General features: G+C 42.1%; 3 protein-coding genes across 5 annotated transcripts in view; 1 reads left to right on the top strand and 2 right to left on the bottom strand.

The window, feature by feature from the left end:
* The window catches only part of LOC103766263 (histone H2A.Z), a 2083-nt gene extending 1627 nt beyond the window's left edge, over positions 1–456 (bottom strand). The window contains exons 1-2 of the mRNA XM_018072738.2: positions 404–456; positions 1–40 (exon numbers count right to left, since the gene is read on the bottom strand). The exon at positions 1–40 is cut by the window's left edge and continues 38 nt beyond it. Of these exons, the coding sequence (XP_017928227.1) occupies positions 1–40; positions 404–406 (43 nt within the window). The 5' untranslated portion in view covers positions 407–456. The remainder of the gene's footprint in view (positions 41–403) is intronic.
* Positions 457–6716: 6260 nt separating this feature from the next.
* LOC108641406 (secretory immunoglobulin A-binding protein EsiB-like) lies at positions 6717–14492 on the top strand. Its single transcript, XM_018083192.1, has 5 exons — positions 6717–6937; positions 11008–11149; positions 11314–11359; positions 12765–12851; positions 13918–14492. Exons 1-5 carry the CDS (start codon positions 6776–6778, stop codon positions 14012–14014), a joined length of 534 nt encoding a protein of 177 aa, XP_017938681.1. The 5' UTR covers positions 6717–6775; the 3' UTR covers positions 14015–14492.
* Positions 14493–48459: 33967 nt separating this feature from the next.
* EMCN (endomucin) lies at positions 48460–103939 on the bottom strand. 3 transcript variants are annotated; one of them, XM_029962801.1, is made up of 13 exons: positions 103787–103939; positions 87142–87201; positions 84614–84715; positions 84103–84216; positions 77019–77141; positions 70168–70200; positions 66765–66833; positions 65115–65210; positions 63366–63390; positions 62575–62636; positions 54779–54892; positions 51425–51487; positions 48460–50167 (listed from the first exon to the last, which is right to left on the bottom strand). In XM_029962801.1, the coding sequence occupies exons 1-12, from the start codon at positions 103845–103847 to the stop codon at positions 51429–51431; spliced, it is 918 nt and encodes a 305-aa protein (XP_029818661.1). In that variant the 5' UTR covers positions 103848–103939; the 3' UTR covers positions 48460–50167; positions 51425–51428. The 3 variants fall into 3 exon arrangements, with proteins under 3 accessions (XP_029818661.1, XP_029818663.1, XP_029818669.1); XM_029962803.1 differs by lacking the exon at positions 54779–54892; XM_029962809.1 differs by lacking the exons at positions 48460–50167; positions 51425–51487; positions 54779–54892 and adding an exon at positions 58442–58504.
* Between the last annotated feature and the right edge of the window lie 40240 nt (positions 103940–144179).

Here is a 144179-nt window from a genome sequence, read left to right as displayed (position 1 = left end):
TCTTGGTCTTCCCGGAGTCCTTCCCAGCTTTCCCGCCAGCCTGGCAATGCCAAGAGAAGATCAGGAGTTGATGTCACCACCAAACCCCGCCCTCCGCGCATGCGCCCCGCTTCCCCCCCCTCACGCGCAGAGGGGCACCGCGCGCCGGGCGCGATGCGCTCGTCGTCCACTCACAGGGCCGCTCCCCCCGCGCGCGGACGGCGCTGCTCCCCTCCTGTCCCCTTCGGCGCCATGCGCGTGCGACACGCCCCCCCACCCCCTGCTCCGCCGCGCGCCGCCCCGCGCCCTCACCCGCCGCTCCGGCCGCCCCGCTCCCCCGCCACCCACAGGCGGCAGCGCCTCAGCCCCGGAAACCCCGCGGCCAGCGCCACCCCACCCCCGAGCGCCCCCGCGCTCCTTTCACCATGGCGAAATGGAGCGCAGCGCCTCGAAGGTTGGTGAGACTGAGGCAGAGGACGTCCCTTCACGCATGACCGGCGCAGCACCAACTACCCCACCGCCGCGATTCAAATGGCAGCCGTCCCGCCTTCCCCGGCCCTTATAACCGCCGAGCGCGCCCGAATCGGGAACCCGGCCCAGCCGCCAGCCAATGGCCGCCCCGGGACGGCCGCTCTCGCACCAGCGACAACATGCGGAGGCGGCCGGCCCGGCCGCGGGCAAGCGAGTCCCCGCCCCCCCTTTAAAGCGACAGGCGCGGTCGGCGAGGGTGGAGGGGGGTGTCTGATCCCGCCGGACCCCGTCTGTGCTGGGGATGGGGCCCGGGGAGATCCCCGGCAGGAGGGGCGCTGCCCAGACTCATCCCGCTCCGTTACCCGGGGTTCTTTATCATCAGGTCCCGTGCCTGCACCGAGTCGCGCTCCGGAGCCGCCGCAGTGCCGTCGAAGCCTCCCTCCCACAGGGGGAGTTAATTGGTTTAGTGTGCTAAGCGCCTCAGGAGCAACCTGAGGGAGATTAGGTCCCGGGTTTGGGATGAGGGGCTGTTAGCGGGGAACACGAGGCTGCCCAGTGGCGTCGAATACAGACGAAGTCACACCAGCTCCTCAGGATTCCAGGGGTGGGGGAATGCCGGCAAGGCTGACAGCTCTGCACACGTGCACTGGTTTTCATTTCTACCTCCATCACAAAGGACCATCCTGCCTCAGACCCATTTGTCTCACTGGGTGTTTCACAAACTATGGCTGAAATTCATCATGAGTTCTGTTCCAAGTCTAACGTTTAATTAATGCAGTGTTTCCTCAGCTTTGGCACTTCAAATCCCTGCCTGTATTTTCCTGAAATGAAGCTTTAACCCTTATTTTCTTTTTTTTTTTTGGTGCCATTTTCAGTAAATTATCAGTCAAACCTCGGAGCTCAGTGAGGGTATTCTCTGTTAATCCAATTCTTTCAGCTTCAAAAAAGTAACAATTCCTTGTGCTCTTCCAGAACACTGTAAGTCTCTGTTGAGAGAGATGCCACTCATCTGTGAGCATGCAGTGAGCTCAGGGGGAAACCCCGGCCTTTCCCCGGCCAATTAGCTCTTTAGGCGGAAGACTGGCAGGATCTGTCATACACTTTACCAATCTAATCACTAAACCACCACACATTAACACAAGTATTTCCTCTGCCTTGATATCAAAGGGTCCCAAGCATGATGAATACTCTTACAGACAGACCTGTAATGGGAGGTAGAGCTAAGGGCATAACGTTCTCATGAGGATACTCTGCTTGCCATAACTTTTCCACTTTCTTCAGGTCTTCAACAGTTGAAATACTCAGAACACTAAGACAGGAGGATATGTGCTGATCTGTAGAGCTTCACTTCAAGATCTTTCGAGCTGTTCACTGGAATAGTAAACATATAAAACTTTGTACCTCTCCTGCTCAAACGTCTGACCCCAAATACTTGGTCCCCTGGTTACAAAGGACCCTTTAGTTGGACCTCCAGACAGCCTGAGGCCACATCATCAGTGCCTTCAACACTTTCAGTTTGGGCATCTAGTTTCAGTTTGGGCATCTAGTCCTAGCTGCTACCACCTCAGGATGGGGAGACCTACTTCCAAGCACATGCACAGAGAGGCAGGACTGAATTGAGAGCAGATAACGCCTACATGCAGGGATCTGGCAGTTTGTTTTTATGTAACTGTCTGGTGCTTCTGTCTATTTGAAGCTTCATTTGTTTATATTCTCCTTCAGCAAGAAAGAAGATAAGAGGGTTTGAAGGGGGTTAGAATTTTTTTTTAAGTTTAAAAACAAGCCTCAAGGTTTTACAGAAGCCTGCAGAAGTTTTCACTCAACAAGCACAACCTGAACTCCCCCCTCTGCTATTTAAAGACATAAATGGAAACTAGTTTAGGTACACTAGGAACAATGGGAACAATTCCAAAGCAACTTCAGACCCAGTTGTGAGCACAAATAACCTCAATCCCACATGAACAAAGGGAGCACTTACCACCTGCGTCTTCCTGATGATATTTGTACCCCAAGCCTGGCCCCAGGTGTCTTATCCAGTGGGAAGAAGGAAGATATGCTTCAAGGGGGACAAAGCAGAATAATAGGCTTTTATTGGCCTAATTAACATTAAGAAAGTGGAAAATCTCTCTAAAAGGATATATTATGGGGAACCTGGTGAGAAAAGATGCAGTCCGCCTGGTGTGTACCTTGTGTAATGGTGTTCAATATGCCTTAGGAGAACTGGGATGTAGTGCTGCTTTCTTTTCTACTCTACTACTTAGTATGATTTCCTTGGAGAAAAACGATTATTTTTACTTGCCTCCAAAATATGAACACACTGTACAAAGCAGGTACCAATTCTCACCCTCACTAAGTACTGGACTATGATCATGGTATTATTTGGACTATCTTGAATTAATTTCTTTCAGGATTTTAGTTTCTGCAGAAGTGGTGGAGATCATCTTCATTAGCAGACTGATGAAGCATTCCCAGAAAGCTCTTTGTATCACATCCCTCAGAACTTTACAGTTTCTGAATCCTGAACAAGTTTAAGTAGGAGATACATACCTAGGTGCTCAGCTTTGCCATGGCATTGCTGGGATACAATATCTGTGGAACTTCAAAAGCCAGGTGTCAGAAAGCATTTGAGAAATTATTTTTTAGGTGACAGCTAAGCCGAGTCAGCTCATTTTTCAGTATACAGGTTTTAGTCAGAGGTTTTAGTATGCTGTACTTTGACCTAACTCCCCTTAAGTGAGTAATATAGTTTGTCAGGGTTTTTTTTAGCCTGTAGCCACTGCTTACTTTCATTTAGGCTGTAGTTTTTTGTGGTGAGATCAATTACAGTATGACTTGTATTTGCCCCTGGAGCCATTCCCCCTTGCAGAGGGCTTCCCTGCTGCCCTTTTGCAGGATCTCTAGCAAATGAAAGGGTTCTGCTGAGCTGGGTCTCTCTATTGGCTGCTGTATTTGGGTTCAGGAAATTCACATCCTCTCCTGTTGCACGGTTGTGTTGTGCATAGTGATGAATAGATTCAACTGTTCGGTTTAACAGATACATTTATTAATCTGGTATCTCTAAACAGCTCCACACATTGAAAGAATGAGATACGCTGTGAGATATGTGGTGAAGGGATTACTGTGGGTGTGGTGGCCTGCTGATGGGGTGATAAGCTATCTATCTAGGTTGTAGATGATCCTCATCACTGCAATTCATGTGGAAGAGGGAGTGATCTAGGGTGTCACAGTTCTATTCTGCCCTTGGCCATTACACACAGCCTTTATAATCACTGTATTTGTAACTTTTCATATTCTTCATTTACATATAAAATGTCTGCCCCCCCATCAATGACGGCAGCTAACAGAATATTTGACTACATTCTCACCTCCACTTCTCCAGAAGAGTATAATTTGGCATTTGAAATCCTCCATGGCAGAAGATGAGAATACAACCACCTTGCAGACAAGTGTTGCTCTCCTTCCCCAAAGTATGGATGCCTCTTTGGTAAGAACTGTGCCTCTGGAGCATACTTGGAAACACTTGTACATGGTGGTATACATTTATATTTTGCAGGTCTAGTGAATCACCACCAATCTAAAAGAATCTAAAATCTGTTGCTGCACTGCACTGTTTGTGAGTCTGTGTTCATGCGAGTTCTTTTAAACTTGACCAGACTGTTGCATTGATAAACTGCACTCTTTGTGAATATCTAATCATGAATGAGACCAGACTTACAGTGTAACCCGCTGTATTGGTGCATCTGGGATCTTACTGAATGCAACCAAACTTACAGTGCTGAATTGCTTATAATAAAAAATTAAGCCTAGTTGCACCCAGCCTCCCTGAGGGCTAGCTGGAAAGCAGGAGGGTTTATTTTCTGCCAAATTTCTATTCTCTTAACTCAATACAGGGCTCTGTAATAGCTCTGCAGATAACGCTTGCATACTGATTTCAGAGAGACTTGAACTACCCTTATATCTACACTGTTCATTATACTCCTTTGTATCAGCTATTAATAGTCATAATGACTAGCCTGAATAGATTTTTATCTCGTTCTTGTTTAGCCAGCTCTGAAAGGAAGCTACAGCTAGTTAGGCAAAGTGAAATGACAGTCTGTTAGAGACAGTGGCAGCCAGAACTCCTTACCCTCATCCTTCCATTGTCTTACACAGAAACTTGTCCCTCAAAATTCTCTTGTTGCTGCGTGCCTTGGTCCTCACCCTTACCCATATTTGAGCTCCATTCAAAATAATTATATTTACATGATCTTTTGTGCTGGCTACAAAGCCATATGCAAGGACCTACTCCAACTGTGTTCAAGTTAGGCAACTCTCAAGTGGCTCTAATTTGCCACGTGATACCTGTGCCCAGAGGACATTGCAATTAAATAGGCTTTTACCAGACATAACAATTTGGTTATACCAATTTCTTTTCCTAAGAAAGCAACCTGGAAAAATGTGAAAAAGAATGTGTTTTCCTGAAGGTGCCTTGTTCCAGAATTTCAATCAAAATGTTCCTTTGCAGGAGCTGGAAATGGTTCTTCAAAACTTGTTCTGTGAAAATGAAAGGGAAAAAGAAGAAATGCCACCTGCCCTTTGGAAGAGCAGAGAGAAAATTCATGGCAGACTTGCCCTTTCCTTGCCAAAGTCATTGCAAGTAGAGGGGATCCAATTCTTCTTTATTGGTAGGAGACAGCTAGTACAGCCATCTTTTGTTTCTAGTGTGACAACCTGGTTTATTTCTTCCTCATGGTGTAGATTGGATTTTGTAGAGAAGTAACTGAAGCTCACAACTGGAATGAGATCCTGTACTGCACCTGGCTTGTGACACAGACAGCATGGCTCTCACTGAACAATGCATAATTAATAATATGTTCTCATTTTTAGTCATCTGCAACAAAGAACTGCAAGCCCCAGGGTCTGTTTTATACCGAGAAAAGTACTGATTTCCCAGAGCTAGCTGAGGTGTCAGTACAAATATAACTGTTACCCATACACCTTTACAAATAGTAATAAGATTAACTCTGGAGTTCACTTCTGCCAAAGTTGGAAATTGTAGCTAAGGCTGTATCATTCCTAGGAAGGATAACTCCCAGAGGGGTGTTATGTTTTTGGTTTTGTTTTTTTTTCTTCATCTTTAAATTCTAGCAATTGGAGCTGAGAAAAGAAAAAAGGTTAAGTAGGTATTACCTTCTTTCGTCTCTTCTTTGCTGCAGTGAAGGGCCTTCTGCTCTGGGCTTGTTTTGGAAATTTCTGAGTTTCCTTAATGCAGAGGTTTGCACTTGGGAACAGTTGATCTTGCACTATGACTATTACTGTCCAGTTAAATTTGATATACTGTGAAACTGGTTCACACTTTGATCAGGAACATAAAGATGAATCTCTTCAACTGTAGTGGGGCTGTGACTGACCAAATGAAATTGTCCCAATGGTGGCAGCATAACACAAGAAATAAAATATGAAACTATGAAGGGTTTCCTCTTCAGTAAGGTTTTTAGGCTGAGTCATCACAACCAAAGAGATATCCTTGTTCTTTGGGGGTGGGGTTTTCTTTAAAACCAAAGCACAGCACTTATCTTACTGTAAAACTGGAAAGGAAAATATTTTTTATGGTCAGACAGCCAGACAAGGTCAGCATTTCACATGAGATGGACCTTGTCTGCCAGGCATCTGGTTAAAATCCTCTGCTAGGACTTCATAATAGGAAGGTAACATGCATTAGGGATCTTGCATTAAAAAGAGGTGTTTTTTAGATGCAAAAGCAAAACAAAATTTACCATCTGAAATTTACTAGGTGTAGTTACTGCAAATGAATAGAGGCATAATTATGCAGCTATAAAATATCTGACTTTAACAAGTAAGCTCTTTTCTAGCTTAAAAAAATAAAAATCCTATCCTGTCAAATTTTGTGTGGGGATTTGTACGTTCTGATAATTTCCTAATTATATATCATTGCACGTTTTCTAATTTTCTCACCTGGGGCTAGGCCTGCATGTTCTTGCATTTGTCCAAAATCCATACATGTAAAAAGCAGAAAAAAAAATGTAATCAAATTTGTCAAATATAACAATTTACTGGTGAGGGCTTGCAACACCTGGGACCAGTCTGAAGAAACAGAAATATTCGGCACAGGGAGAGTTAAACATTGGTGATTTGCAAGGTTTTCGTCAGAAGCATCTTCCTTTTCTATGACTCTTCAAGGGGATGTGTACCCATCCCTCTTATCTTAGTGAAGCAGCTGGGCTACTGCTGCCATAAATCAGGAGTGAAACCGAGGGATGGTGATGGGTAAGACTTATGGCAGGGCGGTGGTGGTGCCTGGTGAGAGGGAGCAGACCAGGTTAAAATGAGGCGCTCGGACTCCCTGCGGGAAGGAGAGATGGGGGACATGAAGCCTGCAGTGCGGCTCCGACGGAAGGGATGGGGCAGTGCTGATCCCTGTGGGGCAAATCCTTGTCCTGGGGGTGGGAACCCTCACCCCAACAGCTCAACATGGAGCAGCTGGGAGGTAAGTGTGGGGATGGGTTCAGGGTGGGAATGCTGGCACTGGGTGTTATGTTACACCCTGCCCCTGAAAGCCACTGGTGCTAGAGCGGGTCAAAGCCACAGGAGCTGCTTGCACACAACAGCCTCTCAAATGCAAGTCTTGGGATGCCTTTCTCTGCCACTCTTGGAGTGGAGGCTTTTGCTAGCACACAGTAAGGTGGCATCTTCAAGTGCAGTCATTATAGGCGGAGTTTTTAGGCGTTTCTCTTGATCATATTTTCGATCCTGTACAGTGGGCTTGGGCACATGGGTGATGGCACAGGCAAGATGCTTGATTTGTGTCCCTCACTGCCTGTTTCCCCGGCATAGCCCCACCAACACTACTGGGCTTCCCCCATGCAGCCCCAACTATGCAAGGTTTGAAAAATGCAAAGTAGTTTCTAATGAGTCACCACAGAAGAAAAGGGTGGGATGAGCAACTGAGAGCTCCCCCCAAGCCTACAAAGGTGGTTTCAGGCCAGTGATCTGCTTCACACCCCTGCATGGGGCAATGCAACAAGCTCCCCATGTTCCTTCCTGCGTTTGAGGTAGACTAGCACTTGTTGCCTGGCTGAGGTCCCTGAGGAGCTCTCATTTCAGGGACTATTGGTACACTGTGCCTTTAGTCCCCCGTGCTGACCGTGAGGGTGAGGGCTACAGACAACCAACGTGGAAGAAGCCCGTGGGACTTACACCTCACTGATTCATCCCTTCTATAAGGAGATCTCACTTCAGGTGCCCCCCTCCATCAGCAGCTGCTTTTTGAGAAAGGTCACTCAGCTTCCCTCTCTTTTGGTCTTGGAGACACTTAAAATAGCAGATGTAGCCACAGCCACAGCAGAGGGCAAAGGAGTATTTTTGCTCATGTCTCTGCTTGTGTGGGACTAGCTGTGTGCTTGTAGGTGCATTTTCAAGCTGGTAGGCAGCCAAGGAACCAGTGTTGGTGTTGCCATCTTCCAGAGCTGGGATCAGTGTGCTCCAGCACCTCGTGCACCTGCCTTTTGTCATGCATAGGTCTTGGTTTTTCTCACCCTTTAGGAAGGTTTAGGAAAAGAAAATAGAAAAAAAACCCAACCCACCACCAAAAAAAAAAAATCAGATTAGGGATGCTCAGTGGGCCATTTCTAAAGGAACTGCCTGTGACATGTCTTGCTTGCCATACCTGACAGTGCCTACACAACTGCAAAAAGTTGAAAGCCTCCCCTTAAAAAACAGCTTGGGACAAAAAGTGGACATCCAGTGGTTCCTGAGCTATCTGCCTCAAAGGAGCCAGGCACAGTGTCTCTGCAATAGTGAGATGGAAGCTGCCAGCAGTGGATGGCTGATCATCATGGACATTGTCATGGAGAGGTGGTGTCCTGCAGGGAGCATTCACTCAAGGATGTACCCCAATGGCAGTGGTGCATGATCACAGAGGTTTCCGCTGTGATCCACAGCACCTTGCCCTCCACATCCTTTTCCCTTTAGTTTACTAGGCTGGTTGTTTGCTGTTACATATATTGGATATACCAGACTTGCAATAGAAGCAGCTCCTCTCAAATGCCACATTTCCCACTCTTTGCATTTCCTTTTGGACTTGCCTTGGCTTTCAGGGACCTACATACCCTTCAGCACATACACAGTGCTGCATAGTTCACACAGCATCACACAGGCTGAATGGGTATGATGGTGTGTGTGTGTATCAAAATTTCCTACGTCCCTAAGTTTATCAGTCAGAAAATCAAATGTTGGGGCATTTGCGTGTCATTATCGCTTACCTATTTTATTTGCTTAGCTTTATTAGCTAACTAGGCTCATTTAATCCTCAGCATTCACTAATCCAAATTAGAGATGGGCCCAAACTCGGATCTGGGTGCCAATTAGGAGCCACCAGGTTCTTACCAACATGCTACCTCCAGCAGTCACCACAGCTGATCATGGTGCATGGGAGTGCAGGAGCCCCCATGAAACATCGAGGAAGTGCCACACCCACATCACCTCTGTCCTTATGCCCTACAGGCAACTGAGAAGCAGATCAGTATCTAAATGCATCATTTGCTTTGCAATGGTCTACGTATACCTGAAGTGCTATACCGTGCCCCCCCAAAAAAGAGAGGGAGTTGTTTTTTGCATCTTTCTCTGGGGGTTGCGTCAAACCATCCATAATGGCCAGAAGAGCCCCTGACAATTACAGCTCTTGCATCTTGTCGTCCTTTGCAGCTGCTTCTTGTCCCTTTGGCTCATTCTGAACATGGCGTGGTGACAAACCCACATGCTGTAGCCATTAATCACAAGTACTTGTAGCAAGAAATTATGCCCAGATGAAAAAGTGAGCTTGTTCTGCAACAGCCGTGGTCAGGCCCTGGACAGGCCCTCGTACTTGTTTCTGACTTGGCTGTTAAAATGGGCTTCTCGTATCTGTTCTGCTTCCGCATCCACGGGAGAGGAACAGTGGTATGCAGAGAGTCTGCAGGTGCTTTGGCATGTCCCCAGGAACATCAGGTCCAAGAATCCATTGTTGCTTTCACCAAAGCTACAGGGCTGAAGGCTGAGGTATTAGTGGTCTCCTCTGGATCCCATACCATCAGTGTTGCATCTCAGCACAGGGTTGCACTGAGGGACCTGATCAGCACTTGCCTCCTTGTTGTTCTCAAAGACACGTCTTCCACTCAGGACTCTACCCGGTCTCCATCTTCCCATGTAGTAGGAAAGGGTTTTACCTTCTACAGGGCTGACACCATTAGCGAGACATCCTGCACTCCCCTGCAGGGAGGCAATGGGCTCCTGGTAACCTGTGCAGGCAGGAGGCTCCACATGGGCCTCCTATAGCGGTTTCCTAATCCTGCTTTTCTGTTCCTAGCCAGGCATCCCTGACTCTGCCAAGATGTGGATGCTTAAGGTGCCAGCTCCTCTCACTGGAAGCTAATAGCTAGCTCCCTGAACAAAGAAAATCCAATTTGGCATCAAAAAGGAAACAGCCTAATTCTAGTCTCTCATCTTTTTCCCTGCTGATTCAGTTCATCAGACTTTTTGCTGATTTATACCTTGGATGAAAGAAGAGTTTCAGACCAAAGGTCATTCTCCTGTCAGGTGTGGATGTAGGCATGTCCTTACTGTAACACAGAATGAAAGGCTTTATGAGCCAAGGATGTTCATAAAGGGAGGGAGACGTGGAACTCCTGGAGCAGGTCCAGCAAAGGGTAACAAGGATGATTAAGGGATAAGGATAGGCTGAAGGAGCCAGGCCTGTTCAGCCTTGAGAGGAGGCAACTGATAGGGGACTTCGTCAGTGTCTATCAGTATCTAAAGGGAGGGTGTCAAGTGGAAGGATCCAGGCTCTTCTCAGTCGTGCCAAGCAACAGGACAAGAGGCAATGGGCAGAAACTGATGCACAGGCAGTTTCATCTGAATGTGAGGAAGAACTTTACTGTGTGGGTGACTGAGCAGTGGAACAGATTGCCCAGGGAGGTTGTGGAGTCTCCCTCACTGGAGATATTCAAGATCTGTCTGGACACAATCCTGTTTGATGTGCTCTAGGATGACCCTGCTTGAGCAGGGAGGTTAGACCAGATGACCCACTGTGGTACCTTCCAACCTGATCCATTCTGTGATTTTGTGAGTGCTCACATCCATATGCAATGCTGTGGGCAGTGGTGGGCCAAGGACCTAGCTGCCTGGGGAATGAGACTACTTCTGGCAAGCCTCTTTGATAGAATGTTTGTAAAAGCCTGATGGCACCTTATGATTTTTTTCCCCTTTTTCTTCAATAGGACCACTAGAAAATAAAAGTATTGTAGTTTCCTTTGCTGTAGCAGACCTTAAAGGGGAAATTAACTCAGGAGCTGATGCACTGCTCACTGAATTCAGTGGGGCTTTTTCTGCCAGCTTCAGTGGAAACTCTGGAACTAGCTCTCTATCGAAGGTGACTTTGGTTTTCTGTGGTTATGTGAGACTTTCCTCCCATTTATCTGTGGGGAATAGCTTTGGGAGGCTTCAGAGCTCAGATGAAATATTTGCTGTTGCTGGTCCTCAGTTTATTTTCTTCCTTGCATCATGACTGTTCCTCTTTTACAGTTGGCAGCTGTAATCATCGCTGGCCTCCTCCTGCTCTACATCCCACTGTGCTATGAGAATTTCCATTTCCACGTGGCTCATTTGTATGCTCGCCTGGGGTACCCCAATGCCCAGCACATCCTGGGACAGAGGTATTTACAAGGTAATGTTTCTCCAATCCATGGCTAACTTGCTGCCAGAGTAGGTATGCTCATAAGCCAGAACTACAAACATGGCTCTGTGGTATGTGGTACCACCACACTGCTGGATTTTGGATGCTGTATTCTATAACCTATCTGTGACTTTGATACCTTGTCTCACACCCAGGAACCGGAGTGGAAAAAAATGAGGACATGGCTATGCACTGGTTCAGGTGAGGCACGATTCTTGCCGTCGGAAATTGGCTTCTTCTGGCAAAAGGCTACTGTGGCATGGGAGAAGGAAGAAGAGCTGGCAGTGCTTTGGGGGACAGCTGCACTGAGCTGTCCTGTGGCAGCGGGAGGGAGGTTCACAGGTGGCAGCAGGGAGATCTGGAGCTCCCAACTTCTCCCTGTGGGTCATACGCTTTGCTCCACTTTCTTCACCTACTATTGCTATTTTTTTAAATCAGTGAAAGAAAGAAAGTGTCTCAGCATCAAGAGTGCAGAGAATGCTGGTTTTGCTGAATAGCCTTTTGGGAAGGTTTGAGCTGCAGGTGGGCAGCAGGGAAAATGCACAGGCACAGGAGGGTAGTGAGCCAGGAACTGCTGAGGCAATGGAAAATCAAGGTACAGCAACGTATTAATTTCCTGCTCTCAGCACACCCTCCCAAGAGGTTTCTGCCACATAAGTGAGGCAGCCATGCCTGTGTGTGCATTTGCTGTGGTACCCACAGTGGTCACACCTGTGGTAGGAGCCTGAGCTGCATCCCCTGAAATCCTAACACTCTTGGTGAGAAATGGAAAGAATGAGAGATGGGGGAAGTTACTGTGCTACCCAAAAAGTGAGGGGAGAGGAGGGAGGCACGTTAGATGTTTCCTCTGTGTCTGCTCAGGACATAGAACAGCATCAAGCTACAGGAAGGGCTGAAATAACTATGCCTGTAACAGCAGGAGTTGTAATCAAAGAAGGCATCATTAAGGATATCCCTACCTAGAGAAATGCTGAAGCCTTTGTGCCTTTCTGAATAAAGATGTTTTCCAAATCAGGGCCTGAACATTTCAAAGGAGTCACATTTCAGAACAGTGAATTATACATACCTTCTTCCTTATTTGCTCTGTCGTGGTTTAACCTCATCTAAGCAACTAAGTACCACACCACTGGTCACTGATTTCCCCACTCCCCTCCCAGCCCTGTGGGATGGGGAGGAGAATTGGAAAAAGGTAGAACGTGTGGGTTGAGAAAAGAGCAGTTTAATAATTGAAATAAAGTATAACAATAATAATAATAATAAAAGAGAGGAATAAACCCCAAGAAACACAAGTGATGCCCAATACAGTTGCTTACTACTCACTGACCAATGCCCAGCCTGTCCCCAACAAGTGATGGGCAGCTCCTGGCCAACTCCCCCCCAGTTTACATATTGAGCATGACACTATGGTGTGGAATATCCCTTTGGCCAGTTCGAGTCAGTTGTCCTGGCCATGCTCCCTCCCAGCTTCTTGTACACCTCCCCACTGCCAGAACATGGAAAACTGAAAAATCATGGATTTAGGGTAAGCTCTGCTCAGCAACAATCAATGTGTTGTCTACATTAATGTCTCTTACCATTGACTTTGCTTGTCTCTTCCCCCCTGTAGGCAGGCTGCGGGGCAGGGCCATCCCCACTCCTCCTTCAACCTGGCAGTGGGGGCACTCAGAAACATGACCATGGCACTTGAAGAAGGGTAACCTGAGTTAATCCTCTTCCTTCCCATTACAGCTGCATTCCCAGCTCCTCCTGGGGAGGTGGGGGGGAAACTGGTGCTGTAAGTACTCCACGCATGAAGCTACTCCAGCATTTCTAATGCCCTCTTCTTGTAATGTCAGTAATGCAGCCCCACCTGCAGAGGAAAACCAAAAACTCCAGTTAGTCCAATGAGATTTTAAAAATTAAGTGCCACAGTACACAAAATTCCTGTGGTCTGAATGCATATGTATTTCCATCATGATTTCCCAATCAAGGCAAGGGACAAGACCCATACTGGTATAGAAAGAGCTATTGAAGTGACATGTGAATTTTCTGCTATAAAGACCTGTCTTTCTTTTTGGGGGAACTCCCTTTTCACTCTTATTCCCATCCAGTGAAGTCAATGAGAAGTTTCTTGTTGCCTGCCTGGGGGTTGGGTTGAAACCACTCAGGACACATTTTTCTCCCTAATGTGCCTGTGCACACTTCACACCAGTGTTCCCAGCAAGGCCCACAGCCAAAGAAAACTTGCCTTGTGCTTTGTACATTTGCTGTGGCGACTAGTCCTGGGGCTAAGTGAAGCTAAAATGACCGATGAGTTCCCAAAACAGTGATTGATAGATTTTGTGTATTGTTTAGTTTTGATTTTTTTGCGTTTACTCCAAGTCTGAAAATTGAAACTGAGGTTGGAGAGAGCAGTTTTGAACTAAATGAAGCTAAAATAGCATTGTTTGGGCAAACCTTGTGACCAGCACGTTTTGTTTCAATTTTCACTGCATGTCGCATGATGAGGCAGATTCATGTTTTGAATGGGATTTCAAGAGCTCCAAATCCATCTCTACTTCAACTAAGATGAGAAAATCACCAAACCCAAAACACATGTGCTCAGACCACAGGGAAAAGCAGAAGGAAAATCAGATAATTTTCTGAATAGTGGAGAGTAAACTTTGCAGACATTTTCAGTAGCTGTGTTCCACTTATAAAAGCCTGGGTAATTGAAATTTAGCTATGAATGAATCAAACATCCTCCTAAATTTTCTTGATGAAAGTTTCATGTCCTTCAGGGAAGTGGAGAAACTTCTCAGTGTGGCAGCAGCCCATGGGCTCCAGGAAGCTCAGCAACTTTTGGAAAACATCCTCAAGAGCAGAAACCTTCCCTGATTGACTGCTGCAATACCAGCGCTCGTCCAACCTTGCCAACTTAGCAACCCCACTTTCTCCTTGCTGAGTGTCTTTAGGCATTTGAGTCATTCATTGGACATTGCACTTGCTTTGTACTGGATCTCCATGGTCAGATCTATGGCAGTCATGTGTTGCTGCACCTTCTCTTTTTGCTTCCTGGCTCGCCACTTCTGAAGAGCATGGAAAAGGTGGGGTGGAGGAGACAAATAGCCTTCAGGGTTACACTGGCAATGGGCATATGGATGTTTTTGAAAAAACACCACTATGTTTGTACCAACTTATCTGCTAATACTAAGTTCAGTTTATATCCCAGCGTTCACCTGGACTTGGTGTGAGGTTGCTGCACATTTGTGCTACCTGTATTTCATGCTCTGCTTAGGCATTGTGATAACTAATCATGACTAAGCCTTTATCACTTTAAATCAGCATGGCATGCATGCATGATGCCATTTGTAATAGAAATGACAGTGATTTAATAGAAAATATAAATGATGCTCTCACTTAATGCTATCATTCCTTATTGGCATTACCATTGTCGTGCCAGTTTTGGGGAAAAGTAATTCAGTTTAATGAAAACTGCCTTCATTTTCAGGTTTAAAACCACAGTGAGCAATTGCATTTCATGGGAAGTGCACTCACTAAACAAAGACCCGCAGCATTTTGCTGGCAATAAAATTGTTTCCCAGGGCTGCCTTTGTTGGTGTGCAATCTTTCCCTTCTTGCTACCGTAATTATCCAGCTCACTTGTTGCACACATGAGGTCCTGCACTCCCCCTGGGTGCCTGAGGCCTCGCTGGTGGGCCTGAGACCCAGGGGTTGCCACTGAGGGAGCAAATGGGACAGCAAGCCCGTGGTGGGGGGCCAGGCTTTGGTTTCTGAGAACTGCGTTTGTGCTGTGACTTGTAGGCAAAGATGTGAAGTACTTTGGGCAGGCTCCTATTTCCCTGTCCCATCTTGGGTGTCAGCCTCAATATCTTTCTAGAGTGATGCTGGCAACAACTGGGGTGTGTCCCACAGGCACAACGTGCCAACACTCAGCGCAGTGGAGGGAGGCAGGGGCTGATGGCCACACATTAAGCAAGGGATAGCCAGACTTTGTCTCTTCACCTGACTGTCCCCAGTCTGGGCTCCTCAGGGCCAGTTCTGCATCTTGCTCCCAAGAGGAGAGCACAGAGGGGAGGAGACCTGGGGCCTGGCTATCCTTCTGCCTCCCTCAGCCCTGGCACCATGTGCTGCAGACCAGTGCTCTCTGATGCAGTGCAGCTGCCTGCTCCCCCTGCTTGTCTCCTTTCTCTTTCCCTTCTGTGCTCCCTCCCACGCATCCCTTTATTAAATCTGGTACTACAAACTGCACGGCAGAGCAGAGCACCAGGAGATTTTCTCTCTTCCTCAAGTAGAAAAGCAAGACACCATTTTCCAAATATTAAAGGAGCTCATATATGTAGTGGCTGTGGACTGGTGCCCCGAGTCAGGACCCTTTATAGACAGGGGAATATTTCCCTTGGCATGAGGCTTGTGCTGCATTACGTCTCAGACCTGCTTTTTTTTTTTTCTCATGAACGCGCATGAGCTGTAGCTCCTGATTTGGAAACTAGACCTATGCTATACATCTCATATAGAGAGAGACACACCAGTTAAGTGTACTAGGCATCCTACCCAGGCCTGTGCTACCCTCCTTTTTGTGCCTGTGAGCAGAAAAATGCAGGTTTTTTCCCCATAATGCAGCATCCACTGAGAAAATAATGTGAAGAGCTGTCTCAAAATCCCCACTGAAACTCAAACCATAGTGTCTTCTGCCACTCCTCCACCCCCGAAATCATCCTCGTTTTCTTCATCCTCCCTAACCACAGCAGCCAATATCAGAGGGACATTCAAGCATGGCTGGGGAGAGCCATATCCCGTAGTACACCTCCACCAACCAGTGATGCCCAATTCACCCCCCTTTCTTATTGCCACTGGGTTCAGGATGAAGCTGTAAGTGACCCAGATATGACATAAGGCACTGCCTCGGTGAGCTAAGGTGTACTGACCTGGGTATTTGAGGAGCAAATATGTTGAGAGCCTGGTGGGCAGGGTCATTGTATTTTGCAGTGTGAGTTGACCCTGGTTGGGTGCCAGGTACCTACCAAAGCTGCTCTCTTACTCCCCTCTGCAACTGGACTGGAGAGAGAAAATAGAACGAAAGCCTCATGAGTTGAGATAAGGAGTGGGAGAGATCACTCACTGATTACAGGCAAAACAGACTGAACTTGGGCATATTAAGTGAATTTATTACTAAGAAAATCAGAGCAAGAAAATGAGAAACAAAATGAATCTTAAAAACACCTACCCCCCAGCAGTGCAGGTAGACAGGGATGGGTGCTGAGGTCAGTTCATCACAGGTTGTTTCTGATGCTGCTTCCTCCTCAGGGAAAGGAGTCCTTCTCCTGCTCCAGTGTGAGGTCCATCCCACAGGAGACAGTTCTCCACAAACTTCTCCAACATGAGTCCTTCCCACAGGCTGCAGTTCTTCACAAACTGCTCCAACATGAGTCACTTTTTGCAGGGTGTAGTCCTTCAGACACAGGCTGCTCCAGTGCAAGTCTCCCATGAGGACAAATCCTACCGGGAAAACTACTCTAGTGTAGGCTCCTCTCTCCATGGGCCTGCAGGTGCCTGCCAGGACCCTACTCCAGCATGGATTTTCCATGAGTTCGCTGTCTCTTTCAGGCATCCACCTGCTACAGCATGGGTCTCCTCCACAGGCTGCAGATGGATCTCTGCATCCCTGTTGACCTCCATGGGCTACAGAGGCACAGCTGCTTCACCATGGTCTGCACCAGAGGCTGCAGGGGAATCTCCACTCCAGCGTCTGGAGCATCTCCTCCCCCTCCTTCTCCACTGACCTTGCTTTTGTGTAGTTTTTCCTATCAGATATTCTCACTCCTTTCTTCTCTAGCTGCAATTAGATCTGCACAATAACTTTTTTCCTTCTTAAATATGTCATCACAGAGGCATTACGACCATCTCTGTTTGGCTCAGCCTTGACCAGCAGCAGGTCTGTCCTGGAGCCAGCTGGAACTGGCTTCTTGAGGAAGCTTCTAGCAGTTTCTCAAGAAGCCAACCCCATAGCCCCCTCACTATCAAAACCTGGCCATGCAAACCCAATACACATGGAACTTAAGAAATCACCATTTTCTGTCCCTGAGTCAAAATGAGTGAGCAGGCTTTTGTATGCTGATCAGTTTTCCTACCTGGAGTGTCACTGCCCAGCACTAAAATGGGCATTAACACTGACCATGAGATTCTGCAGCTACCAGGCAACAAGTTAGCCTCAAGGTTCATGCTGCCTTCACTTCAGTGACAAGCTGTAATTACTATGTTCATTATCTCAAAAAGAGCTGTTTTGGAATATAACATTTTTCCTTTATCTCAGCTGTAGCTTCCTTGCTGATATACATAGTCTTGTACAACAGGCAAGTGACCTGTCATCCAGTGCTGTCCAGGTGGCCTGTTTTTTAATAAAGAGTAGTAAGAGCTTGACAATAAATCACGAGCAACCTCGCCATGTTCCAGCAGAAAAAAATTACTGTTGGTTTAGTAAAGCCAGTTATCAAACAGCAGGAAGAAAAGGCCATTGCAACTCAGTATAGTGCCGAGAATTCACCAGAAAAAGATGTTCACTGGTTTCCTGCAATTTGCAGGTTTAACACTTGTACTTTTACCTTCACACCATCTCCCCTGAGACACGTGTGTTTTCCACCCTAATTGCTGCCCCTACAATTTCACCCTGGATTTTCTTTCAGTTTTGAGTTTTGCAGTCGATGGCTGAGAGTCTGCACCCTCACATTCCTCCTGCTTTTTCCTTTTTTCTCCACAGATCTGCCTCGCTCTGGCTGTGCTGGCTGCTGGTAGGTGTGGGCACCCTATCCCCCCTGCAGGGAATAGTCCCTGGTTGTGGAGTGCTTGTCCCGCACAGGACCTCCCTGGCAGCTGCCAGCCCTCTTCTCCTTGGCACTGCCTGTACTCAGGCAATTAGAAGGATTTTCTTCCCCAAAACACAGCTCTAATTATAATCTAATTCAGCTTATTTGAAGTACAGTTTGGTAGTATTTCCATTATGCAAATATCAATTTATTATCGTCACATTATGTTTTGACTACAGTTGTGTTCCTAATTAGAGGCAATTTAACTGCTTTTAAAAACCCCATCCTTTCCTCTCCATGAACCCTTACTTCCTTGCAAACCACACAGTACAGACATTTAGCATGGAGTCAGTGATGAAAACCTGCAGTTATCAGCTCCGTTTGCATCACTCTAATTGACTTTCATTATGTTAGAAGCCACTCAAAAAGCATGATTTTTTCTGATTTACTTGGGATTGGAGGCATGAAAGAGAGCAGGGAACTTACTCCAGCTGCATTTCTAACATTTTTCTGCCCAAACTTTCAGGTGGATTTGGTGTGGCTACCCACTCCCAATAACTGACCATTCTGTTGCCTTTGGCTGGGGGGGGAAGTTATAATGATATTAATGCTGGTCTGTGAAACACAACAGATTTCTACCATAAGAGAGAGAAAAGCTGATCTCATGAATTCGACATAAAAAAACCCTAAACCAGGCTGCAATGGACGTATTTGTCTGTCCTGCTTGGTCCCATCGGAAGAGGCACTAGGAAACCAGGACAAAAGGCTATGATAACAGCAATTCCCATCTGCCCTGGTTGAGGGCAATGAGGGGACTGTAGGTTTTGGTCATGGAGGCTGCCCAGCTCGGTGCAGGCCTTAGAATGTGAGCAGAGGAGATTTTCTATGAAGAGAAGTGAGGCAGCCACGGGGACATGTGTGGGTTTAGGGACTAGGCAGTAGGAGTTTATGGAGAGCTGAGCATCTGCCAATTTGTCACCGACATCCTTAGAAATCCCCAGAGTTATTCCTCCCAATGCCTTTTGCAATAACTGTGACTTCTAAGCACTTTTCTGCTGCCACGGCTCAGGGCAGGAAAGGGTCCTACCTGCTATGCAGGTGGCACGAAGGTTTCTGCCTCTCAAAGCATCTCCAGGGCCTACCCTGTTTAATATGGCTGGCATGTTTTATGACAACAGAAATGTTGTTTTACCAAACATTTTGAGGAGCTCTCAGATGACTTTTAGCAGGGGAAAGGGAGCATTACTGCCTGCAATGAAAACCCACCAGAACGATCAAACCCATAGGTGGCTAAAGAAGTGTGCAGTTCTGGCTTTGAAGTGTGTGCTTCAGCAGCAGCTGAACGTTAGGGGTCCCCAGTGGACTTTCAAAAGCTTTGTAAGGGGGGGGGGGGGAAGAAAAAAGAAAAAAGACTGAAGTGTTCCTGAATTTGTCTACACATAAATCCCAATACCCCACCCACCTACCAGGCAAGCTCTGTTGATACCAGGGGCAAAACCACAGCATTAATGCTCTGACATAAAATGAAGACAGAGGCTGCTGCACTGTGCCTACAGAAACCCTAGGCTCTCAGAGAGGGCCTTCTCTTTCTGCCCAAAGTCAAGCTTCAGAGCTTTCTGCTCCATTTTGTTCTTAATTGCAAGTGCTATTGAAGTGGGAAGGGTTGTTTTTGTTTTGCCAATCCCCCAACCCCCTTTCAGTTTATTTTCCTCAGGAGACATTATCTTTCATTTGTGGATTTAATTCTGTGTCTGGTAATGGAGATTTACTGTTTGTGGGCAGGTGTGAGAGAAGCTCTGCCATGGCACTGCCACATTGCACCTAACCTCCTCCAGCTGGCAAGGAGCTGGGCTTTCTCCCCATCACACAAGGAGCTGACCAGCTTTCTCCCCATCACACTCTCCCACCCTATGAAACTCTGTGGGTCCCTCACTATCACTTTGATGAGAGCACGGGTCAGCTTCCTCATGAAGGAGGTATGGGGAGAAGGAGAAACCAAACATTGGTGCTCGTGTCCAGATGGGAGCAGCAAGGCTCTTCCCAGCCCAGCTCAGCACTGGTGCCCCTCTTTCCTTATCACTCCAATGAATATTCCAGGCCAGCACATTGCCAAACTCAAGGAGATCTCACTGCTGCATTATGCTATTCAGCCGAGGGAAGTTTTCTTCTACCCTCTGTAACAGCAGGTTACCTGCCATTCCTCAGGATGGTTGATGACTTCACATACAACCTCACACACAGCATGGAGTCTGCTAGCTCCAAGAGTCAAATTGTATTTATATTGAATTAGGCTATAGTCATGCCTCACCAGAAGAAAGATATGGACCCACACCTAAGGGAGCAGAGTTTATCACTGGACAGTAAAATATATGATGAATATTAATGCTAAATGCAATTATCCTTAGGGTATTCCTAAAGGCAGTAAAGCATCTGTGGTTCTCTAGCTCAGTGAACTTTACCACTATTGGGTATGTCAATACCCAATAGTGGTAAATACTATGTCAATACTCCTGAGCAAAAACCTGTTTGGGAAAAGACTTATGTGCAGGCAGAATAAGCACCTTTCCATGCTACACATCTTAACTATGACTCACTGAAAATACAGCATCATCAAGCTGGATGTTTTGAACCAGGCACCACCACCCTTTCAAACCCATTCCTGAGTGGCTGCTTCCCTTGGTCACAAGCTGGACAAAAGGGCACCCTCGCTAGCTGTGAGCTTTGCCTCATCCCAGTAAACAAGGATTCACTACCTTTTTTTCACACTTGAGGCATTGAGAAGAAAAGGTACCACACTGTCTCACTCGAGCCTTCCTTAGTGCTGCAGATAATTGCCATCTGCTTTCCGGTTTGAAGCTCACTTTGGGCACATGCTGTGGCCAGGGAACACCGGGGAAAATGGACAGCTGTGGCTGTAAAATATTGGAGATAGCCTCAGCTTGGAAGGAATGCAGTGGTGATCAGTGCAGCAGTTTGTACAGGCAGAAGCCCCTTAAAAATAGGCAATGCTAGTGCTTATTTTGCCATTAGCTGCCAACCAAATACCCATACATCCCTGCCCAGAAATGGTGATCCAGCCTCAAGGCTGCCAAGAAGGTGGGATAGACAGGAGGGAATAGGAAGAAGTGGAAGGATCCCTGGCAGGATCCATACAGTAGAGAGGCAGAACTGCAGCCCCAGCCTCTGTGTGGCACCACAGCCCTTTACCTGTCTATCTCTGTGGAAGAGCTCGGCATGACTCAGGCAGAAGAACCCGGGGGAAAGCTTTGTCAGGCCACAAAGGTGGGATGCAAGCAAGTTACTAGATGTGGGAGCAAGGCACAAATTAGATGCTGAGAAAGGTGATGGGTTGCAGTCATAGCAGTGACTTCTTGAGAGTGTCATGCCATTGAGTCTTTCTCCAGTTTTATAAGCATAAAAGATCTGAATGTTGTAATGACACAATCAGAATAAAGCTAGAACCCTAAATTTCTGGCTGTTTTCATCAGTGTTAATTTTCCATACTTCAGTCAATTTGAACTTACTATGTAAAACAGGGTACTGTACTGGCTTCTAATTCTTGTGAAAATGTCCCCAATTATCCAAAACCATAATCAGGAAAATATTCCATGCACACACAGCTCATTACCCAAATACATCTGCTCTTGGTCCTCCACTGAAATGTAGTCAAAACTCCACTGATTTCACTGATCAGGGAAGAACCAAGGAGATGCAACATGCACTGTATTAAGAAGTGACCTACAACATGGGAAGTGCATCATAGATTGATCCAAACATATCTCAAACCTGCTTTTCATGGAATAAAAATGTAAATCCTTACAGAAAGCTACATTCCTTATAAATTTTCTTAAGCCTACCTAAGAAAAGAGGTGGGAACAGCTATGAAAATAAGAGACCCTATGAGATCCATGTAGCAGCAAGGCGTGACCATAAAAGCAAGACCATGCTGCATCCTGCAGCTGGAGCCTCTGTTCTGTTGTGTGAGACTCCAGGGAGTTGGAACAGAGGTGAAACAAGCATGGAAAATAAGAGCGATATAAAGCACACAACAGCCATAAGAAGTGAGCTGCTTCCTGCACCGTATCAATCATTGCTTTGGAAGGATGAAGCACCTTTGGAAGCAAGAGCACCTTTTATTATCAGTAACAGCACAGAAGGTGAATGATATTTGCAATATCTCATTGCACCAAGGGTTAACAACACAGTGAAACATCAATGCACCATTATTACCTCCTAGACATAAGCATGTGTCATGTTGCGTGGCACCTGCTGAGGATTAAGCATCTCAATAAAGTCCTTCCCAGACACCAATTTGCTACAGCAGCCAGTACTGCCAGTGCCATCTCAAAGCAGAATGAAATACAGCATTGCTAATGCAGCAGCACTGCGGCCGGCCCGGGGCAGAAGGATTTCCCCACCAGCAGCACCAGGCTCCTCGCTGCAAGGATCTTTTGCTTTATTTGAGCTGTCCCAACAGCTCAAGATCAGAGTCTGCAGTACTTTATAAACCCCCAAGACAACCCTGATAAATCAGACAGTGCTATGTATGGGGTGAGGGCCAGCAGTGCTAGTCTTAAGCAGTAAGGTGGCAGCTAGCAGGGAAGGACTTGGTGGTATTTGAGGTGCTTGAAGCCAGTCACCCTCTTGCAGATCAGCCATCAGCACTGGCTGGAAAGAAGTCTCTCCAAACCAACCAAAAAAAAAAAAAGAGAGCCAACTGTGCAGGGGTCAATAACAAACAAAGAGATAATACTTTATTCATCTTGCTGCATGCAGTACCTGCCACATATTACATCAGGTATTCTGGTCCACAGTGATGTGCGCCATGGAGCTAGGGCTGAGGAGATCCCATTTAGAAAAACCACAAATCTCCTCTGCTGGCCCTGGATAACTTGGCTGAGGGCAGATGATGCTTTAGCTCAGAGGCCTTAGAAATAACAAGTCCAGTTCTTCCAGTCTCGGACAATTTTTCTTTCCCTGCCCACAGTGTGCTGAACAAAACAAGCTGTGTACAAGGAACACAGGTTGTCCTGAGGAACATTGTGACTGAGCCATCCTTGGCCAAGTGCCAGTCACGATGAAAAGATATTTAATTTATTTTAAGACAGAAGCCAAATGTGATATCCTGAATAGCTCTGAGTGCTGTCTGTGTATTCACATGTTGCTGCCAGCCCACCAATTTCACAGGTACCCTCATGGCTCCAGCACTGGCTAGATTTGCCACAGACCTTGAAAATCTGGTTTTTCTTCCCCGAAAATCACTGTCCATCATCCAGACATCAATGATAGGCACCAATTATGCACATCAGTGATCACATCAGCCACGGTGACAGGGCAAACTGCTGAATTCACTGCCTGCATGTCTATCACACATATGCAGGTGGATGCACACACTTAGTGTTTGAAGTTTCACCTGGTTGCAGATGCTTTTTCCTGGTGAGGGATGATGTGCATGAGAAGCCTTAGGTTCCCATCAGTGCCCTGCATGAGCTGATCAAAACCCTGTACTAGGAATCTGAAAAATCCAAACTGTGCAGGAAACCACCTCTGCTGCCAGCAACTCTGTGCTTGCTGTATGTCATTAAGGAGGTCAGCTTCAAGGTTTTCCAGTTTACCATTTTGCCTGAAAACCCCATCTGTAGGGGAAATCCTAGTCCTGCCTGGTCAATCGTATTTTCACTGCCAACCATAGAGATGACTTTCCAAAACTTTGCCTTTAAGTTATGTAGACCCAACACTACATCTTAGCAATGCAAAGACACAACCAACCATATTTCTTGTATAGCTGAGGTTTATATCAATCCTTTTAGAAGAGAACTGTGAGATGGAGGGGCTGCTGGGTTGAGACCCAGAGAAAGTCCTGGGCATGGGGAGAGGGAAACAAGACCTTAAGCAAGGAAAAAAAATAAACTGTAGTTCTTTTCCCCCATCTTTATTATGCTTGCCTTCAATATTGGGTTAATAAGAGGCATGGAACTACAGTCACATTATAACCCAAAATGAGTTCACAAGAGGAATTAAATTGTCCCTTAGGAAAAGACAAATGCTTGTGTGCTGTTTGGAAACTGAAATCAAAATTGTCCTCTATAGCTGGAGTACAGCAGCAAATGGCTACAGGAAAAAGAACGGGCCACCCCTCCACACACAGCTTTTGTCTTGTCTACTCAGGGAGGGGTTGGTAGATTTTGGGAGAAGAACCTCTCAGAGGTGGAAAATGTTTTCTCGGCATTAAGAAAAAATAAGTGAATTCAGATGACAGCCTCCACCTGTCACTAGTGCACATCCAATACTTCTCCAACTCTCCATAAAGTAACTGTTTAATTAAGGAGTCAGCTTGACAGAATTAGAATAAATGCTGCTGGAGCTTAATGATGACCAGATTCCTTTTACCGCCAGTTTTCCACTGAAATGAATAGCAGGCCATCATGGACTCCACCATGGCTGACTTTCACTTGGCTCTCCTCTGTTGACCACTCACATCAACATGGCTGACTGCCTTAAAAATAGCAAAATCAGCCAATTTCCTGCCTTTCCTGTATGACTTATCCAGAACAACACTGGTTGAGACTCATCTGTTTCCCAAAATGCCTCTGTGATTGTGAATAAGTTATCACCAACAGCATCTTTATGAAATACTTTTAACAAAATGTCAGTGGCTTTGTCCAAACTCTGATGAATATCTGCTCAAGATGAACTGAATCCAGCAGGGACTTTACCCAAAAGTCTCAATTCAGCAATGTGATTAAGTCCACTCTTACACTATTTTCTACTAAATTATTTTATAAATTGGGATGAACAATTGAGTCAGAGCCTTGGGTTTCTGACATGCTCAGTTTTTCCCAGGCTGTTTGCCCAAAGCTTGTTCACAAAACAGCAGTAACAACTGTAATAGAACTCACTTTTTCAGAGATGTGGTAAAACACAGTTACACACATATTCCTTCTTACATGAGGTGGGAACCAGACTGGTAAGTAGTTTCCTGTAGCCACCGGCAAGATATGATTTAGGATAACTTTTTTCCCTATATAATGGCTGAAAATCTGTAAAATGAAAAGCCTCTTGTGGATGCTCCAACATTCAGAAAAAGCCAACTAAAATGTATTCACATGATCCAAAGGTTGAGTGCTTGGTTTAGGGAAGGTGCAGAGGGAAGAAGACAGGCTCCACTGCCACTGAGGACCAGCACAGCATTTCCAATGCCAGCAGAGTCAGCCCAGCTGGTCCATTCCTGACTGCCTTTACACCTGGCTGTACAAGGGGAACAAGTTTTGTAAACAAAACCCATTACAACCTGTCAGATGTGCAGTCTGATAGTCCATAAGTCCCATTTAATAGCTAGTAAAATTCAAATCAAAGAACAGACTGCTGTTGGATAAGTAAATGCAAAGCTGCTGTGACGTGTTTCCTTGCAAACTTTGCTGGAGTGGTGACAAGTTGTTGCTCAGACATGAGTAAAAAGATCCTGAAAATCCCTTGGTTTCTTACCCATATATAATGATAGCACCTGCCTTTGCTGTCCTCATATTCAAATATAGAAATAGCCTGCCTGGAAGATGGCAAGTACTCAACCACACAGCAATATCAGCCTATCACTCACCTTATAAATGGGCAGCTGAGATTGTGCATAATTTCTTTTCAGATATTTCTTCTTCATTCATCTTGGCTCCTGAGGATGAACATTTTTATATGTTTCTCTGTCTGTCTCACCATCACTGCTGTAGTACCCAGGTCACCTGGCCAAATAAGAGGAGCACGCGGCAGCAGATAAGCAGAGCTAAATCCATCACCCACTGTAGCATTTGGCCTATTGCTTGCTAGAAACTCCTCTCAAAGCTTTCTCTATCTAACTTGATGAGTCAAAACAACCAAGGCAACCCCCCCCTCCCCGCAACACCAACACTAACTGAGCTGGGCCAGTCCTTACAGGCAGGAGGCCTGAGCAGTGACTCTGCCCCATTTAACCAGACAAAATCAAGTAGCTGTGATGGGCTTTAAATGCCTTGAAAACAGCACCGACACTGTGCTCACCAAAAAGCAAAGCTCACGGAAACATCCACTGTTTCCTCCTCCTAGATAAGAGAAAGGGCAATTTTCAACATAAAGGGAGCACAGCGTGAATCAGGGGTGGCAATCTGTGAGTGAGACACACACCCTACACCATATTACAGGAACTACTATTGTATTTCCTAATTCCCAGCTGCATACAGCCTTGTGCTCCAGGAGACCAGGTGGGCTAAACATCAGCCACTGGTGCAACAGCCCTTGCAATAGCTGACACACAATTTTCTGGTTTGCTCTGATTACCGTTTGCATCCCCAGGGCAACAGGTTTGTTTTGTTGTTGTTGTTTGGGGTTTTTTTGGTTTTTTTGCTGGGTGCCGCAAAACACACTCCTGAAGAAACCCTTCAGGGTTCCATTTCCTGTTGCATTTGTTCAGCAGAGAGGCAGAGGATACTTGTGTTGGTGAGAGCAGGGGAAAGTAGATTTGGGCAGAGGTAAAGACAGCAAGAGTCCATAAATTTTTTAAGCCTCAGCAGAAGCATCACTAAGGTGATTACAATGATTATTTCCCTCACTAAAAGCAAGTGGGAAAAGACTTTTGACTGTGTGCATTTGAATAAAGATGCTGCAAGAGGCCTGTACGTGTGACTGATCTCTAAATAAACCGACCTGAATGTGTCATTTACATTACAGGGTCACAGAGAATGGGCTTTCCCAGATGAGAGAACTATATCAGCTAAAGAAATGCAATGAGACCAACTGGTGATCCATCCAGGATTTCTGGTGCAAATCCTCCATTTGAAAATGAGCAAGTTACAGGTGCATTAATGACCACAGCCATAGAGACAGTACCCAGCTGCCCATGGCCTAGACTTTCTGGCACCAGAAATCCGGGATTTGTCTGTAAAGCTGATACAGTGATGGATGAAACTGCAAACAGGCTTTGAGCATAGACAGAGGAGAGGGTACCAAAACGTGTCCCACCCGAAAACTAAACTTGCAAAGGGAACCATAAATGGTTGTTCTGGTCATTCAGAAGTGCAACTTTCAGTGCAAGAAATCTGTTTGCACATAACAGCTATTGGAGGCATCAGGAACTGACACATCCATACCTCCTTTCTCACCCATGAGTACATCTGGTTGAAGGACCTCTGCTAGGAGGTGCTGACCTTACTGATGTTGCACTTCATTACTTAGATCTCCTGGTCACCTCTTTCAGCCTGGTTTTCTTCTCCTCCAACCCCCTTAACCAGCCCGCTGGCACGTCCAGGGGAAGTCTCCAAAGAGTCACACCGTGGCAGGATGCTGCTTCGAGAAGAAAAAGCAGCGTGAAGGCGCAGTCCCTTGAGGTGCTCCATCAGCAAGTTGCAGAATAGGAGCTTCTGCACAGGGAAGTCCTTTAAAAACATTATCTCAGCTTTAGAGTGATGAGTAGAGGATGAGTGCAGTTAGACTGAATGTTAGACTTTCAGAAGAGTTTTTGTCTGCTTGATGTTTTGTTTGCTGGAAGAGAGATCATGGGCTGGTCCTACCTTGGCAAGGTGCTATTTGTGTCTTGTGAGCAAATGTCTCTGCTTTCCTTCTTTCTGATACCCCGTGGGCAATGACCATCATGTCCTACTCTCTGCAAAGGATGAGGAAATGAATTCAGGCTGAGGAAGTAGATGGAGGGCCGCTTCATCCTGGTAGCCAGCTTGAACAGCAGGATTTGTTTCTCACTTCATGGCATGAGGGTGTGTCATGCTGGTTTCTGCTCTCCAGTACTGGGCATGCGAACGCACTTCAGACTGAAGTAGGCTCCTCCAAGCTTAGCATGGCTCTGATTGCATAGCCTCCACTATCTTGAGTAATTATGATTGCCAAGAGCTCCTCAGAGTTCAGCATGAGGACTGCCAAAGCTGCACTGCTACAGAGCAGTCCTCCTCCCCCAAATCTCCTTCTGATGGGCTCTTGTGTTTCTGATCCCAAGTGCTGCTGGGAGAGTGGGGAAGGGGAGGTTGGCTCTCAGTAAGTTGGAAGGGTAAAGAGCTTCGGCCTCCTTTTTTTCTGTTTTGAGGCTGCAGCACTAAGACACCATTTTGTCCTGCTCATCACAGCATATCTCAACTCTACTGTCCATGGAGCAGCTTGTTAAGGGAGGAGTTGTGGTCCTTCCTGGCTATGAAGCACATCCTTGGTGGTAAGCAGGATTTCACACTGCAAACACCCAGCTTTGAAAACTAAAAATGTAGACCTGAGTCTCAACACAGATAAGCTCATTTCTTGAATCTAAGGGTAGGGCTATGCCAGCAAGAAACTGCCTTCATGAAACTAGAAAGATAAGGGTGGTGGAGGAGGCTAACAATTCATGGCAGTGCAGGAGATCCAGCCTCTGCAAGTGATATCCCACTTGAAGGCACTGCTTGACATTAAAACCATCATGAATGCAAACCCTGCTTGCACTGGGAGATGGGATGGCATGCTGGGAGTAGGATATTTTCCCATAGCTTGAGCCACAGCTCAGCTGGGACACTTTCACAGCAGCTCTAAAGAAAAGGGGAATTGCTGCATACTTTAAAAACTGAAGAGAGAAGAAAAAAAAGCATCCACCAGCCTGGGTTTTGGAGACAAAGCCATTAGTGTGAGCTGCCAAAGAAGAATAAAGAAACCAGAAGGGATGCTCTGGGAAAAGCCTACAGAGGAAAGGCCAAATTACTGCTGCTACCCAATGGAGCTAAGGGATTGATGCCCAGGCCAAAGCCACAGACATGCCTCAAGGCCAGAATGCTTAGTTCCCCTGCTACAGGAGCTGCCTTTCACTTAGTCCTGTCCCTGAGCTGTTCCAGGGCAAGCTGGAGGGTCAGGAAACCCCCACTCTCCGAGGGCATTCCTCTGATGCTATCCCCCACCAAGGACATCTCTCTGATGCTTCCCCTCCAGCACTCTATCCCTCCATGCCTGGGAAGCACCACAGCAGGGGTCCTCAGAGCCCTCCCACTGTCAGCACCCTCCCTTGCCCTCAACATGGCATGCTAGAGCTGACTCATCCCTGAACTGCACTTTGTTGAGCTGTGCTTCAGCTAATTAAGCTATTTATTAGCCCAGGCTTAACGAAGTCATTCACCACTCGGCTTTATTAATAGCCATTATTAAGTATTTAGCTTATCAAGGTGGCAACAGATTCACCTGGAAAGCCCACAGTGTTAGCCAGTGTGGTGGGAAGGCTGAGATGCTGAGAATATCCCTGTGCCAGAACCAAAATGAGGGCAGCAGCTGTGCCGCTGCAGGCAGGACTGCCCGTGTCCTGGGTGCAGTGCTCAGGCTCCAACGATGTATTTGGGCTCTTCTAGGGGACTGTGGTTTGGGGTTTTTACAGGGTCCTTTCCCAAAAGTCTTCAGGCAACTTGATGATTTGTATCTCTTCCTCCGCTGAGAGCTCTGGGGTGGATGGGTGGCCAGAAAGCTCTGAAAGTATAAAAATTATTAGTTCATGGCTCAGTAAGCTAACATTACTGCTCATCTGGAGTGCAGGAGTCTGCTTCTCCAGACCAGGAAGGGCAAACTTCTCATTTTAGTCACCAAAAAGGCTTTCTATATGTCGTGATATAATAACTGCAGTCACTGAGCAGTAAATCCACTTCCAGGAGAAAACCCTCAAGAGTCCACAGGGATTCACAACTGTACTATGGAGAAACAAGTGCCTCAAAAATTTACAGGAAAATAAATGTTTGTCCTGCCTTCCTCTTGGAAAGAGAGAATAAAAAGAGAAATATTTAGGCAAACAGTTCTCTTACTATTTACATAGAACATAGGTGAATATTTGCTCCAAAAAGAACAAACAAACTCCAGGTCTCCCCCAAAAAGAATTATTGGGGTGAGTGCCAAAAAATCCTACTAAAAGTCTCCTGACCTGGTGCAGACCCTGGACAATGAGAAAGGAATGGGACCACCCTTCTGCTACCCCTTTGGAAATGGTTCCTATTAGCACTGGGAGCTTCTCTCCTTCCTGTGGACAACTCCCATCAGAGCCAGCTACTGCAGCTCACCTAATCACAAGGATGGGTTTGCTCCCCTTGATTTGAAAATCAACTTTTGTCTTGATTGAGGCCATGTGGAGCATTATACTCCTGTTACTCATGTTATAGTTTTTAAAGGCAGTCACAGTGATTTACCTATAAATGTTGACAGTATCTCAGCAGTCTACCAAAATTTCCATGAATGACCTTGGTCCTGGGAACAGAAGTGATATGCAAAAGTACCCAAGGAAGGTACTTCTTCTTCTTCTTTTTTTTTTTTTTTTTAATTTCTTCATTTTTTCTTCTTTTTTTTTTCTTTTTTTTTTTTTCTAAATAAAGCTTCTCCTTAAGCCAAAGGAAAATCTGAATTTGTGGCCCACCCACTTGCATACAGCAGCAAACCTGGGCCCCTCTCTGTGCACCACTGGGCTCAGGATACATGTCTAGCTGTGACAAAATGCAAGTTTCAGAAGACCTTGTTTATCTTCTACTTTCCACAAAAAATGTTACTGTTGTTTTGCTGGAGTCTGTTGAACTATTTAAGAGACTGAAGTCAAAAGTCATTGACTGCAATTTCTGGTAGTAGATTCAACGTAGGTTATAGTCTCTATAAAGTTTTGCATTGCTGAATTATAACAAATCCTGATGCCTTTGGGGGCAATAAAAATAACTCCAGCATGTGACAGAAAATGAATTATAATTCAGAATTATTCTTCATAGAAATCATATATTGTTTAATTACAACTATAGCGGCTATTTGATTCTGAGATAAGAACGGTTACCATAGTGACCCAATCCTTAAAGGTAATTTTTGCCTAACATTATATAAAACACTATATGATACCTACCTTCACAGAAAGCAGTTTACAAAGATGAGTTTTCCAAGTGTTAGGTCTTGAGTATGAAAAAGCAATAGAAGCTATATGGAAAAACGTTATCCATTCAGTTACTGCCTGAAGAGCCTTATATGCACATTTTCCTTCAAGCACACTCATAGATGTTGTCTCAGATTCAAAGCAAGGTATAAATCTTACTCAGCTTTCCAGCCCATGTAGACTCTACAGAAGAATTTCAAACATCTGTGGAGAATTAGAAAAAACTGAGAGAAGGAAATCAGAGACATGTTTGTTCTGTAGAACAAGCCACCCACTAATGCCTACCATCAGAGGAGTTAAAGAATGTATTTACTTACTTTGAACAGTCTTAATAGGTATTTCTCTAATAGACCTGCACCCCCCTGTGAAGATTTTGGGAAACATATTCTGAAGTCATAGCCATTGCTAGAGTCAAGCAAAGGCACATTTTGACACATGAAGTGAAATGCAATCCTCAGTGAGACTAGTACAAATTATTATTTGTCAATAATAACATCTTTCTGGGGGTTCTTTTGGTAATTCTTGCCTATTTCCCTGCATCCCTATAGTGGATTTAGAGGGACTGGTCTGCCGAGTTGCTCTGGGGAGTGCAACTCTGTTCCTGTGCTGAGCCGTGTGGAGAGCTGGGTGTCTCGCACCCCCCATCAATAACCAGCCACACATCCTTGGTGGCCCATGAGGACAATCAGAACCTCTTTCACTTGTGTGGGTCCCTATGGTAGAGAAACCAACTTGCTTGTTGGTAGGAGCCCTGTGGGCAACCATGGCCATGGTGATGGGGCTGAAGGACTGGTCTGGTTACTGGACCTCTGCTACCTTGTGGAGTGCAGTTGTTTGTCTACCCACAGCTCAAAACCATTATGGTTATTAAAGATAGTCAGTCAGAGAGAGAGGCAGCACCGACCCAACTGGGGTGACAAGTTGGTTTTCTCATGTCATTGTAGATTTTCTTGTGATTGCCATGCAGCAGGTTACTTTGGTAATGACATCCTATACTACAGCCACTCTTCTTAAATTACTTTATGGTCCTTGCTCTGACACCCAGGGTAGCCCTGATCTGGGAGAGTACAGAGCTGACAACCCCTGTCCTGAGGTGACTTTTCCTTCTGAACATTCCTGGCAAACTGTAGCCAATCATGTGAAAATGCTGATGCTGTACCTCCAGGTGATTAATACACCAAGCCAGCTGAATGTGGGCTTAGTTTAGGCTGTTTGCCATAATTAACCTTTTATTTTTGAAAGTTGAAAGATGTAAACTTCTTCCTTCCCACAATGGAAAGGCAGGGGTTGTTTCAGTGGTCTTACACCTTGCTTCAAAGCTGGCCCGCATGGGACGAGATAAAACAGGTATGTGGCCTTTACAGCTTCCCTAGGATGTGCAGAGAAGGGATGAAAGTTTCTCTCTGTCCCACCATTGAGTGATGAATATTTTCAATAGCAGGTTTAATTAAAAAATGTTGGACCTTACAGTAAAGGCCTACCAGCCTCCTGCTGCAATTGTCTAGCAACGATGAGGGAGATCAAGCCCAATAGCCTTCAAATGTTTGACTTACTAAAATGTGCCCCTCCTTTTCCTCAGTGTTCCCTCTTGCCTTACCCCGAAGACACATTCCTGCTAAAAGCCATCCAGTCCTTCCCTGAAACACAAGTGGTGCCGAGTCCACTCAGCCAACCTCAGCTGTGCCTGGAGCGTGAGTGGACAGGCTCCTTGTTTTAACATGTGGGATGTGTCATATCCACTTGTGCTTCATCTCAACTTAAACATTTTTGCTTTCCAAAAATGTTGGGTCCAAAGGGCAGAGGTTTAGATAAAAGAAATCATAAAGGAGATTTAATGCTTGATAAAAAAATTACTAGGGTGCTAGAGCAATTCCAAATGTATATTTTATAGATGAATTATTAAGTACCTCGTGTCAGTTTCCAGGCACTGAATATGAGAAATGAAGGATGCAAATACGGTGACAGAAACAAGCCTATGTGTCATTTCCCAGACACAGGACTGAGAAAAATGGAAGGTCATCCTCACCCATCCTTAAACAATCAGCACTTTGCCAATTACCTAAAAGCAACAGTTGTAATAACAGAGAAATTTTTGTAAGAAATTATCCTCCTCATGTAGAGCATAAGCTAAAAATATCCTTATGCTATCCACAGCATTGGATGACTTTCCACCATCCTCCCCACACCTGAGAACACCCATGGGACCAGAGGCTGAGGAGCATTCCTGTATCCAGCAGGGCTGAGAGAGGCCTGCTGCCTTAGCTGATCCCTCTGAATGCAGGTCCAGTGGCAGACTGGCTAGAAGGCAAACGGAATTTTAATTTGACTTTTTTTCAAAGCAGAGCAGGGTCTTGGGAGGAAGATGCTGTCCCCAGGAGCAGAACAAACCTTCTCCCAGCCCTGTTGTGAAATGCTGGCAGAGGAATAGTTGAACACCTGAAAACATCAAGACTTCAAAGACTTTAAATAAGGATCTAAATTGTTAGATTTTCAGCAGTTTGAAAAAAAATCTTTTGATTTAATTTTAATTGCTATTTACTAGGGTTAAATTTAAAACAGTCTCATAAGAGTTTTCAGTAACAGAAGAATAAACATGGAGGACGAAGGCTAAGGAAGGGTTTAAGTTTCTTTTTTTTTGCAGGGCATTTGGTGGGGTTTCTTTAGCCATGGAAAGGCTACAGTGTTACTCAGGCTGGAGGTGGAGGGAGGTGAATGTTTCCTTCTGATCTGCCCTCGGAAGGCCCCATCTGGAGTGCTGCATCCAGGCAGGATGTGCCTGTTAGAACGGGGCTGGAGGAGGCCGCAGAGATGCTCAGAGGGCTGGAGCAGCTCTCCTCTGCAGCCAGGCTGGGAGAGCCGGGGCTGTCCAGCCTGGAGAGGAGCAGGCTTTGGGGAGGCCTCATTGCAACCTTCCAGTGTCTAAAGGAGTCAGAGAGTCATAGGAGAAAGGGGAACGGGTTTCAACTGGAAGAGGGGAGATTTGGGTCGGGTGTTAGGAAGAACTGTGAGGGTGGTGAAACACTGGAACAGGCTGCCCAGAGAAGCTGTGGATGTCCCGTCCTTGGAAGGCCCCATTCCAGGCCAAGGTGGACAGGGCCCTGAGCACCCTGATCCAGCCGGTGTCATCCCTGCCCATGGCAGGGTTGGAACTAGGTGATCTTCAAGGTGCCTTCCAAGGCAGGGCATTCTGGGACTCTATGAGGGTGCAAAGTGGATTCCTGCTGCCTGGGCATGGAATGTTACCAAGCGGTTGACATGGAGAGTCCTGCTTCGAGGACTCCGGTTACCAGGAGTCTGTTAAGTCAGTTGATGGATTCTCTGCTGGGCATCAGATGCAGAGCATCTGTCTTCTCCATCCCAGGTGGGATCAGAAGGCGATTTGCTGACATTTGTGAGAAAAACTCTGGACTGAGTGTACAGGTGAGAGCAGATGATTTTTGAAGAGATTTCTGAGGCTGAGGGACTATTCTGGGCTTCAGGTCCAGCTGCAGGTGGGATCAAGTACCAAACTCATGGACTTCCCCTCTAGCTTTGGGCAGAACCCGGTGACTTGGGAATGGGAATCTTGGAGCAGGAGAGTGTCTCAGAGAACAGGCATTCTAGATAGATAATCTCTCTGCTTTTCTGGTAGGTTTGGAAGAACATCATTCTCTGACCCTGAGAAATCAGAGCTTTGTAGCAGTGTGCTACCTAAAGGAACCCAAGGGATTGATTGCTGTAGCTTCCCTGACATTCTTTTTTCGGTGTCTGCTTGCTTTTCCAGTGGTTTTAGATCACGAAACACCATGAGCACAGTAAGTATTTCACTGCTGAATGCAAATCTGATTCTTGAAACATGTTTTCCAGGGTACTTCTAGAAGGGATTTCAAGAGTTTGTAGCAAATGCATGGGAACAGAAGCCTATTAAAACTTCATGTAACTTCAGGTTCTGGGATATAGAAGATTTTGAATCTCTCTGGGTGCTTGTAATAGTTCAGAAATGCTTACAGTGTGAGCAACAGTCTGATATAATTGTGAACTACTCTCCTCATTTGCAAGCTATCAGGACAGGCTTTTTCTTTTTGAGGCAACTGGTAAGAGATCGGGGGAATGCCCTTTCCTTGATGTCACGTGCTCTGGTTGGAATGGCCCACAGCACCATTTGATGCATATTCCAGCCCTTGTGGGAGTGTTTTCTGTGTCCTCACATGCTTTCACTGTTGTTGCAAAAATGAGGGCCATGTTAATAGTACTCCCACAGAAAATGCTAAGGCTTTGTTCTCTCTCAGAGGAAGCAGAAGTGCTGTGGGGAACCAGTTGATTCCAGACAAGCTCGGAAACGAAGAAGGCTGGTGGCTTCTAACACAGGTAGAGCCTCAGAAGCAGAACCAGTAGACCCCAGAGAAAGTGATACACTTTCTTCTGAGCTTTGTAAGAACAAAAACTGTTTCTGAAGGGTTGGGGTCCAGTTGAATGTGAGCTGTTGCCCATTTCTAGGCCCTTTACTGGGAAAGAAGGGAAATTTGGATTTTAGGAAGTGCTTAGTATGACATCTCTGAACAACAAGCCTTCTGACAACTGTTTTGGTTTGTTACTGAGCTGTAATACATTCACCACTAGTGGGAGATGAGCTGTGTAGCAAAGGTCCTCAAATGCTGCTCAGTCTGAATGTCTACTCTGAGATACTGCAGCTGCCACTACAGAGGGTGGCAAATTGAATCTGGGATCTCCCAAGTTGGAAGAAGATAAGAAAAAGTGTCATTAGCTGTGCCCCATCCCTGAAGGGAACATGTACAGAATGGCACTGTAAAATTAGGGTACCCTCCATGATTACAGTTTTGGTGTGGGTCTTTTTTTCTGTATGCTAAACATTAAAATATGTTAGATGAATCATCTTTTGGTGTGTACCTCCTGTGAGCTGTTGTCATCCAACAGAACTGTGTGAGGAGCTCAGCTTGCACTGCCCCTTGCAGGAAACAGAGCTGATGATGCTCTCTGTGGACTCTTGAGGGCAAAGCTTTGAATGAAATGTTGGACACATTCCTGAAAAGACCCAGGGAAAAGTTGAATCCAACCTCAGCCTGTTCCACAGTGGCAACTCATTTCATTCTGCTGCAGTCTCTGATCTTGATTTTAACATTCCGTTTTTCAGCTGTTGAAGAAGTCACAGATCTCACAGATAGATCTTCTGAGCCTGAGGTCAGTGACCTAACTGATGATAATTCAGTTGTGGAAAGCAGTGAATGACACACTTCTCTCCATCTTGCACTGAAATTAGTTTTTTATTGTGCTCCTGGGCCTGTCTTCTGGCATCTAACTGGGTATCTCTCTGAGCATCACTTCGACTTGAGTTGAAGAGTAATCTAAAAGAGCTTGTTGCTCCAGTGATTTAAAGAAAAAGCAAAGGAAAGGACAAGAAGTCTCTGACTTCCCAAATAAGAAGCATTTAGCTGCAACATCAGTTAAAGGTACTCCTGTCACTGAGGTGCCAAGTGCACGTGCAGCTGACTGGGGTACGAACTGGTCCTGTTTATTACTCCATGAAGTCTTTAAAAAAGTCACTTATTTTTCTTTTCAATTTTCTTGCGATTTGAAAGAATAGTCTTTGATCCAGCCCACAGTGTAGTTTATTTCCTCGGTTTTGGGATGCCACTGCTGCCACGAAAAGAACATGCAGCAGGCATAGCACGAAGGTATCTCCTGATAGGACTATTCCTGAGCCTTTGCAAAGAAAAGGCCTCAAACTTTATGACAGAATCTGCATGACTCAGCTCCAGCTACACCAAAAGCATGTTTGAGTTTGGGGTTTCCTTTCTTCAGCAGCTGTTAACCCAACACAAAGTGTTTGTGGATATAACAACTGAATTTACCCGTTTAGGGGAAAAAGAGGGAAAGAAAGATCTCCAGCACAAAACCAATCAGGGAACTTAAACGGGAGCAGGGAGGAGAGTGTTCAGGTGGTTCCTAAGCTGCCTCCATTTCTACCCCATTGCAGCAGTGGCAGCAGAGCCAGCAATACCCACGTTTTTTCAGAGCAGCAGATAATTCAGCAGTGCTACTGATGAGTGACAATGAAGAGGAACAAGGAGATTACGATGAGTATGTGAGAAAGTCTCTCTCTAAAGTCCAATTTCTGCTCTACAGTAGAAACCTGTTTCTCCCAAGCTTTTGGGGTCTGCTTGATCCTGTGTGAAAAAATCTGACTTGAAATATAGTGGCCTGTCTGGAAGAGAACTAATTTAAAAAAAATCAACCAGCAAAATACATCAGAAAACTTTTTCTCCTCTATTCATGACATCCTTATTGAGTGTTTCTTACAGAATGACTTGAGCTACACTACAGTACATAAAAATTCTTCAAATGATTGTGTTGCTGGGCTGGGATGTTGCTAAATCAGAACAGCAGATGTTTAATTTTCTGAGATTTTATTTATCAGTAACCCTGGATGCATGGTAAAATTAATGTCTGCCTGTTCTTTCTGATTCTGTTCTCTCTAGCATATGGCCAGCAGGCCCTGCAAGTTCTCTGTTTTGGGTGGATGAGGACTTAGAGGTAAGGATCCACATGTTGTCATCCTTTCTGCTTTGTGGGAGGGGGAACGAGGCCAAGGGGGAGCTGTGCAACTCTTATGTGGGATGCTATGGTGCTGGCTGGAAGCACAGACCTTGCTGCGATGGTCCAACTTGCATGACCCTCCAAGTCATTTCTTGGTGGTGTACATAGAGGGAGAAACCCTTTCCACGATGGCAGTGTCAGATCTGTGGATTCATTATAGTTCTAGCAGTGACTGACAGATTGCAGATACTCCAAATTGCAGATCTTGTTTGCCTGGTGCCAACGGAGCAGCCAACAGGAATTCTTTCGTCCCAGTCCCTGTTGTGGTTTCCTTTCTTCAGCAGCTGTTCATCTTACACAAAGTGTTTGTGGCTATCACAACTGAATTTGCCTATCTGGGGAGAAAGTAGGAAAGAAATACTTCCAGCCTAAATCCAATTAGAGAACTGAAACAGGGGAACAGAGTAAAGGGTGTTCTGGTAGTTCCTAAGATTCTCCTCCATTTAGTAACTTAGGAAGTTCCTAAGCCTCCATTTCTACCCTATTGCAGGAGCAGAGCCAGCAATACCCACGTTTTCTCAGAGCAGCAGATAATTCAGCAGTGCTACTGATGAGTGATGACGAAGAGGAACTAAGAGACAATAATGGGTATGTGACAGATAAAGTGACTGTCTAAAGTCTAATTTCTGATATACAGTACAAACAGATTATTCTCAAGCTTTTGGATTCTGTTTGATTCTGTGCAAAACCTTCAACCTGGAATATAATGGCATGTCTGGAAGAGATGTAATTAAAGAAAATCCTGCAGAAACATTTCTTCCCTGTTCATGACATCATTGTTTCTTACGGAATGGCTTGCTATATGCTGAAATTCTTGCAGTACATAAAAGCTCTGGGAATTAGTGTGTTGCTGGGCAGGGATGTTACTAAATTACAGTTGGGGTTGTTTTAATTTCTGACCAGTTATGTATCTGTAACCCTTCATGGATGGTGAAATTAATGTCTGCATGTTCCTTCTGGTTCTATTCTCTCTAGCACGTGGCCAGCAAGTCTATTTAGTTCTCTGGTTTGGGTGGATGAGGACTCACAGGTAAGGATCCACATGTTGTCATCCTTTCTGCTTTGTGGCAGAGGGGGAGCTGTGCAACTCAGTTGTCTTTTGTGGGATGCTGTGGGGAGCTGGCTGGAAGCACAGACCTTGCTTCAGAGCTCATACTACCATGTCTCCCCACGTCACTTCTTGAAGGTGTGCGTAGAGAGAGAAACCCTTTCCCCTGGGGCACTGGAAAATCTGTGTTCCTTACAGTTCTAGCAGTGACTGACAGATTGCAGATACTCCAAGTCCTGTCTGCCTCGTGCCAGCAGAACAGCAAAGTAGAATTCTTTCCTCCCAGTTCCTGTTGTGATTTCCTTTCTTCAGCACCTGTTCATTTAACACAAAGTATTTATGGCTACCACGGCCGAATTTGCCTGTTTAGGGGAAAAAGAGGGAAAGAAAGATCTCCAGCACAAAACCAATCAGGGAACTTAAACGGGAGCAGGGAAGAGGGTGTTCAGGTGGTTCCTAAGCTGCCTCCATTTCTACCCCATTGCAGCAGTGGCAGCAGAGCCAGCAATACCCACGTTTTTTCAGAGCAGCAGATAATTCAGCAGTGCTACTGATGAGTGACAATGAAGAGGAACAAGGAGATTACGATGAGTATGTGAGAAAGTCTCTCTCTAAAGTCCAATTTCTGCTCTACAGTAGAAACCTGTTTTTCCCAAGCTTTTGGGGTCTGCTTGATCCTGTGTGAAAAAATCTGACTTGAAATATAGTGGCCTGTCTGGAAGAGAACTAATTAAAAAAAAACTAACCAGCAAAATACATCAGAAAACTTTTTCTCCTCTATTCATGACATCCTTATTGAGTGTTTCTTACAGAATGACTTGAGCTACACTACAGTACGTAAAAATTCTTCAAATGATTGTGTTGCTGGGCTGGGATGTTGCTAAATCAGAACAGCAGATGTTTTAATTTTCTGAGATTTTATTTATCAGTAACCCTGGATGCAATTAATTAACCCTGGTGAAATTAATGTCTGCCTGTTCTTTCTGATTCTGTTCTCTCTAGCATATGGCCAACAGGCCCTGCAAGTTCTCTGTTTTGGGTGAATGAGGACTCAGAGGTAAGGATCCACATGTTGTCATCCTTTCTGCTTTGTGGGAGGGGGAACGAGGCATAGGGAGACTTGTGCAACTCTTGTCTTATGTGGGATGCTATGGTGTACATAGAGGGAGAAACCCTTTCCACGATGGCAGTGGATTCCTTATAGTTCTAGCAGTGACTGACAGATTGCAGATACTCCAAATTGCAGATCTTGTTTGCCTGGTGCCAACGGAGCAGCCAACAGGAATTCTTTCGTCCCAGTCCCTGTTGTGGTTTCCTTTCTTCAGCAGCTGTTCATCTTACACAAAGTGTTTGTGGCTATCACAACTGAATTTGCCTATCTGGGGAGAAAGTAGGAAAGAAATACTTCCAGCCTAAATCCAATTAGAGAACTGAAGCAGGGGAGCAGGGAGAGGAGTGTTCAGGTTCTTCCTATATTGCCTTTATTTCTACCCCACTGCAGCAGTGGAAGGAGAACCAACAGGACCCACTTATTTATTTGTTTTCAGCACAGCAGCTAATTGACTCCTGTTTTGAACATTCTTACCCAAAACAAGAGGGCAATAACCATTTATTCCTCACTGTAAATGCATTGCTGAACTGCTGTTTGCATGCAACATCAGGAGTTCACAACAACATCTAATTGTATTTTCTTTTCTCTCCCTTCACACATGTATTGATGAAGCTTCTTGAAGGTGAGTTAATGTTTTACAGTTGATAATGGAATTGTCTTAAATTTAATCATTATTTTTTGTTTGTCTTTTCCAAGAAACTCTAGCAGCAGGGATTGAAACTGTTAGCGAAAGGCAAAGGACAGTGCTAAAGCCTCTGGCCAGTGTCTTAAAGAAAGCATCCAATCTTTGTCTGGAAGCCACTATCAGACACAGTGGAAAGTCCTTGCAATAAAAGTTGTAGCTGAATACTTATGCAGGAAGAAATTTTAATTTGGTGAAACTTTCTGTAATTGTAATTGGTTAGTACTTGATTATTGTTACATGGACACTGGAGTAGCAGAGATCATTGTTACCTGCAGTTTCTGAGAGTTAAAAATCAAACAGCAGTTCTTAACCCTCTGGATTTTACAGACCAGGCCATTAAAAATTGATTTCCCTTGAAACTGGGCAATATAACTCCATTTTCAAGTTACCTTAACTCAGGAGGGAAATGATTACAATTTCTAAGGAAACACTGCTTCAAGTCTTTTTATAATTTCCAAGGATTGTCCTTAACAAGACACATTGGATAGAAACTTCCTTTGAGTGGTGAGGTCTGGTTTAATGCAGACGAAAAGAGTGCAACGGTTTAGCATCATACAGCAATGAGGAAGCACAGCACCTCTAGAATGAACAGTTTTAGATTTAAGCATCTCTTCCATCCCTTATGAAACTTTCTGAACAAAGCACTCTGTTTTTCCAGGTTTTTTTGTTGTGTATGTGCTAAGTTGCTGTGCTCCTTCGAAACTTGACTGCAGACCTCTCTCTCCCCCATCAGACAGCAATTGTTGCCCTTCCTCACCACAGGATCGCAGCAGACCCTGTTAGTAAAAACTGGGGAAGGAGTTGCCCTTTATAGGGCAAATTTATTTACAGGTAGTGCAACTCTATGGAACTTAAGACACTGAGAATCTCTCAGGTCATATTTTTAGCTGTCTGTAGAGTGAACACAGCAAATGTTTTGTGTCAGTCTGTAGCAGAAGAGTCACAATGTCTGGAAGGGTTTAGCCTTAATATTTAAGAAACTAATTTGTTTAAGATTGCTTTTAACCCAGCTGAATAGGAACCATTATAGACTATTTATAATAATACATTTCAAGCATAGTTTCAGGGAGAGAATAATAGATCTAACTTATCAAAATTAAATTACAGAATATGAACAACAAAGGAGAAACGTTACACTAAGAAGCCAGCGACAGTCAGACAGCTCTGTACTGGGTAGCAATGATGAAGATGAAGCGATAGATAATGATGTGTATGTGACTGAATTTTTTGCCTTTTTCTTTTTTTTTTTTTTTTTTTTTTTTAACAGGGGCAGGATGAAGTTATACTGCTATGGCCTGGCTTATCTTTGAAGCCTTCACTTACTCTACTTATTTCCCTCTTTCTCCTGTGTTGCATGATGATCAAATGATACCATTTGCACTTCAGGAGAAAAAGGCAGCCCAAGGCAGATGCACAACTTTGCATAGAACCTTAAAGACAAGTATGGGGGTATGGCAAGAAAGGGGGATTAATGACAGGCCATAGCTCAAAAAGTATTGCGTTTGCTTTTCCTGCCAAGCTCTAGTAGTGATGTCAGATATGGAAATTGGTGTTGATGAGGCTTGGCATCATGGGATCGGAAGCAGCAGCTGGGCAAATTCCATGCAGGTTTTAATATTTGAACCTTTTGGATTGATAAAAGGCAATGTAGGAGAGAGAACTTGAGTATGGTACTTTTGGGTGTCAGGCCTTAAATGCACCACCTAAAGGGCTTCTACTCTTCTAAACCATAATGCATTTTGCCATTGGATTTGTAAATCTTTAAGTGTTGGTTGCTTAAGTATGTCAGTGAACAAATCCCACCGCTTGGTTAATATAAAAAAAGGAATATTTTGTTCCTTGAGTCTCAAGCTTCTCTGCTACTGAGTGCACTTTCCTGCTTTGTTTAGCCCAGGCTGAAAGAGCTTGGTGCTGCTGCATTTAACATTGACCAAAGGGTCCTTCCTGGGGCTGGACTTGTCAAGGCTGTCTGCAGTGTTACTCTGTAGCATCAGGCCCTGTTTTCTTCTGCAATTAATAGTTCCCAGAGGACAGCTCTATGCTTTAGTTACAAAGCTGTTATTGATGACCTGTTGGAGATTAATGCTGCCATACACTGACTGCCCAGCGCTAGAGGTTGCTGTTACTTCAAGTCCTAGAGCAGGGTGACTGACTGCACCTTTTTCCTCATGAAAACCAAGATGCTGTTTCCTTTAGATCAGGGAGATCCAAACTCCTCATTACATGCAGCAAACAGAGAGCTAAAGATTTGCAGGGTTCTTCAAATCAAATGGACTATGGCCAGTCAGTGCAGTCAGATGATTATATGACATTTTATATATTGGTAACCCTCGATGCGCAGTGATATTAATGGGTGCATGTTCTTTGTGGTTCTGTTCTCTCTAGGGCATGGCCAGAGGGTACCATTAGGTGTCCGATTTGCATGGATTTTTACTCAGAGGTAAGGATTCACGTGTTGTCATCCTTTCTGCTTTGTTGGAGAGAGGAGGGGGCAGAGGGGGAGCTGTGCAACTCAGTTGTCTTATGTGACCTGCTACGGGCAGCTGCCTTGAAGCACAAGCCTTGCTGTGAAGCTCCACAAGGCACTTCTTGGTGCTGTACACAGAGAGAGAAACCCCTGCCAAGATGGCACTGGCAGCTCTCTGGGTCCCTCATCATTCTAGCAGTAATGGACTGATTCCAAATATTCCAAGTCTCCTTTCTCTGCTGCCAACAGAGCAGCAAGTTGGAATTCTTTCCTCCCAATACATGCTGTGGTTTTCTTTCCTTCAGATTCTGCAAAGTGAACGACTGTTTCTGTCAACCCAGTGTGGCCATGTCTTCTGCAGTCAGTGCCTCCCTGTTGCCCTTGAGACTGCCAACACATGTCCAATCTGCAGGACAGAACTCACTCATGAACAGTATCATTCCATTTATATATGAGCACTTCTATTTCTCAGGACAGACTCAGATGGATCTTGGGGGATAGGCCATGTAAAGACCTTTTCCTTCATGTATATAGTTATTCTTGTATATAGTTCCATTTTTCCTGAATTTAATTATAAATAAAGTGTTGATTAACCTAAAGTTAGTCAAGTGTGTCTGCTCATCTATGTTGGACTTTGCTGGTGGATAGAGACATCTTTCAGTAGGTGGAAATAACACTCTTGGTTTGACCAGTCAGAAGTGCTCATTCTTTTCACCATAGTGTAGTCATTGACTTTGGTGGAAAGGTGCTAAAGGCATAAACCTGGTAGTTCTTGTGACCAGTGTGTGTTGTATGGGAGAAAAGAAACAGGCAGTGCTTGGGATGAGAGGCCTTCTATTTCTCAGCATGCACTCAGGTGGATGTTGTAATTTCTGTGCTCTGTAGATTGAAAGAGCAGCAGGTTGCACACACATCCAAAGAAAACTATTTTCTTTGAGAGTAACTGGTAGGTATCTAGAGAGCTTGTTTATGGTCCAAGCTGCTCCTTGCTATGTTTATATATGGTTACAATGGTTATAATGTTCCACTGTCAGCTGATGACAGCAGCACTGTCAGCTTATGTGAAGCTCTTCCTCTTCTGAAAAGCCTGTAAGCTTCAAGGCAATCGCAAGAATGTAGCGCTGTGAACTGCTGTAGCACTGTGAACTGCTGCATTTGTCCTGCAGAACAGAAGAGAGCAGTGAGCAAAAGCAGTGAAGCAAAGACCTAAAGCAACCGCCGGGGAGTGCATCGCCACCATGGCCATTACCATCACTATCATCATCATCATCACCATCATCACCATTTACCTTTCCTACTGCAAAAGCAAATTGTCTCCAGAGGGAGTGAGGAGCCAGCAGTGGTTCCTAGATCCAGAGTGCTGATGTGAACCCAGAGTGCTGGGTGGCAGCAAATATCCCCATTAGTCACAGGGAGATACACAGGACATGGCCAGCAAGTGCTGACAGCATGTACCTGTCCATATTTTTGGGACTAAAAGGTGTTGAAAGGTGGACTTTTCTGTAACTGCAGGGTTAAGCGGAACCTACATTTCCAAATCAGCCAAAGCAAAGTAGCCCCAGCAATAAGAAACATGCCTGGGTTTTTGTTCTGCAGAACAAGCCACTCACTACTGCCTACCATCAGAGGGGTTCAAAAGTGCATTTACTTACTCTGAACAGTCTTAATATGTATTTCTTTAATAGACTATCTACCTGCACTTCCCTGTGAAGATTTTGGGAAAAATATCTGAAGCCATAACCTTTGCTCGAGTCAAGTAAAGGCACATTTTGACATAAGAAATGAAATGCAATCCTCAGTGAGACTAGTACAAATTATCGTTAGTCAAGAATATAATCTTTTGGGGGCTTCTTTTGGTAATCTTTTAGAGATTTCTGTAGCTCACCCTTGGGATTTGACTTGCAAGGCCAATCATCCCTGATGGTCAGCAAAGCAGCTGCAGACACCTGCAATCACCTCCTCTTTGCCCTTTGCATTGGGTGCGTCCTCTACTGAGGTCAGCTGCTAAATCCCAGGGGAAAAGTCTCCCTCCTCTTACTTTGTTTCTAGTAGCAGCTCTTTGCTGAGCTTCACAGCACTGAGTCTTCTTTGGAAATATGCATGTGGAATTAATGAAAACAGGACTGAAAGGGTCTGAGTGTGATCAAACTGGATGGCATGGGGCACCTGTGGCCGCATCCTGCACTTGCCATAATCTGAGGCCTGAGGGTAAGAGATGGTATTCTCTCTCATGTGGGTTTTTCTTAGGACGATGTGAGCAACCAAATTCAGCTCTGGGCTTCATTTGACAAACTCTTCCTCATCCTTCCTCCCTCACTTTGCCAGCTAAATTCAGACAAGGCACTCATGCCTAAAAGCTGTCAAAGGAATAACTTACAACTACAGGAGCTTGAAATTCTTGAAGTGTAAAGCTGGCACCCCTGAAGAACTGCAGGGACTATTCAATCCATCTGGTGCTCTCGGCTGCAGAGCAAACAGGCTTTTGACTAGTTCATAACTGTGGCATATGCAAGAGGCTCAATTATTGCTTCTTAAAAAGCCCAAATTATCTCCTGGAGTTGGAGACTGACAGGCACACCGTCTCTGCAGCATTATGCCCGGCTGAATTTTTGCTGGCTTATTCTCTGCTACTCTGCACTGCCTGTAATTGCATTGCATTTTAACTGTTTAGCATCGTCAGAACTCCAGCCCCAGGGGCAGCGGAGGTGGTGAGAGCTCAACACACCAAATTACTATCCAAAGAGCAAGCAGACAAAAAGCAGAGTGGAGAGGGAGGGAGACAGACAAATGAGCCATGTTCATTAGAGAAACAGCAGCCCTGACCGAGGAAGTGTCCTACTGATGTAATGAGAAAGGTGAAAGTTGTTAATAATAAAAAAGAACACAACAACAGAGTTGCCTTTCTATCAGAAAGCCACAAATCTAGAGAAAATAAATGCACAGTGGAAAGCAGAGATGAAAACTAGCAAAATGCTCTTTGCCCACATAGCTCTTTCTTCCCTACCAGTTTTATTTAGTAGTTTTTTTGGTTTGTTTTTTTTTTTTGTGGGAGTGAGTTCTGTAGTTGTGCTATTTAGTGCTGTTCCCTTGTGTGCTGTGATGTGGCCCTGTCAGATGGAAATTAAGCACCATGCAGCCGCTTGCTCAGTTCCTCCCCTCTCCTCCCTCTCCCCCACACCCCTGGTGGAATGGGGAGGAGAATTGAAAAAAACTTGTATGTTGAGATAAGAACAGTTTAATAATTGAAAATATAATAATAATAATGGTAAATAATAATAAGGATATTTTAAAAAACCAAACAAGTAGTGCACAATACCATTGCTCATTGTCCGCTGACTGACGCCAGACTCTCCGAACACAGCTCAGTCCCCCTTCTGGGTAACTGCTCCTGGTTTATATACCAGGCATGATGTTCTATGGTGTGGAATATCCCTTTGGTCAGTTCAGGTGGCCTGTCCCAGCTATGCTCCCTCCCACTGGCAGAGCATGAGACAAGGGGAAGAAAACTGCCCTTGAGTTAGGATAAGCAAGACTTAGCAAAAACCAAGTGTGTTCTCAATGGCATTCTCATTTTGAATTCAAAACACAGCACTGTAACAGCTACTGAGAAGAAATTAACTCCACCCTAGCTAAAACCAGGATAGGCCCCAAAAGCCGGCATCTCTGCTGCAGAAGCCCTGCCATGTGAGGCAGTGAGACACACTTTTCCACAGGCAAGTTTCTGTTTCACCTTTGGCCAGCCAGAGGTCCTGATTGCTGATTCTTTCTTTTCCCCAAAAGATGCTGCAGGTTCAAACCCCTGGGGCAGGTTTTGAAGGACAGGACCATTTGAAGTCTGTCCCACAGCACAGGGAACAACAGCAGTGGTGGAGCAAAGGCAGAAACCAAGGGAGTGGGATGGGTGTGACACAACCCCCCAAGTTTGCACGAGCTGTGCAGAAAGTGCATTTGGTTTTTTTTTTTCTCCTCTGGAAGGTCTTCCTGTGGGGACAAAAAGGAGAGGATAAAAAGTCTGGATCATGTGCTGCTGACGAAAAAAATGAATTCTGCCACCCGTGAGAGTGTGGAAGTGCATCAGAGCTTGTGATGGGGCTGCCCTGCTTAGGCACCTCAGTAGCTTTTACCTCAAGTAACTGCCTAAACTCTATGCAGCAAAGCCTTAAATTACAGGAGGCTGTTGCAGGGAACAGGCCCAGCACAATGCAGCAGCCACAATGTGACAGTCAGAGAATGAAAGGTTCCTTGTGAGTCTTTGTCCTGCCTACCTGCAAAGCCATGGGAGAACAAGAGTGACTTGGGTTGGAAGGGACCTTCAAAGGTCTAGTCCAATCCTCTAGATGAAGGCAAACAGACAGGCATGTCAGCAGGCATAGCCAACACTGGCAGCAATAGATGCTTGTGGTAGCAGAGGTTTCTGTCCCTGTTGCAGGGTAGCCCAATAGGGAAGTGCCTCTGCTGTGGCTCTTCACCCAGGGGAATGTGCAGGGTGGATATGAGGGAGTTGAGAAGATCCTTCAACTGTCTGTGCTGAATATTTTGAGGGTATTGACATTTCACATCAGCTGTATTCACCAGGGTTAATTAAAGCCTGTGTTTTATAGATTGCCCTTGTCCATAAACGGAAAAGCTGCCTCAATTGGAAATCAATAAAGTAATCTTTAAGTTCTTTTATTTTATTAGATATAGAGTCCTAATTTGAATAAATTGAGGAGCCATAATTAATGGTGCCAGAGAGGTCCTGAGATGTAAGTTTAAAGCTTCCTGAGGAGTGTGCTTTGCTGCAGGCAGTGTGCTGGAGGGGCCCAGCACAACCAGGGTGTAGCATTGAAGCCAGGGATGCTCCGCTGAGCAAGTTCCTAGGAGTGCTCTGGTGCTGCAGAAATCCAACAGCAATTCAATAGCCAGCACCCTGTACTGACCTCTTGCCCAAAAAATTGAAGGGAAGGCTGTGAATGGCAGTATTGTCACCACAGGGAACAGCAGGAAAGCCAGATCCTGGGGTCAGCAGAGGGCTGCTGGCAGCTGAAGAGTCCCAGAGATGCTCTGGGATAGCCTCCCTGTTCCGAGCCAGTGAGACTGATGTGCTTTATGCCTCTCTCTGCTGTGCACAGGTGTGAAGTTAAATGGTTCACTCCTCTTCAATGGGTTGGAGTCATTCCAAAACCACAAAAACCTTTGGGGGTTTTGGAAAGGGAAGTATCCTGATGGTGCTGCTGCTTCCCCTTCCTCCTGATTCTTAACAAGAATGGAAGGTCATACATTTCCCTTTATGACAAGTTTTGTCATTTCAGGGGTTAAGAGGATCTCAGGTTTGCTTCATTTCTACCCTCCACCAAACTCTCCTCTTCATACACACTCACACAAGCCAGTTCCTTTGAGAGACTTTTCCCAGCCTTCTGATGAGAACTTGGTGCTCTGCCATGCCCCTTATCATGAAAAGTCTGAACACCTTCCAGTTTTGGTGATTTTCACTTTTCCAGTACCAAGATTTGCAGAGAGCCTCGCTCTCTCCCCATCACTGACTGTAATGAGGATGTTTCCACTTGCCACTCCCAGCATGCCTTCTGCAAGGTTTCGTGGTGTCCCTGCCACCATTATGCCCAGATTATCTAATGTCTGCTCTCTAGGCTCATTGTAAAGAGTTCAACTCTGTGCTTTAGGAGTGCAGAATAATGGACAACAGTTGCACTAGGTATGGGTAATGGATTGCATTTCTGCAAAGACAAAAAGAATAGCCACTTAATAAAGATAATAACTTTTAATAGGCAGAAATAATTTTTTTTCTTGACACACTGTGGTAGTTTCTGAACAAATTTTGCACACACACACAAAGTTATATTTCACAATCTTTCTCTGCTTTTTTCTACTGTCCTTTCGCTATGATGCAACATGTTACAAAATATTTTTTTTTTAATCAACATGAAAATCAATCCGCAATGATTGCTCTTATTGAGGAAAACTTCATCAATCAGGAATCTGAATAGCTGCAGATGCCAACTAGCATATTTTAGATGGCCTGACCTTTCCAAAGTAGGTATCCAAGACTTCTCTGCTTCTGAGGAACCCAGGTGATTCAGGAATACCTGAATGAACCACATAAGTTCAGCTGCAGCATGGAGGACACTTGTTTGTTCCCCATCTTTTACAGAGGTTCATCAGATATTTCTCATGGTGCCGCTAAGAAAGAGGATTATTAGACCCACCAAAGTGTAAGAGCAATGGTCAAGCACAGGGAAATGAACCCTTTTGAGATTTGTATATAAACATGAATTAATAATTCTGCTCAATCTCTTACCATACTGGTAGGTAAGTTTTAAAATTTCAGCAAAGGGAATTGGAGAGAGAAGTTTCTCAAAAGCATTGTATCAATAGGTATAAAAACGTAGATCATCATCCTGAATCTTGGTCCTGCCCTTAGGCCACCAGCTGTCTTCTTTCCATTCCCCAGTAAAGCAACGGAAGTTCTTGGGACACTAACAAGAATCGAGGGATTCAAACTGAGCAGATGCTCACAGTAATATAATTTTCAAACATTTATAGTTCTAGAAAAGTAGGATACATGCAGGTATGAGCACTACTTGATATTTTGGAATTGCCAGCTCTGTACAAGTTAAGAGTGTCTTTAATGAGCACTTGAAACACTCCCTAAACTTCCAGAGTTATTCAGTAACCTACAGGAATCCCATACATTACTCAGAACACAGGGAAGAAGGTTCATCTGTAAAATTGCTTGTCTTGCTGATTCCCACAGTGTGCCCCAGGCTATATAGAAGTCATATTTGTAGCACACATAATGCAATTAGCCAAGGAACAGGTGAAAATAAACTCTGTTGCCTGTTACATTACAAGGATCATATTCAGTAATTTACAGAACTTCAAAGAGCCTCAGTGCAAGGTATATTCCCCCCTTAACAGAAAAAAGCACACACTTCAGCATTCCACCCAGGCATCCCACCCTGTAAACATTTATGACAAGCAAAGCATGTGCTACAGTGAGGAGTCTCATGGAAATCACTGAATTAATTTTCATAGTGGCTATTTGCCCAGTACTGTTTCAAGGGTCAGGCCCTGTTTGTATTTTGCTACATACAATTGAAAGAACCCTAGGTACTGTAAGTTCAACAAAGTATGCTGACATATTCCTCCCTGTATGTGCAGAAAACATTTTTAGTAAGTACTATGTAAACCACCTGATTTTTACATTCTCGTCAACCTTGTTTCCCTGCTTTTACTATATGTGAAAATAATAAATACATATGATATACCAGTTATTAAGCCTTCAAAAAAATTACATATTCCAGAAGGGACAGAAGACACTTGAGAAGTCAAGAGCTGGTCATTAACACAAGTGTCCTGTCTGGTAAAAAGCTTCAGCTGGTCCACATTTCCCATGGAACTGCAATTTTGGTGGTATATTCCTGCACATTGTGATAAAACAGGGTGCTTCACATCTGAAATGACAACAGTATCTATACATTATTATTCCAGGTAACATATTTAGAAACATAAGAGTAAGCTAAAATGGAAGGCATGGAATAAATCTGATTTGGGTAGGCAATCAGGATTAAATCCACTGTCCAGGCCACTGTCCTGCCCCCACACAAACAGAACCACCTTTGGGTTTTCAGTAATGTAGGCAAAATTTCATTTTCTTGCTCTAATTGAAGAAACAAGGAGGTTAATTTGTCCTTACTGCTAGCATCGGGAAAGCTCAGTTTCTTCATCCGGGGGGAATAAGAATAGGTCAAAACCATGAAAGACGTTCTTCACATTTCTGGTCAACCAGATATTTCTCAGTGGAGGGTGATGGGATCCATTCTGGAGGGGCTTCATTCTAAAGTGATGGTGGCAGACTGTGCTTTGTCTGAGCCCAACATAGCTGCCTCTGTCTGGTCCATCCCACATATGCTGTGACACTCAGGTCCTCAGGCCATCCTTCTCCTCAACCTCCCTGCCCTACCCGGGCTAAAGGGCCCTTCCCACACCTGCTTCCTTGTCTCACCCTCAGCAAAAGACCCCATTTCACCGCAAGTGATGGAAGCAACTCCATGGGAAGTGGATACTGTGGTGCCTGAGAAAGCTTCATGCATGAAGGAAAATGCAGCACCCACATCACAAACAGTGGGTTTCAGGGGTGCTCTGATGGTCTTCACCCTCTCACACATAAAAATACCATCCAACACCTGCCATGCATGTTAACCACCAAGGATTTCAAGCCATAATAAACCACCTCAATAAAAGTGCTGGCATTTGCATGAAGTGAAAAAGATACAGATTTTTCATGGAAAAAAAAAAGGAGCAAAAAAATTCTGGATAGCAAATACCTTTTTTTTTTTTTTTTTTTAACAGGTAACTGCCTTTAAAAATCTCTTACTTCTCACACAAACAGAAAGAAAATTCACCCAGGGAAGTACACCTAGGAAATGCTGAACAGTTTAAGTCACATGCTCTGCCTATAAAGGTCTATCTCTGAGGTGGCAGCTTCCCCCCTCCACTGGCCTGGCTCTCTGGTCATGATGATATGCTCAAGTCGAGCTTTGTTTAAGCTGTTTTTCCTTGAGGCTGCTACCAACTGAAGTCATAGCTCATTTTATTTTTCATTTTTAACCTTTTTGTTTAGTTACATGGCACATACTGAGACTAAAAAGTATTAGAGAGACTAACAAACACTAACATTAGCGGATGTAAGACTAAGGCTACAAACTTACATATTTATTGCTGAGATGTGAAGAGTTGCCGAGTTTTATTCTTCCCCTGAGATGAGTGCTCTCCTAAGAAACAGAAAATATATTTGTATTAGTTAAACATGTAAAGATAAAAGGACCAATGAGTCTAGCACAAACACATCACTGACCACTAGAGTCTCCTTGTCAGATTTACTTAATCAGCAAAAACTGTCCATGCAATAGGTTTTTATCACTCTTTCTGTTTTATAGCTTATTTCCCCTACTACTACAAAGTATTTCCAAGAGAGTGCTCAAGAGGTTTGAAAATAAAAAAAACTTTAATTAATTTGTAACCATGATTAGAACATTAAATTATAAAAATAAGAAGATACAACTATAAAATTAATTTTTGCCAACAATGCTGACATCAGCTTGGTTCCTCCAAAGCGGGAAAATGAACCTTTATGAACTTCAGTCAGGGATTACACACAGTTCTTACTCCTCCTTCCCCGGAGGAGCAGAACCACTACCAGCAGTTACAGGCAGAAAAATAAGCCTCGAGATGACAATGTGTTTACAGATGTCCTATTTCCAAACATGCATCCCAGGAACGGCAGTGGAATTTTTTTTTTTTTCAGAGATTTGTACATGGAGATGAACAGGGAATGGCATTCCCAGAGTGGACAGAGCCCCATGGAAATACGCACAAGGGTGGGAAAACTCAAACGCCTCCAGGAAACTGTCTTCTGCCTTTCTGCTCACCTGCAGGAGACAATTTAATGCCTCACACACACACACGAGAGGCAAGAAAGTGATGTATTACATTCTAGGAGAGGTGAATACGTATTAAAAAGTTTTATATGATCTATAGCCTGGGGTTGCAAATTGTAATACAAATTAGGATTCTAAAAAAATTATCTGATTAGGCACTTAAATAATTAGTAGCCAAATTAAATTGTCGCTCTCCTGAAGAAAACGGAAAAGACTCATAAACAGTTTTTGAACAGCTTTTCTTCACAGTAAAGAAAAAGGCTCTTTATTTAGTGCAGCTTTTTGGAGATGAGTAGAACTTGGTATCTGTGGAAAATTGTTCACCAATAATGTGCTGGAATGATGTTCACTTCCCAAGTGTTCAATTTTGAACAAAATTATTTTACGATCTTTTTAAAGTGTTGCTAAGTTAGAGCTTCCGAAGTTCTGATGATATTAAATTTCAGGTAGAGAAAAGAAAAGCACAAGTTTCTGTTAGAAAAGAAAAAGAAACATTTTAACAACACATATTTTTGATAGGTGAAATGTTTTTGTTAGATAAAAATCTTGTTTTGAAAAGCTAAAGTGAACAAGTTCAAATACTGTACAGTTTTATACCAACAAAAGAATGAGATTTTCAAGAAATCTCACTTTTTTTAATTTTAATTTTATTTATTTTTCCTTCTGCAAGTTTTTACTTTCCTTGTTCAATATGCGGAAATGGAAGACTTAATAGGGCATAAAGTGACAAATTGACAAGACTGTTTAAAAAAAAAGGTGTAGCAGAAACTCATTGAGAAATATATCATGAGAAATAATTATTGAGAAATAACATGGAGAAGATAATATTCAGTAGTGGTAATAAATATCAGTACTTTGTTAGCAGTTCCACTCTCAGCTGATTGTTCTGCAGTCAGACTTACATGGAAGGTCAATACTTTGCACCTTAGGAAAACAGCATGCCTAAGGGGAGGCTCCAGATTCAACATAGCTCCCTGGATAATATCCCATTTATGCCAATAGACTTTGGATCAGAGTGTGGAAGGAGTGAGGCAGTGCTGGTTGCAGAAGTCAGACTGCTTGAGTGGTACCGGCCAGCAGCAGTGGTCAGGCCAGGAGGGGTGAGTCTGCCTTACTGCAGACCCTGAGGCTGCAGCACACAGACACACTCCATGTCTGCATTTCCTGGTGCTATACACATTATCCCTGAAACAGTGAACCGCCACAAACTATTGCCAGGGTTGATGTTCCCCTATAATATCAGTGTCTGTCTGATGAGGGTTTGAAGCAGGCAGGGATGCTCTACATTTCTTTGCCACTGCACTTCCAGAAGGGCAGGAGCCTGCAAGACTTCTGACACAAAACTGAGTTGTTGCCACTCCATGTTTGCAAATGTGTCTAAAGATATTTGCATCATAAGTCTTGTAATCATCAATGCCAACTAACAATTCAGTGATGAAGAGACAACAATTATATACTGGAGAAGAAGTGGTCACACAATACATTCTCTGTTCAAGAATAAAAAGGTAGTGCACAGGTTTAGATACAGAGCTACAGTGTGCCTTGAGACTGCACAGAGAGGTGTACAGAATATTCTGGAGTCCAGACTCAGTAGTTTGATATTCCACTAAATATCCAGTTGCAATCCAAATGGAAAACCAAGAAGAATGTTCAGGTTAGCTGCAAGTGGGAAGACACCCTTATTGGTCTCAAAGCAACCTTATAACTGACAGAAACAAATTTTAAGAACAAAAAAACCAAACTTGCCCCCAAACCATCACTCACCAAAATCGAACTTTGCTTCCCATAAGGGAAATGAAAATCAAATACTTGTGTTTAGTACTTTGTTAAAACAGATGATATTTTCAATAGAATGAAGAAATTATTTCACAGTGAATTGTTTGCTGATTAAGAAAATACATGGTGGAGTGGAGGTGCTCAACCAGCCTAGATAGATTACCTGAATCCCTTGAAGGCTGTCACAGAATCATAGAATTGTTAAGGTTGGAAAAGATTTTTAAGATCATCAAGTCCAACCATCAGCCCAGCAACACCACCATGTTCACTTTAAACTGTGTCCTCAAATGCCACATCCACATATTTTTTTAACAATTCCAAGAATGGTGACTCCACTACTGTCCTGGACAGCCTGGTTGCTCTTCCAATGCTTTGCCATACTTTCTGTGAAGAAATTTCCATAATTTCCAATCTAAACCTCCCCTGGCAGAACTTGAGGCCACCATTGAAAGAGAAGAGATATAGTTATGCAAAATATATCAACAAGAGCAAAATTGCTGCACATTATCAGTGAATATTGTCTTTTATTTATTCTGGCTTAGGTGTTTAGGGAAGGATGATGCACAAACTCTAGTGTGGCGCACTAGGGGATGAAAGGTCTCAAGAGAGACTTGAACCATCAACTTCTCACTATACAGTTATTCAACATTCTGCACGAAGGTGTTGATTGATCCAATTGGACAGGTTCTATGGCAATAACTTTTTAATAATAGGTTGAAAATTCATTGTGAATTTGTCTACTTTGATAAGTGAGTGAACGCAGAAAAATGGGAGACGAAGGGAACTGGAAGACGGTATTTGCTGCAGTTAAAGTGCTGTGAACTACAAGTGTAATGTGACCCCTTTTACCTGTGGTCCTGCCTTGTGGCACCTCTCCTGATGGAGGAGGAGTAGTGGACTCAGATAGATTGGCAGAGGGCAGTGAGAAGCCAACCTCATAAATATCACGTGCTTCTACAAAAACTGAAAGAAATGATTCACAGTTTGAGAAAGAGGCCTTAGGCAGAATATTTGGAAAATGAAATCAGATTGATACTGACATGGAAGTTTCAGCTGTCAAACAAACTCTTCCATTACACTCTATATTTTCCCTCTCATTCCCCAGAGTTGCATCTGTTTGTTGATTTTTTGTCTGAAACTGGATGGCAAACACAAAGACATAGGCACCATGGAGTCTCTAAGCACTACTGTGACAAAATGCAGATAGATCTGTAGTTACACTGTTCAGCTTATTGCCACAGGAGGCTGGAGAAATCCCAGTGGACAAGACAAATCCATGGAATTAGAAGCCACTGAAAACTATGAAACATCAAAGACACAACGTCTGATTCAGGAGGTCTCCAAGCCGCGGGCTGCGGAAGGCTATGGTGGAGGACTCATTAATGTACTCCTTTCCTATTTGTTATCCTTCCCTTCACATCTCATGATAGACACCCTCAGTGACAGGATTTGGGGCTACACAGATCCAGGATCTGAGCAGGTAGAGCTGGCTCAGATCATTGTTTCTCAGCTTCAATATTAAAGGAGATGGTGTTCTAGCAGCAATACAGCACTGGTCTTTCATACACACAGCCTTCCACATGTCACCCCTGAAAGACTTATGCTGCAGCCTTGCCCATCGATTCACCCCAGTGGACCAGCAACCCGGCACTGGGCCCAATCCAATATACACTGCATACATCCTCCTCTAAAATGCAGTCATGCTGTAGAAGGATAAAGATAAGGAAGATGCAATAGGAAAATTTTGTATTCATAACTCCTCATCCTTCAAAGTATTTGTTTCAAGTCCATGGAAAGTAGACTGAGTGCACAGATCTGCAAAGTTAAATGATAACCAGGAAAGAAATAGTACTGCAGTGAAAATGCAGGGTTTTCTTCCTAATTAAAATTTCACTTGTGTAGTATTTGTTTCGATTTTCCACTCACAAATATACTCATTTCCAACTATTATGATGCCAGTGAATAAGTAATGGGCACAATCAGCTGAAATTACACATTGTATAAAATCAATTTTGAAGCACTGAAACAAACATTTCTTTGTCTCACCGTTGTGGAAGGCTATTGTATTAATCTCATTGTAATTTGTCCCTCCCCCCCCATTTGATTAAGAATCTGAATATATTATTCAGAATACACATACACTGCAGAACATCATGACAAAAAGAGAGTACAAAATGAGTACTATGAGTACAGAAAGTCTTTGACCTGAGCAAAGCCCTCTGACATTACTGGGAAAGCTGGAAGAAAAAGGATAAAAAAACAATCTTTGACATAAAAAATAGGCTGTATTGCATCTCAGATTACATTGTCTGTAAGAAAAAATGAGTTGTGCTGTTATTTCATTGTAATATCTGCTGCTGAGAAATTGCTCATAAGTGGCAATCAGGTTCAGAGCAAAAAATTAAAGTGAGCTTTTAATAAAATCTGATTGCAGAAGCCTATCTTTTACAAAAGTATAAAACTACCTCTGCAGAGAGAGGAATCAAAATGTCTATTTTTACCGTGCTGAACCAAAAGACTGAGAGGTGCATTACAGATGCTGGAGAACAGCCTTAGGTGGGAACCAGCGCCTGGGTGCAGTGGCTGCGTTTATTGTGGGCCAGTGGGCCCAGCACCTGCAACATGCTGCAGCACTCCCCTGCCACACACTTCCCCCACAGCCCTGCAAACTGCTCCTCACCACTGTCAGCGGGACAGAAGGATCTGTACAGCTCACCATGACAGAGAGGGAGTGTGCAGAGATGTCCAGGTGAGGGACAGGAAGGCAATTGCTGCTCAATGGGGAGCAACGAGTGGGAGGAGGCTCCTTCACGAGGTGCATCTCAGAAAACTGCAGGCTGGAAAGTTAACAAATGCTTCACAAATGGAAACATGACTTGACCCTCAGCAGTCTGACTGTAAGAGACTTCTTTAAAACCCCTTGAAAACATGCACCATTCACAAACCGAATTAGAAATAGAGAAGGAAGTATGTGCTATTTAATGCCTTTGACTACAGTTTTGTCCAAAAATTTTAGCTGGAAGGGTGTGCAGTCAGATCTTTGTGGTGCAAGTAAACACAGACTCCAACCATGAGCTGCAAAAGCTGAGAAAGTTTATTCTTCAGTTTCTGTGAAGACAGAAAACACAACTTCAGGCTATTATACAATACAAGGTTAAAAAAATATAGTGTCAGACAATGAGAAAGAGAAGGAAAGAGAAGGTGCTTGATTTCTCTCTCTGTTGCAAGGGGATCCTTTTCTATGAAGCAGCTTCTAGGTTTCCTATCTGCAGGGGAAAAAAAGTAAGGCACTGAAGCAACATCTCATAATAGGAAAAACAAATAATCAATATCATATCCTCATATTAGTAGAAACACCCTCTCTTACCGTTCCTAAACACACAGCATGCCAGAAGACTGCTCTTTGCTCACCTATGTTGCTCATCTTGCAAGTGAGAGGAAGAGGGAAGGGAATTTTCAATGACAGAGTGCCTCACCTGGGAATTCAGCTTCTTCAACTGCTCCTACAGGCATCCACCTGGATACTAGACACAATGAGAAAGAGATGAAAGTCCCAATGCAGGTTGAGAAACCCTATGGCCCACTACAGAACCATGCCCCCTGGCAGGGGTAAATTTCCCTGGGTTGAGCCCTTAATGAGGTAAAATGCAAAGATTTCTTACCTCCTTAAATGCCATGGTCCATGCTCAGATGTACTCAGCATAGCAGGAACCAGCTCCCAATGTGTCCCATTATACCAAAACCACATCTACGGTTTGATGTGTGAGGCAGAACAGTTAAACAGTCTCAGCACTTGGAGGTTCACTGAAAGCAGGGACGCTGATACTGTCATTAAACTACGTTGTTTCAGAAGATCACAGGATTTTCCAAGTCCAAAGCCGAGCACCACACTGGGTTGTCTTGAGGGATGCTGAACTTTATTTGCATTCCAGTGACCAAGGCAAGTTTTTTTGCTGAATGAGAGCAAGGGGTTTTTCATTGTTCTGGGATGATTATGGTGTTTGGTCACTAGGTATAATAGAGTCACCAGCCTCTGATGTGGAAGGTTGGGAATTCTCAAAGCCTTTACAAAGAAGACTTCGGAAAAGCGGGAAGTCTGGAGGAATGATACAGGCAAAAACTATGGTCATCTCAAATAGGCTGAAGTTCTAGGGTCCGACTAATCTATGCCATGAAATCCCGTATATCTTCATGGCAGGCAGCTCATCTTGTGCAAGAGATGCGCCCAAGATGTGTTATGAAAATCAGAGAGGAGGTAGAGCCAGTTGAAGTAAGAGATAACAGCTGTAAGGTCATGATTACTGTTGAACAATAGCAGTTTTTGGAAGAGATGTGGAGCATATGGGGAATGCAAGTTCTTCTGCATCCTCGGTTCATGCTATTTTGTACTGCACTGCCATCTGAGAACACCTCTAGGTGTTGACTGATCACTTTCTCCAGTGTGATTACAATGTTAAAGGTGGTTTTCATGTGACAGGTTAGGTGTCTCCTCAAATATCCATGTTTGCCTGGCACATTTTCACAGCTCTGTTTAGTAGCAACACTCGAATTTTCATTTTTGTCTGCAGTGAGTACCTTGGGAAGCCATAATGCAAACATACCAGGGATCCTTTTCCAGCCACCTTCTATTCCAGGTGCATCACCAAAATCTGAGCCACATCGACACCAAGCTTTGACACCTTGAATATCCTTTCAGAAAATTCAGTGTAGAACAGGCAATACCCCTGCAGGTCGAGTAAGTCATATCCTACCCTATTATCTCAAAAGAGCTCACTCTGGTTAGAAATCATGCCCTAATGAATCAGCTTATGCTTAGGTGCCAGAATTATACTGAACAACTCTGAAATGTTATGTTAGCTGCACATTCCTATGAACTTTATATTGAATACTCAACTGGTGTGCTGCTACTATGTACATTTTACGTGCTCTAGAATGGGTACTCCAGGCAAGGGCCATAAAAGAAAATTGTCAAGTCGTTACTTAAGTATCAATATTTCTATCACACATCGTTCATCTGTGTGGAGTAGCCTTACTGCAATCTCTATTCATCAGCCTTTCTGTACCTGAGGAATTTCCATCCCTCAGCATTCTTCATGAGTCCAAAATAAGTGATTAATACCTTTTTACTGGTTTTTCAGTGTAACACGCAAGAACCCTTACATAAAACGTTAGGTCTGTTTTCAAGACAGCCAATACTTTAACACCATGGATGATGGTATTGATCTCTTAGTCATCAATTAGAACCCTTCATCTTATATTCTCAGGAAATATATCTATCACTGAAAAGCCAAATGTGCAGTTCTGTGAGCTATGTTGAACCTCAAATAAGAAATATTTTTGCAGGTAGATTTTCTCGAACTCTGTACTGTAGAAGACCATTTATTCTCCCTAGGGAGGATCACCCTAAATTTACCTCTAGAGTCAACATGAAATGGCTGCCATAAGTCTTGCATTTGTATATTAGTGTAAAACTTTTGAGATGATTCAATATCCTGAGCCTTTTTAACCAAGCAGTTTTCAAGAGGCAACTACAGGCACTTATCTTGCATCAGGCATTGCAGTTCACTGACAAATGTGCATGAAAAATTCAAGGTGTTTAGTTTTCTCTGTCTATTGTTTTTACTTTACATAAATTCTAAGGCACAACCAGTTGTGCCTTAGAGCTCAAAGCATCAGCAATTCCATCTTTCTGAGAAGAGTTTTAAAAAGTGAGAATATTAAAGCTCTATTTTACCTAGTGTTCCTGATGATACTACTCTATTAAAATCATTATTTTAGTCCAGGATTAATTGACAACTATTGTTTTCCTGTATTCTTTCACATTAATTACAGGTATTTGAAATAATATTCTTTATTAAATTTAATTCAGCTATGCTCCTGAAAATGGAACCTTTTTTATTTCTTTCATTTTATATTCAGAAGTTAATTTTAGAAGTCCTAAAACAGGATCTTTCAGTAGTCAGTGGACTGCCATAGGTCAGCTCATTCCAGCTCAAGGTACATATCCAAGACAGACAGGATAAATAGCCCTCTGGACACATACATCTCTTTCAACTATGTGCAGCTGGCATAGCTTTTAGATAGATAAAATAAGGCAAGATTAAACTCATCATAACTCTCGATCAAGGTATATCATGCACAACACTGAGAAGAAGTTTATCTAGGTTGCTTGCTTGAACAATTTGTAGGTCATATCCTTATTTGTTCAGTATATATGGGGTTTCTTTACACTTTTTAAACACAATTATATAATCTCAAAATCTTCTGTTTGAAATGAAAAGTAAAAACTAAAAAAATATAATGTATAATTATAATAGAGCTTAATTTGAATGCATGTCAAAGCAGAACTTCATTGTATATATGCTTGAGCTTAGGCACCTGAGCAACCTATTGATAGAGGACGATGTAGATCTACCTGTAAAGTTAAGGCTGCTCTAAAGAACTTCCTAGCTTTAGTCTTTTGAATCACAACTTTTTGTCGTTTTGTTGGTACATACAATCAGAGGAGGCCACAACACACACTTTGTAAACAGCTGGATGAAGGAAAAAGAAGAACGCATTTAAAGAAGTTTTATGCAGTGCAATTGTTGTCAGCAGTTGTAAGAAGGACCACAGATCAGACAGTTCTCGAGTCTAACTATACCATAAGAAACACTTGCCTTTATGTCCAAGTTTTTAAGGAAGCAAGTAAATCTGATTCAAATGGGCAGGCACCTAACATCTTTGAAAATACCATCTTTGAAAATACCTGCGTGAGTGACAAATATTTCTGTAAGAAACAGGACCTTCTGTCAGAATGCTTTTAATTTAAGATGTAAAGTGACTCTAAAAACCTGGGCAAAACCAGGATTTCACTTTCTGTGAAAGCATGTTTAATTTTGAAACATATAATGATGTAAGAATGTGAGAGAAAATGGCAGCTAGTTTAAATATGAATTGTATTAATGAGGAGAGGGCAAGAATCTTGTCTTCTAAGTGGTTATGACTCATACCTTCTAATTATAGCATGTACACATCCTACTTCAGTAAAAAAGAATATCAAGCATACTCTGGATGAAAGATATTCAGATACTTGGTGAACTAGTGGCTGATTAACAGGCACCAGAGTTCATCTTGTAGGGGAAAAAAAAAAAAGAGCCTGCAACTTTTCTTATTTACTCTGCTGTAAAACACAAACAATTCTGCTGCTGACAATGGAATTCTTTTGTTGTTGAAAGGGCACGAGGGCAGAATCAATCAAAAAATGTCTATGAATAAGTTTCTGACTTCATTCAGATTACAAAAAAATAAAATATTAATTTAGGAAAGCATATACTCAACTCTGTACTCAAAATAAAGCTAGAAGTCCATTCCCAAAGACAAATACTGAAAAAACCACCCCAAAACTAAGATTAATAATTTCCCAAATCACAAAGCTCTGAAATGCAGTCACTTAAGTGCAGTGGGGCAGAATGATACATCCTATGATGGAGCAGGTCCTTCTGCTCCTCCAGCCTCCTACCATGCTGCTCAGTATCGGCGAGGCTGTAGGGACCTTGCACGACTCTGGTTTGTTTCAAGGCCTGCAAGAGATGCCATGTGGGTCTTTTGGATTGCACAAAAGCTTCTGGGAGTTGCAGAGAAGGCTGGAGAGTCCAAACTGTGCCTCTCCAGCAAGTAGAGGATAGTTCAGACAAAGCACTGTATTTCAGAGGACTTCCCAAGGATTCAGACAAAAGGAGAGAGCAGCTATTGGTCAGCCTCGGAAATGTCACTAGGAGAAACACATGGCCAAAACCCTTAAAAACAAAAAAGAGTTTTATACCTAAACAGTAGAAAGTAAGAGACTGTTTTTCTGGAAGGACTTCTGCAAATGAGGTGGGACCTACATGGCTGAGGAAGTGTAGGGTGAAGCTGGGCAGTTTCACCATCACTACCTCTACCATGACAGTTTTAAGGGGTTTGATTTTATTTATTTGTTGAATATCTGTGAATCAGATTAGTTAGAATTTTGTTCTGCCTCAGTCTTATTTTGTGTTACTCCATTTCTTGCAGAACCTATAGCTGCATCCATGTCTTTGCTTTGAGATTTTGCTTTCTTTTGTGCATATTATAAATAACCTCTGTTCCTTTAGGTTTTATTACCATATATTTTGTAAAAAACTGAAGAACAGGACAGAGGAATTTGCAATGAGTGTAGGATTTTTAATACAAAAGGTGGCTGAGTATAGGGCTGACTGAGTACAGGTTGCTTAACTCAACTCTGACAGAGCCTTGTTTACATAGGGCACTGACTCCCAAACCTTTTGACCCCTGGGATATTACCAGTCTTCAAACTTCCTCGTACAGCCAGATCTAGCTGATAAATACCTTGATCATCGTTACTCCTGAACAAGCCTGGTTGTAGATCATGTACCATCAATGATTTAAAAAAAATATTTTCCCTAAACCAGTCATACTTCTCACTCCCAAATACCAACAGCACAGACCGTGCAGCTAAACTGCAGGACCCCAGTCTGGGGATTTGCACTGTGGAAGAATTGTTTGCACTGACTTTGACCTGACAGGAACTAAAGATGGTTTTGCTATTAGAAACATCATCCCAAAAACTGCTCTTCTCTGAACTCAGAGAAGGAGACAGATATACACAGAGAGGAAATGCTCACCAGTCTCAGGAGAAGTTGTCTTCACAGAAAGAAGTTTGACTCCATCTTTGTCTGACTGGGCCCTGTTGAAATCAGAAAACATTTAATCAGACAGACAGCATGCATGTTGGTCAGCCAAACAAAACTCTAAGATTATGATCTGGAGAAGGCAGCAGCTATGCCAGTCTACACTGGCAGGCTTGAAATGGGCTTTGCATGGGATCATGAGCAAGTCTTGGTGGTGGAAAACACCATATACCAACACCTCTGATAATACTTTTCTCTTAAAATATGTAACAAATTAAGTTTCATGATTCCAGGTTTTATCTAGCATTTCACAGAAGTACATCTGGGAGAAAAGAGGGAGTCATCTTTTTTCTGTCAATACAAAGCTTTTAGCCATGTTGAATTGCAAACAAAACATTGACAAGAGAAAAAACATTAACAAAAGAAGGGGGATGGGAAAGAATGGGGGGAGAGAAAAATCAATGGGGGAAAAAATTGAAAAAAAAAAAAATACTGGGCCAGTGAGTCCTGTGACACAGAATAAGCTGTTTGTCCATTCCAAAAGGATCCCCTGCAACACAGCTGAGAGTCATCACATTTCTATCCATGCTGGAACAGCTGCTTGTCATGCATACGGGTGTACAATAACTGCAGGAACAACACTTCCAGCAGGATATTTCTCTTTGGGGTGGTAACTGCTTATTATGCTTAAGCAGAGAGAGATCAAAGAAAATCCTACACAGAATCTGCTGCATTTACAAGTGCCCTGTGATAGATCTCAAAGCAATGAAAAGGATTCAACTTACTGTTCAGCGCCATTCTCTTGTCTCTCTGGAAGAAGAAACAAAGGTAGTATCATTTTGATTGCTGGAACTCACTTAAATAAACATTTAGACATAGCTATTGCAGTTTCTGGCAGACAGCTTAGTTGTGATTTTGCAGTATTGCATTAAGTGCATTAACACAATCAAGCAGCTTGAATGGTAATTGTTATTTTTCTGGTCATCTATGAAAGTGAACTGATACTGCTGATACTGATGCTTCTGGAAACCAGGGAGAATGATAAGTGACTTGTCCAAGAGCACAACAGAAGCACATTTTTCCCTGCAGCTCCCAAATCCCTGGGTAGCTGGCACAGAGGACATAAGCATGGAATGGTTCTTGAGTACATAACAACTGAGCTAAAAGATACAGGGTGAGGGGAGTGAGGGAATATGCTGCCAGGCTGTACACCCTGGGGGTTTAACCTATCATGACATCTGAGAGCAGAGCCTGTCATCCTAATTGATGAGGAACAAGTTTCTCCCCAAAATGAATCATATACTGAATGTATTTTATGCTTATGTGCAAGTGTGGGCAGATGGATGGGGCCAGCGGGTTACATCAGAGACATGGAGCCAACTCTAGCTCCATGGCACTAAGCACAGGGGTTTCCACCCACAGGGGAAGCACACTGGATAGGTCTGGGCAAATCCTACAGGAAGCACCACAGGTATCTACTCTATCTTCCAAGTGAATTTGCTATTACAGTGCCTGATGGCATTTGTGCATAGGGCAGGCTGGTGTGGAAATGTTCTTCATCTCATATCTTTATCTCTTGACTCCAAATATTTAATAGTTTCCTAAGCAAGGATCACACCTTCCTCTGTTTATCTGGGTCTGTTCTTCCATGTCATTGCCTAAATTGGTTGTGACACGCTGTTTGCTTTGGTTTACAGCTTCAACACCCTCTTGTGATTTTGTATTTCCAAGGCCTGGTGATTTCACAGTTGAAGCTCTGCACGGGTCTCCTAACTCATGCCAGCTCACAGGGACAGAAAGACCACAGTCTGGATTTTGCATTTTCACTTAATGAAGAATCACACTTGCCTGTAGCCCACTTGGGCAACTCTGAAATATTTGGCAAATGGAACTTGATGGAACCCATTATCTAAGGTATTTAATGGATAGCAGTAAAGCAGATACTGACTTTAGCTGTCCTGTCAAAATGACTGCATCTGGAAATACTGCTTGCTCAGGGATTTTGTTCCCATGTACATTATAGTGTAACTAGAAAATTCTAGTCATGCATAATGTGTGTGTGTATCTGTGTCTCTGTGTGTATCAGGTATATCCCAAAAGAATATTTCTTTGCCTGTATCTAGAACAGAGATAAAATAAATATAGTGATTTTGTTAAACAATATCTTCAAACTTAGTTTTCGCTGCCTATTTCTACCTGATTGACTGATTGTATTAGCACAGGTGTTTGCTAGTTCTTGGTAGCTGCAAAAATGTGAACAGAAAGCTTGCAGCATTACACATATTCTCTAAAAATCAGAGACATTTTTGCTCACTCTGTTCTTCCTACTGATTTTGAAAATGAAGTGTTAGTTTCCCACTTTAGGCAAAACACTTCAAAATACAAGAAGGTTTCCCACCAGACTACCACAACAGCTATGGTTAAGGTAATCTAAAAGAGATCTTTTAACAATAAAAAGCACATTGATTGCTCCCCCTCCCTTCCCCCCCCCCCCCCCCTCCTCCCCCCCCATCCAGAGAAAGCAAAACGAATACCTGGAGTTTTCTTCTGGCACATTTTGTACAAAGCCACCAGTGAGAAGACAGAGAGGGTAATGACTATCAGGGTGATAACAATTGGCAAGATAATACCTGCAAAAGAGGGAGAACATATTTTTGGCTGCTGCCTCTGGCTTGCGTTGCCTCTGTGTACAGGCACTTGCACACGCAAAGGTGAGAGGCATCTCCATCTCCGCCAAACCTTACCAATTTCTCAGGAGCAAGGTAGCCAGCTGCTCCTGGTGTCCTTCCAGCAACCACTGAGCCTCAGGCTCGGTGGCTTTGTGGAGGAAGGATTTAGGAACTTTCTCACGCCCTTACTCCTTCCCTGATATTTGTGTTGCACTGTGTAACTGGTTTCACCCATTTTCCAGTAGAAGAGCGAGGTTTCAGTACCTGCTCCACTGGGACTACCATAATCTTGATCAAAATATTCATGATTCACCCTCACTGCTGATGGCCCCAAAGATTTTGTGAGAGAGACATGTGTCAGAAATAAATTTTTCATAGGTGTATTTTATTTTTTCCTGTTGTTTTTGAAAGCAAGGTTTGTCTGAAATTCAGCAACAGAAGCGATTATTTTGCTTTCAACATTGTACACCCAGGAAGACACCAAGGAGTTACATAATTCAGTAACATTCCCCACAGCAGTTATAACCAGGGATAGAAAATGCAAGACCTCCTTTTAAAATGAGGACATTTCTTTCCTTTTATTATTTCCCACCATCTGCCATTTCCTGACAGGTGTTTCCCAGCCAAGAAGCAAAAAAGGAAGAATTATGTAATGAAGAGAAGCTTTCCTGGGGAAATATATAAGCCCAGCTTCTCCCCATTTATCTTTTTTTTCTAGCAGCAACCAGACACTTTCAAATTTAGCAGGCACTCTCCCATTGCTGGCCTAAGCCTTGTTTTGGGGGGAGGTTGCCTTCCACAGCATCAGCCATCATGCTGCCTGATGTTTAGAGGTGGCATCTTCCATGTCTCCTGATGCAATTAGTACTTAATATTAATACAGGAGTGTGTGTGCATCTGTGAAATCAGAGGGAGAACGCAGAGACAAGTTTACAGTGGACAAACATCAAACTTGTTTTCCTAAGCCAGTACCCCGGGCAGGAAATAGCAGGTCTGCAGCAACACCCTTGCCCCAGAGATGCAGAATACTAAAATAAAATATTAAGTAACATGCATCATGCAAATATCAAGTGCTTAAAGAGTCTGCAGAAGACTGCCTTATAGACCTTCTCTACCATGACAATATAAAAAATATATTCATATAATACATTCATACCAATACATTCATACAATATGTACAACATGTACACGTGCAACTTTTTCAAATGTTTCCTTATGTCTTCTCTCACAGGGGATGATTGTTCACTTTTTTTTTTCAATTTTACCACTTTGAATCAGTCCTTGGGCATAATTGTGCTGCTCTACAGTGAAATCAATGTCAACTTGTTAAGTTCTGTTTCTCTTTGAGAGGAGTTTTATAATAGGCATTTAAATTTTGTTTCTAATAGGGCCTACATCAGGTAAGGCTGAAAATAAAAATGCCAGTTTCATTTGTCTGCTACTCCAATCACTCACCAAAAGCAAAACTGATCAATCGAAAACTCAAAAGCTGGACAATAAAGTAGGAATACTCACTAGAATAGTGGATATCACTCTCTGTCCCTTTCTCATCTTCTCCAGGACTGCTTCCACGACTGCCAGAAGCTAGACGTGCAAAAGAAATAGTGCCTTTCACGTATTGCCAGAAGTCACAAACAACTCACCCTGAAAAATTACCCTCTTAAAAGAACTTTTGTGTCCCCAGTTCTGGAGCCACTCGGTGCTTCACATCTGTATTTTTTCTCAATAACTCTCTTCTCAGATAACTTGGCAAGTGGGGTGGAAAAGTTTATCTAGTGTGGCCTAGAAGAAACACACACTTTACACGGTTGCAGTCCTCCCTGGGATCATCTGCTGGTCCACTTACAGGTTATAAACTACAAGTTTTTTCACTTTTATGAGCTTATGGTACTGTTCAATATTAGAAGAGAACTCTTTACAAGTAAAAAACAAGAAAGAGAGTGAAAATTAAACCTCTCTCCAAAAGAAGAAAGACCAAAATATTTCACTCACTGCTAATAAAATTTTTTTTTAAAAAAGTGCTAATAGTAGATGAAGAAGTCCAAAGAGGTGCAATATTAGTAGATAGCAAGTTTCTTGAGAGTTGTTATAGAAGGATGTGCATGCTCTCTCTGCCACATCTGGAGAGAGCAATGACTTCCGTGAGCCTCTGGGACATTTTTTAGGTCTGGGTATAAAGGAATGAATTTCTACCTTCAGGTGCTAATCTGAATTTGAGTTAGATATCAAAACCCCAAAATATTTATTACCTTGTTGCACACAATCTGTGAAAAAAACAATCACTGAACTTCCAGAGAGAAAATAGAAAACGCAAACATTTGTGTTTCCATAGTTACATTACATAGCACATGGGATTGTATTCCATGTTGGACAGAGGTTTGAGTAGACATGTGCTCCCTGCCACTGAAGAAGCTGACCAGCTGGATATTTCCATTGCCTGTTTAAATATCAGAAATGGCTCTCAAACAAAGGCATCTGGGGAAGGTGGCCTGTTAAGAAGTGGGCCCAGCAGAGACTATAGCTCCATATATAAGTAGTGAGAACATGGCAGCAACCACTGAGGTTTTGTTGGAGGCTCCACTGCTCAGGTACCTACTCACAATCTGCACTTGTACGGATGCACGGTTCCTCTCCCAAAGAACACAGTAGGGCTCAAATTGTTGGGTGGAAGCTATGAAGTTAACTGAGTCATTAAAAACAATTTCCCAGTGGCAATTTTGAGGTCTAGAATACAATTTTGTTTTACTTCCTTTGAAAGACATGTCCCCATTTTTACAGAAGCTTTTGTACAGGCAGTAATTGTAACTCTAGTCTGCAGAATTATAACAGTTGTCATAGGTTTGAAAAGAGATGTTGGAATTTTTTCCCAAATGCCATCCCCCCCTTCTGTTTCTTCCAGGATGGGGAGGGGGGTGGAGTGAAGCCACATGCACTGGGCAGCACAAGAGCAGGGGAAGGGGGAGTGCTCTCAGGAAACAGAGGTTGCTGCAGGGATGGCTAGAAGTCGGTGGTTCGGGGGCTTTTGGGTTTTTTTTTTTGTCCACAGACCAGACAGAGCGAGAGCCTGGTTTCAGCCACCTATTTTTCTTTTCCGGAGAGGAAGTTTTCTTTTTGTCCACGGGACACCTCGCGGAGAATGACACAGAGAGAGAGACAGACTCATCTCAGAGCAAGGTATTCTGCTTTCAAAGACTGCCCGTGGGAAAAAAGGATTTTTTTCATTGCTGGCTGCGAGCACACGTGACTGTGAGCAGCTTTTGAACTGCCGGGACAGTCCTGTCTTCCCCCCCACTCCCTGCGGTTGCCGCGGGTTTCTCCCTCCCACCTGGGGAATTGGGACTTTGTTTTGTTTCTTCTGAAAGTTTTTGATTTGTTGCTTATTCAGATTTTGTTAATAAAAAGCTCTTTCTCTTCCTTTTCCACACTTCCACCTGAAGTTTCTTAATTTCTAAGTTGTAATCTTCTTAAACTAAGACAGTAACAAACAAGGTTTGTTTGTCCCAGCCATGTAGGGCTCCCTCTTCCTTGCTGCACTGATTTTAAACTCAGGCCCGCTATTAAAAAATGGGTTTTGTGGATTTCCCTCTCCCGCCCATTCTCTCCCCTTTATTTGTCTGGCCATAGACAGAAACCACCATCACTTACTAAGTGTTTGTGTAGTGCCTAAATAATACAGCCACAGCTGAGACCTTTTGATGCTATAGTGTAGGAAACAACCATTGTCCAAGACCTTTATCTCTGTTTCTTTAAAGCAGAAGTTCTCTTTCCCATGGTGCCTGTCTGCTGAGGGGTGATAATGTAAGGATGGAAACTGAGCCATCATCAAGTGACTAAAATAATTCCTATGAATTCTTAATTCCATGTGACTGCTTTGGATTTCCTATGGAAATACTACTGCCCTTTTTGCTATCTTATCTGGTATACTACATGATATGGAGGGCAAGCAGGCAATTATCACAGCAATAAGTTACCCTGGATACTGACTGAAAATGTCAACAGAAACAAATTACACTGAAAAACATGAGCGTGTATCCCTGCATTTGTGGGGGAGATTTGTGCATCTCCTCAGGAGAACAACTGAGGATTGAAATCCACTGGCTATTTTCCTGATTATCTGTCAATTGACCAAGGTGTGAGTAACACAGGAAAGAAAAATCCAATAGCTTGGCATTTTAACTACTTGAGACCATCAATAAGTAATACAACAGCTAAAAAGAAACATTACTGAACGAAATAGATTCATGAACTAAAAGCTTTAGCTCATTTCTCCATGTCTTTCACTAGATTCTCACAAGCTAGCCCATCCTGTCTACTTTCCCTGATCTGGAAGGCATTTTCCAGTTATGGAATGATCTGGGATCAGAATAACAATTAATTGGAGAAGTACATCCATCATGGTAACAGGAGGGACAAGATTTTGCTGGCAGCAGCAGTAGCAAGAACTGCAGGGACCAGTACAGAAGAGACTGTTTCCTGACAAGCACGGAGAAAGGAAAATGAGACAATACAGGTTCATTAGCACAGGAAACTTGCCTTACTCTGGGACTTGCCGCTTCTAACTACAGGACAAGGAACAAGAACCACTGACAAGAACAAGCTCCTTGGTAAACACTCTATTTATATCAGCTTCCCCTTGCATCACACAATACACCAGCCCTGGTTTTTTTTTGTGCTCCCACCCTGTTTTCTTTCCAGTATCTGCTAATCCGACATAGTATACTATTGAAGTCACAGCAAAGCTACTCAATGCTACAAGTTGAACACCACTCTTCTGCTTCTCTGTATTATGCTTCAGATTCATTCTTCCTCTAGAGCCTCCTTGTTTCCCGAACATTTCCTTTCCTCAGGCTGTCCCTCTCCCACTCCACACCAGCATTTTCATCAGTGTGCATAGAGCAAACTCTTCTATCACTCTTACTTGTTGATTCCGTTGGAGAGCTCACAGGAAGGCCTGCAATAAAACAGAAGGAATAGGTTATTAGTATAGTTTTAGATATCCCAAGTCTTCACATCATGCAAACTATCAGACTCTAGCAACATGCTCAGTAAACCCACAACAAATGCTGCCCCAGAATGGACATGCTAACGCAGTTCCTAAGCCCAGAAAATCGGAGCTGTTAAAGTCTGCAAACGTCTCATAGATAGGAGCAGAATCAAAAGCCCAGCCTATGCTAGGTTGTTTTTCTGCTCAAGAGAAGAAAATCCTGAATTAATTGATACATTAAAAAAAAAACCTCCTCCTGCCAAAACCAAATAAGTGCCTGTGAGTGAATAGCTGACATTTAACTGACAAATAAGTGTTTTAATAAAAGAAAGTCAAATGCCTAATTGAGACACGTCTTCAAGTGTCACAAAATCCTTTAAAAACAAATCTTCATTTATTATCTTGGTGCTTTTGGCTAGCAGACTGCTGAGCAGCAGGAGTAAGAGGCATTGCTAATGAGGAAGAACTTGACCTTGCAGAGCACTGGGCACAATGCTTACTGGCCCACTACTGTCAGCTTCCTCCAGCCACTTCACAAGTTTTTGGTGCACAATGCTCATTTTCTGTTAGCTTTTTGTTAGCATGCTGCTGCTTTTGTGTGTCTAGACTGTAGCAGGCTTGGAAATAAAGGGCGGCTCTGAATACCTCACATTTGTAGCCTAGCCACAAACAACCATCACTCCCATAGTGATTTTTATTACATCACATTAAATATCTTCAAGTCACAGGGAGACGAGCACCTAACTCATCTGTGTCTTTGAGAATGTTCACCTGTGTGAACTAGAAGCAAAACCTTTATCTGCTTGTACAAGACAGACTCTGCTTTACCAGGGACAAGCGACTGACGCTCTGCCCACATGGTGAGACATTTCACACTGGATTACTGGGGCTACCAGGGGAAAGAATATCTCAGGCACTATATATCCTCAGCAGCCACTCGTTATATATTTTGAGCTATAAATTACAGAATCATTTAGGCTGGAAAAAACCTCCAAGGTCATTGAGCCCAACCTTTGACTGATCTCCACTTTGTCATCTAGACCATAGCATTAAGTGCCACACCTAGTCATTTCTCCTGCACCTCCAGGGATGGTGACTCCACCACCTCCCTGGGCAGCCCATTCCAGTGCTTGACAAACCTTTCTATGAAGAAATTCTTCCCGATGTCCAACCTGAACCTCCCCTGGCACAGCCTGAGGCTATCTCCTCTTGTCCTATCTCTGGTTGCCTGGGAGAAGAGGCTGACCCCCACCTGGCTATGACTCCTTTCGGATAGTTGTAGAGAACAATAAGGTCTCCCCTGATCCTTCTTTTCTCCAGGCTAAGCAACACCAGGTCCCTCAGCTCTCCTCGTATGTCTTAGTCTCCAGACCCTTCAGCTGCTTAGCTGGCTTTCTCTGGACACGCTCCAGCACTTCAATGTCTTTTCTGTAGTGAGTGGCACAAAACTGCACACAGAATTCAAGGTGTGGCCTCACCACTGATGAGTACGGAGTGACAATCACTTCTCTGGTCCTGGACACACTATTTTTGACACAGGGCAGGATGCCACTGGCCTTTTTGGCCACCTGGGCACACTGCAGACTCATGTTTAGCTGCCGTGGACCAGGACCAACTCACCTTTCTCTAGGCTAGAGGACACTATAAAAGTCCTCCTAGTTGGATCTGTTCAGAGTTCACTGCTGCCAGTGCATTTGTGGGGAATGGGGCGCATCTGATCCTCTCCTGAGAGCTCCATAGAAGGACATGACCCACCAGCATGTCTTCCATGTCCCAGCTGTGCCAGGCTGAGGGACCACAGAGGGAGGGAGCATCATGGAGGCAGCTCTGACTCTGGGCAGGCATTAAGCCTCTCCCCTGAGTGCCCTGGGTTGCAGTGCTCCTCCTCCAAATCAGGGTCTCTAGGGAGTACAAATCTACTCTTATGCCCTCACTGCACTTTCTGTGCATGGACTAATGATTTGCACAAAGACAGCTCCTACCACCAGAGCTGTAACACACATTATTCTACTGCTGTGAATGTACTCTTTGAAAACTAGAATGCTGCTCTTGTTTTTCTTCCTCTCTACACTCAATTAAAAACATGGATCACTTCAGCCACTGGGATGAAAATAACTGCTTTTGCTAATGATTTATGTGACAGAACTTTAACTGCATTTTAATCACAAGCATTCATGAAAAGCATGTTTAGGTGGAAAAGCCAAGTACTTAAAAGTCAGCAGTAAGAGCTCTTCTTGAACTTACTAAATATTTGTAATGCTAAGTATCCTGAAGCTATAGTTACCTCACCCTGACTTCCTAGAATGCAGAGGATACTTTTTTCCTAAGCTTTTTGTTATCTCATCAATCCATCTGCCAAAAGCAATGTCACCTTGTTCAGAGAGGATCTTTGTGCTGATTCATTAGGTAATGTTTATACATTACCAACAAGACCAAGGAAAAGCTTTCAGGAAGTTAATAAATCATATGTCAAAGGAGGTTTGGAAAAACATGAAGTACAGAATGCAGCAGGATACATACCTGGCATTAAGGAAATATCCAAATATGATATGATTGCTTCTTACCAGAATACTACCTTTCCTTCAGCCTATAAGGAGTGGGATCCCATGGAAAAAAATACCATGTGATCACACAGCAGTGGTCAAACGAGCAAACTGTAAGGCTTTGTGTGTGCGTATTCTTGGAGGAGGGCAGAAGACCTTGTCAAGTCTTACAAGTAGGTCACTTCTCTATGAAACTTCAAACCTTTTCCAAGTCTGTGGAGCTTTCCTATAAAAGATCTCCAAGACTACAATGTAGTTATACATTTCCGCTTAACTTCACTCTTAGAAGCAAGGTGAACTGTCTTGGCTCAAATTAAAACAAATAAATACATAGAAACAGCATGTCAAGCCCAAGACTGATATCCAAGTTCACCTCAAAGGCTTAACAGTTTGTTAAAGATGAATGCCAGTGACATTAGGCTCTGTGTTCAAGAAGATTTGGGTGACAATGTACCCACTGGCACAAGCGAAAACCACTTTGCTGTCCTGGCCAGACCTTGCTGCTTCAATAAAAAGCAGACAGTAGAAACTACCCCAGGCAGGAAACATGACAGCAGCCCCCTGCCCTCCTTTCCTGAGCCTCTGTTATTTTTTAACAACTGCACATATGCACACATCTACACACAGTAGAACGACAAGCATCTTTCCTGAAGATATCTCACCCAGTTCTACTAGATCATGAAAAATTAAAATCATGAAAGATTAAAATCTTGTGCCTTTCTCTCTCTCTCTTCCCGTCTCCAGTATGCAAGCAAGGTGCTAGTTCATCCTCTGTTCAGAGATTGCTCAGTCCTGCCACACAAACAAATCTGTGCTTATTGGAGTGATTAAACAGGTGCTTCCAGTTTGCATTTGTTAAATAACCATCCAGTGCCCTTTTTGGTGAGGGCTCTCATGCTGCTGTTCTACAGAAAGAGGCTAGAAGGAAAAGCAGCATTTCACTCACTAACATAGTTACTGTAGTTGCTGTATCTGCCTGTCCAGAGCTTACCACATCCTTTGGTGCTCCAAGTTAGGTGCTCTGCATAAATAATCTGGGAAGATTTCCAGATTCATAATGAAAAATGAGGTGTGCAACACTGGCTGTGCTGGGTTCCTTGTTGTGCAGTAAGGAGGGCAAGGATAAAAAATTTGGCATGTGACCATGGTTTGATTTGAAATTACCTGTCTGAGTCAGTTCAGTGCTAGTGAGAAGCCTGACAGATGGAGAAAGAGACCAATAACTAAATTCTCCCCGCTCTGCTCTCCAACAACTGCTACCTAAGCAGCCTGGATTCCCTGCAGTGTGCTACTTCTGTTTTTTGGAGTGCAGCCACATGCAACTGTGTTCACTGGCAAAACAAACGAATAAATATGGCTGATTACTCAGAGGGGATACCACAATATAAATCAAAGCAAAATTAAAAACTTGGAAAAACCCTTCTTGCCCTGACCATACTATAGATTTGTAATAGTGTTAACTGAGGCTTTTCTGTGTTTTCCATCTCCCAGAAACTTCTATTTTTGTGTCTCTCTCCTTGTGAAGGAGCTGAAGATACGGTGGGTAATTTTTACCTAATATCACTATCCTGAGTTCCTACACAGTTTGTGTACAGAAAGAGTCAAACCCTCCTAGTCTTACTCATAAAAAATTTTCTTAGGGAGATGCCTCCTGTGAATCAAGTGAGTAGGATTTATAATTGGAGGAGTGCAATAAAGATATCAATAGATGTAGCAGGTTGATTCATCTGACAGTTTATTATAATAGATCATTTAATTTTACCACCCTGCTGGGTGAATTTAAGATCACACTGCTTTATGGATTTTTTTTTGTTGTTTAGATCACAGAATGAAAAGCCACAATACTTGTTGTTTCTCAGGTGTATTTAGACTCTGACTGATCCATTAATCTCCAATTTTTCATTAATTAAACAAAAGGAGAAAATTAAATATTAGCAAGCAATCCTCCATGGAAGTGAAGAATGAGTAGGAGGTATATCATATATGACTGCCAAATTTGGAGAAGTGTGTGTGTCAATGGCACACATGCAGGTCGCTCTCTTTGCTAAAAACAGTCCTTATTGCCTTCTCTAGCCTGGGTGAACACTATGCAACCTCTCCTTTGTGGCTGCTGGTTTCAATCTTCTTTAATACAGCAATACTGTTCTCTGATGTTTCTCCAAGTTCTTCCCTAGGCTCCCCCACTCATTTCAGGCGCTCTCCAGCTCTCTGTAGCACTCCTCCCACACCCTGATCTTTTGATATGGTTGATTGGAAATTTCTCTGCAAAATATGCTTTCTTCTTTTTCTGCATCAAGAAAGGAAATTTTCACCAAAATGGCATTTTTTTTAAAAATGGAAAATGGTCTCAAAACTAAATGTATTTAGCCAGCTGAATTATTTTGTCTGATCATACCAAATAGAAACATTCTGTTGTGGATAAATTTCAGATTAATTTGTCTTCCCCTGAGCTCCCTCGCAGAGATTGTGGCTCAGGTACCTTCAGCTTGCAATCCCCTATGGGCTGCACATACCAGCCTCTGCTCTGGTGAACGAAAGGTATCCAGCCCCTGTATAAGTCCCTGAATACAAAATTTCAAAGACCTAGGAATACATAATCTGATGGCAGTGAGAGAGTCAGCATTTCTTCTAGTCTCAGCACAGAATGAAACAACTGACTTCACACTTGCATTGCTTTAAAGTTATTAGGGTGCAGCATATGGCTTTTCTTGGCCCTGAGCAATTGCACATAGGAGAAGAAATCTATTTAGGAGGGATGAAAACATTTTTTCCTAAAGTCTTTAATGTATACAGAGAATAAGGGAGCGAGGATAATTCTAAGGTGTAACCAGTTGGGATAAGGTATGTAACACTTCAGGGTGAGTAAGGGGATTTCTTGGATATATGAGCTGCAAGAAAGAAGCAAGGAGCTGGTGCTGTGAGGAGACAGGAGAGGTGACAGTGTGGAAATCCTGGTGTGGGAGGAAGTGATTTCAAAATGGCAGTTTTATGGGCACCCAGAGTACTGGCTATGCCAAGCACTTAGGCTGACTCCCCTTGGATAGGTAGGTCCTTTCTGTCTCAGCCAGGCAATTATAGTTCTGGCATCTTGGGTAGTCTCTGAGCTCAAGAAGATTTATTGTTTTTACTGCAAAGTGAGCTGCACAAGATGATGACTTTTGCAAAGGAAGTTTTTTACAACCAAGGAAGGTTGTAAAACTCTTGACAAATTTTACATGTAAAATGTAATGGCACAAACAATGTATTAGATAATTCAATACACATGATCCATAGTCACATATGTATTACGATTTAATTTTAATCTGGAGAATTTACCTGTGTGAGAGACTGTTGAATCAAAACAGTTATAATTTACTGTTTTATTGCAGTATAACAATGGTGAGGTTTCTATAACATGCACATATCTGCTAAAAGACACAAAATCTAAAAGGATAGTCAGAAACTACAGGTCACAGTATATCTGTTATGGGCAATGGGCTTATTGAAATAATTGCAGAGGATCCTCTCTAAATCAGTGGCCTTGGGTTAAAAATGAAAAATTCACAACTTCCTTAAAATGTTTATTATAATATCTTTTTGCATACTTCTGGGCATTTCTGTGCATACTGAGCATATGATATTGCTCCATTTTATATCCAAACCTATCCTTTATGAGGAAAAATCGCAGTACACATATATGCTTATCTCTCACAAACACAATCCAGAGTTGCAAAAGGAGTCTTGTATCCCTTGGGGGATGTTAAACATTAATAATAATAAGGATATGCAAACAATGACAGCGTCCTTGTTGGATTTAAGCACATGTAGCCGAGAGTAAGTACTGAATTAAATGGAGGCTCAAGAAACCTTAAGAAAACCTGAATAAGTGGTTTTTCAAAATATATGAAAGTCAAGCCAGCTAGAAGCAAAACAAATGATCACTTATATGACCTGGCATCTGCATTCACCACAGTGTTTCTTAGTAGGTGCATGTACCAAAACACACCCACATATGGCATATATAAAGATTACTACTATCACTTGTAATTTATATCCTCCTCTAATGACACTGAGTATCTCAACTGAATGTTTTGAAGTTCGCCCATCACTCGACACAACTTCATGGCTAGATGACATGGACACAGTGTACCCTGCATGAATAAGGAGATGTGGTCCTCATTCCAGAACTATGAACATCAAATGAAGATTCAAAATTATTTGCATCATTTGTATAGAAGAAGAGTGTACATTTTCAAGGATTACCTGAGGTTCCAGAAGCAGAAGTGTTTATTTCTGGAGAGACTGTAGAAGAATAAGATGATCCCTTAGTAGATGAATCTTCTGAACTCCCATTTTGTGGCAACTCTGTTGCACTTGCTTGTGTAGCTGGAAATGAGACAGATGTTCAGGTAAGATACACTTGTCTTAGGCTCTGGACCATCCCTCAGACAAATGCTCCAACCATCATAGAAGATACTTAAGGTCAGAAAGCACTACAGCTTCTGGTAACTGCTTGTCAAGCAATGAACCATCCCTATGGAATTGCTACTACTGGCATAGTTAAGGCATCTTTAAAGCACATTCTAGCAACAGAAACAGCCTCACATCTGTGCCAGAAGACATCTCAGAGCTCTGACTTGGAAGCCCAAGATAGCTAGACAGTCTTGCACCAAGAGCAACATGAGCAGAAGACAGAAGCTCAACTTATTGCCCTTTGTATGTTCTTAATTTGAAAATAAATAAATAAATAAATAAATAAATCAAGCTTCAGCCACAACTGCCACATAATGTGATATTGTGTAAAATTTTAGGGATTGTAATTAAGTATGGAGTTAGTTATTTAATTCTGGGCTGTTTAGGCCTAGGAAATAATATACCCCTGAAAATTAATATATGAAAAAGTCAAGTGTCTTATTTCTGCTCTCACTCAGCCAATAGAAGATCAAGACCATCTGTGTCAGAAGATTTGCAGCCTAAGGTGAGTCCAAGACAATGGTGCAGGGCACTGCCTGAGCCCAGAGAACTGAAGGTCGCCAAATGACTACAAGAAATAATTTAAGCTGTTCCAGCACTGCTGATAACTCCTACGTATACACTCCGACCTCAGCATAACAACAAGCAAGACAGTCCCTACTGAATAATACATGGGGTGCCCAAGAGTAACCTTATACTTCCTTTCGGTTATAAATCAGAGATGCGACTGAGCTGTAAGCTGTTTTCAGTGCCCCTTCATATGAATTTCAAACACTGGAATTAAAATGACTTTAATACATGTTTTAGTCAGAGAGCAACATCATGCACATGCAATGTGTAAATCTTGAGGAATGCTTCATCACACGCTTTATTCAGAAACTCTGATTTCCAGTTTGGGCCCTCAAAGAACCCTTTGTTTGGGGAAAAAAACCTCTGACAAGCTCCTTATTTGACCACTGCACACCTTCAACTCGGCCCTTCCCTTCCCCTCTTGCTTATTAAGTGCAGTACCTTGGAAAGGCAAGCTTCAAAAATCAGTGAGCTAAGAAAGAGTGAGCTGAAGGTGCTAGAGTCAGGGGATTCATATAACTTTGGAAACTTAGAGAAGCTAGGCAGCCAGAGGTGGTATCTTTCAAGGCTGAGGCATGGAAATTATGCAAAACAAGTTTAAGCCTAAAATTTTCACTGGGATTCTAGTAACAAGAAGCATAACTTCACATCAGCTCCCTTCAGAAACCTCAGCATTGTACCCCTTCAATATTCAAGCGTGACCTGCAGTAGAGCTGAGTGTAAAAAGCCCCTCTAACTCATTTTTCACTATAGTATAATGCAAGGATCTGAAAACTTAAATAATTTCTGCATTCTTGTCATAGAAGCCTTGAATGAATCTTTAAGAGCAAACTTTTTCCACTTTCAATTCTTACTGTGGTTGCTTCAAACTCAAATTTTATATGTTGAATTTTAATCTGAGATCAATTTTTAAAAAAGCAAAACACCCAGAGTACCTCCCTCTCCCTTTAAGATGCACAGGCTTGTAACTGTAAGAGCAACCATCTTGTGGTACCCTTGTCATAAGTTACTAAAAGCTTGCATGGGAGAATGAAAAGTAAATAAGAACAACAGTAAGCCTTCATGTGCAGAGACATTCGAACATAAATATGTTTTGTGAACAACAAAGCAAAACAATCAGGTGTGTGGGAGAGATGAGGAGGGAGGCAACCAGTTGCCCTGTAACCCTATAGAGGACTGTTTTCCCATGAGGATCACTCGTTCCAGGCATCCTATCAGTCCTGGCAGCAGCCCAGCCCCGGGGTGCTCCTCTTGTGTTTGGGAGCTGCAAGAACAGATTGTTCTCAGGAACATGGGCTGTGCGCTAATGTCATGGTTTAAGCCTTGGCAGGGGGTCGGGAGGGGTGACAGCATTTCCACTTTATTTCCTTTAATTCAGCCTAGGTGAGATTCTTCCAGTGACTCAGGTAACACCAGATATGACTCACACCTTTACCTAGGGCTTGGCATGAAGCTTGTTGCATTTATTTCATCAGACTGCAGAACAGGCTCAGTGCTCCTGGTGTCAAAGGGTGAAGTAGATGTGCTACAGTGCAAAAATCCGTGTGCCAGTTTTTACTTTCCCAAGATGAAAAACGCAATCTGCTGGGTAAGGTTTCCTTAATTCCACTGTACCGGTGTAAGATGAAATCCTAGCAACCCAATTCTCTGCTGACTTGTGGCTTTGAAGCAGCTTTTAAGCAGCATCCAAGCCTTGCGCCTAATACACTGCCTAAGCTCTACCACCAACACACATAGCAGATCAGACAGCTTCTGCACCAAAAGCCTGTGGGAACAGAAGCGTCCATATCCAGCCACTGCTCACGCACGCAACAACAGCACTGACAGCACAGTACGCCTGCTAGAAATCTGCCTTTTTGGTAAATCCTGTAACTCATATCTATGCAAGGTTTAATTTGATCTCAACTGCAGGAGACAGCGCAAGCCCTCACTGCGGTGCCCGTGCTCCGCGCGGGAACAGGCGGGGGACTCTGTGCGGGCGCGCCGTGACTCAGTTCTGTCATCCCCACTGACACATCGCTGCAGTAATTCATCACGCTTCAGCTCAGCCAGCTGCAGCAAAGATTCCTGCCTGCTGCCAGGGGGAGGCCTGGGCTCGCAGAAAAGCAGCACGGTGCAGAAGGGCGGCTGCTGCTGCTGCTGCTGCAAAAGCACTTGCCTCATGGGTTAATGGGTTTGTTGTCAACAGCTGATTATGAATAAAAACGGTAAAGCAGTAAAGACTGTAAAATAGCTGTCCAAATGAGGATGATTGCTGCAGCAGCAGAACTCTCTGGTGGAGATGCAGCTCTCCCTGCTGATATTTTGATAAAATAAACGACAGTGTGTTAACACATATTTGGCAAAGGGATAATCAACAACAGGGAACCTGAAGCTGCTTGACAAAGCTGCTGCTTGAGCTTCAGATATTTCCTTACTCTTTGTGCTCTGAAAACCCTTCATTTTCTTTAACCAGCTGAAATTCAACACATATTCTCTCTTGATCTTAGCATGATTTTCTACTTAACCTACGTATAATCCACACATATTTTGGCATTTCCGCACAGTACTTTTAATTTTCTTTACAGCAAGCTGTTACCTAACTAATTTTGACATTGTAATATGCTTGAAGTAAGCTACAAATACTCTATGCACTGCGAAGAATATAGACATCTGTATGCATGTTAAAATGTTAAGTGACCAATAAAGGAGTCAAGGAAACACAGGGCAAAAGGAACAGCACCCAAACCATGTTAAAATGCCATCATGAGGGCTTTGTTAGATGAAGACTAAAACTTCTCCCTTGAGCTCATATTTTTAGCATAAACACACAGGCCTTGCCCCTGTAATCAGTAGCCTGAAAAGCCATTTGAATTAATGAATACATTCATGAAAGTTTTGAAAAATCCAATTGTAGCAAAACCAATTACATTTTTACCCATTTAGAGGAATGAAAATTGGCTAGGAAGGTAACGAAGCAGATCTCAGTTTTAATGTTTACACCCATAGTTGATTGCATCTGCTGTTTGCAGCTTTATGTTTTCTGGAAAGAAAAAGTCCCAAATATATAAAAATACATATTTTAAAACTTCTTTCTGCCTAACATATCTCAGCAGCCAACTATACTCGGCGTTTACCTGAGGAAAACTGAGCAATACATGTTAGTATAACCCTCTTCTGGTAGTGTTACCGAAGTAAAGCTTCCTTTTTAATTACCAGTAGTTTGATAAAGAGAGAAAAAGGATCTCCTCCACTCTTTCCTTTCCTCACTTTTAAATATTTAATATCTAATTGCACCGTGATGTATCATCATCCAGGAGAGTAGCATGAGATAACTCAGAAACACAACAGTCAAAAATCCACTCTTACTAGTAACTTAATAACTTGAGCACTGACCTTGCATAAGATGCTTGCTCCATATCCAAGGGAGGAAGAATAGAAACTTTTGTTGCATTTCATTTTGTATTCTCTTCGATAACTTCAAGTGTCCCAGGATATGAAATCCTGATTGCAGATGCAACTTTCTGTGGTGTGACACCACATAAATTCTTGGGTTTGGGCCTGAACTGCACAAGTGAGGTCATTCTGGCAAAATGTTAAATCTTGGATTTGACACCTTATACTGACAAATAAAAAGGCTAAGGAGACCAATCTACTGCTGGCTTCCATTATAATAAACCAGGCAGGAGGGCTAAGAAGGAGAGACTGTACTTATGGCCTGCAGAGGAAAAGAACACTGAAAAAAAAGGACAAAGACTTTTGCATGATTTCACAGTGTATGGAGCACTGGAGACTTTTCCTGAATCTATAATAAAAGGTGACAGCAGCCACAGAAATTGCAGCAGAGACAGGAAGCCCTGTCACATCTTTGCTGTGTGAATGTGATCATTTGCTGAAGCTTTTAGCCTGGATTGAAGCAGAGAAAGTGATGACTTTCATTACAAAACAACAGAGGTGCCTGCTTTTTATTAAAAATCAGGTGTAGTAAAAGTAAATTTTGAACTGCCATAAAGGCACCACCAATTTCTGGCTCAGTCTCATAGAGTCAGTGCAAAAAGGGGGAGAAGTGAGTGACAGTGAAAAAGAAAAAGACAGAGTAGCCAACTTTCATCTCCTGTCCATTTTGAGAGCAGAAATCTTGCTGTGCCTATGCTTGTTTCAGGGAGCACAACTCCCTCCTCCCTGTGCTGTTGCTGGGGGTGCCGGCAGGGGCTGGGAGGATGCAGTGAAGCCAGGGGCACCTCGCTGTGCCAGTGTGTGGGCAGGAAACAGAGAGATGCCTGTAGCCAGCAGCCACACAGTGGCTGGGGGGGCTGTGGGGTTTCTGCAAGGCTGGCCACACATCTGCACAGCCCTTGTGCTATGCCCTGTTCCAAAACTAAAACCTTGTGCCCCATCCACTCCTTTGCGCTGAAGCCAAGGCTATGACCTTAGTGAAACGTAGACCAGAATTTTATCTTAAAAAACCACTAAAATTGGTTTTCACATACACGTATTTCCAAACACTACTGTAACATTAAAAGAATATATTAAGTTCTTTAATGCCGGGTAGTTGCCAGTGTCCTGGACACACTGTCCCAGTTTTCCTTTATACAAAGGCAATTGAGAGGCAGGTAAGCCCTGCTTTTAGGTTAATTTATCAACCATCTTTTTATCACAAGATTTGGGGGATTTTTTTAACTTAAATGAGGAGTTTTAAAAACAAATCACAATGCAAGCAACTAGGGACTGAACTCTAGTTGCTGGGAAAAGAATACAAGAGGAATGGAAAGGAAGCACGTTGGTGAAAGCTTCTTGCTTGGAGCCCAGCATATCTCCAGTGCCATTGTACCCCTAGCACCAGTTTTTCAGTGCAGAGCAGTGGCTGGAGCGAAGGTGCACTGGCAGGCATGCCTTTCCTCATTAGCTTCCCTTCCCCTGCCGAGAGCTCTACCTGTCACCAAGGTTTAGTTCCAGGTGGCTGTGCTGCTCGGGTACCCACAAGCCAGGAATTTCTGCCAAACTGAAAAGACTAGGAATTGTATCCATAATGCTGTGTGCCACGCCTCGGGCTTTTGACAGGCCTGCAGTGTAACAAATGCAAGTTTTAAAAGATTCTCTGTGGCCTTTGGTATCACTTTCAGCACCTTGTGCATTGGCCAGGCTGTTTGTGTTTTGTGACTCACTGACACCTGCATTTAAAAGCCAAGATAAAAAACAAAAGATTTTGGGCTGACAATCAGACTACTCCTTACACAAAGCACAGCAGGAAACCTGCACCAGTAGAAGATGAAACCAGTAAGTGAAAGGGGAATAGCTCTTCTTGCAGCTTAGCAGGCTTGGGTCTATGAGGGCTGGCTTTAAAGGAAAATTTGCACAAAGAAAGCATGCAGGCTTAAAAACATGTGTTGTTTAAAAGCTGCTTCAAAAGAGACAGGAGTCTCTTTTTAGGCAAGTAAGCCAAGGGAAGAGAAGTCACATTCTAATCATTAGTCACAGTTCAGTATGCTGTAAACATCAATTCTGAGAGCATTGGTGTACTGAGGTAAATATTTGGAGTATTTTTTTAATTTTTTAGTAAATTTAATATAAAAATGGAGTATTTCAAAACTGTGGTTCATCAAAAGACTGAAGCAAAAATTTACAGTGCAGTTAATGGACAAAAAAACGAGACTTAATTTCATCTTAAGTGTATTGAGCTCCTTTTGGATGTTATTATATTGTTTACATGAATCCAACTACTTGCTGGATAATGGGTTTCAGTTTTTATTTAGTTTTATTTTATTTTACTAAAATCCAGTCTGATGTTCCAGCCAACACACACATTATTCTGAAGATTTATGGGTAACAAAACTGTTTCCTGTGATTGATGCAGAGTAATTAGTATCACCTCTCTGCTTTCAGTACGATGACTCATAATAATATGGTACATAATTAACTGTAGTATTGTAACATATATAAACATAAAAAACAAAGGGGGGCTATTCTGACACCATTCTGATCACACAGAATAATTTTTTTTTATTAAGTACTTATAAAAAAACAAACAAAGAAGAAAAAAAATTAAGACCTTTTCAAATACATCTCTCCCAATTACAAGGAGATTAAAATCCTGTGCAATGGCTTCAGATCATTGCAAATTTAAGGTGCCATGTTCTTTGTGTAAGATTCTAGGGCAAGATTCATTAAAGATATTTAATATGGTAGGATTAGTAGCTCTGCTTCCCTAGACCACCAAATTCAAAACCCAAACTAATCTTTTTTACCTCCTTTTACTTCTCCACACTGGTTTATAGAAATGTAGCATAGAATGAACCAGAAATGGCTCAATGAAATTATCACTTACGGTTTATTGTGCTGAAACTTTCATTTGGTGTTGTAGTTGTCACTTTTACCACTGCTTGTGTTGTTGTATCTTGTGTTATACCTTGTGTAGCATTCGACAAAGAAGACATGGATGCTAACAAAGGAAAGACATTCAATTTATTTCCTTTAGTTTTGTATACACACATATGCACACACACAAAACACACCTATTTCCCCGCTTGAAGTCTAATTTTAAATTATCAAAAGTATATTTAATTTAAATTGAAGATCAACAGGGATAGGACTCCATTCACTGCAGAGGAAGCCACTCCCTGTCCCACAGGTGGGTCATCCCACTGAAGACAAGTGGTAATACAGTTAGAAGTCCCAGACTGGAGCTGCCTGGAGCCTGATGGGGAAGAAGCTCCTGCACACTCCTGCAAGGTTTCAACAAAGGGTTCACTATCCCAGAACAAGAGGCACTGCTGCTTAGTTTCCTGAATGCCCACTGGAACATCATCAACAACTAACTGAAAGCAATTTTCACTTACTGTTTGTGATGGATTCAGTTGTAGCTCCAATTACAGTTGTTGTTGGCACTGACGCTTGCGATGGTGTTACTTGTGAAGTTGATGTCTTCATAGATTCTGTTACTGCAAGGAAGGCATTCACATCTTAATTGATCTATTTTATCATGCATAAACAAACATCACATACCTCCAGCTGCATTCTCTCACCAAGCAGTGAATTTCTGTTTTAAGTCTCACCCTTACAGAGTTTTCTTACCCATTTTTGAAGAGGATTCAAAGGGTATATGGTTGGTTTCAGAGGGGAGGTTTGGCCTGTGAACAATCTACAAGTTGCCTACTGAAAATTAGCAGCTGTATCTACCAGCCAGCTCCTAAAGGAGAGGTGCTTGATATGACTTCCAAGGGAAGAGGTGAGGGGAAAGGATCCTGGTGTAGATGGATGAGTTCACTGTGCTGGACTACACCTCTGACCAGCCCTTTGCTGCATACCTGTTTATAAGGAGGGGGGATGTAAAATCCCCATAAAGAATTGTGAGTGACACACGGGAACAGAGTTTATAGGTCCCAGGTAAAGAGCTGAAGGGGAAGAGACTCTACTAGTCTTTGTGCAATTTTCCCCTCCTCTCTCTGCCTGTCCGCCTTGAGCCACATTCAAGTCTTCATCATTGGCCAGCTTTCCTAGATCCTCTTCCTCTGCACCCAGATTTCTGGGGAAAAAGGGCACCCAGCAGACCTTCCTCTTTGGAGTGCAGCAAAGCTTAGGAGATTGTGCACGGTATGAATAATATTCTCTAGTAAGTGATATTCCCTGGGGTAACTCGGTGGCCTTTTTACGATGACATGACTAAGGCAATAGCAAGGTTTAAATCAGTGTCTCTTGCTGTGCACGGATGGCATACTGCAGGTCCCATGTGGCCCAGGCACTTGCTCAAGGGAACGGACTGACTAAAATACTGCCAGGGATTCTGGACTAAACAAAACTCTGTAACTAATAATTTTGAGAGTCCAGCTTTCAATTCTGTAATCTAATGCAAACAGAAAGTGCTACAGGTGCTCATTTAAATACCTACAACTACTACTTCTACCTACCTACTACCTCCTCTAGCACTTTTAACAGATGGGATACATGAAAGAATATGTAATGTAATTTTCTCTCATAGGACTTTAATATATCTAAATGTAATGTTCACACCAGAACTTTTAAAATACATCTTATAGTCTCTTTCTCTGCTCTCAGTTTTCTGGCTGTTCACCTAGAATAAGCAGTGCCTCAAAGAATGGACCTCCTTGCTCCACACTCACAAATTTCTTTAGTCTCACAGTGGGTTTCAGATGCGTTTCTCATGGGCATAAGTAACAATGCTGCTTTCCCTTCTGCGACAAAAAGCTGCAAGAGAAATTTCAGTGAAACATTCAAGGAGTTCATTCACTGTGAGGTGTTTGGCCTTTATGGAATGCCTTTTAAACAGACATGAACAGCATGGTATTTGAAACATAAAAGAGCTGCAACACAGTTTGAAAAGGACTAATTCTTCTGCTGTAATAAACATAACATTAGGCATACTTCACTTGGTTGTATCTTATTCACTTGCATTACTTGCATGTCAAGTGTATACTTCATAATCTCAGTGCTTTCAGCTCCACAGCAGACTCATTAGTATCTCTAGTTATCAAAAATCAGAATACCATGTTCGTGTTTTCTTCTCTCACATGCATCACTCATTAAAAGCAGCAGTCTTCAATATTGAGACTAATAAAGGAGTTGATATTTAGCTCACATGAATGAATCATGACCAATATTGATTTTTCATAACTTTCCATAACAAAGATGCACAATAAAGAAAACTGAATGTGTCAGTTAAAGACGTAAATCAGAATCCCAGACTTTTACTATCTGAAGCAGGTGTTTTCTCTGTTAGGTCTGCATCATTTTAGTACTTGAAAGTTTGATCTGGTTAAATCAATCCCCAAAAAAAGAGAGACCAAATGGAGCTTTTGAAATCGAGGGCATTGGTGCCATCCTCTTATCCTGAAATGTGAATCTTGACATCAACAGTTTCAAGAAGTTATCAGCAGCATTTCGGCAAATGACAGGTTCATGCAGATGTAATCTCGTCTATCAGCTGGCATGTATTGGGTATTTCTTTACTATCAAAGTCCACCTTCCTCTTTTGTCATTCTACATCCATCAAATCAGCTACTTCCTGCTGCCATATGTCTTAACTGATGCTGTTACCCAAATCATTCTCAATCTGATAACTTCTTGAACTGTCAGTCTTTGGTAATTTATTAATATCCAATCTCACTTGAACCACTCTTGAGCGTATAGGAACTCACAGAATTTCAATCTTTTTCACCAGAAACAAAAATGTAGCCCGTTCAAACCAACTGTCTCCATACTAAGATACTTCAATCCTTTCTTTGCAACAGTGTTTCATAATCACCCTACATGAAATAATTCACCTGATTTCTCTCTGAAGTTGGAAAAGCTGAAAACTAAAAAAACAGGGGCTTCAGAACACCAGATAAGGGTGAATTTGAACTCTTACCGGATTTTGATCCTGATGCAGAAATGGTTGAACTGAGAGTAGGGGTTGGAATGCCATCTTCTGAAATAAGCACAGAAAGAATCATATTAATTCTGCCACCTTCCAGATCTATTTAGCACTACATAGTCATATTAGCAGAGAGCAGCAAGACCCTTCCTGGAAAATCAAGTTCAGAAGCCTATCAGCAGAAGCAACTACATCACACAACTCTGCGAAAATCTTTTCATGCTGTATCCTAAATCTATTCATTTTGCCCTCACTGCTGTAATGTGGAGCATTTTCTACTGCCTCCCACCTTGGACTGCACATTGTTTTCCAACAGGTGTCTCCAAGACTAGTTTGAGGGGAAAAAATGGAGCTATTAAAAGTCTTTCTTTATCTCCTCCTCTCCTTGAGTACAACCACATCTGCTCTGAGTCTTCAGGATGGAGGATTAACTAAAATAACTGTCCACAGGAGAAAGCATCCATTCTCCTGCCTTGAAATAATAAAATTGTACTAGCTCCCTGGCTAGTATAAGCAGTTCAGGAAGTGTTTTCAACAACCCCTTGGTCCCTATATGTGAGAGAAAAAGGAGAATTCATAAAACATGGCTTGAGAAGCACCAGGTTGAGTAATGACTGGCTTTCCCCACTGCCCTGAAGGCAGTGCTTCAGCTATCGGGATTTTACTGCAGTAAATTATGCCAGTCTTAAAAATTCCAGGTCAAGTTAGTAGGTGGGTCTTTGATATTACAAAACAAACAAACCATCCAAAAAAGAGACCCCAACAAACAAAAAGCAAAATAATTTCTGTATTTTCTGACTGTACTGAAAGGTTGTTGGCTTCAAACAAGATTTTCAGTCTTGTTGGTTGGTTTGTCCATGATTTTCTACTGAAAGAAATTAGGGGGTGATGAAGGGGGTGAAAAAACTACATTGACTCAGAAGCAGTGACATTTCTCAACCATTTTACACTGCTGTGAGACAAGTGTGGGTACATTTGGGGAGGACTAGATCAACTCTGTAACTGAATGGGAGAGGAAAATGGCACAGGCTAATCCCCTAGTGCTTTCAGGTTTGAAGCGTGACATCCTGTCATGCTGCATTAGCATCCTGTAATACAGACATCGCAAAACTGAGTCAGGACAGCATGTCACTATTCTTCTGTGACTCTATTCATGGTAATATCTGCTGGCATTCTCTCTTTTTTTTGGCTACAGGGCAGAACAGTCAGTTGTGTTCCCTTTGCTCAGTGTGCTGCGCTCCGATTAACATTTCACGACCACCACCCAAGGCCTGCCAGAGTCACAGATCTAACCTGGAAAAAAATCCAGCATAATACAATTGCAGGAATATATTAAAGTCTAATCAGATGAGCCCTTACAACTCCGCTTCCAGCAGTGTATTTTCAGCCCTCTTGGCACCTGTGTGTTTCTAAGGGGTCTCAGCCTGTTCTCAGTGAGCCCCAGTTCCTTGAGTACTTTTCTAGGGATGCTGCTGCCTTCATAATGCCTCGTCACACTACATGCTGGGCCAGCTTGTTGTGAGCATGTCCTACACAAAGTTAAATGTCTCCCCTACGGGCCTGCTGCTGCCCCAGCTCTACTCCCCAGAACACATGGATACACTCTGACTGTGTACAGTCTCTTGCACACTCCATTTAAAATATAGATTTTCCTGCCATTTAGTTCCCCAGTCAGAATAATGCTTCATAACCCACACATGAAATACTTGGAAAAAAAAATTTATCCAAAGAGACCTAAAGGCAATCTTGTTTCCCTAAACATCAAGCATTTTTCCATCTCTTCATTCTCACTATGTGCTGCTGACAAAGCTCATCTAATCCTCCACACCACAAGGCCACAGCACTAGAACAGAATGTTTTTTCAACAGTGCCTACATTTCATATGGTTTTGTTTTAACATCTCTCAGTAGCTACCATATCTGTAACACCAGCTAAACGCACTAGCTGGCCAATTAGCTCATTCCTGAACTCATTTTTCTCAAAACTCTTCCCCTAACTCAGCATGACTTTCTGTGAAGCCCATTGAAATACTTAGATTATTCATCCTTTAAAGATGTTCCATTTAATAACCATGTTGATAGGCTGAGCTTTCCTCAAAACTAAAAAGAAAAGGGAATTTAAGGCACAGTTTTGTTATGACTCACTATTTGCTGATTTCATCACAGGTTAGAGATAAACTAAGGTAAATTCAATTGACAGAGTAAAATAAAGTAGAGTTTTATGAATTAATTTTTTTCTTAAAAAGGTGAATAATTAAATATGCTTCAAAAATAAGTTGAAAGCAACGTGCAAAAACAGGATTGTGGGGTGGAGAACTGGTTGATTAAAAGAAATGATAGAACTCGTGGCTTATTATGCTCTTATTTGCAATGTTAAGTTGTGACTAAGGAGAATCCTATGGAGGATAAAAGCAAGAGATCAAAAATGATCAAGAAAAGACTTTTCACCCAATAGAGACTGTTGTTAGACAAAGAGGGAGACAGAAAGCTTCATTTTTCTCCTTGTGTCAGGTTGCCTGCAGCCTCAGGTGATGGACAACTAAGTAAAGTTATAATTGCATGTTTTTTAGTAAATTTAGATGCAATGATCCCTTTGATATGAGAGTCCCTTGATCTACTCTGATGTGGGAGCAGCCAAAATCTATGCAGCAATTTCTCCCACACAGAAACTGCTGCCATTTGCTGTGCTCACTGGTAAGAAACTCAGCTAAAAGGGCATAGGTGACCTGTGATGTCTGGAGAACATGCAAGGAGCTAAAAGTTGCTCACATACCACATTGGGCTGATTAAAGGGATGATGGTGGTAGTGCTAAGATTGACAAAGAAAAAAGAACATGCCTTAGAGCAGATACCAAGGCAAGAAGAAATCAGAACTGGGAGAAAGATAACAGGATAGGAAGATGAGAGGGGAGGAGCAGAAAGGTCTAGAGACAGTAAGACAGTCAGGGTGGCAGGGAAAAATGAGAAGGATCTAAGAAGAGATCAAAGAACACTTGACACATGGTCATAAGACAAAACTGGAAAGAGAGTAACTGTTGTGGTTTTGTTGGTGTTTTTGGTGGTCCCTCCCTCCTCCCCCCCCAGGTTCACAGAATTTCCATTTATTGTTTTTCTGACTTGGATTTAAATAGTATATTTGCTCTAAAATGAAATCAACAGTACAGTCATTTGTATCTGGTCTTAAGATTTCCAAATGGACAAACTGAACCACTGAACTTACTATCTTCTTTTAAATTCAGAAGGAGTCTTTGAATTTAGACAGGGCTGACCAACAGCCACAGTTGTCCTCAAACTGCAGCTTTTGATGCAGGCTTCAGCCTCCAAGGTCTGAGCTTGGAGTTCTTATAATTCCTTACCTCTCTCTCTCATTATTTTTGCCTTTACACTGGGAAGACTAAGATAAGCGGGCTCTGACCTTGTGTTAATTAGGGGCCCGTTATTGCTATAATCAAGACAGAAAAAAAAGAAGAAATGACTGCATGATATTAAATCGGTAGTTCTGTTTATATCCTACAGGATACTACAGGGCACAAACCACAAAGTTTAAAACACCACATGAAACAGATAACACAAAACTGAATGCGAAAGCAAAAACATTTTTAAAGATTAATAGATTGTTCAAAGTAGATATGGATTATATTCATTACATGAATTACTGAATTTAAGTGCTGTCTGGTTTGGCATCAATATCTGATTTTGAAAAGACATTATTTTTATGGAAAACTCACTATAATTACAGAAATAGCAAGTGAAATGGCCTGTTCGGCATTTTTTCACTTGACCTTGCACTAGGTAGGCAAAAGCATTTCACTAAAATCCTTCTGTTCAGAAGGACCAAGCTACTTGGTCCAGCTTCAGAAGGGTTTTAAGAAGGGTGTGGATTCATGGAGGTGGGGAGTTTTTGGAGAACCATAAAAATCATCAGGAGCCTCGAGAAAAATAACTGCTCAGGAAGGACCGCAAAAATTGCATTTGTTTAGTTTAGAGACAGAAAGATTAATGGAAGGCACAACAACAGCAGTCAGCAGGTGAGGGGCTGCAGCAAAGACAAAGGACTATAATTATTATTATAACATCCACTGAGGATGAAATGAGAGGCAATGGACAAGGAAAATTTGAACTGTAAACTCTGCAGGTTTTTTGGTGCCTGTGTCAAGCTGTTGGTGTAACAGCCAAAAACTGGTATTTTAACCGTTTTGCTGATAAGGATGTAATACGTTCCCACTCAAAACCAGACCACTGCCCAACAGGCTGTAGCTAGGAGCAATTACCAAAAAGGTGTCCTGAAGAAACCTGTACATGTTAGTTCCCTGCTTCAAGGCTATAAAGCAGAATTTACAATTGGTGTTTTTATACCATGTTTGTTTACTGTGTATTATCATAGAATGGTTTGTTTTGGAAGGGACCTTAAAGACCATCTAGTTCCAACTTCCCTGCTGTTTGCATGGATGCCTTCCACTAAAACAGTTTGCTCAGAGCTCTATCCAGCCTGGCCTTGAACACTTCCAAGTATGAGACATCCACATCTTCTCTGGGCAAACTGTTCCAGTACCTCACCAGCCTCACAGGAAAGAATTTCTTCCTTATATCTAATTTAAACCTACTCCCTTTCAGGATGTTATATTATGGTTGGTTGTGTGACCCCGGGTCTTTGCAATGACATACAAGTCATGGAGAGGTCAAAACTGTGTTTTTGCTTTCTGTCTTACCATGCCATCAGAAATAAATAGTGATCTCTTTCCAGCAAATGGTAATTCTGCCAGCCCTTATGACCATGATAGAGCCTCCTGTAACAGCTGCTCCAGCAGTACCCATGTAAAGACTGTACAATTCATCGAATATTTTACCCTTTGTGGAAAAAGTTATAGCTGTCCTTGTAAGAAAATCTGGCACTAATCTTCTCAGAGTTCCCAAGAAATAGCTGCTGCCTGACAACGTGCACAGCCTGTTTACTCTTACCTTGGAGCTCTGTTGTCTACTATGTTTTCTCTTTCATTTTTATTTATTGCTGCTTCATCTCTTCATTCTCCTATCTGATCTTTCCCCAGGCCCAATGTAGTTCTTACATTTCTCTTATTTCTGTTTTCAGTACTTATTCATCTTTCTTTCCCAGTGCATGATCTTTTACCCTAACCTTGAGATAAATTTCTTTTTTCTTCTGTAATGCATTTTTGTGTAAAGATTCATATAATCTCGGAAGAAAAAATAAAATTTACCCAGATGATCTCCCATCTGCTAGTCACTGCACACTGTTCTCTTGTGTTGACAGCAAACCCAAGTCTTAGGCACTGCTCAAAATCCTACTCAGGTCCTTCAAACAGAATTGAAGTGCACCTGGATACATTAATTTAGGAGTCAATCTTAAGGTTTAATTCCTGATCTAGAACTAAGCCTTCTACATGGGCCTTCTACCTGGTGAGGTTTAGCATATAGGTGCCCTTGGCCTTTCCTCTTGAGTAATGTTTTGTGGAGGCCCAGGTTGCACTTCCAGCCTAGGCAGAGAAGGTAAGGTGCTACAGTGTTCAGGAAACCCAGGCTCAGCTTCCTGCACAGCTTCAGGTTAATATTCTGCCAAGACACATAAAAAGATGTTTTAAAGCAGCTACCACCAATGGTTATTGCTGGTTTGTAACAATATGGTGCTGGACAGTTCTTCAAGGATCTACCTGATTTCCTGCATGTCTGTGGCATCCACACTGCAGTGCTGTGCTACCATAAATAGTGTGTTGGTTTGTCAGTTTACATCTCTCCTGGATATATCATCACACTTAAGGTACATGGCTATAAGTGCAGAGTAGAGATTACTCACAGAATCATAGAATGGGAAAGGCTGGAAGAGACCATAGTGGGTCATCTGGTCCAGCCTCCCCATGGTCACAGGTTAGTCACTGATTGACAAACCAAAAATGACAAACCAACACAATGCAAATTATTTAGAAAACCAGCAGGCACTGCAAAAAAAGTCTTATAGGAAGCATAGATGCTTCCATTCACAAAAACTATCATTCGACATGTACTATTAGAAGAGGTTTAAGTGCAATTTTAACAATATTGGTTGAAACTGTCAATTCCTTTCTTCCTATTCAAAACCTCTAAGATCACAAATACAAATGTATACATTAAACACTACAGAAATAAATAAAACAAACAAACAAACAAACAAATCTCCAGACCTGCAGATATTTTGTTCTGAAAGAATTAATTTTATAGAAGTAATACTGTTTCTAGTACATTTCATCTTTAAGGACTCCTACTTTAAATCTTTCTTCTATAGTCATGTCAACTAGATTTTAAATGGGAATCAAGGTTCTGATGTAATCCTGTGACTGGTTGAAGCTAGTAATTGTGTCGTAAAGGATATTAAATTAAACAAAGCCATTTGCAAACTTCATGAATTTGAAGCAAACTCAAAGAAAAGTACAACTGTTATGTCTTTGTATTTCTTTAGTATGCTAAAGCAACACACAAAGCATGACATGCCTCACACATACATTCAGATGGGTTTGTAATAGGGCCTGCCCACAACTATTCATGCTGCGGCAGCACTTGGTGAAAGAAAAGCTGTGTCCCTAGTAAGAGTCCCATGCTGGATCACTGCCACTTCACTATCACTAAAAGTCAGAATTGCAAAGTGTTTTTCCAGCCTGGCCTCACAATGGTTTTGCACTGCTGCAAATGCTCTTAACACAGCCTCCCTTGACGTAAGCCATTTTCCACCCCAGGATTGAATATCTTACAGTGGCAACCGGAAGGACAAAGTTACACCAATCACGCTTAAGGCAAACCCCTGTGAGATGTAGTTAGATACTACAGGTACAAAACGATAAGGCAGGGAGAAAGGCCACATTCTTTGCTGCCTATGCCAACCAGCTGGAAGCCTGTGGTTCCCACTGCCTAGGGAGGTGGGAAACCACCTCCCGTTTGCCAAGCTGTTACCTTCCTTTCAGTCACGTCTCTCTTCAGCACCAGTCCAAAATCATAATATACAATCCTACATGTGGAGATCTTACACTTTAGTTCAACTTTCTACTTCACTGTGGCTACGGGTCCTGGTTTGTGGACTGGTGTCACACAACAGAGACAATCTGCTATAAAAGAGTGGGAAAATCTTATAGGCAGGAGCACAGGGGAAGACACAAAGGCAGTAAGGAGAAGCTCCTGGGTCAGAAAGGCACAGCACTCTCCCTGCAGAAGGCAAAAGCACCTGAAAACAGGTGACAGAGATAGGCATTAGGGAAGTGAGAGCATAAATGCAAAGCCCCATAGCTGGAAAAGGAGGGACAGGTTCCTCCTGCATGGCATGGGAACAGGCAGCAGTGATTGGGGTAATATGGGACTTGGGTTCTGCAGAGGAAGCATAAAGTAAGTGGGCTGGAAGCAGCCAGCAGCAAGAGCTGAGGGAATGAAGAAAATGGAGGTAGGTGCCACAATTTCTCCAGCAGGGAACAGGGAGAAAGCAGGGAATGCAGCTTTGGTGCCAGCACTTGCCCCAGTGCTCACCCAGGTGTGTGGCATGACCCAACACCAGGCATTAGCAGGGAGCTGCTGGGAATTACTAATTCCCCAGGCAAATGGCATTGTTTCCACAAAGCCTGCTCCAAACACCCAGCAAACAGCTCCTGCACCAGGACCCACTACCCAGAGAAATACTGACAAAGCAGCTGCCAAGGACCAGCCTCAGCTGATGTGGGTTGTTGAGGGCTCCCCTCACCAAAACATTAATTAGAAAGGTGGGATGAGTGCCCCCATATTATTGAGTATTTGAAACAACCTGCATGCTTTGCCTCTCTGCATGTGTGGACATAGAAATCTGGGCACTTTACTAGCCAGCTTGATGGAGTTTTTTATTGCCTCAGAAGAAATGCAAACTCCCTATCAAAAGCTTTTAATCACAAGCTTTCTCATTGTGCCTTCTGCTCCTACGTGAAGCCTGGTGGATATCTTTATTACTGTGTACTACAGAGGGATGAATACATTGCTTGCACTCCATAAAACAATAAATGTGCTCAGCATGCTCATCAGCACTCCAGCCTGCTTTGAATGAAGGCTCCAAGCTCTGCACTTTTCTTTATTTAAACCTGTTAAACCTATTTAATAGGTTTTAATTAAACCCTTTAAAGCTATTTAAGCCACCAGATTGTCACCCTTTGATGCTGATATATTTGTTTGCCCATGTGTAAGATAAAAGGTAGGAGCTTATAAGGGCTATTTTATAGTATGAAAAACGAACTGCCACCCCCTCCTTGTGTTAGTCATGCTAAATAAATTTGGAAAATGTCTTTAATGGGTGCAATTTTATACAGAAAGCTTTTTAAATATTGTGCATTGCTGAGTAGAACAAGACAAAGAAATAAAGGAGAGCCTCTTCCCCTGCAACAGGAAGGAATAAGAGTATTGGTGTAAGTCACCTCCGCCCAGAAGGTGGAGAGAAAACTACGTCCTTCTCTGTGTAATGCTTGCAATGCTTTTTCCTTACCATGCTATTTGGAAGCCTATTTTTGTTTCCCAGGAAAGAGTGTGTTTGGGTAGGGCAGATATAAAACAGCCAGAGCGGAAGCTGAGCCCAGGTCAATCCATAGCTCTCCTTTGCAGTGTGCTGCAGCAGTTAGTAAAGTCCTAGTTCTTCTGCTTTATGTTTGAGATCCAAATGCATCTCCAGCAACATGACTAATTGTACAATTCAGGAAAGGGTCACTGCAGTGTCTGCTATGATGTACTTATTTTTAGAACATCCGGGATCAGCCTAGACACCCATTTGAGCTACACCCGCCCATGCCACTCTGTTCCTGACAAAGCTCTGAAAGCCTCTGGAGCATCAAAAACCAGTTCCTGTCAGAAAACTCTGTGGAAACATTGTGAATTGCTTCTATAATTAATGTAATTCCATGCTCAATGGTCCATTGAGACTCACTTCATCTTTTCCACACTGCCTGGAGCAAAGGTTAAATGGTACAGACTATCCCAAAGGGAAGGCCCCAAATGGGCTTTGCAAGCTCTGAGTGGAGTACAATCTCACTGGAGTTACTTTATATGCAAGGATGAAGGGTATACTTTGAAAATATCTCATCCCTCTAATTGGCACATATAGCTGATGAAGACCTCCTTACCTGTAAGTATCTTGCCCAGCTTATTGGAACTCTTGTTATTTTGAATTTCTATCAATTCACAACTGCTCAGATCAGATGCAAAACTGAAACTCTTTTCCCACATGCTTTATTCCTAGTAAAAAACCAAAGTTGTTACTCAGAAAGCACTTAAAACAGACTGTCAGTACTGAGGACCTATCAAAGAGCAGTGGGAACTGCTGCAGTAGCCATGTCAGCTCCCACACTGATAACCAGCTTCCTAGTGGAGCAGAGTGGCCCACATTCAGGATGCTCAGCCTTGTCAAAATCTCGGGTCCCAGTCAAGGCACTGGAAAGTCCTTTTGAGCTGGGAGCCATTAATCTCCTGTTGGTGAGCAGTTATAGACACCCCTTGTACTCCTATTGGCAATTAGAGTAATTTTATTCCCCATGACAATTACAACTACTGTGAATAAGCTGTTCCATTTCTACACAAACCCTTCTGCTCTTCTTCAGCCTCTTCTCCCAGAAATGATCAATTCCCATTTTCCATTTTGCATCTGGAAACCAGCATTTTCTGCCAGCTCTTGGAAATGGAAGCTGAAAGCAATTACGGAGGAAGCAGAGAGTGCACCACAAGAAAGTGTCTCTAAGCCAATAAGATGAATTGTGCACTAGTTCACCTAAATTCAAGAGCATTAAGATGTACCAGCCACATGACTCCATTAGCACAGGGAATGACACGCAAAAGGGAAATAATGGAATCCTCTGAAGCCATTTGAACTAGACAGGATAAAATGTGCAGAGAACCAAAAACCAGTCCTGCACTGGGAGGTTTTTTCTTCTAATACGTGTGCTGTGTCCTTCCCTTTCTGTCGTTAGCACATCCTGGGTATTGGGTTATTTGGCATAGATCTCTAGTAAGGTCTTCCTTTTGTTACATGTTGGAAACTAGTGAGTTGTTAGAAGTCCAATAGTTTGTTAAATATGTTTTCTGTCTTCTGAATCACAGCAAATATATTAATGCACTACTCTTATAAGAAGAAACCTTCCTAAAGAGAACCTAAAGGTGCTCTGCTGGAAGAGGTTTCTGACCAGCCAGCTTTTGGTGTAGTTACAATTTCTAAGAACTATGTGTTTAGTCTCAAAACAGAGTAAGACTCCACAGGATGTCCAGAAAGCTCCACAATTCAAAGAATTCAGTAGTTTCCAAAAAGAGATTTTAACAGTCCTGCGCAGGAATGAGCAACTACAATGAAACTGCACACTGGCCCCAAACATTTCATCTTGTCACAGATTTATGCCTTTATGACCATCTGTAGGAGTCAAGGGCAAATGAGGTTTGACAACTTGGCAGGAGTTTCAGAATCTGTAATTCCTGGGAAAAGAAAAAGCCCAAATTTTGGCTGTTAGAGACTTTGAATGGCCATGGAAGCATCAGCCATGTATCATGTCCAAAGTTGCCTTTCTCTATTGGACATGAGATCAGGAATTTGGGGGGGAAAATATTTGAATTTCACATTTTTTGAGAGTAATCCTCACCTATTTTTGCCATTTCACCTAACAATGTTTGGTGATATTTTTGCTTCCACAACCTTTGGATGAGTTTCCAAACACTGATATTTACATCACCTAGATTGCTGTGATATATAACCCATGCTGAGATGAGGAGGAATAATTCATCTGTCTGAAAAGATGATTTCAGACTGTCCTCACATGGGGATAGATAGCACCCCATGCACTAACATTTAGAAGGTTATCAAGACTGTATTTCAAATAAAACCCTAGATATAATGTTGAGCATGAGAAAAAGTAGGAAAACTAATAAAATCCAAAGCAATATATGGGGTTTTGATCACTTCAAGTGATTAATGTGCATTGAAAACACATCTTGACAAGTAAGTATTTTACAGAGAAAAAAAATACAAATCACTGGCCAGGGAGGTTTTTAAATCTCCTGGCACAATTTTTCTCAGACCAACTAAAATCCAAAGCTTTTGCCATTCATATCAGTAGATGCCTCAATAGCTAAATCTGTCAAGCCCCAAAATGACATTAATCTCCTGCTAAAAGTTATGAAAGAAGGAATCTGCAGGAAGCATACACATCTCATTAATATAATCATGGATTTAAACAATTTAACCCTAAAGTTTTGCTTACACTGATGCTCATCAAACCAAGTACCAGACTGAGAAATCACACCATTAAGACAAACTGAATGTGCTTTTTAGAACAATTACTTATCTTGTAGAAATCTTCAGACAGCAAGTCTGGTATAGTGCTCCCATCCCAGCAAAACACATAATTTCTTTAGAGTGATAAGGCAAGGCAGAAAGGTTCCAGCAGATAAATATGATGCAAAACTACGCGCCACTTGCTTTGTGGTTCCAGAAACCTGAGATGCATTGCTCTCTACAACATGTAGCTAACACACACCCAGGAGCATGTTAATGCCATTGAAAAAAGGAAAAAAGATTAAAACTTGTTGTAAAAATACTCTATTGATAAATAGGATAGAATTTGCACCTGTACCAAAGTCAGGCAAGCATCCACTTTCCCCACAAAAGCAGTGAGAAAATCCTTGCCCTGTTACTAGTTTGAAAGATAACCTTTGGAGCATTAGCTAGTTAGCCAGGCCTGAAAGGGGATGTTGTCTTCCCTGACTGCTGAGAAAAAAAAAAATCTTTCTGAATTAATTTGGACCCCTCCAGACCAGCCTCTAGGACATGTGAGGATGGCAGCAGAGGGCTTCCTACCCTCTTTCTACAATACCCCAGCAGATCACACTTGCTGAATTTTGTTCCAAGTCATTATATCAGCAAGCGATAATCAGCACAGTTTTCTCACATGGGGAGGTAGGGTCAGAAGGCACAGCGTAGAGACAGAATCATATTAAATTGTGTCAAACTTTTCTTAATGCAGGTAGGTCTGGCTGATACAGCATGCAGCTCTTAGGGCACCCAAGGGCCAATTCTGACAAGATGAATGCCAAGGTATCACTACCTGTATCTCAGTTGCTGGAATAATGATGGTGACTTCCATGGCAGAACACGGTGCAACTCAGGGGTTTGACCCTTCCATTTACATCTGGGAAACCTATTTTTAGAGGGCTAGCTGAACACAAAAGTAGATGTTTGTCTTCCAAGGGAGCCAAGTCTTTAATTCTTGACTTGTATTTGGAAGTAACAGCTACTACACACAAATCCAACATTGTCTCTCTGTTTTTCAAAAAAACCCCCAAAACATTAAAGGGTCTTTCTTGAGTTGTTGCAGCAAAAAATACAAACAAACAATACCTTCTCTGCCTCCACTTCATGAGGGCCACAAGTAATAAGGATGGCTTTCCATGCAATTTTACTGTCTTTAGTCTTTTAAGTTAGTCTGACTATCGAATAGTGCCAGTTCAAAGTATTCCCTTCCCTAGGTTAAGAGTTCCTTGGAGATTACTTTTAATTCGTACTTTTTCAGGTTTTTTACATAGGACTCAGATGTATAAAAAATTTGAGGCCAGATTCAGGGTACTTTTCCTATTTAGAAAAAAACATCCCACACAACCAAACAAAACCAAGCCTCAGCCAATTTTTTTTCCTAATTTATAATGGAATAAATATTAATAAGAACTCTAGGTTTAAATACAGATAAAAAGAGAAAGCTAAATAAAAAAGAAAACATTCTGGTAAATTTTCAGAGGAGACAGCCGTTTGTTGGGCATGGCATTATGTATTCTCAGGTTTGGAGCTGAATGCTGCAGGCAACTTGCCCTTCATATTCAATTTCCATTTATTTTGGCTGTAAATCACAAGCAAGCAGGTATCAAGCCATCTGCTTCTATCCTCAGTAAATGCAGTAAACTTGTCTTCAGCTTTGGGGCTAGAACAAGCAATTTTCTTCTGTCCAGTAATAAATACACCTTTAAAATCCATTAGGCAAAAATTGGCCCCATATGCAAAAGATCTAATGAATGAAAGTAATGTGGGGGCACGGGAAACAAAAAGGAACAAAACAAATCTGTACAGGGATAAAAATTCAATATTCAATTAAAGGTTATGATAATCTCCAGCACTATAATTTGATCTTTGACAAAGCTAGTTTTGCAAAATGCTAGGAACAGCGAAAATGCCAAATGCTTTTTTTTTTTTCGCAACAAGAAAATTCTCAAGGCGTTCAAAGTTTGGGCTCAAGCAAATTAAAGGTGTAAGAAATCCTTATGCAAAGCCTATTCACATTTCTCAAATTTTCAGAGATGAGACAATGATCCAACTGTGACAGTCTGTGTCTTGCTGGTCTTCTAGAGAACCAACACGAATAATAATCCAGACTGAGGGAAGACTATACTCAAAACCTCTAACTGCTCAAAATAGTTTAGCTAGTATTTAATTTTTAAAATGAATTTTTAAAAGACTTGAAGGCTTGTGAGCACAGTAGATGGAAAAGGAAAAGGCTATCCATCTCCTCTAGTTTACACCAACAAGAGCAGAATTCAGGCAGTTGCAAATACATGTAATCACTACAGGAGCCCTGGTTGAGTGGAACTTTTCTGAAGCTGTCAGCCTGGGAGTCAGGATTAATCAACTGCATTGTAAGGTTAGGATGCTCCACAACATCCCCTTAATGGGGAAGGGGGCTGGAAAACCTGTAGCTTAGGGCTGATCCACAATGTAATGGAATACATCTAAATTACTTCAGGGGCATTTGGACCAGGCTCTCAATGCCAAGACTTGCTCCTACCTTTCCAAAATAAAAAGCACCCTTGTTTTGTTTTTTTTTGTGCCATTAATTTTGACAGAGCACTTGGATAAAGTTACTGCTAGCTGTCAACAGGGGTCAGTAATCAGATGCTAATAAACCCACCCGCTGTACATATTCAACACGAGACAGTCCATTCCAGCTCCTACATTTGAGTACATAACCTGAAGGCATCCAGACTGATGTTAGGGGGAGCACAACCCACTCTTCTCTGCTATCAGTTCTGCAAGAAACCAACCTGGGTGCCTGAGTGAGAAGGATGCTGTGATGCTACAAGCACTTTGTGGAGGACATCTGCTGTGCTGTGTTGCCACACATTTGTGCAGACTCGAGAGCATTTGTATTTGATTACTATAATTTGACAATGTATTTTTTTACACATTCCAGTACTGTCTGTTTAAAGCTGGAAATGCTATAAATCAACGCAGAAAGCATTTCTATTTGAGTTGTTTTGGAACAGGTAAGAATAAAGAGCAATATACCAGGAGGACTGAACACCTTGAGATGAGCACGAAGGAACTCCTGTTTTAAGTATGTCATTTAACTTCCAAAGGGTTGAGAAAAGCCTTGAGAGGAGGGATGAGCTGTCAGGAAGCTACCAACCTCCACATTTGAACATAACTGTGCCCCTAGTAACGTGCTGACACGATCTCACCAAAACATTAGGGGCTTTTGAGGATGCAAGGTCCCAAGAAAAATTAGAAAATTGCAAAGAAAGGCACTGCCAGTACACAGGCTGAATACAAAGCATGAAATTTGGAAGCTCTACAGGAGACTTGGTGCTTTCTTTACTAACCACAGTGGAAACATCCTTGTCCACTTCAGTATGATACACAAAAATACAAAGACAGGCAACTTGTGTGTATTACATGAAAAGGTTGCAAGCCCACAGAATACTTGTCTTTGTAAGCTTTGAAGGCACAATACCCCAAAACCTGGGAGAGGGAATATTAAAACACCGGGGTGTGATTTGACCTTTTAAGATACTAAAGGTGTTCCTAAGCAACCGGAAAAAAGTCTTGCTACTGTCTCCAGTGTTCAAAAAAGGGAGACTGAGCACAAGGGAGATTAGTGTTAGCCTCTTTACCATCAGTTCCCCTCTTCAGATTATAAAATCTTGCCATTACAGCCCAGGACACTTTGGGGATCACAAAAGTGGAAATCCAAATACTCGTTCCAGCTTCATATTACAGACAATAAAACCACTTCTGTCTTAACAGGTTGATGTATGGGGTAGCCTGAAGAAAGCTTGACCAGATTATGCACCTTTACTTTCACAGGGTAGAGACATACTCCAAATTTTCCCACAAATATTCTTAATTGTGAATTTACCAACAGAATTTCACTACCATATCTACCTTGCAATAAAGCATTTAAAAATACTTTTACAGAAACAAAATTGTTCAGAACAAATGTACCATATATAAAATTTGCTTATTCACTGTCATCAGTTCTACCACATTCATATCACGCAGAGGAGGGAAAATCCTTTTTAAAGAAAGGATTGTATAAAGTTTACAGAATTCCTCCCACCTTTGCATGTTGCTTTCTGGTAAGCTTTATGGACTGTTGTGTTAAATATGCTCTTTTTGATGCAACTCCACGTTGCTTTTCACAAATTGTGAAATTAAAGCTTCAACAATGACAGGAAGGCTATTTTTACTAGGAGTAGCAGACAGAGAATAAATAGTACTTCAACACAGACTTTCAGGGCTTGTACTTACTTAACATAGTTTTAAAAGCAGTTCTTTCTGTGGCACAAGCTTATTTTTAATCTCCTTTATTGATTTACTTCCCTAACAGCAGTGAGCCCAAGCAACAGTGTAAGATACATCACAAAAGACCAGATTTTAACACATAACATGAGCAAAAGTTGATTAACTTTGTATAGATCAGTTAATCTATTATCTACTTTCTATTAGATACCCATCTAATAGATAGACATCTATTAATTATCAGTTTTTAAAGTTCTGATTCCTAGATCCCTTGCAGACAATCTGTAGGCATTTGTGGAAGCATTGGCCCAGAGGGTCAGCAAAGGAAAGTGCAGACAAAAGGCAGATTTTACTTCAAATGTATCTTTTGACAAAGGTGATAGACTCTGGCCGTTGTTGCAGTTTCTCTCATCCCTTCAGGGCAATTAGTTAATTTCACTTTAAAAGCATGATCTTTCAAGCTGAAGAATAATGAAAACATCAGTTCAGTGACCACGTGAACATCATAAAATTTGATTAAATCTGTGCATTTGAGAATCATGTTTAAAGAATACAGCACTTAGTAACTAATATCACCCCTAGGCTTGCATCCCTCAGTATGTGGCACTTGATAAATTTTGTAAGCCCCTATATCTTTGGGGACAAAACTAAAATAATTTCTGAGAGATACTCTTGGCCAAACTTATTGCTGGCATAGTGCCAGGGAAATCCATCAGAATAGATCTGATTTGCAAGAACATTAATTGCAAAATCTTTCAGACATTTCAATTCCCCCCCTAAAGCCATCTGTACAAAAGACGCTTTATTTCTTAGAAGAAAAACACAACTGAAAACTTTTGTAAATATATCTCCAATTTTAATTCCTCTCAGATTTAGGAGCTTCATGATACCTAAAACGAAAGCTGTCACAAAAATACAATGGCAGGAAAGTTTTTTCATAGAACACATGTAACTCAACTACCAGTTAGTACCTTCTTTTCCTCCAACACACAGTCTTTCAATCACTGCAGTGGAGAAAAAAAAAAAAAAGCATCCAGCTACTGACGGCTAAGCTTTTGCTCACAAAACACCCCACAAATGTGACAAGTCTATCCAAGAAAGCCAAAGAACTTACCTCCCACAGCACAAACACAGAGTACAGCTAAGAAAAAGAAGGCAATTCCCAGGAGCTTCATGCTTAGTGGTTGTGGTGGTAGTGGTGGTAATGCTGTCAGCCCTCCCTTACACAGCTGGGCAGGGAGTGCTCTCTCACTCTGGGGCAGGCCTTAATTACTCCATGGAAAAAGGTGTGTAGAGACTGTGCCTAGTCACTGCCCATTCCTGCTTATTTTGGGGACTTTGATAAAGAACAGGAGGAAACACAACATACTCCCTCTGGGAGTTCAGTACAGAGGAGATTTATTGTTTCAGTTCTTACAGGAACTCCTTTTCTTTGGCAGTGAACTGTGTTTTTGTTAATACGTTATTTTGTTCTTCTTCGGTCACGAGGTCAGGAAGGTTTCTGAACAGAGGCAAATCTTTCCTTAGAATATGCTATACATCACCAGCTTTCGTATTATAGTTTGTGATACTTTTAAAGGGGACATTTATGAGAAGTGAGGGAGCCCAGGCAGTGTGGCATAACACAGAGGAGCAAAACAAGCAACAGGAACTCTCATCTGTCTTGGTTTTGGGGTGCATAAAGTGACCTTGGTGAAAATCATAGCTGCTTCATGTTAAAGGTAGAGAGAGAATGCCTCCCTGAGAGAGCTGCCATCCTGAAACCAACAGGATGCAAGGGGCCACCAGAATAGGGCAAGGAAATAACTCCAGCAAGGTGCCCCAGCAGGGAGAGGTTCTGGGCTTCTCAGATTTAGAGCTCGGGTGTGGGTTTTTTCTTTAAATGGAAATGGATCCTCTTTACTTTTTTATTTTTTAAAAAATGTCAAAAGTTGAAATTATGGAAAGGTTTTTTTATTCTTCTGTATAGGTACTTGCTGGGCCATGGGATGGGAATACAGTCCCCAAAGCAAGCCTCTTACCTGGGCTGTCTAATCAACCACCACAGAATTGCTCTCTCCTCCTCAGGACCCACTGACCTGGGAAACTTTGGTATCCCTCTTTCTCACAGCCTTTCTCCAATTTCCATGGAAGAAATCTGAGCAGAGTTCTAGAGATAAAGGCTATCAAAGCATGTTCTTGTACTACTCTTGTGCTCTGTGCCTTGACGATTCAAGGCAGCTAGTGGCATTTAATCACAAAACTTCAACCACAATGAGAGTGCAGTGCAGTATGTTTGCTCTTCTCCCTCTTTGTCATCTCTCAGGAAAAACTGGTGGAAAAATTGACAAACAGCCTGACTCATTAAATAGTCAACTCTACTTATTTCAGTACTCAAGATTTATTTTTTTTTTCTTCATGACTTTTTCTCACTGTATGGGGAAGTTTTGGAATGGCTTCACATGCAGGAACTCCCATGAGCTAAGCCACAGTGCTTCCAACCACAGTGCAGTTTTATTCATGCGATGAGGAAAACGGTAGTAGCTCAGTATCATGTGTGGCATCATAATTGTTCAGGTTGGAAAATACCTTTAAGAAGATCACTAAGTCCAACCACTAACTTAGCACTGCCAAGTCCACCACTAAACCATGTCCCTAAATGCCACATCTGCACATCTAAATAACTCCAAGAATGGAGAATCAACCACTTCCCTGGGAAGTCCATTCCAGTGCTTGACAACCCTCTCTGTGAGGAAATTTTTCCTCATATCCAACCTGAACCTCCCCTGGAGCAACCTGAGAACACTTCCTCTTGTCCTCTCCCTTGTTAATTGGGAGAAAAGACCGACACAACTTTTGTTTGAAGAAACCATGCTGCTATATCTTAAGACTATAACACATCCTTTGCCTATTGCAGGTGATAGAGACTGGTGCTCAACAGAAATCTGATGGTAGACAATGAATTGCTGGCACTTCATTTGGACAAGCTTATGTATTTGCATCCATGAGAGATGCAAACATGTAAGTTCTTAGCAAGATTGTATTTTCACCATTATTGAAAAAGAACTCGCTAATACAAACTTCACTGAGAAAGTGGTGGGCCACACAATGACACCTTTGTCAAGTTAATTGGGGCATATAGCAGAGAGTTAGCTCCAGTGCTCTGTTTTTATGCTAGTTTTGTGCTGCCATAGGACCTGAAGTTAAAAGGGGCTAGAAAAGCAATAACTACTGTAGCAGAAAGAAAGGGAAAGAAAGACAAAGGGACAGAGAGTCCTAAGGCAACTTACCGCCTCCCTGAAGCATTAGAAGTACCTCCCTCTGAGATACTCACTAACATCAGTTTCAAAGGAAACCAACTTTCACTGGATCAAACTTGGATAGCAGCAGCAGTATGCACAGTGAGAAATAATAGGAATAGCAGAGGAACAGCTCAAATAACTCACTAAAAGAAAAACTCTGGCTAAAGCTGAGTTGTAGTTGTAGCTTCTGACTTGGATTATCTGAGATGCAGAAGAGATTTTCACAACTCTCATCAATGGAAACAGATATTTTGCTTTAAAAAGAAATAATTTAATCTTTTAAAAACTTGCAGAGGTCTTCGCAGCAAAAGAATATTCCTCTATTTGTTCACTGAACAGAAATCTTCTCTTTTCATTCCTACTGGCAAATAAGTTTTTCTTTATTGAATAAATGTTTTTCTTTCTTTCCTCAAACCAAGAAACTTAGCTTCAGAGCCAACATGTGCTTTGTTTCATAAAGAGAAATTTGGTCATCGGTACTGCTGCCAACTCTGGTATTGCTGCCAGTGCTGGAATATCTGGAGTTTCACTTAAAGGCCCTTAACAAGTGACTGTGTGGCAGTCTGAGTTTTCACGATTTTTCAAGTAAAAATTTAGCTCTCCTAGTTGCAGAAGAAAAGAGCACTCTAGAGAATGAAAGGACTCTCTGTTTTAAAACACCATTATTTTGTAGGGTTGGGATAGCTTGAGTTATATATTTGTTTTTGCCAGTGTGGTATTTCATTATTAAAGGGAAACCATTTACTGCCATGGTGGATTTGCAGCTACAGCTTTATTGGTCTCAGGCTGTATTTATATTTATATGTTCTTTCCTGGTTCACGTTGCTTGGAGCAAAACATTGCCTTTTTATGCACAGTTTTCCTAGGAGGTTCAAACAATCCCCATCAGATTTAGAGAATGTAAAAATTTTACGTATTTTTCAATATTCTTGAAGCACCACTGCATAAAACAGGTAATAACGTGGACAGCTATGTTACCTTGCTGTGGGCTGCTGACAATTTTCAATATGGGTGTGAAGAGTCAATTTGTCAAAGTCTTTACAAAAGCAAAAATAAAAAGATTAAAAAAATAATGAGTCTTTGGTGTTTTACTAAAGTGAAGAAACAAACACACTGACTAAATTTTACAGCCTTTCCCATTGACGCTTGCTATCCTTTCCACTGACGGTTATTTTAACTCTTATAGCAGAATGATAGAAGAAGAGCAAGCTGTCTCAAACTCTATTGTTTTTCTCCATCTGTACTTCAGCAATACCTTTAAAGCAGTATTTTATCAGAAATTACATATGACTTACCTGTACATTTAGCTGTACTTCCATAAACAGGGTAAATTTGCATTGAAAAATGCAGTTGTAACAGTGCAGAAATACAGTGCTTAGTTATGCTTTATATTCTTTTTAAAATTGTTTTTTAAAGTACTTAGGTTTTACTCTATTACATATATTAAAATTTTAATATAAAGTAGAACTCCAAAGAACTTGAATTTAGCAGTAGAAAACCAAGATATTTTGATGGTTACTCTAAAAATTCATGCTGTGGGACTCATTAAAATACAGATATTTTGTTCTGTATTTTTTATGGAAGCATTGGAACATCTCATGGACTAGAAATATCAGTGTCCAAACCCTCTGCACGAAATAATATTAAAAATATGAAAGATCAGGCTCATAAATGTATTCAATTGCTTAAAAAAACCAAGACAGGGACCTTTACTTTGAAGGATGGAACTGCTTAAATCTCATTGATTTGATTCAGAGCTAGCTGCTAATGTGAAAAATTCCACTGAATCTCTAAGTGCCTAGATGCCTTTATGTAGACATTAAAGACCGAAAGGTATTTAGTCTGGGGTTTTTGTTTGGGTTTTTTTTTTCTCCCAAAAGATATTTTCAAGGCCAGTAGAGTTACTGCATCTCTGGCTACAAGAGGATTGTTTATTTGCATTACCAACAGATTGTAGCAATATCCATTACTGCAGAGCATGTTTTTCCTATTCTTACATACCTGGAATTTTACTGATATACTACAGGGACTCAAAAACAAGTTTGAAGGATCTGGGTCGATTGTTTATTCACTTGCAAATGATACAAGTGGACCATATTCATAGAAATGTATTTGCCACTCAACTAGAGTGTCAGATTTCAGAGGATTGTTGTATGTTTGAGATATTCAGAAGGTATACATCACTACTGAAAGGGTGTAGCAGCCTTACACTCCTGAGCTACCTCTGTCCCTCTCTTTCCCACTATACACTCCCACTGCTGCAATCAAAACATAAGACAGAAGGGGGGCTCTGCACCTACATGCTCCATGTTCCTGTTACAAAAACTGTATTTCCATTCCAAGCCACAGTTTATTTCAGCATCTCATGAGTCTTGGGTATCAATAAAGACAGTCTCATTTCCGTGCTCAGTCGTTATATCCTAATCTTGTAGAAAACATGTTTTAATGGAAGGGACCAATTTGCCATATACCTCATGACTTGGTTCACTGGCTTCAGGAGTTACTCAGTTACTCAGCAGTTATGCACTTGAAAAGCTGTTTTTGTTGACAAATCACCATGTGGTTTTCCCTTGACTTTGTGAGCTCCTTGCTTGGAGTGGCAATGTGCTGCTTAACAGCCAAGGTCCGTTCCTTCTCTCTTGGTGAGCTACTGATGTATAGATATTTTGATCTTGTTAGTCAGAGAAGATTAAGTGTAACTACAGTAGCCAAGAGAAGAAAGTTATAGAGGCACAAGTACTGCTGTCTCAAGCCATATTTCATGCTTATGTATGGGCAGTCAGAGGAGCTGGAAGAGAGATACCATAAACAGTTATTCCAGGGATACAAAAAAGAAAAAGTGGGTTTGCAAACCTAGAGAAAGGAACTTCATGTCATGTAAAGACTCACACGGAATGTGTTTATAGGCTCTGCATCCTGCCCTGAACTAATGAAATGGGAAACAGTGAGTCAGTCTCAGTTTCTCATGTTATTTGAAGCGCATGGAACGATTATACGGTTGGCTGTCTCAGAAGAAACAAAACAGAAGTATGTGTTCGAACCATGCCTTAATTTTCCAAAAGGCTGAATAAATCCAACTGCTATCTATCCAGACATATATCTTGTCTTTATTGTGGTAAACTGCAATGAGCTCATTCTGCTTGGGCCTGGTTAAAAAACAGGCAGCAATGTGTGATTGCAGTGGACCTCAGAACCGAAAAGCAAGATATGCTTTCTGTTCCAATTGTACTTGTCATTTTTCCTGTGCAAGATGATGTTGGACATTAAGCTGCTGAGCTGAGTTTCTGTGGTTTCTCTTTTCCATTTGGTTTTCTCTGCACAAGCAATGGAAAAATGTATCAGATTTCTCATCAGTCTTATGAGTGGATAGTCTCTGCGTCTAAGCTATAGTTTTTAACAGTGTCAGCTTTGTTTTTAGACCACTAGTGCCAGAAACATCTTAGAACATTGTAAAATATCTGATTATAAAGAGCCTATTGTACTTAACTACAACTATTACAGCTTTCCTAGCAGCCAACACTATGGCTATGCTAGTACTCCAATATCTATTATAAACCTAAGTTTTCATCAACTCGTTGCAGGAGTCACAAAAAAAAAAAAAAAGCCTCCATATTCCTCATTGCTCAGTTTTGTTTCTGTTTGTCACTGTTGTGAGATTTGGAGGGCTTGGGCTACTTCTTCAAAGGCCCTGGGAGCTTCTAAGCTGCAGGAACAGGACATGGGGCTGGAAAAAGGGAGAGTTACAGGAGATTTGGCAGCCATGCAGAATTTAATGTTGGGCAGATAGAGAGTATGCAGGAACTGCCGGGCCAGCACACTCATTTCCTGCATCTCTTATTCCATCAAGAAAGCGAGGTAAAGAGACGATTCATAAGGAACAGCTTCTTCTGGAACTCATAACAAGAAGCCGGAATCCAGATATTATGAGTCTGAGACTAAGTTATGCTCCAAGGCAACATGCAGGAGACATTTTGTTAAACAGAGCTACTCTCAAACTTAAGACAGCTCTTCTCTGCTTGGCGTTTTTCCTTGTAGCTTTTTTTGTTTGTTTATAGCTATCTACCATCTCCTCCAACCCAACTTCCAGCATTGATAGGCTTGAACTCTTTGTGGCTTAACCTTCTTATCCAGATTAGCTGTTACTGCTGCTCCTTGGTGTTTGGCTTCCCAAGCCTTCATTCCTTTGGTGTATTTCAGACTTCCTGTTGTCGCTATCAGAATTAGTCCTGCTGGCAAGCACTTTTTGACACATGCAAAATACAATGCATGTCTGGTCTGATAAGGAAACAACGTCGCCAAGAAAAGTAGGTAAAATCCCTGTGCCAAAATATACCCCCAGCATTCCAGCTTCCTAGAAGCCTGCATTATCTGCCCCTTCACAGATATCATAAACATTTTCCTGTTCTCTGCGTTTCTACTTTCCGATTTGTTCAGCAATCCAGATGGGAATAAATGCTTTCCACAGTATGTAATAGTTAGGCAGTAAGTAGCCAACTGAAAATAAAAGCATTTTGGCCACCTGCTAAAAGCAGGTATTTCAGATCATCCACAGATAGCTGGAAAATGCACAAAAAATTCCCACATACATGCTTTTGATAATCTGTCATATTGCAGGGCAGTTTGTCATCAGGAACACAACTGATACACGTTCACCTCCGCTTACGCTCACCTAAACTTTTGTTCCAGACAGCTGGGATAAGACTAAAAAGTTTTTTAAGGGAAAAAACTCACACCAAACAACAGATAAAAACAGACTACCAGCATTCTGTGCTGCCACAGTAGCAATGAAAACTGCTGGTAGTAACAAAAAGCTGCTAACAAACCACTACATATTTTGCCAATCACTTTTTTTAATTAAGTTTATGATATTGGCTGTCACATATTTGGAGTTATAAAACTATGCTCAGGGATGCCCCATGGGTCTTTGCAGCAACAACACTGAAGGTAATACTTAGTTTTCATTTTTGTTCAGTGCAGGGAATAGCAGGTGGACATCAATTGCTTCTACAGATGAGTTATTTTTGTTTCTTGAGGGATGGGCAAATAAAGAAGGAACAATGTCAAGGCTGGGACAATGGTATTCACACAACTACCATTTCAGGCTGAGTACTCTAATCATGTTAATGAAGGAAGTAAGCACTCAATAAAACTACAGCATACTGTTTTCGTCTGACTTTCTACTGTCTGAATAGTTTGGCTGAAGACAGGGAGTATTGCCATCACTGGTAGCATGTAAAAACAGGTTAAATATCTGTCAGAGATAATGCACCATGGTTTGAGGCAGAGATCTGACTCTTATTTCTATAGAGCCCTTGCTATCCTGAAAGTCTTGAGGTAGAATCTCAGTTCTGGAAAATGTATCATTTATAATTTATTAATCCACCACTTATCTAACTTATTACTTATATCTAACTTAGATACAGAGACCTGTTTTCAAACTGTGTATGCAGAACAAAGCTGGGGAGTCTGGGGGTTAGTCCATTAGAGCAACAAGATAGAATGCAAAGTCTGCCAAGGGCTACCTTAGGTGTCAGTTCCTTGTGGATAGCCTATCAGATCCATGTGTTAACAAAAGACGGGTAGAAACAGCCAAAACCTGTGATGTGACATGCTGTACCATCACATTTACTGAAGTACATGTAATGACAGCACAAAACTCCTCCTTTGCAGAGGTATTACTGTCCTGACAGAAAGTTCAGTTTTGCAGAATAGCTTCATCCACATTAGGAGGATATTGCCCTTTGTTCAGTACTCCTTAAGGAAGCCTAATATTTTTATTTTGTTTAATTGGTATGACTGTTTTTTTCATCTTCATTGCACAACAGAACCTTACAAGAAGAGACTGTTTCAACATAGCTTATACCTGCTGGAAACCACTTCCTCACCTGATGCTTGGATCTCCTTACAACTAAGACTGGATCAGCTCAGTACTTGAAAGTAAAAAGCATTGGAAAGTGCATGTGTTTCAAGAAGTAATATCCAGCAGAACACCGATGATCAAGAGGAGCAATACCTGACCAGCCAGTCCCTCCTCTGTGGTCTACAAACTTTGATAGAGTACTTCTATATAGCAATCACTCCTTGCCTTTTTTTTTTCCTCCTTTTTTTTTTTTTTTTTTTGAGTGGGGAGGGGAAGGGGAGCTCCTGCACTTCAATCCCTGGGTAGCAATTGGCATTAGAAATACTTTCATTGCCCCGGGATCCTGTTGTTTAGCTGGGAGGCCCTTCAGTGAGTCACTGAGCCACCCGTTGCAAAACAACAGGAAGAGTCACAAAATCCTTCAAGAATAACAATGACTGGGAGGTGTCTTCATTCAGGCTAGATTGCTGACAACTTTTGCAATTGCATTAGAAATATGCTTCATTCAGGTCATATTTTTATTTTATTCCCTCCTCTAAAACGGATTTTTTTCACAAAATATTTCAAACAGTAGAGGTGATGGAATACTATTTTATCAAGCTTACAATTTAGTTGTTTTTTCCACATTTTGTTGAAAGATCTGTTTAATAATTTTCTTAGGATTTGATCATCTTCAGAGCTGGCATTATATATCCTTCCAATGCATATTTTGGAGAATAAATATGCTACATTTGTTGAGAAATTTAACTGAAAATAACATTTTCTGGTGTTCAGACAGACCAGACTTTCACTTAAGCCAGGCCAGATCTGCCCTCTAGACAAAGTACTAGGCAGATTCTTCAGATCCTTCCAGACTGGCCTAACTGTGCTCCCAGTGAAGTGAATGAAAAAACACAGAACCAACCTTTCACCAATTTCAGTGAGCAGAATTAGGTCTGATTACTTCGGAAAATTCTGCTTATACCTATTCACTATTTACTTTGATGACAGGTTAACAAATGTATACTTCAAGTGCGTAATCATTATTCCTAATAAATTCAGCTGGACATCTAATCATAGAAAGTTATACATTCAAGCATTCATAGAAAGAGGTTCTGGAGAAGGAACGGTGGCATGTGAATAGCAGTCCTATATTTCTATATTCTGCAAATCTCCTGCATCCTACTCCAGTCTCATATTACTTTCCCGTATGTATGTTGGCCTCCTTCAGAGTGTGATAATGGAATAGGGATAATCTTTATTTCCATTGGGCATTAGCCCAGTTTATGTGACAGAATGGAACCTGCAAGTTAGAAACAATACCAACAACAACAGGAATTTTCTGTAACAACAGGAATTTTCTACTGCATCAGATCTAGGACTGAGTTAGCTGTGAACTTGATGAACCACTGGCCTGTGACATTCACTGTGCATGAAGACAAACAAGTATAGACTAAGTAACAGGGCATGGAACAAGAAATACACATTGCATTCGCTTTGAAAGGTAAGACAGATGTGATCTATATGTCAGTAAAGCAACTGATGCTGCCCTTGTGCAACTCAGCTGTTCTTTATACAGGAACCAGCTGTTGCTTACAACCACACAAGACCTTGATAATGTGACCTGCAGGTACCTTAGTGTCCAACTGCTACAGTAACCAAAGAGTACCCTCTGCATATAGACTTGTCATGGTAATGAACAGAGAAAGCAAAGCAATCCAACGTGGCCAGTTCTCCCTGGTTTCTGCACCTCCCATAACAACATGGAGCTAAAAGCTTGGTCGAACACTTCTTTTTGTCTTGCTTTCACTTTTGTGAGACTTTAAACGTTTTGTTTCCCAGTTTCCAACAGTTTTGAACTGCTTTTGACATGTAACAGGCATTACCTCTGTGTTTTTTGCCCCCCCTCGTGACTTCATACAGTCTAACTTTACTTCTCCCCTTTTTATCTGCACTGAAAACAAGTAATGTTTTTCCTTGTTTGTACAACAGACAGTGCAGTACACACTCAGCTGGAGTGGGTTCTGACCATATGACTACCTGGCAGACCTATACTACTAAGGCCTCACTAGCCAAATTATTCTTCTGGAGATTATAAAAATATGAGAAATAAGTGGTCAGGAGAGAAAAATGAAGACAGTGCTCACACTTCTGTGGCTGGCTGATATTCCTCCTCAACTTTCTATGGAATATTATTTCAGATGTTGACAAACTGGGGCTATTTTAGTGTTAACATCCTCCTTCAGTTTACTACAGTTATCACTGTTTGCCAAATACATTTCCTTGGTCTGCAAAAGCAGGGAGAACTGCTGGCAGCCTTTGATCAGTATGTCTGAGCTCCTGTAATGTTTGATGATGGGCTTTGGGGTGGGTTAGGGCAAATATATTGCAAACACTGTTTATTAACACAAGACATTAAAGGGAGGAAAAAACTTCACAAAAATAAAAATACATACCTCAGGAATGGGCTAAAACTCAACGTCAGCATGCTCTAAAAGTGGGTGTCTAATGTTAGGCTCCTAAATCCTTTTTAGCCACCAAGATTAGTAGCTTGATCTTCGCTACTGGTAATTGTCCAATAGGTTGTGGGAAAGTAGCCTTTTTAGGCACCTAAATGTGAGGTTTAGGACCCTAATTTAGGCTTCTAAAATAAGAGCACCAGGATTTTCATTTGAAATTTTAGAGTTTTTCTTCCAGGTCAAACATAAAATCAGAAGGGCTCTCATTTTTTAGTTCCACTTTAGATACCACCTCAAATGTCACCATTGCCATAATATTCTGTAGATGGAAGAAAGGAAGGATGGCAGGGCCCCGGAGGAACACTGAGAACTAGAACAACTCCAGGGCCACAGCCTTGCTTCCTTTCCTCCTTCCGGCTTCTTGTGAAGTGGTCTCATGTCTTGCTGCATTGGCCACAGTTGCTTCCTTCCTTTCCTTTCATTATCCATGTGAAAGCCACTCATTGCCTATCTGTCTGCCAAGCCTCCAGCAGGGCTACACAGGTTACCATGGAACTTCCAGCCCATGCAGTGCCACCATTCTCACCTCTTGCAAGACAAGGGACCCCTGAGGTCTCAGGGACCTCATACACTCCAGCAGCTGAAACTACCTGCCTTTTTCTGCTGAAGAAGTGGATTTGTCTCTGCTCTGTAACCAGTAACAGGATGTCTGAAAAGGAATTGGAAGATAAAAATAAAAATAAGATATTTTAATTGGCTACCTTTAAAGGGGTTCTGTTTTCCTTGTCAAGACCCTTCAGAACACAAAAAGCATTACTCCAGGGTATAGCTATGCTTGAAACCAAAGTCTAGGCCAAATCTCAAGCAGAAGCCAAAGCCAAACCAGAAGCACAAATCAAAACCAAATGTGTTATTCCGTTCCTAGAAAGTCCTCTTTTCAAATAAAAATGTAATTACGCTCTTATTTTCTCAGGACTCTCCTATACACAAAAGCTGTAACCATTTTACTAACCCCTTTTAGAAGCTGATTTTTATTTTAATAAGTACGGCCCTTTTACATCCTGTTCCATTATTTTCAAAACACTGATTTGTTTTAATTCATTCCTTACAGACCAGGGTAGCTTTTTTCTCTGAAGTCCTCAGAGCACACATACTATATATTTTCTGTCTGTTTTTTTTTATTGACTATATTTGAATAATTTTATGAAGAATAAAAATCTTTCTGAATTCCTTAATTGAATTTAGTGTAAGATTTGGATGTCTAAATGAATTTGTGAAAGTCATCCTCTGCAGGACTGCAACGTAGACTGTAGGATAATAGTGTTGACTGGTCATATAGAGGTAGGGAATTAATCCAAAGGGGCACTAAAAACAGCATAAGGAAGAAGCTTTTTTAAGACCATAGCCACCTTAATTGGTGAGTAAAGCAAGGTAGCAAATGTTTTTATTAACAAGATTGAGAAAATAAAGCTCAAAAGGGCAACTCATGTGAGCTTAAACCCTTAAATATTCCTTAGATAAAAGGAGAAAACATTTTCACAGGAGAGTGGATCTCCAACTTTTTAGAATGGCTCCGGGTTTATCTTCTAGAACTGCTTATCCTCTGAAATCCACTGCAGCAAGCAGGGTGAAAAACAAGATGATGATTGATAGGACAAGGGGAGATGGCTTAAACTGAAAGAGGGTAGGTTTAGATTTGATATTAGGAGAAGTTCTTTACAGTGAAGGTGGTGAGACACTGGAACAGGTTGCCCAGAAAAGCTGTGGATGCCACAGCCCTGGAAGGAGTTCAAGGACAGGTTGGATGGATCTTTGAGCAACCTTATCTAGTGGAAGGTGTTCCTGCCTAGGGGGAGGAGGGTGTTGGAGCTGGATGATCTTTGAGATCACTTCCAACCCAAACCATTCTACAACTACATGACAGTGGAAGATAATATTAAGTGAACAATTGCAGTGCACTGTTGAAAAAGTATTTTCAAGATCTCAGTCACAGAGTTGCTCCACAGATTTTAGTGAACACTTGTGCCCAAGTATAACATTAAGAAATTTTGCAGATCAATGTTCAAGAGCTTCCTCTTGGAGTTTCCCCCTGGAGCATTGCCATGTATGCAAGACTCAGATCATTAATTCAGGGATGGCCAAATCCTGGCTTTATTTTCACCATCCTTGCTGGTAAAATTAAGTTAGTAAACTGATAAGATTTGCTTAGTGGAAGATATCTGTAGTAATTGAAATGCAGAATTGAGCTCGTTTTTCACTAATCTGTGTGATTTGGTTGAGATTGAAGAGTAGTTCAATATTGCAGTAAAGGAAGCTATAAAAGCAAACATTATTACAATTATGAATACACCCCACCTATGATTTGCTTCAAGCAGAGTCCACAGTAATTACCAGGACCTTCTGTGTTTTCAGCTCTTTCATTAGTCAGAGGCTTAACGAAACCTCCCAAAAGAAAGCAGGAAGGGCTGTGCACAGATTCTTGGTGATTCATTGATTTCCTTCCTTCCATCCCCAGCTACTGTTTTACTGGACAAGTCTGCATGGTAACACATGTAGTGTTGCAGTAAGTAACATACACTGCGAGAAAGATCCACCAGCTCCTTACCTTCCTTCCATGGGAGAGCAATTTTAAATAAATGTGAAGGTGTTTTCTTCTCTGAGCTGGCACGCAGGATTTCTCCAAGGCATCTCTTAGCTATACTAGTTCAGATAAACTTAGTAAAGCCCTCCCACTGAGACCTGACTATTTCAGTGAGATCAGACATACCTCTTAGGGTGTTACTACATACAAGTTCATCTTCCAAGCAGCTCGAGTCTTGATCTCTTCTTTAAAGAAATTTAAAATTTAAATAATTTAATCTAGGGGATATTGAATGTGGCTTAAACAAGTTTGTGATGTCTGCAAGAGTATAAATGAAGCATTCCAAACTGGAATGCAAAGGTTTTGCAATAAACTGATTTCTCCATCTGTAGTCTCCAACTGTACCCCAATGCTTGTTATAAAAAGAAACCCAAATCATCAGACAAGGTTGTGTTCACATATTTCATGACCATGAAACACACAAGGATCCCCATGTCCCAGCTGAATGGTTGCCTGATAATCTAGCTGTGTGCATGGAACTGAATTGTGTTTTGACCTGTGTCTTTGGAATTCCTTGGTTATTTACAGGATAATTTTAACAAACAAGATCAAGAACCTTCAAATGGGGCTGGAATAACTTTTATCAAGCTTCTTGTGTACTAAGGTCTAGCTAGCAGTATGTTTTTATTACTGGTCAGACTAGTATCAGTAATTAGATATATCACTGCAGTCAGCCATAGAAAATGTATAGAAATTGTGACCTTCTTTAAGTTTTGTTTCTGAAGAAGCTGCCATGAGGTAAGGACTTCCACTGGACTAGGGGTTTTAAGTGGGCTTTGATTTAGATTTTGCTCTCTCTATAAAGCATTTCCCAGAGCTGTCAGTGTGGAAATCCGATTGACCTGAGAAGGAAATCCCTGTTGAAAATGCCACCCTTAGTCTTATTTTTATCTTCAAACAACCCATGCAAGATCAGTGAGACTATTTCAAAAGGAAATTTTAACATATAAATGCTAAAAGCAGCTCCACAGTTTCACTGAATTGCTGTTTCAACTCGTCCTTCCTTGTACATCTTGACTCTTCTCTTGTAGCAGCTTTTACACAAAATAAATAAATGAAGCATATTTTATGTGTTACAAAATGAGTGACATAATTCCCCACTATTTAAAGTCAATTGGAGTTTTCTCAGTAACGTGGAAAGCGACAAAACCTGGCCTCTAATGGCTACAACACATGCTTCATTAAGAGCCATGGCAAAACAGCTATGGAGTTTAATGGAAGCTAGATCTGCCCTTAGATTCCTATATCCTTATTTGCATTGCAAGAATGATTCAACTGCCCTATTATGTTTTCCCTCTCTTGAACCGGCTTTCATCACCTGTTCTTGTCCAGACTTTTCCCTATATCCAAAGTTCTGTATATTCAATTTCAGGGTCTTACCATCCAGTTTGCAGTGGCATAATGCCATCCTATCTTGTAAAAGGACTTGGTTCAACTCCCAGCAAAATCAGTAAAATCATTTCCATTGAGATCACTGCAAGCTGAGTCAGACACAGGTTCATAACTCTGAGCTTTCTTCCATGGCTCCTCTGCTCTTTAGCCTTGAATTCCTGCAGGCTCTCAGGAATTCACTCTGCTTTTCCTTCCAAAGCTTTAAAACAAAACTGATAAAATTATTTTTCTCTCTACAGCTCTTCAAGGTTCTTTAAACAGAACAACCAGACTGTGAATGAAAAAAATATTTGGCATAATGTTCTGTAAACAGAGGTCTCAGGAGTGATGTTGTGAGTAAGATAGAAACTGCTAAGCCAGGATAGGCAAGTGGTGTCTCTCATCCTCTAATTCTGTGGATTACAGATCACACCTAATTGTCAAGCATTATTTCCCCATATTTTTCCTCAAATAAGTAGTTGACATACCAGAATTAGCTATGTACAAGAATTTATTTTTTTTATGACTGTGAAACTTAAGAGTAGCTATAGCCCTGGCCTGAACAGGAGAGTAGGACACAAGGAAAAATCACATATCCTTGAATTTTATACAACTGTCACAGGACATTGGAGCCTCTGCTAAGATTCACAGCTGACTTGTTGCCCATCAAAGCAGAGCAGTGAGGATTAAGACAATACCATTGGAGTTGTTGAAGGGGACACTATAACTGCATTGTGTCTTTGCATTTTTGCAGTTCCTCTCTTCTGGCAAGGAATGCGTTGCTCTATTCTTATTTCAGACTGATACAACTTGAATTACATTACGTAGTAAAATTTCTGTCTGCTCTAATTCCGTCACTTCGGTATTCTGTAAAGACAAAAAAGTTGGCTACTTGTTCCTCCAAACAGAGTGAGAAGTTCCTCACTTAAGTAAGTTGGCGGCTTGATACCACCCTCCAAAAACTTGTTAAGGAACCAGTAGCTACACTTTCTATTACTGCAACAGCAAGTCCTGAGTCACACTTTAGTTCTTATGCATTTTCAAATCCAAAGGACTTCCCTCACAGCAAGTGGTTCAGGATGTTACAACACACATACAGAGGACATGTATAATCATTGTGTTAATGTGTATGTTAATATCTTTTTAATTAAACTAATGTTTAAGTACAAAATACTGTATTTTTTTTCAGTTTCAAAAGCAATTTTTTAGTTAAAATGGTTGTTAAGCTTCATCCTTTTTCATTCATTTTCTTTTCTTCTTGCAACACTTCCATTCCAAAATCAGAGATGCCAAGCTGTCCTGAAGGAATTTTCTTAACAGAACTGTGTTCCTAATACTAATAGTATTAGTATTGTTCAAGCTGGATAATTGACAATCCCCAAAGAACTGATAGGATCTGTTGTCTATATATTACTAGCTCAGGGCTGTGTAATGGCCAGCACTAATTGATTTTCTTTCTTTCTAGTCATATGAGTATAAATCATAGTTAATAATTATCTCAAGTCATTTCTAAGATAGTGTCTATAGTAAGCATGCTGCCACCCCAAGTAATACCTTTGATATGCTTTCCTCCTAGGAGAGACAGAAAAACATCGTTCTTCATCCTGTCATTAAACATAGACTGGAGATTTAAACATGTTAAGCCAAAGCTCAAACTACAGTGGTATATGATGTATAGTAGAAGGGACTGCATATATGTGAGTTCCACAAAAAAAAAGCAGGCACTATTAAAATATAATGATCAAAACGCAGCCTCCCTGGCTCCCACTGCATTCAACTACACTTAAAAAGCCATACAGTGCAGTAATAGCTACCCTCACAAATCTTTGTACAGAAAGCATGGCATAAGTGCATTGTAGAGTTCCAGGACTGTTAAAGCTGGTTAATTGGACCTTTAAAATGTATTAAATGTCTATTGCAATGCAGTCTGTAACAGCCCCTGAAGAAAAAGGGCTTTAATAGCTTCATATATTTATGCATATATGTGTATTAAATATATAATAGAAACATTGCTATTTAAACACATTCAATAAACATAGGATGAAAAACACTTTTCACAGAAACATAAATGAATACGTAGCCACAAGAGCAACAGGGTAAGCGCAAGGTATAAATGTACAGCAGATTATTTTGCACAAAGGTTTTAAAAAAAAAAACAAACCTCAAAGCTTTTTGTTTAAAGACATTCTGCAACATCCCCAAATAGGATATAAACAACATAGCAGCCACAATGCTCTATCTCCTCAAACAAACAAATGACGCTAGATAGCAATTGTAGGGGACTGATAGAAACTGAAATAACGTCCCAGATCTTTTAGACTGGTTGGGCTGTGCTGGGTGCATATCACAGCAGGAAAAGCAAGCAAATCTGGCAGTATCCCAGTTTCCTTCTTGTAGGACTGGGTGGTAGTAATCAGAGAGATTCTGACATTACCCTGCACCATGCCAAATGCCCACTGCCTTCATGGACCAGAACTGCAACAAGAAATCATCTGGATCTAAAAAAAGCCTCTTTCTCTTCACCACATGCTAACATAGGACTCTGTGGCTGTTATAGCCAGGATCAGGTCCATTTGAACCAATAAAGTAAATGCATCCCACAGCATCCATACGGGTGTGACCACTATTCTGCATACAAACAATAGGTTTCTTTATCCTAACCTCCTTCTGTATTTAAATGGAAGTGTTTAGGGCAATTGAGGAGGGCAGACCAAAGCCTGAATAAGTCTAGAACACATAGTCTCAGATAAGACAAATGTCCAGTGAAGCTGTTATTTGTTTAACTACAGATATGTTGCCTTCCACAACCTTTTTTTTTTCTTTCTGATTCTTTATTCAGGCAAATCTAGTGGGAATTTCTCCCAGGCCAAGAACTGAGCTGAGTGCTAAATAAGTTATGCATTACTTTGTTTCAGGTAGTGTTCATTTTAAGAGACAAGTTATATCAAATGGATATTAATTTTATGTTAATAATGTAGTACCCTGCATACACTCACATATGTATGCTAAAGTTGCAAGTCATTTTGTCACAGTTCACCTTTCATAAAAATTCAGACCACTTATCACAAAAAATACGGCAGTGGGAATTTTCAGGTGGCCAGCCCTGGCTTGCCTCAAATTGGTGGAATCACAGTTAGGATAATGCTGAAAATTGCCTCTTATTCAGGTCCATCACCCAGAGATGGTTGCTAAATTGTCTTGCACTTCCAAATGACAAATGAAGTTTCTGGAATGGGCTCCTGCTACAGAGGGGTAGCATCTCTGCCCATTGACTTCACAAGGAGTCTAATCAGGACCTAAGTCAAATGAGGAGAAAAGTGGTCTTGTGCACTTTTGAAACTCCCTTTTGCTTTCAGACATTGGATCCTTTTGATTTTGGATGGGTGAATAGGTGGACCACAAACAATGATCTCTGCTTCCATATTTACTTAGGAATGCAGTACTTGGCAGTACACGTTTCCAGTGGCGGAAAGCTTGCTTCCTGATGTAAATATAATATTTGGCAGCAGTTAACATATACTCCCCAAAGAAAACCCTGCCACAGCTTGAACCCAGTGTGCAAGGGTCTTCAATGTTCAGATGCACTGGCTAAGCTCTTGTTTTCAACAAATTCTACACCAAAACGTTCAATACAAAAGAGAGAAGGCTTAGGAACACAACCCAAGCAGACTGCAGACTGTTGCCCTGAAAACACTGACAGCAACTATTGGAATATTTTCTTTGCATACGAATGAATCAGAATAATCCCTGAATAAAGGCAGGTCTTTGGTTATTTTGTGGAATAAATATTTTCCTTGTATAATATTGCCCAGTGGATTAAAAAGCAAATGAAGTACAAGCCTGTGTCTACATTATCTAAAGCTCCAGGATGCCGGGAACCATTGTCTTGTACAGCATCACATGTGCACAGCATCATTAGGAAATGTCAAGGCCATATTTTACTCTACTTCATTTATATACATAAGAGATGAAGGATTTTGGTCACAAAAACATCTCTCTAATTCACCCAAAAAGTGTGCAGTTTCCTTGGGAAAAATCAAGAATTCTAATTTGGTTTTCAAGGAAGTAATATTTTTTTCTTGTCAGACCTGATAAAAATAACAGTCCACGATTACCTAATCTGAAGGTCATGTCACATTCAAATAAGTAACCTATCTACACAGTGGATGGAAACTGTGCTGTCGCCACCCATCATGACAATTGTCGTCAAAGTAAAAGCAATGCCATTGCCTGCCTTCCTGGTACATCCCAAATTGTCTGGATGATAAAAATAATTCCTAAGAACAAACAAAAATCAGTATATCTGGATATACCAGTAAACTTTCAATGAGTAGAGAAATAGAGGTCAAGAGCAAAGGAGCTTCTGTAATAACCCATCTTTGCAACTGCAGGAATTTAGCCATGCTCCATTTAGGCAAGCAAGAGGGGAGGGTGGTGTAGGTCTGAGAAGCTAACATACCACACTGAGCAGATGCATTAGCATAACCTGCTCTTCCAATGGTTTGGGTAACTCCTCTCGCTTTTCCTACTCTTGCAATGCTTCTATTTTCCTATTCCTACCCCTCCCCATGTGCCCCCAGCATGCCTGACCCCTCTTACCGGCACTACCTTCTGCCTGGGCACCTCTCCGCAGCCCAGCTTCAGAACGCACACGCTCGCCAGGCAACTGAGAAGGCAAAGAGCACGGGGCAGCAGTGTCGACTTCCCTTACGAGGGACACGACTCGGGGGGCTCCATCCTCTCCCCAGATGCCAGTTTTGAGTTAATTCTTCAGGACTTTCTATCTCTGAGGCCTCTGCTCTTGGTGCATGGTGTGGGTGACTTTAATCCAGGGGTGCAGGAGCGGCTGGGTGAAGAAGGCTCTGAGGCAGGAGGGTGCAAGGCTGCTCTGAGGAGAGTTCAAGGTTTCACAGCCCAGAGTGGAAACCCTGCCCAGGTTTGCTGGCATTCAACCAGTCAGTGCCTTCAGCCTCTCCTCGTGAAACAAAACCATATTATTGAAACTATTTTATCAGAAGTGACTTTTGTTAATAGACACCAACGATGCTGAAGCATTCCTTGACAGCAGTGGAAGTTGTGAACAACTAGTTGTACCCAGGTCGCGCTGTCCATCCAGCCACCCCGGGAGTCTGAGTTTGGGGCTGCTCCTCCTGCTGCCAGGGGAGGGAATGGGAGGAAAGACAGGGACACTCCCCACCCTGGGGAGTAAAACACAGTGACAGTCAAAGTGTGGAGTGTTGCTGTTGGTTCCTCACAGCAGCTCGCAGGGTTCTGAGCAGCGCCCGCAGGAAGATTCCTGCCACTTCCCCGGCCCTCAGCAGGTGGCACCAGCATTCAGACAGGACCACAGCCGGGCTGCCTCAGCAGGCACCGGCGGGCAGCAGGCACTGGGCCTGAGCACAACTTCAACCTTTTTGCTGAAGTGATAGTGGCATAAAAAAAAAATAAAAAACCACATTCCTTGCCAATACCTGAAAAACTTCTATGGTTTTTACGCTACATGTTGCCTTCTCCCTTGCAATGTGCAGGGAGCCAAAGCCAGCAGCTAGCTGTGGGGACCAAACTCTGATTTCAGGCTTCATTTTCTGTTAGTCTACTGCTTAGATTGATCAGTCCCCTCTTGCTTAACGAGGCATCCTTACATTGTTAGTTTGATGCAAAAAGAAGGGGAAGACTTGATTCACTCAAATCTTTTCAGAGCAGACCCAAGCAGTGCAATTGTTAATTAAACCACCTGAACTAATTAAACTATTTGGAAAAACTAAAGAAATTGAAAGAAGGAGAGAAAGAAAAAACTTCTCCTTTTGTGTTGCTCTACTGAAGTTTGCACCTGGAATCATGGATGTGTCTTCCTCCTCTGAGTTTTTTGCAGGATTAAAACCAGTGTATTCTCCTTATGTTTTGTCTTTGCACTTGAAAACCTGGCAAGGAAACAGTAAATGAGAAATAAAAACTTCTCATGGTTAATGCTTATGTAAACAGCAAGTGTTCACCACACAGCTGCTGCAGCAGCAGGGGTTTTGTGCAAAGGCCCAATATGTGACATGTCCAGAGCTGAACTTGGAAGTGTGCTAGAAAGCCAGCTTTCTTTCTATTACAGCAAAGACTGTGTGAAGTAAAGAGAGGAACAAAGGTAGCAAATTAGTTTAAAATTACTCAGTCCTCCCTTAGGTCCTTCTGCCACGCTGCTCACAGATCTGAGGAACATGAACATGGCCAACTGAGGAGGGTCCTGGGGAGGAAAGAAAATGCTTTCCCTCAGTGAGGATTCAAGTGGTTTCATCTCCATTGAAAGCTGCTGGTGTTCCCCAGACCCCTTTGTTGATCAAACGTTGTATACTTCCTATCAAAGAGCAGTGGTTTTCATTTAAGCGGTATCTTCATACACAAAGGGCTCCACATGTCTTTACAGTCTTTGTATCTAAATTACATCACCTCCTGCTGAAATTCAAACAGATATATTTGATATGCAAAATAGTTGTAGTCTAATTAAAAGCACTGCAACTAGATAGCTCTGCATGCCACACTTGTATCCAGACATGATTTTATCCTGTATATTTTATGAGTTAAACAGCAGTTGTATGGAAGGAAAACCACATCATCAGGACACTAAAAGAAAGATCATAATTTCATAATAATAAGAAGGATAAGAAGAAATACAGTCTAATAATAATAAATATTGCAGTCTTGGTGAATTTGTAATTAATCGTAATGTCTCTTCTGGGTTGAGACCACAACAGTGCTATCACAATCATGTCCCATTAAGAATTCAAGACACTCTGCTAAGGTTTTGAATATTTTTTTCTTACTTATCAAAGAAATTCTGGAACTACATTTGACATCCTATTCTGCCTACCTGGTTAACTTTACATCCTTCTCTTGGAAGATTTTCGTTCCGGTCCTGCTATTAGAAATTACTTTTTACATTAAATGAAGATCATGCAATTGCAGTTTCTAAGAAATTCAGAATGCAAAAGAGAAAACAATAAAGTAACTTTTTTAGTGACTTAACAAAACCAGTATTTCTTTCAAAGGGAACTTTAAGAATTTTATAGTGTGCGTGCTTTGAAAAACAGGACAGGCTGGTTTGAAGCAATTCTGCAATGAAGAATTAAGTACTAATTACTTCCTCATAAAAAAATTTTTCTTTGAAAAAACCCCCACATCATAGTGAAGTGGGAACACTTGAAAGGATTTTTCTTTCAATGCAATTAACTTGTACTGTCTGGTTAGGGAAAACAAAGCTACCTTAGCTTAGTAGAGATATGTTTTTCCCCAAAAAATCATAGCGGGACATTGTAGTGCTTTTTAAGCGTTCAGTATCACTTGTACAAAGACTATCATACAATGTGTATATGCTCATACTTGAATCAGGAAATGAGTTGCTATTTCATAGTTGGTTTATGCTTCCAGAGCTTTCCCATCTTATACAATTTAAGGAATTGTTTTTATGTCTACATACCTGAACAAATCACAGAAAACTTCTTAATACCAACTTTATGAGAGCAAAGTGGAGACTTGAAGTCATCTCCAACCATTTCTGTAAAGAGTCTTATAAACTGGTTTCAGTGAACACAGATATCTGAAACAGATTTGAATTAATAACATTTATGGGTGAGCTGAGGAGGGAGAGAAATAGAAGAGGAGACAAGACTATAGTCCAAGGCATGCTTAATAAACTAAGATGTTGGTAGAGCAGTGTTAGAAATGTAGGAGAAACTAAAGCAGTTAAAATCACACTGTAGTGAGCTTTGAAACACTCAGTGCAGCAGCCCACTGCTATCACAGGCCATCTGTTCTTCACAAAGTCAGGAGCCACTCAAGGCTGATGAATATTATATTCAAGTACCAAAAGATATATAGCTTGGATGGATAGGAAAGAAATTATGGTTGCTCCTTGTAAGGGCAGGATCACAGAAGAAATGGAATTTTACATATAGGTAGGATTTTCTCCTATTTGCAGCTTCTGTGAAAAGGTTTAATTTGCCAGTGCATGAGCTAACTAAATACGTGGGCAATGGCAGTCCCTATTCTACAGGGAGCATGCCAGAAAATATGTTTGTTCAAAAAACACTCAGTGGAACAAAAAATACATTTAACTCACAGTTAGGGGTCCACAGAGTTCAGTCACATTTGATCAACTTACTGAATGCTGATTCAAGCTTGCTGAAAACAATCTGTTGAAGTTCACTAAATACTTGACAAATGACAGTGATGCACAGTCACTGCTATATGCGAGCATCTTTCAGACAAATTCTTTGGTCAGCAAAAATTTTCCATTGTGAATGCACCCTGGTCACCAGCATTTTCACAACACTTTTGTAGCCATGGCACCTGATGCTCTAAGCTCCATTTAAACTAACAGAGACTCGAGTGCTCTGAAATTCCATGTTCAACTTTTGACTGACACTCAAAAATCATGGAGAACACTGCCCTTCACAACACTCTCTGAAGCTGAGCAGTGGTGTGAGTATGGCTTTCAGGAGCAGCTGCAAGTTGCTGTTCTACGACAGGCAGTAGAAAATGGGAGCTTTACAACCACCTCTCTACTGATGTTGCCAAAAAGAAGTCACTAGTTTCACAAAGATTGCAGAAGCCAGTGTGTCTAGCAAAGACAGTGGCTTCTGTGCTCAGTCTAAAGATGGAAAGGGCTGAGGAAAACTTTCCTCTGATTTTTAACCACCCCCATAAATGACACTTGGATATGAACTACACTGAGCTGGATAAAGAATATGAGCACTTGGCATAAATGTAAAAGAAAAAGGAAAAACTGTCTCTTCTCCAGTTTTCCTTTCTTATTCTCTTAATTTCTTGATGTTGTTACTTCACTGTGTCCTGGTAGTCACTGCACCTGTGCCTCTTTTACTATGCAACTTGTTGGCCCTCCTCAGAGCTCCTGTTTTTCACAATCTGCCTTCAGATTTACCCAGTAAATTCCCTCTCCTCGTAAAATCTCCTTTGGTATCTTTTCTCCATCTTTTTTCTTCAAACAGATTGTTTCCTAAATCTCCCACTCCAGGTTGCCTGGTGTAATGTACTGGCTGTGGTGCTACACTTTGTTTGCATTATGTCATCCCATTGCAGGCGGCCCCCAGCCCGGAGAAGACATCGCTACTTAGCAGAGCCCAGAGTTTTATTTTAGCTCTGGTGGAGGTTGCCAGAGCTCCCAGCTCTGCTCTATTATCCACCCTCTAGCTGGACCTCTGCATATAATCGAGAGGTGCCTCCTACCCTGCGCTCGAGGCTCAGTGGACAGGTCTGTGGGGAGGGGATCCACACCTTGCAGAGCTGCAAGCTGGGGGAAACCCTCAGGACACATCTGACAGGACCAAATCCTTAAGCAGTGCAGTCATGAGAACCAAGTCTCTCCTGAATACATGTGTGCTCTGCTTGTGCTTTAAGGGCTTATTATTACTATTTTTTTATTTTGGCTAAACGTGCTTGGTTTGCCATATGTTCAGCAAACAGCTTTATGACCTAACAGCTACCACCATGCCAAATCTCAAAGCGAAGACATTGCAGTGATCTTTTAATATAGAATAAAATATTCCACCCCCTCACCCCCTACCCCGCCCCCAGCTTGTCTTTGATCTGTGAAAAAAAAAAAAATCACTTTTTTTTTTTTACTTATATTTCGCAGGTGCAGATCTGCACCATCCCAGTATGGTCAGTCTTATCCTAAATGGTTAATCCTTGGCTAAACAGTAAGCACCTAAAACCAGGATATAACAGCAGAAAACCGGATAAGTGCAGTAACAGTAAGGAGCTGCAAGGTCCCTCCCTGTTGTCCCCTCTACCGCACCCATCAAAACAAGTTGAGATAACATCTCAATACATTCATGTCTAGTGAAAACTCCATGCAAGTGTATAGACAAATTAAATGCAGATTTCTGACTTCTGGCAACTTTTGTTTGTGCTGCAAAAGTTGACACAGACATTCAGAACTGTGGTGGAAAGGGTGCTTCTCAAAGGCATTCACACTGACACCACAAAACTGGCATTTGCGTTTCTCTCCACAAAACAGGGAATGGCTCTGACTGCAGTCTACTGATTCCAGGCTTGATGTGTCACATCCTTCTCCACCTGCATTTTCCTGCCCAACTGGTGGGCTCACCTTCACTGTGCCCTGAAAGCCAGAAGGTAAACATACATCCCAAGAGGGGACCAGTCAAGGAGTGAGATGATAAGAAGTGACAATTTCTGCCTTAATTCCCTTCCACATCATTCATCTGTGAACAGAGAAGGAAGGGACCACATCTGCCACTGGTCTGTGCAGATGGCCCACCTGGGTGAGCAGATTCACACATGAGATGAAACCAGTCCAATATTTGCACAGTTATGGAGTAAGGGATACAGTTGCTTTAACTCAAAAAAGTTCAAATTGTCCGTTCCCTCTGTGCAATGATGTATGTAGGAAAGTGAAGGGGACTGTGTTTCTCCATGGCTCCTTTCCTACCCTGAAAGGTAAAAGGCAATCTCATTTTCAGCCTTCACATCCTTCTGGATGTAAACTGTTACATGTGTTTAGAGCCAGAGACTCCTACAGCGACACAGGAACTGCTGGAACAGCAGTGGATGAGTGAATATAATTGCCACACCAAAACCAGACTTATTCTCCAGCAAGGATTTTTATTTTGTGTGACTTAAGCCATGTTGGCTTTTGCTGGTAAAACTGTTTGTTGTGTGTTCATTATGTTACCACAAGAAAGGGAGAAAACTTGTCATCCTCTAGAAATTTAATCTTTCCATGAGAATTCCTAAAGTTCCTCTCTTTATTATATTTCCATTTAACTTTGTGTTTTGTTTTGGTTTACTGTAGATGTGCCTAGAGCTATAAAGCAAGAGGCTGATCTGCTTTTCCATGGCATTTGCCTGCTTCTATGCCAAATCTCAACATGTCAGGACATGCACATTTCTTCCCTGCTTTAAAAGAAGGAATCCATGTTTCCCATAAAAGTCTTGAAAAAAGGGAAACCACTATAATAAGCCACATTTCATCTTGAAAGGAATTAGCAGAGAAGGGAAGAGGGAAAAACGCTGATGTAGAATGTGTTCATCCTATTAGCCTAGCAACAAAACACACTGGAAGGCAACAGTGCTTTCGGCATTAAACACACTAAAAGTCCTTATGTCAACAAAACACAACAAAAACACATTTGTGATAGGGAAATTTCACCTTAACTTGATATATGCAATTTTGCCAGTGCCACCACTAGGGAAATAAATCCCGTAATATCCATTTTATGTGAGGCTCTATTTACCATAACAAGATAGATTTGTTCTGGAAAATTTTTTGTCAATATATCCTTTGTTAGGCATTACCTTCATCTCCTAGCAACAGTGTGGGGAAATCCATCAGAGACATGGAATTCAACTGCAAAATAGGATGGCTCACTGTAGCTTGTACGCTTTTGGAAACCTGCACTGACATGCAGATACTTTCATGCACTTACAGAGTTTATGTCCACTGATGGACTGATACTAGAGAATGGAAACTGGGGGGGGGGGGGGGGGGGGGGGGGGGGCAGAAGAAAGAAAAAGAAAAAACAAAAAAACACTCTTCATCTCATTAAAAATAAATTGACCAAGGCACATGAAATACTGAAATAACTGCTCTACCTCTTGCTTTAGAGAGATTCTTTCACACTCATAAACATTACCCACACCTCATGGGACGCTGGATACATACACCACATTTAAAATTTTTGTGATGACATTTAAAATGTTTAAATATCATCAAAACACAGTTTTTCCAGCCTCAGAGATTTGAAGCATAATTTTTCTAAAGGTACAACAGCAATAACAAACCTGTCGCAAGCAACACAATCACTGAGCAGACAGGGGTACAGAAGATGACAATACTCCTCAGGTGCTCGTGTTTTTCAAGGCATGTAGCAATCTCTGCTTTTATTTTTCTTCCAGAGGGAACCTGTGCTCCACTTTAAGGAAGTTAAGGGTGAGCTAAAATGCTTTAAAAAGTCTCTAAGGGATCTCTTGCAGTTGAGCTCTGCAATACCCCTTTGATCTGCATGACATCCTGCTGGCTGTATTTCAAGGTTGAGTTTGTCCCTCAGGCTGCTCCCAGGAGGTGGCTTGCCTGGGGTGAAACTGTCAGTGCTGCAGCTCAGCCTCCGCAAGCATAGAAAAGAAAGGGATGGTACTGCAGCCTTGTGGCTTGTCTGTGGCATGAGGAAATGGGAATTCCCTGTCTGTCCCATCCTGGCCACATCTGGAGCCTTGCAGCTGACAAAGGTCAGCTGTGTCCTGTGACACTCCTCAAGAATATGAACGTCTTGTCTTCATTGGCTACTTGGCTCCAGAAACACACAGGCTCAAGAACAGGTCTAGGATGTGGAAATAGATTTTGCAGAAGGGACATTGCAGAGATTTTGGTGGAATGAGTTAGAGGATTTCCTTTGCTCCCTAGCTCCTTGCATGCATTACCACACACAGAAGCCTCCATGTAATTAAGGGTGATTCACTTCACTGCTCCCTATGGGACAGCACTATCTGAACCAGTCTGTCACCCACAACAGGTTCTTATCGACAAAATTCAAAGCCCAGTAAAAACTCCTGAGGTCTTTGTGGGCTCATACCCATACACCATGGGAAACTTGATTTTGAAAGTAAATTGCACAGTTTATGCTCCCAAACACTATGTTATTTGCCAGCCAGATAAGAGCATTATTTCTGTGTCCCTTTACCACAAGTTCACAGAAGAGACAGTGCAATTGCCTTTATAAGTTTATAATGTCCCTCAGACTGGAAATCTTCCAACATACATTGTAGAGGGGGTTTTTACTGAAAGAAGATGTGCCCTAGAGGTACAGTCAGGCATCCCTGAGGAACTGAGGTAATGTCGTGCGGTTCTCAGATACTCTTATTACTTCAGCTGGGGAGAGAGGAGGCAGCTGAGGGGACACCTCCACACCACTGAGCCAGCCTGAGACTAAAGCTGTTCCTAGGAGGATATTATCAGCACCATCAAATCAAAAGAACTTTGTTTTTAATTATACCTTATAGATGTGCAAGGGGTGTAGGAGAGGGTTAATTGGCAACATGGCAAATAAATAGCTCCAAGTACAAAACCAGCTATTCATATCTCTGCTGAACTCCAAAAAGGCAGTTGGGGAGACAAGTGGGGAGAAAATGAGTTTTGGCAAAAGTCTGTGCTTCCAAGGGAAAAATAGCACCTGATTACTGGGTATTGCTGCTGTATGGGGGAAATCTGAGCAGTGACCCAAAGTCACTTCTGGAATGAAAAGGCTTTGCTGCAAGGAAATGTCAGGACCCTCTGTTCACACTGCCTGACCCTCAAACATTGGCGGAGGACACAAGGACCATCCAAGTAAACCTTCTCCTTTAAAAACGCATTTAAATGGTTGTTTCTGACTTGGGCATAATTTCAGTCACTGTGAATTTATTTCCATCTAAGCTGTGTTTGCTCTTGAACTTTTTGCTATTGACTCGCACACATGTTCAGTACACAGAGCAAACACTTTCGTGTGAAACAACATCATACACAATGAGTCATCTCTGCTCTGGTCCACAGCCATCCCACACAGAGCTTGTGCTGTCAGTAACTCTGTCATTTACAAACATAGCTACAAACACTCCAAATCAGACAGTTATCTTGTATAACACCTTATGGAGAATCTGCCTTAAGCAAGCAGGAGCCATGTTAAAGTATTTTTGGAAGAGCTAGAATAGAATGATAGATTATTCGGTAAGGAATAAGGTTGCGGACAAATCCTGTTTAAACTGATGCATCTGAGTGAGATGATTTTAAAAACAATTATAAATTAACCTTTGACTTACAGAAGAACCTGTCCTCGTTTCTATGGTGATGTGCAGCTATCACCAAGCATTAGCTTCAAGAGTATAAAAAAAATGCATTTACTCATCCTGGGGAATAGCACTAAATAAATTAACAGTGCTAACTCCAGGTATCCTGATGCCACAGGCAGGTGAAAGGGGAAAAAAGAGGTGAAGGGGAGCAGAGAAAGGTAGAGAACAGCAGAAAAGATGGGTAGAAAAGAAGGGAAAGGGAGTTGAGTGTCTGGTCTATAGTTACAGTTTTGTAACACAGGGGAGTGAAGGGCAGAGGGGTTGAAGAAGGTGAAGAAGGACAGAGAAGGGCAGAAAAGGGCTGAGATTGGTGTATAGAGATGGCTGGGCAGGGACCAAGGGGCTAAAATGGTCAGAAAGGGAACAGTGAAGGGCAGAGAATGTCAGAGGGTGTCAAAAAAGGGCAGAACAGATCAGTATGATGGAGAAGAGCAAAGAATGGCAAGAAATGGACAAAGAAGGGTGAAAAAGAAAGTAAGAGAAGAATGGCAGAAAAGAAAGGCAGAGAAGAAGAGCAGAGATGTGCAGAGAAAAGAAGAGAAGGTCAGAGAAGGTCAGAGAGGTCCTGGGAGGACAGGAGACAGCAGTAGAGAAGATAGGCGGAGGTGAATGAGGAAGAAGGGCAAAGGAGCAGGGAAAAAGAGAAGGTCAGAGAAGACAGGAGAAGGACAGGGATAGGCAGAGAGAGATGGGTAGAGAGAAAGGTAGATAAGGGCAGAAAACCGTGGAGAATATAGTCGGAGAAGGAGGGCAAAAAGGAAGGGTAAAGTAGAAGAGCAAAGTAGAAGGTCAGAAAAGGCTGAAGAAAGGCAGAGATGGGCAGGCAGAGGAGGGGAATGGGAGAGAGGATTGGAGGAGAAGAAAGGCAAATGAGGAGAAGGGTGGAGACAAGAGGAGCCAGGCAGAGCAGGCAGAAGAAAAGCAAGGGAGAAAGGCAGAGAAAAGAGCAGAGAAGAAGGAAGGGCAAAGACGAGGGGCAGAGATGGGCAGAGACAGAGGGGCAGAGAAGGGTGGAAGGAGAAGGGAGAAAGGCAGAGAAGGGTGAAGAACAACTCAAAGTGAAGAACATTCAAAAATTGTAAATTCACTTTCCCAATATTGGCAGTAAGAGTGTACTAAGGAAATTCACCCTATGATTGATCAGAGTTGCTTAAGGATCCATGATCAGCATACTGAACCTCACTTCCTTCCATAATATACACATTCATACGTGTGTATATATATATGTATATATATATATATATGCATTTTTTCAATCTGAATGGGAAACGTGGGAGTTTTGCTCTCCTCTTTCCCTACCCCACTCCTTTTTGATCTAGGAACAGAGAATTCAGATTCTACTCAGCCCTGTCACCACAAACAGTTTCCAAACCATCTGCTATCTAATAAAACTACTTGTCTAGACAAACTCCAAGCCAGGCAACAAATCTGATATTGTACTTGAAGTCATCATAAGTATTAACAACCTGCCATTGCTAACCTGTCAAGCTTCTTCACTGGGAAAAGGACTCACATTTATAGTCTCAGTCACAGGGACTGGAAATGGGAAAGATTTTTTCCATCGTTAGATACAGAAAAGCTGTTTAGAAGATGGTACAGGATCCTGTCAGCCCTGCTTAAGCACCATTTACACCCACACAGTCAGTGCCTAAGAAAGCAGTGAGTAGCAGAGAGACATGGGTGCTTTTCAAGGGCCCCATGTGCTCGCACTGGAGCTCCTGAAGAAGGTTCAGGGTTAGTTAGTCAAGTAGCTAGTGTCCCATCAACCTTGCCTACTCCAGTAAGATGGAGAGACCAGTATATTCAAGATTTGCTGGCAATCTGCTTTTGATTCACTACCTCTGAGACAGTGGAAAGGGATCCCAGGTTCACTGAACTCAGACTCACTTGTGAGAAATAGATTAAAAATATTGTCTGTCTCCAACAACATCAAAAATAAGCTTTGTGTTGTGTGAGCGGAGTTTTTCTTTCCCTTTCCTCTTGGTTTCTTTTTTCTTCTGAGTTGATTTGAAAAGAGAGCTGTCATCTTTCCTTGATGATAGACCTCTTAAGTACTCAGAAGCACTGACAAAACATGGCTCTAGTTTCTGAGCATTTCACTGTGCAATTCAGAGTCAAAGTCAGAGGGCAGCAGTCTTTCCAGGGAAGGGGCACAGTGGCAAGAAAATAGTTTAGTTCCAGCTGTTTCAGAGAAGAGGTTTTGAAGCTCCTTTTTTTTGTTAGGAAACCTGGGAAACCAAGTTTTATAAATAATTAGGCATCTATTTTCAGTGAGAGCTTTTACCTAGCCTACAAAGTTCTGGTCTATATCAGGATGCTGTATTATGTCTGATCTGAAGTTTTGCCCTCAAGCATGCGACTCCAAAACTCCCTCTGGTGATGTGAAGACAACAGGGAGGGTTAATGAGAGGGTGGGAAGTTGATCAAATCTCTTTTGGGCACACTTGGGCTGAGCAGTGGCCAAGTCTCATGGCATGCCCAGAAAGCGCCTGGTCCTTTAGATGAGTGACCTATCAAAAAAAATTTCTTGGTACTGTGCAGGTGGGTTTTCTTCCCACAAGAGAGGAAAGAGGGAGGTATTGAGTAGGGACTGGTGCCCTCTGATATGGGAGCAGTGTGTACCTGAGGCATTCTCAAAAACACACTCGAGTCCTCAGCTGAAACATAGCCAAAACATTGACAAAAAATTATTATTCGTTTATGTCAACTTCACCACTCAGAGAAATCTGTGATCTTCATTCTAAGTGTTGAGCTGAGTTTGAGATGCAACTCTTCCCAATGAAATTTAGCTTCATTTTGAGAAAAATGATGATGAATTGGTAGACTGAAATCTGGAACAGAGAAGCATATTTGGACAGTGCAGTGAGGAGTTGTTATCACCCTAAGTTAATGCCCAAATGGGATGTTAAGAAAAGGTTTATGATCCTCAGGGGTTAAAGGAAGACAGCTCCCCACCAGCTCTATCCCCCAGCATCATCTCCTCTGCAGGAGGCATGCATGTGTTATGATGATGGATTAAGTCATTAGATGTTTTGAGATCTGCTTTCATGACATAACATCACTGCTCATTAAACCAAGTCTAGGTGAAGAAAAGGCAGTAGGAAATGAAAAAAAAAGAGCTTGTAATTAAATCTTGCTGAGTTTGGTAACTGGATTTAGAATGAAACAATTGACTGTTTGGAAATGGATTCTGCAGTAGCTGGATGATAAATTACAGGACAGCCATGTCACCTTTAGCAGCACAGGCAAGACTTTAAAACCTATTTAAATTCTAAGAATTATGCCTATATTGATTAGGAATTACAGTCAGTTTAGTGGTTTCCTTGTAGTAAAGTAGACAGAAGCTGTTAATCTAAACTGTGGTGTTATAAACACATCCATTTTTGATTGAACTATTACTAATGTAAACATATCATTATAATGAAATTAAAGTAGTAGCAAGAGCTGTGGTATAAAGTTCTAGCCAGATCTCACTGATACTAAGATAATAGATAAAGTTCAAAAAATATTGATCTTATGTGACTAATAGGCAGCTTAATAAAGGAGAAAGACTTACACATTGAAGAACTGAAGATTAAAATAAACTAATAGCAAATCTGAAGTGCTGCTTCAGTGTGTACTTGAAATATCACAAGATGTTGGAAAAGCTCACTTACAAATTAATATTCCTTTCATATTTACGAATTATGAGAATATAGAGTACTATGTCTGATATTGGTACATAAAGCATTGAAATTATATCAATTAGACAGAACTATATTGGGAGGGTTATATACTTATATCTGAACATAAAATAAGAATGTAATTCTGTTTAGAGAGAGCACAAAACATGTTTTTTCTTTCCTTCTTCACTTAACACCATGAATCATGTGTTTATGTGCCCCCGTTTTTCCATTTGTAAGCTGGAACTAATATTGCTGTGACATTTAAAAGGACTGTTCTGAGAAAAGAGTCATAAAGATAACAGGGAATTCAGCTATTGGAGCACTGATTACCATCTTAATTATGTATTTCTTCTCATTACATCTGATAGGATGGAAACACTTGCTGTTTATTTTCCATCTGTGAAAGCTATGCCCTGTTCAAATTCAGATTTCTGCCCTTAGGATAACTCTGGGACAAATGCTTCCAGCCTCCACATCCAGCAAGTGAGAGGTGAGGGGACCCTTCCTCACTTGTAAATACTGATAAATGCTGTTCCATGTTTTACAAGGCTGAGTGTGACCCAGCTGCAAGTCACTCAGCCACAGCAAGACAATAACTGCCCTCAGAGGAAGCCATCAAAGACTTCCAAAAGAAACCTGCTCTGAGATGAAAGAGAAAATTATTATGGTAATCAACTTTGCTAAGAGAAAAGGAAAGCTGTTTCTCTTCGGGAAAATTTCCAGTGTTGAAGAAAGGGGGGAGAAGGCAAGGAGGGAACATGATAAGGTCTCACACGTTCAATTGATTGCTCACATCTAACAAAAATAGCCCAGCCTGTTCCCATTGTCCTGCAGCTGCTGGCTTCATCACACACATTGTGTGTTTCCTCACGGCTGAGCAGTGCAGTTGCCCAGTTTCCTCTCCTTCATTTCCTAACAAGATCTGCAATGAACTGTAGGAAAAGCCAGCAGCCCTTCAAAACAATGCCTTTCAAGTTTCCCTGGGTCCATCCATAAACCCCGGAGAGTGTCTTAGAGCAAAGCAAAGGAATTTCAGGCATGTCCCGGTTGCAGGTACCTGGATCCTATCCTGAATCAAGATCTTGTCACTTGCATATTTTTATTTTTTATTTAATTCCTGGGGCAAATTTGCATTTATGTGGACTTCAAGCTTGGTCATAAGGTGACAGGAGAAGCTTCCTGCATTCAAGGCCAAAAGATCTTAATCTTGGGAAAAGAATGCACACAAAGATGTGAACATTGTATTTAAAAGGTCTCCCTTCTCTCTATGTATTTAACAGCAAGTGTTAATTCTCCAAGGAGTCATTCATGTTTATGAAATCGGGTTTTGGATGAAGAGCAAGATGACAGGGGTGTTTCTCCTCATACCTTCACTGGTCTTGGGGCCTTTTAAGCTGAAATATCAAGCTGACCTAGTGTGGCTGATTGGTTATATGACAAACCTGCTCAGCCCTTGTGGAAATAAGCTATGGAAATCAAATTATCATTCCCAGGAAAGGTATTCTTTGCATACAGAAATTAAATATCAGAGCATCACGACTGAACACCATAAGATGGTTGCAAACATTCCTACAAGTACTTTGGAGTCTCTTAAAACCTCTTTAACAGAATTTCTTTGTCTTTCATTCCATCTCCAGAAAACTAAAAAATTTACAGAGACCAGTATTTTGCATCTATGCCCTCCTTCCCGCATGGATGCCAAGGGCAAGCTCCTTCTCACAACATGTGACACTTCTTTTTCTTAAAGAAATGTTTTCTTCATTGAGGAGTTCCACTTATGCAGCAATAACATCAGATGTTTCAAATAAAAGCAACTGAAGGAAAGATTTCCTCTTTCATAGAACCATAGAATGGTTTGGGTTGGAAGGGACCTTAAAGACCATCTGGTTCCAACCCCCTGCCATAGGCAGGGACACCTCCCACTAGACCAGGTTGCTGAAGCCCCATCTAACCTGGTCTTGAACACTTCCAGGGATGGGGAATCCACATGTTCTCTGGGCAACCTCTTCCAGTGCCTCACCACCCTTGCAGTAAAGAATTTTTTCCTAATATCTATTCTAAGCCTAGCCTCTCAGTTCGGAGTCATTCGCCCTTGTCCTATTACTACATGCCCTTGTAAAAAGTTTCTCTCCAGCTCTCCTGTAGGCTCCATTTAGCTGCTGAAAGGCCACAATAAGGTCACCCCAGAGCTTTTTCTTTTCTAGGCTTTCCGTCAGTGTTTTGTTTTTATTCTTTACAATTTGTCAATACCTTAAATGTTCTGGATAAAATAATCTTGAACAAAATCCTGTAGGTGAAATAGAATTAACTTCTGATGAGCAGTGCTGGACAAAAATTCCAGATAGTTACAGACCAATCTCAAGGCTTTTGAGAAGCCCCCTGCCCTGATATTTCATAAAAAAAAATGGCCCTTCAAGTGCAAATTTCTGGCAACCAGGCACAGGTGATCCTTGCACACAGCTGAAGAAAAAAGCTGCTTGGGAATCAAAAGGGAAGAGCACCTGTGAAAGCATCCTCAGTGAAAAATAATTTTTCAGCCTCGCTCCTCCCTCACGAATCTGTCTTCCTGGACGAGGGACTTGTTAGCACTGGAAATCCAGTCAAACAGATAAGCTATGCTTTGGTTCACCTTATTTGCTGCCAGATCTTCAGTCTCAAAAGCACTCAGTGCTCAACAATTCTTAATCCATATGTCAGCCTTCTCTTTCCTTGGCTCAAGTATTTTGCATAGCTTGGAGCAAGGAAAACCTTTGCAGGCGTTTTCAGAGCTGCTCACAGCCCTTGCTGCAGACCTTTCCTGCTCACACTCAACCCTTGAAACATTTATTTGGACTCTTAAACAGGGACTTAATGATACATTAAGTGTCTAAGAAAAATTAGGAGGGTGAATAAATGTTCTTCTGCATTTCAAAATAAAAAAAACCAAACAACCACAAAACAAACAAACAAACCCCAAAAACCCAACAAACAAAAAACCAAACCAAACCAAAAAAAAACCCCAAACCCAACCAACCACCACCACCACCAAACAAACAAACAAACAAAAAAAATCCCCCAAAACATTTAAGATAATGACCAGTCTGTGAATTATCCATGACTGCAGGCAACACTGCACATGAAGCTCATTCAAGTACCTGAAACCCACGAACTAATCAGGGTCTTAAAATTGCTCATAGACTCTCTTCAGAGCCTCTTTTACTGTAGCTTGACCTCAGTTCTCTAATAGTCACCAAAAAAAAAAAAAATTTGACCGGACAGAACACAAAATAAGCTCGCTTTAAATGCTGCTACTAATGCCCTGGCATGGAGTATAGCAGTTTTTCTAATATTTTGTTCAACATCATAATAATGGAGTCATTCTCCCTTTATGAAGTCCCTTGAATTTGTATTCCAAAGGAAAGCTGAAATTAGAAAAAAACCCACATTAATTAGGTAACAACAGAAAAAAAACCCAACAAAGTAATTACCATATCTACCTCATCAGCTAGATGGTTGTTTCAAACACGCAATACTTCATTAAGTTGAACTAAGAACACTAGAGATCAATTAATATTGATTAAATGTGAGAAAAAAAAGATGACATTAAATAAATGGCAGGTTAATTCCCACAACATAAAAAGTGAACTGTGCTGACTGTTAGGCAAGACATTTTCATTTGAGTTTGTCAAAGCCTAATTAAAGAAGGAAGTAAATTTATTCAATAAACAATCCGTATTGATCTTGGAAGATGTAGACATAAGAGCAAAGAACAGGTGTGCAAATGAATAGGGCCTGTAGTTATGTTGTGATGTGCACAGGGAAATACCAACCAGAGAAGTAATCCAGTATGATCTCCCCCTAATCACTTCTTTCTTAGATATTCCTTGGACTAAATTGTGCATTTGTTGTTCCTAAAAATCTAAATCCTTACCGATATTTTTCATTACTATGGTAACTGTTTTGAGAGGAGCTGGTGATACAATCAGTCAACCACCACTAGATAAATTAAATCAATCATTGTTTTTTATTAGTTTTATTGGCTCCTTCATACTCACACATAGAACTAAAAAAGGGAAACAGTCTGCTTGCTTCCCCACCTGAGGAAGTTTGGATAGGCTGTGTCTAATGAGAGGGACTGAGCTTTATACCCCACCAAACCAGTCACATCAAGTGTCTGAAAATATTGAGACCTCCAACAGACCCCAATTTATTTAGTTTTCCAGCTACACCTTACTCCTCAGGCATACCAGGGTAAGCCTGAAGAGGACTGTGCTTGAGATGCCCGGCTAACTCCGCCTGAGCTGAGCCAAGAACTGGAAGCAGGTTTTGTGCAAGGAGAGGTCCACATCTGGGCATGTGCACAGCTGCTGTACATCAGCACCTTGTGTTTATGCCCCCATTGGGCTTAGGAGACTAAATAGGCAAGCTCTAGAATGAGCTTTGAGAAAGACGTACCTTTTTTATGCTTATAGCTTTGCACTGACAAAACTATTTGGAGATCACAAATGTGACTTTAAAATTTCTTAGGCTGACAGGAGATTTGAATGACACATTTCTAGTATATCCAAAATGCCTTCAAGCAAGAGATACCACAAGACCCCTTCACATTTTTCAAGATAAGATTGTATCCCTCTCTGCTCTCTGAAAGACCCAGGGGAAAAAAGCCCCATCTTCATGGAAGGCAGAAAGCTGCTGTTCTTCCTCACAGTTCTGAGAGGACACTCTGGAAGCAAGAGTGATACCAGATATTAAAAACAAATAAACAATAAAACAAGCAAACATTTGTTTTTCCCAAAGACTACACTGTTCAGTGTTACTGCAATATTTTCAATCAGAACCAAAACCCAGGCAGGTTGACATAAAATTGTTCACTTCTTACTTTAATTCTGCAATTTTACTCCTTTCCTTGCTCACACGCATGAGAGTTTCAAAATAATTTTGTAACTTTTAAGCAGGATACCTCCTGATAACTTACAGAGTACCACCATCCATAGACCAAAGTCTGAGAAACAGCTCAAATAGGATTCCTTACTCTGATATCTCTTCATTCACCCCAAGATGCAAAGCACTACCCTGTCCCAGGCATCTAGCAGTCACACATTGCACTGTCTGAAGCTATGTAGGATGTTCTGGTTCTACAATGATCACAAAAGAGTGTTTAGTCCAAAACCCATGCCAATATTAATTCTGCCTCCCCCAGGAGCACCAGAACGTTCTCAGGAATATTTTGGGCAGCTTATGTATGACTGGATAACAGTTTGATGATGTTCTGAAATACTATAAATGCATTAGGGAACCACACTACTGATATTCTCCTTGCTAGCAGCCACTCATTTTTACGCGTCCTATGATAACCCATAAAACTCCTGTACTGCTGTTTTGAGACTGAATTGAGAATTTTGGCTAGAGAAAGGCTGTCTCCCGTTTTTCTTCAGGCAGCTAAATTAAGCCAAAATAGAGATGCAGACCCTTTCGAAGATTTACACAGCTGTAGTCATACTTCATATCAACTGAGATGTTTTACCAGCCAGTTTTTTGCTTAGGTCTGCTGCAGATCCCTGCAATTGTCAGTGCCACCTCCTGGTACAGAAACATACTGAGAGCTAGTCACTTAGGAATGGTAGGATGAAGAAATGCAAAATATCCCAATCGTCATTTCCTGCTCCGTTTTTGTTGTTCTCTACAGCCTTTTATAAACAACTATGACTTTTACAGATAATCAAAAGGTTAAATATTTTTGTAGCTATATGTATTGAATGAAAGGGCAAGGGAGCTATCAAAAGCAAGAGGTTATTATGGATTTTGCTTTTCAGGATATCCATAACAAAGCTAAACCCAAAACATATACACGCTGGTCAAACCAGCTGAAGCCGAACGAGAGAAAGCCTGGGAGTTTAAAATTTCGTTCACAAATGTCTGCATTCATTTCAGGACTGAGGAAATAATTCTTGCAGCATTTATGAACCTTAGATACAAAGCCTGAGGTTTTGACTGAGGTTTTGCAACTGGGAGTGGGCGGAGGGGTGTGGAGTTCTGTGTCCCCACAGTTTAGGTATACAATTTCCACGGATTCATCCAGGCAAATGGAAGGGAGAGAGGTGGGACTATAGGTTAGGACATAGCTGCTGGCAGTAGGCAGCAGAACAGGACTCTGTTCAGGGTTTTGCCAATTTACTTTCTAAAAATGACCAAAGATGTGCTGTTTCTTTCCATAGCAAGTCAGATGTTTTTCTTAGCTCCTGTATACTTCAGTATTCTAATCCTCAAGCAAAACACCTTCAGCAGTTATTCTTGAATCTCCCCATGGGAACTGCTTGCCACCTGGGATGGGTCACACTTTTACGAGCCCATTTACAAGAAAGCAACTCCCAGAAATGTAGGTGAGAGGGAAACATACATCCAATTAAAGCAAACAATCTCCGAAGTTGAAGCATTGGATCTATTTTTTCAGCAATACTTCCCATCTCTTCTCCATCTGTCTCATGCGGAGTCTCACAGCAAGAGAAATCACAGCCTCAGGTCTGAAAAAGCAGCAGTCCTCTCCCTGTGTCCCCAGTACTAAATACATTTTTGCTAGTGCTGGGGTAACAAAAAGGCCTAAAAGAACAGCAGAGCAGGCAGCCTCTCACTCCAGGAGAGGGCAGTGAAATACGGCTTAACTTGGCCAGGAAAGGGCAAATGCACCTTGACCAGCACAGCAACGCCTGCTTAGTCAACCCAAACACTGACCTTGGCAGCAAAAACACAGGCAGATTCAACAGGAGGAGTTGTGAGTGGGGTTTCATGTGTCACAAGCTCCGTAAATTGATTTGGGTCACTATTTCCCAGGAAAAAAATTATGCAACCACTCGTTCACTTTCTGTCCACGGAGAGGAAAAATGTCATTAGGAGGTGGTGTTGGCTTGCGCTTAGGTTAATAGGTCTCATTTGTTCTGCCAGTGTGGAGAGAGGCAGAACCAATGGAAGAACTTGCAATTCTCCTTTGTAATTAAGTTAATGTGCCACACCGGCCCTCAGTCATATTTTTGGATGCTGCAGTGTCCATGACACATCTCAGAGAGACCGCAGCAGTGATTAAACATTTTTGATAACCCATAAATATAACATTAGTTGCCTCAGTTAGGTTTCTGATAACATCATTCATTTCAGATCATTCAATTAGTGTAGACAAAAGGACTCTTTCCAGGAGACATAATGTCATTGTCTCTGGAAAGGAACGTACTTCCCAATCACTGTTTATCACTCTGTAATTACAGTGCTGTAGCAGCCATGCTCTATATTACAAGGAGTCCTTTTTGTGCCCAAGGATCCAGCAGTTCTTTGTTTTAATTTATTTTCCTCTTAAATACCTCCCGCTATTTAAGCAATAATTCCCTGTAAATCAATTGTTAGCAGCAGTTAATGACTGGTTGGTTAATTAATAGCTGAAAGCAAAGCTGAGGGTGTTTGCCACTCTAACAAACCAGCAGACATTAACTGTGGGGTTATTGCTAACATACCCTATAATCAAGGACTTCTCAGTGGTGGGGTAGCCCATATACTATTTAAAGAATGGACTGCCTGGGTTGCAATAGGTGGTGGCATTGGGAAAAATAGTCACTGACTTGTGGGTTGAGCCACATGCCCCTAAGCCAGGCAGCGGATAAGTGTTGGTGAAAATATGGCTCAGCTGGGGCCCCAAGTCTCCAGGGAGATTTCAGGGAGATGCTCGTGCAACCTTCTCTTATAGCGGTGCAGGTTTGGCACCTGGCAGGGGTGGTGTGTGGGAGCACATACCGGGTGCTGTGGGTGAGGTCTGCACAGCCTGTGCTTTCCTTGAGGCAGAGAGAGCTGTCCCCCTCGCGCATCGGACAGGCTGTGTGGTGCCATGAAACCATGTGGGATGGATGTTGGAGAGACAGGGCTGTTTTTGCACTCCCCCAGCTGCCTCTGCGGGAGCAGTTTTGGCTCAGTCCCACAGACCCCTCAGATCCATACGGGGGTCAGCAGAACCCCAACTATGCAAATCAGGAGCTGCACCCTTGCTAGCAACACAACAAAAAAGCCACAGGTTTTTGCCTGTGTCTGAATCTGATTATTCAGAGTATTTAGGGGTGTCTGTTCTGCTGGAAAGCTGCATTAAGATGTTTTTAATGCAACAATCTGCTCTGCTGCTCTCTCCAAGGGACAGATTCTCAGATAATCTCTTTTCACAACATTCTCAATTAATATTTATATAAGCCTGTTTTGTCTCTTATCTTCCACGAAATAAGGTTTGGAGTGATGCTGCCATGGAGAAGGAAGGAGAGTCTAAAGCAGGCAGTAATTGATGTTCACAAAGAGAGTATGTGTAATGGACCAGCTGGCTTATTATGAACTAAAATACTGCAGTATCTTCAATACAGAGGAGGGTAATGGGGAATAAATGTTGACATTTTCATGGTG

The sequence above is a fragment of the Manacus vitellinus genome, unplaced genomic scaffold (assembly GCF_001715985.3).
Source record: "Manacus vitellinus isolate BGI_N305 unplaced genomic scaffold, ASM171598v3 scaffold_0_pilon, whole genome shotgun sequence".
NCBI lineage: Eukaryota > Metazoa > Chordata > Aves > Passeriformes > Pipridae > Manacus > Manacus vitellinus.
Note: the sequence above shows the minus strand (reverse complement) of the source record. Positions and strands in the feature narration are given on the sequence as shown.

Excerpts from the sequence above, each read along its gene's own strand:
- LOC108641406 (XM_018083192.1), top strand. The coding sequence starts at position 6,776 with ATGAGGCGCTCGGACTCCCTGCGGGAAGGAGAGATGGGGGACATGAAG. Across the intron at positions 6,938-11,007 it reads CAACATGGAGCAGCTGGGAG|TTGGCAGCTGTAATCATCGC; the intron begins GTAAGTGTGGGG and ends CCTCTTTTACAG. Across the intron at positions 11,360-12,764 it reads ATGGCTATGCACTGGTTCAG|GCAGGCTGCGGGGCAGGGCC; the intron begins GTGAGGCACGAT and ends TCCCCCCTGTAG.
- EMCN (XM_029962801.1), bottom strand. The coding sequence starts at position 103,847 with ATGAAGCTCCTGGGAATTGCCTTCTTTTTCTTAGCTGTACTCTGTGTT. Across the intron at positions 84,217-84,613 it reads AACTGAATCCATCACAAACA|CATCCATGTCTTCTTTGTCG; the intron begins GTAAGTGAAAAT and ends TTCCTTTGTTAG. Across the intron at positions 77,142-84,102 it reads AAGTTTCAGCACAATAAACC|CTACACAAGCAAGTGCAACA; the intron begins GTAAGTGATAAT and ends TCTCATTTCCAG.